General features: G+C 36.6%; 1 protein-coding gene and 1 long non-coding RNA gene across 2 annotated transcripts; one reads left to right on the top strand and one right to left on the bottom strand.

The window, feature by feature from the left end:
- Window positions 1-32,074: 32,074 nt before the first annotated feature.
- On the top strand, window positions 32,075-38,475 carry LOC130455793 (uncharacterized). The gene is made up of 2 exons (XR_008913915.1): window positions 32,075-33,186; window positions 35,876-38,475. It is a non-coding gene; the product is annotated as an uncharacterized LOC130455793 (long non-coding RNA).
- A 22,589-nt stretch (window positions 38,476-61,064) lies between these two features.
- Window positions 61,065-101,095, bottom strand: LOC100030355 (eukaryotic translation initiation factor 4E type 1B-like). The gene is made up of 3 exons (XM_056808525.1): window positions 101,004-101,095; window positions 61,375-61,832; window positions 61,065-61,159 (listed from the first exon to the last, which is right to left on the bottom strand). The coding sequence occupies exons 1-3, from the start codon at window positions 101,093-101,095 to the stop codon at window positions 61,065-61,067; spliced, it is 645 nt and encodes a 214-aa protein (XP_056664503.1).
- Window positions 101,096-144,179: the final 43,084 nt, after the last annotated feature.

The raw sequence follows: 144,179 nt of genomic DNA, 5'->3' as shown, positions 1-144,179 counted from the left end.
AAAATAGATAACTTTGATGACATTAAATTAAAAAGGTTTTGCCCAAGCAAACCAGCATACCCAAAACAAAACAAAAAAAAAACCAACAAATAAGAAAAGAATTATAGAAAGTTTCACTGACAATAGCCTCATTTCTTAAAAAGATAGAGAACTGGAGTCAGGTTTATGCAAACACAAAGCATTTCCCAACTGACAAGGTCAAAAGATATACACAGGCAATTCTCAGATAAAGAAATTAAAACTATCTTGTCATATGAAAAAATTCCCAAATCACTATTAATTAGAGAAATGCAAATTAAAACAATTCTGAGGTAATATCTCCTATCAGTCAGACTGATTACTATGATAAAAAGCAAAAGATAAATATTGGAGAGGATGGTGAAAAATTGAGACACTAAAACACTGTTTGTGGAACTATGAATTGATACAACATTCTGAGAGTTATGTGAGAACCATGCTCAAAAGGCTGCAAAACTTTGCATGTCCTTTGACCCAGCAATATCAATAGTAGGTCAGTATCTCAATGAGTTCAAAGACAGGGGAAAATACCTACGTACACAAAAATATTTATAGCAGTTCTTTTTTTTTTGTGGTTGCAACAAACTGAAAATTGAAGAGATGCCCATCAATTGGGAAATGACTGAGCAAGTTGTAGTATATGCTTATTATGGAATACTATAAGAAATGACAAAGGAGATTATCACAACAAAACATTGAAAGATTTATATGAAGTGATGCAAAATGAAGTAAGCAGAACCAGGCGAACATTGTACACAGTAACAGCAATAAAGTAAGATGATCAACTGTGAATGACTTAACAATTACCAGCAATGCAAGGATACAGGACAATTTCAAGGGACTCCTGACAAAAGAGCCTACCCACTGTAAAAGGAACTGAGGCAGTCTGGATGAAGTTTCTCACTTTCTTTCCACCATGCATTTTTCTCTAGTGTGATACATCTTCTTGAATAGTATGATGGATATGGAAAGATGTATTGTAAAATAACACCTGTACATCCTATATCATATTACTTGCTGTCTTGAGGAAGGGAGAGAGGTTAGAGGAAGGGAGGGAACATGCATTGCAAAATGTCAGAAAAAACATCATTGGATATTGTACCGAAGTAATTTGGAAAAAAATAACTTTTTAAAAAATGAAGTAAAAGAAAGGAGCTAATGAAGGAGAAATCAGCCTCTCACTAGAAACATATATAATCATAGGATTTATTCAATATGGCAAATTATTCAAATGAATGTAGAGCAGAAAATTCAGAGATATAAGATTCCATGTGAAAAGCTGAAGTCCAGTGTTGGAATTCTACTTAAGAATTATAATGCCAGTTTTTAATCTCAAAATTGTGTTGAGAGATCATTCAAATTAACCTTTTAAGTTTATATCAAAAAGTTCAGTAGATGGAAAGTTAAATTTAATTTTTATATTTTATTTTAAAAGAAGTAGATTTAATACATTTTAAGCCTTTATGATATTTTATATTTCAGTATCATTTGCATTTTAACTGCTAGAATAGATCAGAACACATTAGAATCATTCAGTAGCATTTAAATCCACATGAATGGAATTCTCAAAAAGTCATAGTATCCAGTAAACACAAAGTAGCCAAAATCGGAGAAGGGTTTATAACATAAACACTCTTAGAATAGAAATTTTTTGAACAGACAAGCATAATGGATGAATCTTGTGCTAAGACAACATCAAACAAATTCTCCCAAATGAAATCTATAATGATTCAAATAAGTTTGGTGTAATTTGAGGTTATTCCTTTGGCCGACTCGTGTGAATGCACAGGAAAACATTTCCTTTGTTAATAGACAAGGAAGTCTTTTTTTTGACATTTTTATCTAATTAATTTTGAATATTTTTCCATGGTTACAAGATTCATATTCTTTCCCTGCCCTCCCCAAACCCCCTGCCTGTAGCCGACACAAAATTCCTCTGGGTTTTACATGGTAGACACTTAAGTTCTTGTATGGAGTAGAAGTATCTTTTATGGAGGACTAACAGGAAGACACGGATGTGATTGTTTTAGGTGAAAAGTTCTGAATTCAATCACAATTGCTTCGAGCCCTCAGAGAAGACTGCAGGAGGTGGTGAGGTTCTCTACCAATCTTCCCTTTATAATCATGCCCACAGATTCAAGGACTTGCCTCCGTATTTCCCTCCTCTGTCAAGTCTTCCTCCTCCTTCATTCTTATTCCAACTTCCCACGTCCATATTCGGAGCATCTCTTCTTGCTTCTGGTACAGCTTCTCCCTTTCAAAGAATACGCAGAGAGAAGGATCCCTCATCCCACACACTGACTTTGAGCATTCAGGTGGTTCTCTGGACCAGGCTCTCATTCACTTCTCCGTGCTTTATTCCATCCAAGTGAATTTTAAAGAGAATCGAGTCTACCTCTGTACAGAGCTCTGTATGCATTTTACCTCCACACCACAGTTACGACGTCTCCTCGATGAGAACATAAGCTGTTTGAGTGCAGGCGTTGTTACTGATTCTTCTTAGCATCCCAAACACCTAGCAAGTGCGGCACTAGGGAGCCCTTAATAAAGCCATCGTTCTTTAACCGAATGAATGAATGAATGAAACTCCTAATCCATCCAAAATGGCGACTAGTGGAAACACTGAGATAGAAGTCAAGACAACTAAATGTGAGGACTAGCCCTGCGCTCGTCTGCTCTCTGATTTGAGGTGAGTCATTTAAATTCTCTGTTTCATTTCTTTGTCTGTAAAATAGATTATAAGTTCCATAATGATTCTTCCATTATGAGAAATAGCAAATTCCAGCCCTTCTTCCTCTTTTCGACTGTAGAGTATGCCTATACTCTGCCTTTTCTTTTCCCTATCTCTTGAGTTAGGGAAGACAAGAGAGTCAGACTCTGTAGGTTTAATTAACTTAAATATGATTTAAGCTTTAAAATATTACTAGGAAATGTAAATTTTATTTTACCTCTATTAGCCACTGGATGTCACTACTGCTCACAAAAAAGGGAATTTCCTGGGCACTGGGGAATACAATTTCTTTGATCAAATATCTTCCCATTTTCTGTAGTTTGTTTTTTTTTCTTCCCTTTTCTTTCTTCCATTTCTGTCTTCCTTCTCTTTTCCTCATTTTATCTAGATTGCAGGCTTTCCAAAGTTCATTTCAGAATATAGGTTCTGAGGATGACAAAATAAATATGCTATGATTAATTCTTCAGGTCAGTGATCAATCATTAACATTCATTCAACAAATATTTATTGAGCAGAAGGTTGTATAAGGCATTTTCTAGGTGTTGGGAAATAAGGATGAATAAAATATGTTCTCTATCATTATGGAACTTATAATCTAGTAGAGGAAATAAAACATGTACACAAATAACTATACCACTAGGTATACTTTGAAAATGCAGAACAGATGTTCACTGTGCTAGCAGAGTTAAGAAACAAGAAATAGATCACTTCTACATGGAGTGTCTTGTCTTTGGAAATGGAATAGACACTAAAATTGTAGTACAATCCATAGATCGCATATCTTAGAATAAACTTGGAATTTGAATTGAGACCATTATTAATATTGAGAAGCAGTAAGATATAATGTATAGAATGTTAACCTTAGAGTCAAAAAACCTGGGATTAGAGTCCTGGCTCTATTTATAGCAGCTCTCTCTGTGGTGGAAAAGAACTAAAAATTGAAGGGATGCTCATCATTTGGGGTATGGCTAAACAAGTCATGTCAAAGGATTGTGATGGAATACTGCTGTGCTGTAAAAAATGACAAAAAGGTTAATTTGGGGGGAAATGTAGAAAAGCCTATGTAAAATTATAAACAGTACAATAAGGAAAACTAAGAGAACATTATATACAGTAACAGAAATATTGTTTGAATTGTGTATTTTCACCTCCAGAGAAAGAACTGACACATAGAAAACAGCTGGGAAAATTGGAAGACAGTCTGGGAGAGATTAGGTTTGGATCAATATCTCACACCCTATACCAAGATAAACTCAGAATGGGTGAATGACCTGAATATAAAGAAGGAAACTATAAAGAAATTAGGCGAATATAGAATAGTATACTTGTTAGATCTCTGGGAAAGGAAACACTTTAAAACCAAGCAAGAGCTAGAAAAAAATCACAAAATGTAAAATCAATAATTTTTAAAAATTAAATTAAAAAGTTTTTGTACAAACAAAACATATGCATCCAAAATTAGAAGGGAAGCAACAAATTGGAAAACAATCTTCATTACAAAAACTTCTGACAAAGGTCTAATTACTCAAATTTATAAAGAGCTAAACCAATTGTACAAAAAATCAAGCCATTCTCCATTTGATAAATGGACAAGGGACATGGATAGGCAGTTCTCAGATAAAAAAATCAAAACTATTAATAAGCACATGAAGAAGTGTTCTAAATCTCTTATAATCAGAGAGATGCAAATCAAAACAACTCTGAGGTATCACCTCACACCAAGCAGATTGTTCAACATGACAGCAAAGGAAAGTAATGAATGCTGGAGAGGATGTGGCAAAGTGGGGACATTAATGCATTGCTGGTGGAGTTGTGAATGGATCCAACCATTCTGGAGGGCAATTTGGAACTATGCCCAAAAGGTGATAAAAGACTGTCTGCCCTTTGATCCAGCCATAACACTGCTGGGTTTGTACCCCAAAGAGACAATAAGGAAAAAGACTTGTACAAGAATATTCATAGCTGCGCTCTTTGTGGTGGCCAAAAATTGGAAAAGGAGGGGATGTCCATCAATTGGGGAATGGCTGAAGAAATTATGGTATTTGTTGGTGATGGAATACTATTGTGCTAAAAGGAATAATAAACTGGAGGGATTCCATGTGAACTGGAACAACCTCCAGGAAGTGATGCAGAGCGAAAGGAGCAGAACCAGGAGAACATTGTACACAGAGAGTGATACACTGTGGTACAATTGAACGTAATGGACTTCTCCACTAGAGACAATGCAGTGACCCTGAACAACCTGGAGGAATCTAGGAGAAAAAACTACTATCCACATCCAGAGGAAACACTGCAGGAGTAAAAACACGGAAGAAAAACAACTGCTTGAATACATGGGTCGAAGGGATGTGTTTGGGGATGTAGATTCTAAATGACCATCCTAGTGTAAACAACAACATGGAAATAGGTTCTGATCAAGGATACATGTAATACCCTAAGAAATTGCGCATTGGCTGTGGGAAGGGTGGGTGAAGGGGAGGGTGGGAAATAATGTGATTATTGTAACCAAGGAATAATGTTCTAAATTGACTAAGTAAACTAATTCAAATGGGAAAAAAAAGAAAATCCATTTCGCTACCCACCTTCTCATCACCATTGCATCATGATAGATTTCTTAAAATGAGACCTAGTACTCCATTGCAAAAATCTCAAGTTTTTTCTTTTTTGCTTCTTTAATCAGTATGATGGGGATAATAAAAATACTCGCTTTTTTGCAGGGACAGAGTGAGGAAAATGCTTTTCAAACTGCAAAAATGCTATAGATATAGAAGTTATTGTTATATTAATTTGGAAATTATATTCATTAATTTTCTGGTTAGACATTTGTTAAACAGCATCTGCTCAAATCTCTAGAATCAGAGGTAGGAGAAAGATGAGGAACTATTTTTTATTATATCTCACAGTGTAATGAAAAAACATAATATAGATTTAATAAAAAAACTAATTTGAATTAATTTAATACCAATTGATTGTAAAGAGAATGCATTTTGTGGTTTGTCAAGTACATAAGAATAGTCCGTAATTAACTGGAAACTGTGTCAACAATGCCATCATTAAATTCTTGGTAACTCAACTTTCAGCACTGTTTAATAAGTTAATTAACATTTTGGAAGATGATTTATAATATGTTTTATTAAACACCTATTAAAAAGGAAATAAGTAAGACATAGTTTTATAGATACATTATATCTTTTTGTCAAATTATGTCTTCTCTAATAGAGAAAGGAAAGACAGGGAGAGAGTTATCTGTGTATTTTAATGTAACAAACAAATTAATTAAAAATTATATCTATCTCCTCCATTAAACATTAGTAGTCTAAAGGATATGTTTGGGTTTCAACTAACTTCAGATCACTTTGCCATTTCTGAGGAGAAACTCTATATCCAAGGCTTGACCTTTTCCCCAGCAAATAGGAGCTCCACACTGAACACACATGGAGAATAAGAAAGCAGCTCATTTATACAAATATGGAGCAGAATAGAAATTCAGAGAAGGTATATATAGGATAATACTTATGAGACATTACAGAGTGAAGGAGGTCTTTCATTAGGAACAAGATAACTAAACTCAACCAAAAGAGACTCTCCTGGATCTCATCCCAGGGCAAACTTACTGAAGCCTCTACCATAGGTAGCTGGAAATGGGACAGACATGATGGAGCTTGGTAGATCCCATGTCTTCCCAGAGTCTTTCTTGAAGTAATCTAAAGTAGGATTGGTCTCTTCCATCTGCCTTTTGAAGCCAGAAATTCCCCCAAACAACGCAAGGTTTAAAGAATCTTGATGAATGCCCAAAGGAGATTTTTTCTGGTGAGTCCTAAAGGGAGAAGGACTAAATCTGGAGCTCTCTGAACTCTGCCCAACTCCATTACATCTCTTACACAGAACAGAGAAATCATCTCCACCAAAAAGGAGAGCCCCATAACAACGGACTTTGGAACAGGGGTAACATTTATATTAGTTTCAGTTACCACATGAGGTCAGTTCAGAACTGAAGGTAACTGACAGTCCTCAAATCTATAGATGAATTAGAGAGATATCTACCCCAAGCATGGGAAGACTTCAACTGATGTCAAAATGGGTGAATTAGAAGAGTTTATTCCAAGGACCATGAAGTTGCCTGAAGCAGACCGAAATGTTTAGATCTTTGTCAGACACTGAAGATGCCAAGGTCTTCCACTGCATCTTAGCCAGTTATCCTGACTTTTGTCTTGCCATTGGACGTTGATGACTCCAGAATAGAGAGTGAGGCTGATGACTCTGCAATGATGACTCATTTAAATCCAATTTGTTCCCAAATCATCACCCCATGATGTCACTGGTCCTCTCCAAAGACAAAGAATGACCAATAGCAACTACCATATTACAGCCATTTTGTATGGCAAGAAATTGACTCATAAGAATCAAAGGATTTAAGCTAGAATGAAATTTAGAGACTTAACCACCTCATTTTCAGGATGAGTAAACTGAGACCCAGAGAAGTGAAAAGGACCATGGATAGACATTGAGTTAGGAGCAAAACCCAAAGTTGAAAACCTTTGACTATAAGTCCAGAGTTTATAACCCTCTACTACAAATGGGCTATTAGAATTTTGAGACTGACATTTATCCAAGAAAGTTTATGAGAACTTCTTCTGCCAGCAAGACATGATTCAAAGTCAGTAGAAAATATAATTGGTAAGCACCTTGTATTCAGGGAAATAAAACTGCAATCAAAAAGAAGGATCGAAATAGAATAACACTGGCATACTCCCTTTCTAGTTCCATACTCTCATTTTTCTGGGTTAGGCTTCAAATTCTATTTGTGTTGACTACACGTCTGCATTCTCTAAGGGGTGCCAAGAGAAAGAACAATTTTATTTTTTTGTTTAACAGGCAGTCTTACATCTCAGCTGATGCCAAGAAGCAAGGTCACACAGGTGATATGGCTAAGTGCCCAGGGCAATCAAGGGCCCTGGAGGTAGAGTGAAAAATGTAATTATAAGTCCAATTTTCCCAGTAACTTCTTGACTAAATAGTTTATCAACATGTGCACATGTTGCCAAGGGTGATTATAGAATCTCTACGTGAACAGAGAAAGCACTTTTTGGAGTCTAGCCAAGGTTTTGGCTCTAGAGCAAAAGGAAATGCAGAGGTGAGGCTTATATCTGTAGCAGTCTTAGGTCAAGACTTTCTTAAACTCCAAAGGGTTTTGGACTTTAACCGGTGATATGCTCAGGTCACCTTCTGATCCTTCCACCACCACCCCCAGTCAAAAACACCAAGGAAAATCATGGCCAAAATCTTCAACTTCCAGTCAAAAAGAGACCAAGTTTTAAGCAGTGGTACTTGTAATATTGTATGACTTAGCAGCAATTCTGATAAATGAAAGGCAATCTTGAAATGTGGCATTTTAAAAGACAACATATAAAGGCTTGTAACTAAGAATAGTATCAAATTGAATGTAGTCCTATAAAGGAGAATGAACTTTTAATATAAAGTCCATTTATGTAAAATAATAGAACTTAATCCTGACTTATGAAAAGGCCATAGCTGAGTAGAAATGCTAAAATACAAGCAGATAGATCAAAAGAAAACTAAAAAGTTAAACTTATTTGTGTAATTGGAATATAACAAATAATGATGAGATTTCCACATTTTAAGAAGACAAAAAAGAATCATGTCCTTTCAGTTTCTTGATGTTTTCAAGGATCACAGAGAGTGTTAAATAAGAAAAACAAAAAGTCAGGAAATACTTTTGTTGCCTTTATGAGAGAAAAAAAGGGGAAGATGGAGTAAGGAATACACTAAAAATTGAGGAAGGAAAAGATTTATTATTTTTTCCATTTGAATGAGTTTATTTAGTCAATTTAGAAAATTATTCCTTGGTTACAATAATCACATTGTTTCCCTCCCTCCTCTTCACCCACCCTTCCGGCAGCCAATGCACAATTTCTTTGGGTATTACTTGTGTCCTTGATCAGAACCTATTTCCATGATGTTGTTAGCAGTAGGATGTTCATTTAGAGTCTATATCCCCAGTCATATCCCCTCAACCCATGTATTCAAGCAGGTGTTTTTCTTTGGTGTTTTTACTCCTGAAGTGATTCCTCTAAATGTGGATAGTGCTCTTTCTCATAGATCCCTCCAGGTTGTTCAGTGACATTGCATTGCCACTAATGGAGAAGTCCATTACGTTCGATTGTACCACAGTGTATCAGTCTCTGTGTACAATGTTCTCCTGGTTCTGCTCCTCTCACTCTGCATCACTTCCTGGAGGTCGTTCCAGTCTCCATGGAATTCCTCCACTTTATTATTCCTTTTAGCACAATAGTATTCCATCACCAACATGTACCACAATTGGTTCAGCCATTCCCCAATTGAAGGGCATCCCCTCGTTTTCCAATTTTTGGCCACCACGAAGAGCACAGCTACAAGTATCTTTGTACATGTCTTTTTCCTTATTATCTCTTTGGGGTACAAGCCCAGCAGTGCTATGGCTGGATCAAAGGGTAGATATTCTTTTAGCACCCTTTGGGCATAGTTCCAAATTGCCCTCCAGAATAGTTGGATCAATTCACAACTCCACCAGCAATGCATTAATGTCCCCACTTTGCCCCATCCCCTCCAGCATTCATTGCTTTCCTTTGCTGTCATGTTAGTCAATCTGCTAGGTGTGAGGTGATACAGAGTTGTTTTGATTTGCATCTCTCTGATTATAAGAGATGTAGAGCACTTTTCATGTGCTTATTAATACTTTTGATTTCTTTGGCTGAGAACTGGCCTATCCATGTCCCTTGCCCATTTATCAATTGGAGAATGGCTTGATTTTTTGTATAATTGGTTTAGCTCTTTATAAATTTGAGTAATTAGACCTTTGTCAGAGGTTTTTGTAATGAAGATTGTTTCCAAATGTGCTGATTCCCTTCTAATTTTGGATGCATTAGTTTTGTTTGTACAAAACCTTTTTAATTTGATGCAATCAAAATGATTGATTTTACATTTTGTGATTTTTTCTAACTCTTGCTTGGTTTTAAAGTCTTTCCTTTCCCAGAGGTCTGACATGTATACTATTCTGTATTTGCCTAATTTGCTTATCATTTCCTTCTTTATATTCAGGTCATTCACTCATTCTGAGTTTATTTTGGGGTACTGTGTGAGATGTTGATCCAAACCTAATCTCTCCCATACTGTCTTCCAATTTTCCCAGCAGTTTTTATCAAATAGTGGGTTTTGGTACCCAAAACTGGGAACATTGGACTTATCATAGACTGTCTTGCTGAGGTCATTTACCCCAAGTGTATTCCGCTGATCCTCCTTTCGGTCTCTTAGCCAGTACCAAATTGTTTTCATAACCACTGCTTTACAGTATAGTTTGAGATCTGGGACTGCAAGCCCTCCTTCCTTTGCATTTTTTTTTTCATGATTTCCCTGGATATCCTTGATCCTTTGTTATTCCAAATGAACTTTGTTATGGTTTTTTTTTTTCTAATTCAGTAAAAAAGTTTTTTGGTAGTTCAATAGGTATGACACTAAATAAGTAAATTAATTTGGGTATGATGGTCATTTTTATTATGTTAGCTCATCCCACCCATGAGCAATCAACGTTTTTCCAATTGTTTAGATCTAGTTTTAGTTGTGTGGAGAGTGTTTTGTAGTTGTGTTCATATAGTTCCTGTGTTTGTCTCAGCAGGTAGATTCCTAAGTATTTTATATTGTCTAGGGTGATTTTTAAATGGAATTTCTCTTTCTAAATTTTGCTGCTGAAATGGGTTGGATATATATAGAAATGCTGATGACTTATGCGGGTTTATTTTGTATCCTGCAACTTTACTAAAGTTGTTGATTACTTTAACTAGCTTTTTGGTTGATTCTCTAGGATTCTTTAAATAAACCATCATATCATCCTCAAAGAGAGATAGCTTAGTCTCCTCATTGCCAATTTTAATACCTTCAGTTTCTTTTTCTTCTCTAATTGTTACTGCTAGTGTTTCTAGTACAATGTTAAATAATTGAGGTGATAATGGGTATCTTTGTTTCACTCCTGATCTTATCGGGAAGGCTTTGAGTTTATCCCCATTGCAGATAATGTTTGCTGATAGTTTTAGATATATAATGTTTATTATTTTTAGGAAAGGCCCTTCTATTCCTATACTTTCTAGTGTTTTCAGTAGGAATGGGTGTTATATTTTATCAAAGGCTTCTTCTGCGAGATTTATTATTTTGCATACATCAGGTTTGTGAGAAAAGTATTAAACATAGAAGAACGGAGTGAAAATCTCATGCTCTCACTCTGATCTGAACCAGGAAAGGAAGATTGAACACACACATACACACAAGATTTTGGTTTAGAAATGCATTAAACTCAACAGGGGGACAGAAAGGAACAGGAAAAATAGGAAGAAAATAGTTACCTACAAATAGAATATCTAATAAAATACAAATGAAATAAAATAGTTATTTATAATAAATTTCAGAGGGTTGCTTATAAAGAAGTAATTAGAAATATGGCAAGAAAGTTCACATCAGAAATTAGGGTCTAGATTTGGGTTCTAAAAAGAGAAAGAAAAGAGTAGGAATTGAACACACATGATAGGTTAGTAACTTTTTAATCTGGTTCTTTCTTTTTATTTACCCCAAATACCTTTTAATCCTTGAGATATCTAAGAAAAGACAAAGAAGGAAATTATGAATATTAACAGAACTATAATAAAGGCACAAATAATAGATGTCTCATGACTGGAAACCTAGTGCATCTGAATAGAAAGGAATATATTTTTCTTCAGCTACATAAAGCACTTTTATGAAAACTGACCAAGTTCTGGGGGGGGGGTCTGATATGAACAAAGGGAGAAAAGCTTGCATATTATAAACATTTTAATGACCATAGCCTCACAAAATTATAATTAATAAAAGGGAAATTAAAGAAAGGATTTAAAATGTCTTGAAAGCTAAATAATTTAATCCTAAATAATTAAGTGAACCTATAACAATCATTGATATAATAGATAATTTTATTAAAGAAAGCAACAATGAAACCACATACCAAAAACTTTGGGATTCAGTCATAGCAATGTTAAGAGGAAATTTACATCTAAATATTTGTAACAAAAAATGAAAGGAAAAAGAAATCAATGATTTGAGCACAACTCCAAAATGAACTCAATACAAAATGAAAATTCTTAAAACCAAAGGAGACTTAAACAAAAGTGAAAACATGCAAAAGTAATTGAATTGATTAAGAAAACTAACATCTGCCTCCCATGCCATGTAATCGGAAAGATTACATCCTAGTCAATTTATTTGAATTTTATTAAATCTCAAAAACTCTCCCCAAAAGAACTGTGTGCTATATATCAAGTAATTATAGTTGAATCCACAAGACAAAAAGAGAGAGAAAATGTCACCAAAGTGACATCTTTATAAATTAAAAAGAGAACCATAAGATGTTCCTAAGTACTTGCCTCCCAACTTCTAAAATGATCCTCAAGCTTTAGCCTAGTACTATGATATCTTCCTTCAGATGTCACTGGTATACCTCAGCCTCTGCCCACCTTCAGCTTACAGACACCAATTCTGACAGAAACTTGAAGAAAAAGGATTTGAGTGAGAGGATATTCTGCTGCCTTCTTCCTTGATCCATCTCAGGTTTAGAGATCTTCAAAGCTTCAGAGATTCTGTCCAGAGTACTCTACCTGATCCCTGTTTTCCCCTTGTAAAAACCTACTGCTATTGATTCACATCACCCAGAGAAGGAAAGGGATGAGACATGAGGGAGTAGGAGAGAACTTTAGCTTTCCAGAAAGGGTTATTGGTGCTCTTCAGTCATGTTCAACTATTCATCAACTCATTTGTGTTTTCTTGGCAAAAATACTGGATTAGTTTGCCATTTCCTTCTCTAGCTTACTTTACAGATGAAGAAACTGAGTTTCAAACAAGAGTAAGTGACTTGACCAGAGTCATACAGCTAGTAAGTTTCTGAGGCCAGATTTAAATTCAGGTCTTCTTGATTACAGTCTCAGTGTGCTCCAAATTTGTCTTGCAGAGGGTGTATCCACCAGAAAAAGAGAAGGAATCAGAAAGTTAGTGATGCCAATAGGACAAAAGCCTGAGACTAAAGATTTTATGAAGAAGGCATCTCAATTAAAAAAAATAACAGAGAAAAAGCAAGTTAATAAAGAGAAGGTCTGAAAGCTAGGAAGGAAGAATTCTTGACCCTCAAAGAGATTATAAAACTGTCCTAAAATTTATAAATTAAAAGAAAAGGAACTAATATAATACAGAATCTTGAAGATTCCTAAAGAGAAAATAGAGGAACAAGAAATAGTTTAAAAGATAAATTAAATCCATAGGAAGAAATGAATGATGAATATAAGTAAGAATTGAAAGGTCTCAATGTTTGGAAGAAAAAGAAAGCAACTTTAATTGGCAGACTAGGGGAAAAAATCAATCTACTGTGGAGAATTGCTCTAAAGAAACAAAAAAGAGATTCTAACATATTTGAAATACAGAAATAGTGAAGTAAAAGAAGAAAAGCAAAAAATCAACAATGTTAAAAAACTTAGAAAACTATGTGGGAAATGGTTAAACAAATTATGACCTGTAATTATGTAATTACTGCTACACTGTAAGAAATGACAAACAGGTTAATTTTTTTTAATGGATAGATCCAAATGAAGTTATGAATAGTGAAATGAGCAGAACCAAGAGTGTAGTAGAGGCCAAGCCTCCCCTTCCCCCTGCTTGGGCTCCAGTAGTCAAGGTCGTGGGTTGAACTTTATACGACCTGCCCAGCTGCGTGTTCAAGGTTGGAATAGTCAGCATAAGGAGGTTTGATAACAACTGTGAGAAACTTGTTTTTCTCCCCTTTTTTGGAGCCCTCTTTGTTCCTCCTGGTGCCTGGCAGGTTATGTCATGAATTCCTATGTATTTGCCCAATCATGGTTCCTGCTGGTGCTGGGATGTAACGTCATACATTCCTGTGGTTTTTACCTTTATATGCTTTGTGTGAATCCAATAAATTTTGTCGCTATGCATTTCATTTAGTGTCCATTCGTTACTCTTCATTTTCGTTACCCCAAGTAAGGTCACACAGGGCTGGCCGACCCTGTGCTGGAGCCTTACACAAGAGAACATCATTTACAACAGAAATGTTCGAAGAATGATTTGTGTGAATTCACCTCCAAAGAAATAACTGATAAATAAAATTATATATATATATATATATGTACATATATATATAATATATGAGGGAAGGGAGGGAGGAGGGAATTAGCTAAGTATTTTAATGTAACAAGCAAATAACTGAATAAATTTAAATTAAATAGAAAAAGAACACAGGATATCAGCCAAAGTGACTGACCTTGAAAACAAGCATAGGTCCTTAAATTTTATTCAAAATAAGTTTTTAAAAATGAGGGGAAAAGATAGTAAAACTACTAAAGTACATTTTCTATTGTGGGTATAAGTTACAATACAAAACACTCCTTTAAAATAAAGGACAATTTAAATAATTGAAGGATATCATGGTTGGGTCATGCAAATCTATTAAAAACAATATTATTACAAATTTACTACTTTAGTCCTCACTCCACCATAGTCCAATGACCCTGGAAGGTTCCAAATGAAGTCCCTTTCCTTTGATTTGTTAGTTCTTCATGAAGCATACACTTAATGGAAGGGCCCATGCTAGCCATGTTCATAATTTTATTCTTCTATGGGCTTTGCTCTTAACTTGGGACTTCTTTCCCCATAATTGGTCATCCTAATATACACATTTGATCCTGACACAGGGGAGGAAGGAAAAAAATATGCATTTTAAACTCCATTTTACAGAGGAAGAAACTGAGGATCGGAAAGATTGTTACTTGACTGTGGACATATAGTTCTGAAGTGTTAAAGACATAATGGTAGTTCTTTTGAAGCAGCATGGTAGAGTAAAAAGAACATTGGGTATAGAGTCAAAGGATTTGGGTTGAAATCTCAGTTTGCCACTCCTTATTTATGTGACTTTGGGGAAATGAACTGAATTTTTCTAAGCTTTAGCAAATCTGGAGTTCTTAACAAGGGGTCCATGAACTTTAAAATATATATATATATATATATATACATATATATACATACACATATACATATACAGTTATATATATATATATAACTGTATTTCAGTGTAACTGGTTTCCTTTAAATCCTATGTATTTTATTTAACACATTTAAAAAATATTAACCTGAGGAAGGCTTCACTGGACTACTAAAGGGAACCATTACATGAAAATGACTAAAGAACCCCAGCTTTAAAGTAAAGTTTTGAACTAAGTGGCCTCTAAGATCTCTAACAGCTCTAAGTTTATAATTTTATGAATATTTGCCCATGTGCTATTCATTTGACTTCATATAGAGCCACATGAGTCCCCAATAATGACATAAGAAATAATATTTATTTTATGCATGTCTGCAGCAATATTTACAATTCAAGTATCATGAAGAGAATGTTGACCTTGAAGTTAAGAATATAAATCTTACCTGTGATGCTTGCTTTGTATGTGACTCTGGGCAAGCCATTTAGAAGGTAACATGACTCAATTAATGAGAAAAAGATTTTTTTTTGTGCTCTTTTTCCATACTATTGCCTTTAGAAATCAAGTTTCTGTGCAAGTAATCACTCACCAAAGACAAATGCTGGAAAGGTATGTACTTGCTATCTAAGGTGGCTGTCAGATTAAATGTGTAATATTTATGAAACCTAGAAGGAAAAGCTAGGAATAGAAGAGATAAAGGGGGAAGGAAGACATTCCAGGGCTATGTGTAAATATATAGCAGCATTTTCATGGGGGTTTTGGAAATGTTCAACTCCCTGAAGTTTATTGATATCACTTCTACCAACTCTTCACAGGGATGTCAGGCTGATGAAGATGCTGTGAACTGCCATTCATCCTCTTTTCTTTTAGTAATCCCTTCTTTACTGGGGACATAGTTCTTCTTTGTCCTTGACATTTTCCCTACTATCCCCCTCTATTTCCTCATATGAAACATAAACTTGCCTACTGCTTGATGATATTGTATTCATTTTCTCATTACCACTGAAATTCACTCTTGTTGCAGCTTGACTTTTCATAAACAGGACCTAATTTAGACTGGTCTTGGCATTAAAAATTCCATTCTCCTTTTTATAGTAGTACCCATTTTTCTATTAGGAAGGAAGCATCTAATTTATTTAGGTACAGAAACTTTGGTTATGCCATTACAGCATAAAAAATATATGGATGAGCTGAACTGAAACCTGAATTTGAAACCTCATGGAGAGATAAGAGGGGCTTTTTAAAGGTGCTAACAGAATATGAAGACTCTTCGATGCAAGTAAAAGGAAGGTAAGAAGTCTCCCCACACGAGGTTTATCCTTTCCTAAAGGCTTTTCTATGTCAGCTCTTTGGAATAAGTGAATTGTGGTTTATGGTCAACCATTCTATCTTTGGGAAACTTGGATTTATACAAGTGACAAATTATATCTCTTTTTTATGGGAATTAAAAAGAATACCTATCCAATAAATCTTCCATATCTTAAGTATTCTGAAAAAGGAGAAATGTCTTCTGTCTCTCTAGGAAGGTCAACACCTCTACCCAGATTTCTGACATTAACCACAAAAAAGATGTAGGTGGCTACTAGGCTTCAAGTAAGAGAAAACAAACATTTCTTTTACAGGACCCAGTCAGGAGGTAAACAATGCAGATAAGTAATACTTAATTTATAGACAGTAGCTAGGAGAGACCAATATTGAATCTCGGTGCCTCTCTCCCTACCCTGACCTAGTAGAAAGCAGTATTGGACCAGCTGATATCAAGCATTCCACAGTTCTTCCATGTATTGGGAAGGATTTTTACTTCCCTTATCAGCTGGCAAGAAGAAGCAGAAAACCCAGCCAGATCCAGCAATTCAACCTTGCCAAAATGCCAGTGACTTCTCGGTCATCTCTACCATCAGTTCCTCATTCCAGCGTTCTATAGTTACAGCCTGCAAGAGTCCCAGAGGAAGTTGAAGCAGAAAGATGACGTGGAGAGAGAATCCAAAGACTGGATACAGCTGATTGACTATAACTGTAACCTTTTTTCCACCGTGATATGTGAGATAGAATCGTTTTCTTTTTTCTCTTTACCACAAATCTCAAGAAATAGTTCAAGACATCAAATGAACTACTAATTTCTAGAACAGAATCTATTTGGCTATTTCCTGATCTTGATATCTTTTGCAGGTAGCATCCAGGACCCAAAGGGTTCATGCAACATGGTTCACTCTGACCCTACTCTCTTAGGGCTAGGCTTGTGATATTTGATACTCTCCCCATTTCCCCCTCAAGGTTCTCAGACATCCTGATGGAATTGGGTTTTCTCTCTTCTGTGTCATAGAGTCAACTTTCCCTAGTAATGTTCCTCCTATTTTAGGAGCCCAGTCTATTTAATCCCTTAACATTTGATTAGCGTTTACAAAAGGATATTTATCAGGGGCTAGTAGGTGACTCAAAGTGAGAGCCAACCTCAGAGATGGGAGGTCCTGTGTTCAAATCTGGACTCAGATACTTTCTACCTGTGTGACCTTGGACAAGTCATTTAACCTCCATTGCATAGCCCTTACCACTCATCTGCCTTTGACCCAATACTTTGTGTTGGTTCTAAGACAGAAGATAAGGATTTAAATTTTTAAAAAAAGTATTTATCTCAAAGATATAGTAAGAACAAACATACAAACCTTTCCCCTAATATCTTATTATCAAAATCCCTTATACCAGCTCCTGTCTTGGGGAGTAGAGAGGTGAGGCAGGACTAGGTTCACAGTTTGACATCAATCTTAATAAATTCAAGTTAAAAATCAGTAGTGCAGGCTAGTGGAAATAATCAACAACTTTAGCAAAGTTGCAAGATATAAAATAAACCCACACAAATCATCAGCATTTCTATATATTTCCAACCCATTTCAGCAGCAAGAATTAGAAAGAGAAATTCCATTCAAAATCACCCTAGACAATATAAAATACTTAGGAATCTATCTGCCAAGACAAACACAGGAGCTATATGAACACAACTACAAAACACTCTCCACATAATTAAAACTAGATCTAAACAATTGGAAAAACATTAACTGCTAATGGGTAGGACAAGTAAACATAATAAAAATGACCATCCCTACCCAAACTTATTTACTTATTTAATGACATACCCATCAAACTACCAAAAAACTTTTTTACTGAATTAGAAAAAAACAAAACAAAGTTCATTTGGAAGAACAAAAGATCAAGGATATCCAGGGAAATCATGAAAAAAATGCAAAGGAAGGTGACCTTACAGTATCAGATCTCAAACTATATTACAAAGCAGCAGTCATCAAAACAATATGATACTGGCTAAGAGTCAGAAAGGAGGATCAGTGGAATAGACTTGGGGTAAAAGACCTCAGTAAGACAGTCTATAATAAGCCCAAAGATCCCAGTTTTGGGAACCAAAACCCACTATTTGATAAAAACTGCTGGGAAAATTGGAAGACAGTGTGGGAGAGATTAGGTTTGGATCACCACCTCACACCCTACACCAAGATAAACTCAGAATGGGTGAATGACTTGAACATAAAGAAGGAAACTATAAGGAAATTAGGTGAACACAGAATAGTATGCATGTCAGACCTTTAGGAAAACATAGATTTCAAAACCAAGCAAGAGTTAGAAAAAAATTGCAAAATGTAAAATAAACAATTTTGATGACATCAAATTAAAATGTTTTTGTATAAACAAAACCAAATGCAACCAAAATCAGAAGGGAAGCAACAAATTTGAAACAATCATCATAACAAAAACCTCTGACAAAAGTCTAATTACTCAAATTTATAAAGAGCTAAACCAGTTGCACAAAAAATCAAGCCATTCTCCAATTGATAAATGGACAAGGGACATGAATAGGCAATTCTCAGCCAAAGAAATCAAAACTATTAGTAAGCACATGAAGAAGTGTTCTAAATCTCTTATAATCAGAGAGATACAAATAAAACTTAACTCTGAGGTATCACCTCACACCTAGCAGATTGTTCAACATGACAGCAAAGGAAAGTAATGAATGCTGGAGGGGATGTGGCAAAGTTGGGACATTAATTCACTGCTGGTGGAGTTGTGAATTGATCCAACCATTCTGGAGGGCTATTTGGAATGATGCCCAAAGGGCGATAAAAGAATGTCTGCCCTATGACCCAGCCATAGCACTGCTGGGTTTGTGCCCCACAAAAGCAATAAGTAAAAAGACTTGTACAAGAATATTCATAGCTGCACACTTTGTGGGGGCCAAAAATTGGAAAACGAGGGGATGCCCATCAATTGGGGAATGGCTGAACAAATTGTGGTATATGTTGGTGATGGAATACTATTGTGTTCAAAGGAATAATAAAATGGAGGAATTCCATGGAGACTGGAACAACCTCCAGGAAGTGATGCAGAGTGAGAGGAGCAGAACCAGGAGAACATTGTACACAGAGACTGACACACGGTGGTACAATCGAATGTAATGGGCGTCTCCATTAGTGGCAATGCAGTGATCCTGAACAACTTGGAGGGATCCACGAGAAAGAACACTCTCCACATTCAGAGGAAAAACTGTGGGAGTAGAAACACAGAAGAAAAACAACTGCTTGAATACATGGATTGAAGGGATATGGCTGGGGATGTAGACTCTAAATGAACATCTTAGTGCAAACATCAACAACATGGAAATAGGTTCTGATCAAGGACACATGTAATACCCAGTGGAATTGCGTGTGGGCTATGGGAAGGGTGGGGATAGGGGAGGGAGGGATAAAATATGATTCTTGGAACCAAGGAATAATGTTCTCAATTGACTAAATAAAATTATAAATGAAATTATTTGATTGAAAAAAAATTCCATAGTACAGGTTTCTACTAGACTGATGTCTTTGACCTATGGTCCTCAGGGTGTGACAACAAAATCCCACCAAGATTTCTATATTCCTGGATCCCCATGGCTCCCAGTTCAGATTATAAACTTCATCCTTTCTACCTAGAATGAAAAACTTAAAAAGGAAAGGCTAGATCTCAGGTTTGTTTTTTGGTGTCATAAGTATTAATGGAGAAGGTGACTCTCAGACCTTCTTCCCTGACAGCACGGTGAGAAAGAAGGAATCCATCTTCAGGTACAAATGCAACAAAACTCCCTTCTGTTGCTGAATCAAACCATTTAAAAGGAGACTGATAATTCTGCTCATACATTCAGTAGAAAAAAGGCTATTCTCAAATATATTGTAGACCAATGCAGAATGTTCATATTTGATCCTGTGCTTCCATCTCTCCAAACCAGTCAGTCACTTAATATCTTCTGGCTGAGTGATCTTAGGTGGCCTTGGCATGAGCCAAAGTTCCATTACATTGGTAAAGCTTTTATTATTTCAGACATTCATGATAGTAGGCTTGGAAAACTATAGCATTATGAAAAAGTCTGTTGGTTATTTTAAATTAATTTTAAAGTTATTTTTAAAATTAATAATGATCTTAATGTTATTTTAAACACATTATCTACATTCCTCTAATTTCTTATATTTTAATTTAACTCTTTTGTTCTGATCCTCTACTTTATATGATAAAACTATACAATTATCCGAGATAACATGGAACTATTCATTTCATTAGTACCCAGCTTACACTTGATTTTTTATTGTAATTAAAAAGATTTTAAAAGAATGAGCTCAGTCACACTAATGGCTAGATAAAACTGTAGCCAGTTCCTGACATGGAGATAAATGGAAATTGAGAAGTAAGGTGACTAGGTCACAGGAACAGCGCAAACGAAATCTGTCGTTATGACAATTTCCCCGAGTGAACTCATTTTAAATGAAGACTAATGAATGGTGACAGTTCACTTGAAAAGAAAAGTGTTCTTTGACATTTCCCTACACTGCCTTATGGAATCAGCTCTCAGTGGTATCGGCAGATGGCAGAATAGAGTCCAGAAGGGGGCAGTTGATATGGCTTCTGCGTTGTCTAAGCCAAGTTGAAAGAACTCGAGCTTCCACCTTATAAAGATCCTAAAGGATCTTTGGTGATATGTGTGTCCAGTAGGTATTTGAATACAGAACAGGGAGATTGCTGCAGAGGTTCTTGATCTGTGAACACATTTCGGGGCAACTGTAGATAGATTTTGATGCGTCCTTGAACTTGGATGGAAGAAAATGTTACATCTTTATTTCATATAGTATTGGCTTCCTTTTCTTTCTCTACATATTTTTGATGCATTTACAAACAGTTTTCCTAAGAAGGGAATCCATAGTCTTCATCAGATTTCCAAAGGGTCTTATTATACAAAAAAAGTTTAAAAACTCCTGCTTCAGGATAAACTAGCTTTAAAAAAAACGAATATTGCCATTATGTACAGAAAGATCCTACAATGTGATAGGTTGGAATTTATTTGGTGAAATGAAATCTCTGGACATGGTCTAACGTCAAAGTTCCATTCTATCCTATTAAATGTTCTGCTTGAGTCCCAGACCACTTGAGGCTCCAGTGGGATCGTTTCTACTTAAAACCGACACATTCGTGCAATACTTATTCTAGGCATGTCTCTTCATCCTCACCTCTTCTCTAGTGGACCGATTCCCTAGTTCCTAGGCTCCAGACTGCCGGTCTTAAAGAGATTCATGCCTTATGGACACAGATACCCAGGACCTTTGATGCCAGGGTATAAATTCCAATAAGGCTGTGATTTAAATTTTGTGGACCAAATGCAATGTTCTGTATACAGTCGGTATTTAATCAATGTTTATTGAATTAAAAGAGATGATGCAAATAATACATAGGAGGAATATAAGCTTTGAACTGGCTATCGAGCCCATAAGTATTCTATAACTCCTCTCTCACTGTATCTTCCCACTTTACTCTGAAACACATAAAGAATAACCCAGCTGCCTTCCTATTTTCTTTTGCCCTAGAATATCCTGACTGAAAGCAAGCCCTGAATGAGAGTGGCTGAACAATAAAGCCCTCACAGGCATGCCCTGACTATTTTTTTAGGGTATGCCTCTAAGCAATTACGTTGACTTCTTTAAAAAGATAAACATTTATAGTTCTCCATATAATCTCAGTATCGGTCTACCTAGCTGTAGACATGCACATGCACATTAACACACTCATCTATAATTTAGATGGTGTTTGATGGTTTGTGAAGCAGTTTGCGTATGTTATCTCAGTTCATTTTCAAAACAATGTTGGGGAAAGTACTATTATTCTCTCTATTTTCCAGATGAGGAGCCTCAGGCTAGTAGCACTAGGATGACTTATTCAGGATCACCCAGTTAGTGTCTGAAACAGGAACTAAGCCCATATCTTCCTGACTCCAAGACAAGCATTGCACGGAGCTCTCCCACCAAATACTCATCCATAAAGGACATTTTTGCTTATTAAAAAAATTCAAACACAATTTAAGTTAAATAAAATAATTAAACTATTCAAAATGAAGACCAAACCCCATCACTTTTTGCTACAGTGAAAACCAGGTACATACAAGACGACAGTATGTGTTCATGACCCTTACCTGTAACCAGATCACAAATGAGCCCACACCATGATCATAACAGAATGCCTTCCTCATCTTCGTGTAGGAAAGAATGGAATGTCTCTCACCAAGTGCTTATGGTCTAGAATGCCTCAACTACCTCATTGTAAGGAACCCAAAACGCCAGATTCTGTTAAGTACAGAGTATTTTTTATGCTGATTTTTGTTCCTATCCGTTTTTTAGTCACCATTTTATATATAGCATATATAAACATATATATATAGCACATATAAACATATATAAACATTAATAAATTTAATAAACATATATGCAACATAATCATAAAAGAATGCGTATTTGTTATAAGTATGTAATAAATTAGAGTAAATATGCTTATCTAAGAAGAACAAATTCTTTCATTTCCTATGCCCAAAATCCTTGTCTCATTCTTTTTTTCCCTAACTCCCCCCCTCCACTTTCAATGGTCTCCTTGTAGGTAATAGAATATAGACTGTATATATATATATATATATATACATATATGTATAAGCATATAGCCAAAAAAGGCCCCGACTTCTCCATAATGGCTAGCGTTGATACAGTGCGTTAAGGCCGGCAAAGCACTTCCCAAGCATATTTCATTGGTTCTTCCTTACAGTCCCTGAGCCAAACGAGGGTGGTTACTAGCCTAGCGTTCCACAGGATCTGAGGCCACCATTTGGACCCAAGCCTATCTAACTGCACACCCAGGGCTCTACGTCTACCTCTATCATTGCGGAAGTCAACAAGGCATTCTTACCATCATCTGGATAATGTTTATAAGAATAAGACTCCAATATTGCCCATATATCAGTTTCTTTATGTGTCATCAAAACAGAAAAACACCTTTGGTGATCAATCATTTTAACTGGTCAAAAAGGTTCAAGTATCAGTTGTGAATAGTCTCTAAATGGACCCGAAATATCCAAATGACTTTTAAAAATTGTCAAAACACAGCACCATAACAGGAACTTGTTTGTGGCATTCACAATCACTAGCATTGTCAGAGATTATTGAGAATTTTTTTAATTCAGAAGACTTTTGTAGTTGTTGCAGTTTGTGCACAGCCAAAATGAAATAATTTTGGATTTTATAACTCGTTACATTTTGATTAGCCTGTCCCTCTGCTTTGTCATTAAGACATTATATTTTTAGTATGTGTTGACAAGGTTTAGGAAAAACCCTTTCTCAAAACTATAACCTTTTTTCCCCTTGACTCCTCCTTGCTCTCCTAGATTTCACCAGGGAAACATGGCAACAGATGCTTCATTGCACTTTGGTTATGTCACCATTTCTCTTATTAACTACATAAACTTGACTACATCCAAAAACCTGTGCGTAGATTTCCTTTCATTCAAACAACCATAAAGTGCTACACAAAAAGGAGATTTGGGTACCTGGTGGCTTTAAAAGCATTTGAATGTCTTAACAATGGATGTTGGGTCAGTGTGACCTTGGCCACATCACCAGGGAGAAGTAGCGGGAAAAAGAAAATATGGCCCATTTACCCCATTGTTTTCATAGCATTCGGGGATGCCCAATTGGACTTCCGGGAAATGTGCTTTCTCTAGGTTGATCAGAATCTCCACATGAACGGTTTCCAAGCTCTTGAGGGCACACTATTACCAATCGTTTTTTGCACTTGTACCGTAACAGGTTTACTTATTTATAAAATATCCCTAGATATGCCTGTTGAAATTATTATATAAATTATGTAACTTACACAAAAAATAAAAGTCTTCAAAGGATAAAACTGTTCAATCCTAGAGTTTCTAAGGAAACGCAATGAAGTCTATTCATTTGGAGGGTGACATAGTCAGATCTGAGCTTTATGAACATCACTAGCAGCTATTTAAAGGCTGGAATGATGAGGGGAGAGGCTGGGCAGAGAGGCTCCTTTGGATATTTTTGCAAACATTCAAGAGAGGGTGAAGAAGTGCTGGGATGCGGTTGTAGGAGTGCAGAGAAAGGGATCGCGAAAGAGATGGGTAGAGGGCAAAATGGTAATGTTTGGCAATTAAGAATAGAAAAAGCAGATTATTCCGGCTTGGCAGAGGGGCAGGGGGGCAGCCAGAGGTGCCTGGAGTCAGGAGTTGTACTGTTTAGTTTGTGAAACAGCTGGATCAGGGACACCGGATTAAAGAGTCCATGGCTGGGTATAAGGCATGATAAGGCTGGAAAAGTAGGAGGGGCTAGTATAGAAATGGAGACCCGGAAGTGCTTAGCACTTCCCCCAAATCCCTATAGTCTCTCCTGTGTCTCCACATTGGCGAGATCACGTGATTGGTATTTAATGGCGGTGACTCCTCTCACGCTTTTTTTTCCCCTGCGCAACTGGGCTGAGTTCAGGTACTTCCTTTGACTTTAGTTATTATTAATCAAACTTTTAAAATAGAATGCTTAGTTACTGATGATTAATTTTAATCTTTACATTTGGGCTTACCACAAAGGGTTACCAATTCCCAGTTTTCTGAGCAGATAGCCTTACAGTAAGGTGGCCAGGTCGGCCTGTGCTCCTGCCCCACAATGCCCCACAGCTTCTGCTCCCCTGCTGCTGGATCCAGTGCTCTCCCCAGTGGCCTGTGTTCCTGCTTCCCAGCCCCGCTGCTCCTGGCACCCCCACAAGCACCCACCTGTCCCGGGTGCTGCTCCGCTGCCGCCTCCTGATACTATCTCTAAATTGAGTCTCGGCAGTCACAGAGAGTGACTTATAAAAATCTTTACGCCCTGTCCCTTTCCACAACCTGCGTGGGTTTTCTCTAGCCTGTCCTCGCCATTTTTCAGCTTGAAGAAAAGACACCCCCGCCCGCCCCTTCATGTTTTCAAGCAGATTTTCTGTAAGCTGACCCAGGACTTCCCATTTATTTTATTTATTTATTTTTTTTAGTTTTTAAACATTTTATTTCTTCATTTTCATACATTATTCATTGGAAATAAAGATCATTTTCTTTTCCTCTCCCCACCCCCTTCCAGCCCTCCCCTACCTGACCCGCTATTCCACTGGGTATCACATGTGTCCTTACTCCAAACTCATTTCCTTGTTGTTGGTATTTTCATTAGGGTGCTCATTTAGAATCTCTCCTCAATCTTATCCCCTCGACCCCTGTAGTCTAGCAGTTGGTTTTCCTTGGTGTTTTTACTCCCACAGTTTGTCCTCTGCTTATGGATAGTGTTTTTTTTTTTTTTTAGATCCCTGCAGATTGTTCAGGGACACTGCATTGCCGCTAATGGAGAAGTCCATTACCTTTGATTGTACCACAGTGTATCAGTCTCTGTGTACAATGTTCTCCTGGTTCTGCTCCTCTCGCTCTGCATCACTTCCTGGAGGTTGTTCCAGTCTCCGTGGAATTCCTCCACTTTATTATTCCTTTTAGCACAATAGTATTCCATCACCAATATATACCACAATTGGTTCAGCCATTCCCCAATCGAAGGGCATCCCCTCATTTTCCATTTTTTTGCCACCACAAAGAGCACAGCTATGAATATTCTTGTATATGTATTTTTACTTATTATCTCTTTGGGGTACAAACCCAGCAGTGCTATGGCTGGATCATAGGGCAGACAGTCTTTTATTGCCCTTTGGTCATAGTTCCAAATTGCCCACCAGAATGGTTGGATTATTCACAACTCCCATCAGCAATGAATTAGTGTCCCTACTTTGCCACATCCCCTACAGCATTCACTACTTTCCATAGCTGTCATGTTAGCCAATCTGCTAGGTGTGAGGTGATACCTCAGAGTTCTTTTGATTTGCATCTCTCTGATTATAAGAGATTTAGAACACTTTTTCATGTGCTTATTAACAGTTTTGATTTTTTGACTGAAAACTGCCTATTCATGTCACTTGACCATTTATCAATTGGAGAATGGCTTGATTTTTTGTATAATTGGTTTAGCTCTTTATAAATTTGAGTAATTAGACCTTTGTCAGAGGTTTTTGTAATGAAGATTGTTTCCCAACTTGTTGCTTCCCTTCTGATTTTGGATACATTGGTTTTGTTTGTACAAAACTTTTAAATTTGATGTAGTCAAAATTATTTATTTTACATTTTGTGACTCTTTCTAAGTCTTGCTTGGCTTTGAAATCTTTCCCTTCCCAAAGGTCTGATATGTATACTATACTGTGTTTACCTAATTTACTTAGAGTTTCCTTCTTTATATTCAAGTCATTCGCCCATTTTGAGTTTATCTTGGTGTAGGGTGTGAGGTGTTGATCCAAACCTAATCTCTCCCACACTGTTGCAATTTTTCCAGCAGTTTTTATCAAATAGTGGATTTTTGTCTGAAAAGCTGGGGTCTCTGGGCTTGTCATAGACTGTCTTGCTGAGGTCATTTACCCCAAGTCTATTCCACTGATTCTCCTTTCTGTCTCTTAGCCAGTAACAAATTGTTTTGATGACCACTGCTTTGTAATATAGTTTGATATCTGGGACGGCAAGGCCACCTTCCTTTGTAATTTTTTTTCACGATTTCCCTGGATAGCCTTGGTCTTTTGTTCTTCCAAATGAACTTTGTTATGGTTTTCTCTAATTCAGTAAAATAGTTTTTTGGTAGTTCAATGGGTATGGCACTAAGTAGATAGATAAGTTTGGGTAGGATTGTCATTTTTATTATGTTAGCTCGTCCCACCCATGAGCAATCAATGTTTTTCCAATTGTTTAGATCTAGTTTTAATTATGTGGAGAGAATTTTGTAGTTGTGTTCATATAGTTCCTGTGTTTGTCTCAGCAGATAGATTCTTAAGTATTTTATATTATCTTGGGTGACTTTAAATGGAATTTCTCTTTCTAATTCTTGCTGCTGAACGAGGTTGGAGATATATAGAAATGCTGATGACTTATGCAGGTTTGTTTTGTATCCTGCAACTTTGCTAAAGTTGTTGATTGTTTCAACTAGCTTTTTGGTTGATTCTCTAGGATTCTTTAAATAAACCATCATATCATCCGCAAAGAGTGACAGCTTGTTCTCCTCATTGCCAATTTTAATACCTTCAATTTCTTTTTCTTCTCTAATTGCTACTGCTAGTGTTTCTAGTACAATATTAAATAATATAGATGATAATGGTTATCCTTGTTTTACTCCTGATCTTATTGGGTAGGCTTTGAGTTTATCCCCATTGCAGATGATGTTTGCTAATTGTTTTAGATAGATACTGTTTATTATTTTTAGGAAAGGCCCTTCTATTCCTATACTTTCTAGTGTTTTCAATAGGAATGGATGTTGTATTTTTCAAAGGCTTTTTCTGCATCTATTGAGATAATCATGTGATTTTTTTTCCCGTTTGCCTGTCAATATCATCAATTATGTGGATGGTTTTCCCAATATTGAACCATCCTTGCATTCCTGATATGAATCCTACCTGATCATAGAGGATAACCGTTGTGATGACTTGATGGAGTCTTTTTGCTAGTAACCTACTTAAGATTTTTGCATCTATATTCATTAGGGAGATTGGTCTATAGTTTTCTTTCTCTGTTTTTAACCTGCCTGGCTTTGGGATCAGTACCATGTTTGTGTCATAAAATGAATTTGGTAGAATTCTTTCTTGGCTTATTCTGTCAAATAGTTTGTATAATATTGGGATTAGTTGTTCTTTGAATGTTTGATAGAACTCATTTGTGAATCCATCTGGACCTGGGGATTTTTTCTTAGGGAGTTCTTTGATGGCTTGATCAATTTCTTTTTCTGATATGGGGTTGTTTAGGTAATTTATTTCTTCTTCTTTTAGTCTAGGCAATTTGCATTTTTGTAAGTATTCATCCATATCACCTAGATTGCCATATTTGTTGCCATATAATTGGGCATAGTAATTTTTAATGATTGCCTTGATTTCCTCTTCATTAGAGGTGAGGTCTCCCTTTTCATCTTGGATACTGTCAATTTGTTTTTTTTTCTTTCCTTTTTTTAATTAGACTGACTAGTACTTTGTCAATTTTATTTGTTTTTTCAAAGTACCAGCTTCTAGTCTTATTTATTAAATCAATAGTTCTTTGACTTTCAATTTTATTAATTTTTCCTTTGATTTTTAGGATCTCTATTTTAGTTTTTATCTGAGGGTTTTTAATTTGTTCACTTTCTAGTTTTTTAATTTGCATGCTCAATTCATTGACCTCTGCCCTTCTTAATTTGTTTATATATGAACTCAAGGATACAAATTTCCCACTGAGTACTGCTTTGGCTGCATCCCATAGGTTTTGAAAGGATGTCTCACCATTGTCATTTTCTTCAATGAAGTTATCAATTGTTTCTAGATCTGTTCTTTAATGAACCGGTTTTGGAGAATTGAATTGTTTAATTTCCAAATAATTTTTTATTTACCTCTCCATGTGCCCTTACTAATTATTATTTTCATTGCATTGGGACCTGAGAAGGTTGCATTTATTATTTCTGCTCTTTTGCACTTGTTTGCAATATTTTTATTCCCTAATACATGGTCAATTTTTTGAATATACCATGTGCTGCTGAAAAGAAGGTGTATTCCTTTTTGTCCCCATTTATTTTTCTCCACATGTCTACTAACTCTTTGATTTATCTATTTCGGATAGTGGAAGGTTCAGATCTCCCACGTGTATAGTTTTTCTATATATTTCATCCTTGAGCTCCTCTAGTTTCTCCTTTAGAAATTTGGATGCTATACCATTTGGTGCATACATATTGTGTACAGCTATTTCCTCGTCTATACTGCCTTTTATCAGGATGTAATTACCTTCCCTATCTCTTTTAACTAGATTTAATTTTACTTTGGCTTTGTCAGATATCATGATTGTGACTCGTGCCTTTGATGCCCAATAGATTTGGCTCCATCCTCTTACTTTCACCCTATGCGTATCTACCTTTCTCAGGTTTTGGATTCTAATCCACTCTGCTATTCGCTTGCGTTTTATGGGTGAGTTCATTCCATTCACATTGAGAGTTATAATTACTAACTATGTATTTCCCAGCATTTTGATTTCTACTCATGGTCCTGCCTTTTCTTCTTTCACTATTTCCTTCTACACCAATGTTTGTTTATAATCAGTTCCCCTGGTCCCCACCCTTATTTTACTTCCCTTTCTATCGACTCCCTTCTTATTCCCCCCTTATTTTCCCCTGTAGTCTTTTTAAAGTTCCCCCTTACTCTCTCCCTCCCTTGTACTGCTTCCCTCCCCACCAGTCTGTTTGTTACCCTTCTAGTACCCTATAGGGTGCAAATCTATTCTCTGCCCCAATGGATTGGATTGTTCTTCCCTCTTAGGATCAGTTTCAAAGCATGGAAGAGTTGAGTATTTCCTATTTCCAACCTCTTTACCCTTACAGTGTATTGATGTTCTCCCCCCTCCCGCCATGAGCTTCTTTGTGACATATAAATTTACCCCTATTTGTTTCTTTTCCCATTTCTTTTAGCATTAACCTCTTTTTTTTAGACCAATGATTCTTAAATCATCTCTTCTCGAACAATTTTCTAAATCGTCTGTTTTGTGAATGAGATGATTCATATTTTCTTCAATTTTTTCATTCTTTTCATTTTGTTTTATAGTGTCCTGCTGCCTTGTGAGATCACTTATTGTAGTTGTTCTTTTCTGGTTCTTAAAGACTGGATTTCATCCCTGGAGTTTTGGTCATCCTTTTCATTCTGGTATGATTTTCTTTGAAGGTCATCTTTCATCCTCTTTATCTCATCTTTCATCTCCTTTGCCTCATTTTCCAGCTGGTTGATTTTGGCTTTCAAGACACTATTTTCTTGTTTTAGTTCAAGTCCCTCTGTTTCCAGATGACTTATCTTAATTTTTAAGTTCTTCTCCCAATTGTCTTCAGCCTCTCTTAATTGTGTTTTGAGTTCTTCCACAGCCTGTATCCAATTCTCTGGGATTTCTGGTTTATTGTTTACTGATCTCTCTCCCTCTGTTCTGTTTGCTGAGTAGAAGCTGTCTATTGTAGTTTTTTTCTTCTTTTTCTGTTGTTTGCTCAAATTCACCCCTTCTTTACTCCCCATATTTATCTGTGCTCTTGCTCCTCTCATTTTTTTGGTTTTGGGGGCTTCTGTCACTCTCCCCTATTGGAGTTTTAACAGGAGATCTCTTGGTGTAGTCTCTGGTTGGGGGTTGTTGGGGGTTTCAGCTTCCCTGTCCTCTGGAGGCTTTTTATTGGATTAAAGTCCAGCAGTCAATGAGGATGGGTGTGCAGCCCGGGCTTCCCTGAGTTCTGGAGACTTTTGATGGGATTAAGTTCAGCTTAGTTGGGCTGGGTGTGCTCTGAGTCCTAAGCTTCCTGGAAGGCTGGAGCAAATATGGAGGATCTCCACAGCTCTGGCCAGACTGCCAGATCTATGCTCCCTCTCCAGCTCCTTCCCCGCCGTCTGTGTTGGACGCTCTGAACTTGGCCAGCCCTGCTCGCAAGGTATGCCCTTCAGACCAGCACCTTTGCCCTCCCAGAAGTTCCCACTGCCAATGGAGTCTCGGAGTCCTTCCTTCTGTCTTCCCCTTAAACCCGAGTGTTCTTGGATTCTGGCTTGGGGGGGGGGGGTGTACCTTTTGAATTAAGTACAGCAGGAGGGTTCCTTGGCTCTGTCTTGTTGTTACGTTTGGTTTCCAGTACCCTGGGAGCATTCAGTTTGTAATCGTTTAGGAAGGGTATTCAGAGGTCTAAACTTCTGCTCCTTCTAGGCCGCCATCTTGACCTGGACTTACTGTTTTAGAAGGTTGTGATTGGAGATTTTTCACAGGAAGGGCAGTTTGTCCAAATCAGTGGATTAAAGGCAGTTTTGAGAAAAAACCTTTTTTTCCCCCTTCTTTCTTTTGACCCAAAACACCAAACAAAAATGCCAAATCTTTATATGCAAATACACTATTGTTTTCCCTCAAGTGTTGCCTCCTAACTGGTTTGCTCTATAAACAGACCTCATTCAGTTTTGGGGGTTTGTTTTGGAGGAATAATGCTCTAACAGCTTCCAATTCCACAGAGCCTTACAGAGGTCAAGCAGCTCAAAGTTTTGGAGTATCTTTTCTTACTGGTCCTTGCATTTAGCTTGAATAAGCCTGAGATTCAGAGGGGAAATTCGTTTTCCTACACACTTTTGGCATTTGAGCCAGCCCAAATTCTACAATACATCCAATTTGAGATCCCTCCATACTATGTTCATTGCAGAATTCTCCTTCACTATGAAGAACTTCAGAGCTTTGACAAAAGAAGTGCAAATGGATGATGAATACTGGGGGAGGGAAAGGAAACTTTAAGAGATCTGGAAGTTTATTGATAACTATTTTGAGTTTATTCTCCTCCTAAAATACAGAACAAGTCTACTGGAATTGGGAAAAAGGATTTTGACTGCACTGCCTGCCTGTACCTTCTCATTTGTTTATATTATTGTATTTACTGATTGCTTTGAAGTTAAAATTTTTAAATATTTATCTGTATTAATCTAATCTATATCTTTCTGTAATACTGAATCATTTTAAGCTACTATGCTTTGCCTATGTTGATATTTAATTTGTAACTTTACCTTTACTGAAGAACAAAATATCATTGTATAAGTCCATGAACATCTTGCCCAATTGTCACATAGATGATGATGGATGGACTTCATAAAAAGCTATATACAATCTTTGGAGAATTTAATGAGCTAAGAATTTCAATAATAATTTTTAAGGGGTATTCAGAAATAATTTTAGATAACTAGTGGTTTATGAATGGATGATATTTTCTACATTTATATATATTATAAAGAATGCTTTATTAAAGATAACAAGTTCACATAAAGAAGTCAAAAAGAGCTTCTGTGCATGCATAATAATTTAACTCTTCAGTTTAATTTACTTCAACCAGAACAATCTAAATTTCTTGGTCATGTTCTAGACTTAAATAAGTGTTACTTTGTTTAAAAATAATTTGCCAAGGTTGAGAGATTTGCTATATCTATAAAAATTGTGACAAAAATCCATCAATTCATAGTTTTTTTTATTACAAACAGCAACTTATATGAAATATGATAGTGGGTTTTTTTTTTTGGCTATTGTAATTAACTGGGCTATTGTGAATTTTGAGGACTTTGGTACTTCTTTGAATATGCATTATCTACTGTATTACTATTTTATTCTGAAAATCATAATGTACCCACACTGTGGTTCATGGCTAAGTTAAAAAGGAAATGGATCTCGGTTTTTTTTTTTTTTGTGAGGAACCTTTGTATATTCTACCTCTCATTGACTGACACATTGTGTCACTGATTATAAGCTATATATTTTTGATTTTTAAAATTTTTTTATTTTTGTTTTTCCTTGCATGTGCAATATAGCATTTGAGTTTTACTTTTTCTTTCCTCTTTGTATTTGAACAGTATTGAGAAGATTTTTTCTTTAACTTTTTTATTTTGCAGTAATATAAGTTTAAAAGACATTTGTTCTAATATTAATGCATACTCAAAAGCTTTACACTATAAAAATGATTTAAAAATTATGGGACTTTGCTTCATGATTCTGTCTGATTCCAGAAAAAGAGAATATACAAAAGAGCCATTGTACGGTGCTAAATTAAATCATTTTAATTGTGCCCTGATTCATGGACTTGTTAAAGGTTTGCTCTTCCTTTAGTTAGAGTTTTTAGACATAAGACTTTTACATTTTGTATTATATGCACAAGTTATTTTTCTCTTTTTTTCAGATTTTTTCATGTTTTTGATTTTCTTTAGCAAATTGATTCATATACCTCAAAACTCACCCATGCATCCTTGAGTGATCCCTGGGTTTGTTATTATTCACTCTAGGGGGACCAAGTTATTGTTTCAACTTTGATTTAAATTTGAGCAATTTTAGGATAAGGAACTTGCTACCTTCCAGGATCCAGAATGCGCCAGGAAGATAGATGCCTGCAGAGACCACATGCTGCACCAGAAGATCCAGAGTGAACTTCGGTATATGAATTGAACTATGGGGGGGTTGAAATACCTTTTTTTTTAATGTATACTCTTGTGCCAAAGGGGACTGCCTCCAAATTGGCTTTTAGTCAACTAGTAATCATTAGTTTTTTTCCCTTTTATCCACAAATTATTGCAATTTTTAAGTTGATTATGTTTCCATGATCCTTTTGGGGACCTTGGACAAAACTTTGATTAGAACATTGGATGGAATATTGGATAGCTTTGAATAGAAATAGTGCTGATATGAATTTATAGACAAAGTTTAATTCCACTGACCATCAAGCCTGGGTCTTTGGCCCTTCATTTTTTCCATGCTTGGGATGAGGAGGAAAGTTATCAATCTGGCCTGGGATCTTGAATAATGGGTAAATTGAGAAAGTCTAGTGAAGTGTTGAAGCCAACCCAGCAGTCTTGCAGTAACAAGCATCCATCGGGGGCATCAACTGAAAAGAGGTTAATATCATAGTTTTGGATTTGAACTCAGTGGGAATAATGCAGCGTGGGGATTTAGCTAAACTGTAAACTCTCCTGGGTGAGTGAAAAATACCTTAGCCCCTTATATGAGGATTAGATTTTAGTGTTAGCAGTAGTCTTGAGATAATCATAAGTGATCATTTACTAAGTCTTTTGTTAATCTATGTCTAAGGTTTTGAATTAAGCTTCAAAGCCTGATACCACTCAACACCACCCTCTCTTAACATATACATCATCAGTTCAGGGTCCCCAACTCCCCCCTTGTCTTTCAAGTGACTTTCAAGTCTTTATCAAGTGACTTCTACCAATGAGAAGTATTTATTTTTATCATTGACCTGAATTATTTTTAAACTGGTGTAGAAGTTGTGATATTCTTTGGGCCATAAAGAAAGGTCCCTCACAGTGCTCTGGGTCTTTTTGTCATGACCAGAAGTCCAACTTTATTGTGAGAACTGCCCTCTCCCAATAAACCTATTTCTTTTTGGCTTGGAGATTTGATTTTCTTATTTGTATTCCTGTGCTTAGAAATTACACAACACCTGGAGGGGAGATAGTGTGTTCAAGGAGTTGGGGGAAATGTTTGCATATTTGTTCTTGCTCTATTTTTAAAGTAAATACCTCTTTATAAAAGCTAATCTAATATTAAGTGGCTAAATGGAATTGGGGAACTAATTACTGGGCCCCTCAAAAATGGAGGAACACAGCCAGTGGGATCTTAAGCTAATGGCAGAGAAGAGAACATTTCAAATTTCATTCCCTAACCTGAAGCCATTGGGAGTACAGGGAGTAAAACTTCTTTTTTAAATTAAATTAATTTATTTGTCACATTTTTTTTAACCCTTACCTTCCATCTTGGAATCAATACTGTGTATTGGTTCCAAGGCAGAAGAGTGGTAAGGGCTAGGCCATGGGGATTAAGTGACTTTCCCAGGGTCACACAGCTGGGAAGTGTCTGAGGCCAGATGTGAACCTAGGATCTCCTGTCCCTAGGCCTGGCTCTCAGTCCACTGAGCTACCCAGCTGCCCCCTATTTGTCACAATTAAATTCTTAGTTAACTCTTTTCTTCTTCTGCTCTCCCACTGGAGAAGGCATCATTAGACAGAAATAGATAGGTATCCACACACACACACACACACACACAAAACTATGTTTCAATTCTTCCTCTGGAAGTGGACATCTACAAGTCACTCTTCAAATGATATTTTTCTTGCTGTATATAATCTGGTTCTGATTATTTCCCTCTTCATATTTTCATGTGGGTCTTTTCATGTTTTTCCAAAATTAATCTGCTCATCATTTCTTAAAGAGCAGTGTATGTGTATATATATATATATATGTATATATAATCACAATTATATGCCATAACTTTTTAGCCATTCCCCAACTGATGAGCATCCTTTCAATTTCCAGTTCAAAAAGTCTGAATTCAAAGATTTTATTGCTATTAGCACATTCTTAATTCAATTTTATAATCCTTTTCCTGTCTCAACAAAAAACTGATCCATGTTTTAAAAATCAAAGACGTTATTGTATGATTGAATTAAAATGTTGAGTCATTGGATTATTATGCCATTTCAGTAGAGTGCCTGTGAAAAAGAACACAAATGGGGCAGCTGGGTAGCATAGTGTCTGGCCTAGAGTTGGGAGGACCTGGGTCCTAATCTGGCCTCAGTCACCTTCGTGCTGTGTGACCATGGGCAAGTCATTGAACCCTGTTTAGCCAGCTGTTGCCTTTCTATTTTAAAGTTGTTACTGAGACAGAAAGTAAGGGTTTTAGAAAATAGAAAAAGAACACAAATACTTCACTGCAGTGCCCGTACCTGACACAGTTGTTTATATAAGTCAAAGAATTTTCTAAAATAATTGTCAGAAGGAAAGGGGAAGATTAGTGACAATGGCCACTCCAGGAGGGGAAATGCATGATTCAAGCAAGTGTGAGGTTTCTATATATTTCTATAATGTCTATATTATGTACTTTGGTACTTATTACCAAATATATATAAATTGCATAATATGACATTGAACACATTAAAAAAGAGGATATCGTGAGATTAAATTTAAATTCAAAGCAGCTTTTTGGAGAAGGATAGTGCACTACATAGGCATATTCTTGAATTCACAGTTAAAAAACTGCTTTTATGAAACCATAAGGTAGGAGAAATATTTCTGGGTAGCCTCTAATAGAACTTGTCTTCTCTTCTGCCTCAGAATCCGCGGCTGCCTCTCTCTCTGTTTTCCTGAATATTGGTGGGCAGAGCCCCCAGAACTTTTCAGGACTGGTGAGATATTCCCTCGTCTGATTTTCATGCCCGAGGGCTGTCTCTCACCAGTGTCAAGAAACTGAACTACGGAAGTTGGTTTTCTCACCTTGGGAATCTGGGATAGACACTTCTGTTAATTAGAGCCCCCGAGAAGAGAAAGAGTCACGGGCTGAGACAGGTACGAAGGTTAAGATGACACAGTAGGAGAAGGCAGAAAGAGTATTCCGCAGTGATTTATAAGTCTTCACTGACTGAAATACAATGGCTCACTGACTCATGGGAAAAGGGTGCCCCGCATATCGGATTCCCAGCTCCGGACTCCTTTGGGCTGGATTCAGTTCTTGGGGCCGTGCGCTAAAGGAGGGAAGTTAGATTCTCAGTCTTTCTGACTCAGTATGCCTCTAATCCACAGTTGAATTCCGAGAACATTTTCTAAAAACGATCTTTAGGCAAGGCTCATGTCTATAATTGAGCCTAAAAGGGTCGCCTCCCTTCCAAAAATGGTACTCAGAATAATTTAGATAAAGCACAGGACAGCAACTTATTGGCTCCCTTAGAGAAGAAGAGGTGAAGACACACACGACTCAGTAGCAAACGTTGACAAATACTTGGATCATGATATGATAAACCATAAGTCTGATTGTACTTACTGGGAGCTTGACACTTAAACCATTAAAGCAGGAGACACTTTATAGGTCTGCTGAATAGACATCACTTTAATCTCAGTTCTTTACTGTCAGTAGTCACAAGGCCATTATCACGTGTCAAACTCAGCTATGCCTCACACGCATAGTCCTCCTCTACTCTCCAACAGCGTTTCCGTGGTCACCTGCTATTACATAGTCAACATGCTGATGAGGAAGCTCCCCACCTTAGTAGGTTAGGAGCAAGACGAGGACTAGCCATCACAGCATGGAGGGCTCCTTGATAAAAACTGCTTGAGGCCCACCCTAGCTGAAACACCCTGAAGTCATCCCCTTTACTTGAAGACTCCAGTGTTAATAATCACCTGAAGCTTTTTTGACCCTATTTTTCATTTTGGCAAGTTAAGTCAAGAGGCACTTTAAAATGCTAATAATGTGTTTCTCCAGCTTTAAGTATGTATTCATGTAACTTCAAAACTCCAAGCATGGCTAGGGTCAACTGTTATTACTCTTATAGAATTGGTCTACCCTCTTAGGTGTTTGGGAGCTGTCCATCAGAGTCTTTGATTTGTATTTTTTATCACTCCCACAATTCCACTTAAATTAGCACCAAAAAGGCTCCTTAACACAGCTTCACGAACAACTTCTAGATATATTGTTGAAAGATATTTCCTTTCTTCTCTGCAGAGAATCTGTACCCTGACTCCTATCTGAGTTAGGATGAATGATTTGGTGAGGCTACTGATAGGTAGATATGCTCCTCTGGATTTTTTTTAGCTTCCAAGATGCTCTTCTATGCAAATGTACAGAAGGTTTAATAAGCCTTCAGGAGGAAAAAAACTATGGGGGAGAGGGGGAGGCAGCACTATAATCACTGAAGTTCCTGTTCACATTCCTGTCTGAAGCAAATTACTTGTCCTCCTTTTCATATAGAATATATGAGGAAAACCTTGAAGAAATGTGCAAGTTAGATTATTTAACTTGGTTGTACATTGTGCAGTGGATTGGAACTCTCCCCAGACTTCTTTTCAATCATCTCTAGCATTAGTGGTTGTAGTTTAGTGAAATGTTTGACAATATTATCTTGTGGAACCAAGTGTTGTCTAGATGTCAAAACATATGTGACAGCCTTGAGTCAAGTAGTCTACCTTTTCCCCCTCTAGTAATGCCAAATGTATAACTTACTATTCAGTCTCCATCATCTCTTCAGATCACCATTTCATAATCCATTTCACACCTGGGCAAATTTAAGTACCCATAAGACAGGATGTGGTTTTTATGTGAATAGCCATCAATGGCTGCCTTTGATCACGCATTTTCTTTCAGTCCAGTTAAATACAGACATTTTCAGAAATGGCTATTGAAAAATAAATTGAGAAAAGAAACCAACTTTGTGAAAAAATATTAAAGTCCTGAATAAGGCAGGCTCAGGCTTTTTTCAGCCCTGTTTTTAGTTTAGTACAACATGAGAAGGCTCGCCACCTACAAAATAAAATGCAAAAACAATAAAAAAGGAAATGCATATGATACTTTAAGCTGACTAAATGATATTAGTTAATGTAATGCTTCAATCTCCATCTATAAAATGAGATTATAATTCAAATAAATTACTATAGTTGACTAAATTAGAGAATGCATTTTTTTTTTGCAATATTTAATCCCACAACAAAGAATGAACACTGTAAATATCAACTATAACCGCCATATAGTGGGATGTAAACCCTAGAATTTGGACACAAGATGAGAAAGTGATATTGTCTTAAATTCTTAAAGTATTACCATGTAAGTTCATAAGAAGAGCTGAAAGGTCCTTGACTATAAGGCCAGTATTTAATTTAACTTTGTATAATCTGATGCACTTATCTATATTGTAAAAGTTAAAATTAAATCTTAATAATAAAAATATTATATTTTAGGGGATTTATTACTGATGATTAGAAATAAAGGAATAAAAAAGGTAACAAAATAAGAAGACCATGACCACATGCCCATGGCTGATCAGCCAGTTCAGACACCAGCCTTACCACCACCATGCTCGCTGTCATCATGCCAAAGAGGTGGGACTCTCCACGTCCCTGCCTAATATCCCCTATCTACAGAAAGTACATAATGACAGGGAATCAGTGGGCTCCTGGGAAATGTAGTTCTTTTTTTAGAGTAACAGATTTTCAATTATACATTCTCCCTGGTATCTGCAGAAGACGAATCTCTCCAATGGATCTTGTAAACATAACCAACTTTGAAATCACAATAATTTGGGGATAAAAGGAAAAGAGAACAAAACCAATGATTGCTAGGCACATTGACAAAAAGCCAGTTGGGGGCAGTCCACTTTGGCATTAGAGTATATATACAAAACAAATGCATTCAACCCCACATGGTTCAAATCATCACATCCCAAAGTTCACTCTGGATCTTCTGGTACAGCGTGTGGTCTGTGGAGGCATCTTCATGTTGCCTTCACCAAACAGTTCACTTTCTGAATTCAGAGAGGTAGCATGTTTCTTATCTTAAAATTACTCTCAAAAAGAATTTTCACTTTGCATTTTAGAATAATAATACATTCCCCCCCTGAAGAGGGTGTTGAAAAACATGGGGATCACTTAGGGGTGTATGGCTGAGTTATGAGGTATATGAATCAGTTGACAGGAGAAATCAAAAACATAAAGAAATCCAAATAAAAAAAGAAAAATAGTTTCTGGATGAAATCTAGACTATCAAAGTCTTATGTGTAAACATTGTAAGTAAAGGAAAATAAACCTATACCAGGTCCTTGAATCGGGGCCCAGGTAAAGTGATTTATGTATATGTACTTTCCCAATCAGCAGCCAGGACTACAGAAAGTTTTCCACAGTATGAAAGACAGAATAGGGATGAGATTATTGGAGCCAAATTTGAGATACTTGGTTGAATCTGGGACAAGGAAGACCTGCCTTTGACATATGTCAAAACAGCCTCAACCTCAAACCCCAAGTAAGTTCACGTCCTCTTGTCTTGGCTCAAAATTTCCTCAATTCCATTGGCATTGTTGGTCTCTTTGACCCTGTGCTCATTTGGCACTATGTGCTTCTTTAGCACTATATACTGGCTCTTTTGTATATTCCCTTCTTCTGGAATCAGATGAATCATGAAGCAAAGTCCCATAATTCTTTCAAACAATCCACGGCATCATTTTTATAGTCTAAAGTTTTCTGGATATGCATTGTCATTAAGGCAAATGTGTTTTAAACTTTTATTACTGCAAAATAAAAAAAAATTAAAGAAAAATCTTCTAAACACTGTTCACATGTGCTTCAAATACAAAAAGGAGAGAAAACTGAAATACTATATTGTACATGTAAGAATAAACAATAATAAAAAGTTTTTAAAATAAAAAAATATATAGCTTACAAACATGGACACATTGTATCAGCTAAGAAAAGGTAAAATACAAAGGTTTCTCACCAAAATATGAGATCCATTTCCTTTTTTAAACCTGGTGATGATCCATGATGAGTGCAAATGATTTTTACAAAGTAACAGTTTTTTTTTTTTAATAAAGAACAGTAGTACAACAGGTAAAGGGAAGATGTGCCCAGCGTCATACTGATGGCTAGAGACAATGTGAACTCAGTCTTGAGACTCCTGCCCAGCGCTTTCTTTCACCCTGCTGCCACAGCCTGACTGCTTCTGAGTGATAACAATTAAGTTTGGAGGCGGCAAAGCACAGAGCCAGACCTGCTCACACCGAAGTCCAAAGCCACCTTCTAAGGTCCTCCCTGAGCAGCTCAACCATCTTGCCCTGCCTGGTCCCAACCTTTCTTTTAAACGCAACGTTGAGGAGTAAGCCTGAAAGCTAAGGGCTATGACATAATCAGCACGCTGAATCATCCTTAGAGCTGTGGAAGCAAACGCCAATGCTCTTAATGAAATTGAGGGCTACGGCACTGGGAGGCTTGGGTTCTGAAGGCAGTAGGTGTGGGCTAAAGGATGTACCGATAGCCAGAGGCAGCAGCACACCATTCGATGCAGCAAGCTCTACACACGAAAAAACCTGCTTTTAGCCCATGAAAATGAACAAAATGGCAGGCTAATTGGATGACTGTGTCAGTGATGAGGCACCACAAATGTATCCTGAACCCAGATCTCATTAGTGCAGTTTAACAGAATAAGAGCGTAGGCTTTAAAAAGCAAAGTAAAAGCAAGAATAGTTTAAAAAAAACCTTTTGTCTTAATTGCAAATATATCTATTAATCATCCTCTAATTTGTCTCTTTTGTGGGATAAGCTTTTCATTATATCACAATTCTGGCAAAACACGGTTCTTCTTGCTGTTTTTGCCTTGCCTAGAAAATATTCATTTAGTCACCACTTACCACACCTTTCACAACGTCTTTAAAAAGAGAGATGCATTAATCCTTTTCTAAGTGAGTTTACCTTTACCTTGAAGTATTAGCATCGACCTAGTGGTAATATCTTTTAAAGTCATTCTAAGAAGAGAAAAGTTCATGCTTCTCATTCACAAGTTGACTTGCCTAGTTCTCTCCCTTTCTCTTCACTCTCTCCTTTCTTCCCACCATAAGCCAATGGATATAGACCATTAAGATTCCTAATACTGTTATTGTTGGCCCACTTTCTATGTGGCTTAAAATCACAATTCATAAGATGACGTTTGCTTGCTTTGGGTTCCTGGATACGAGGGATAACTTACACAGTTCCCATGGATCAGGAACTGCCTTGATTTTTCCCACCAAGAGCTTATGGTGTCTGGAGAACTGGCCTTGAAGCCTCTAATCCCTGAGCTCAAGTCCTTTGCTGGACATCATTTAAACTCTCCGTGCTGTGAGCAACTCTTTAAGATAGGAATTCTTCATAATTTTAGTGTCATGAACCCTTTTGATAACGATGGGGAAGTCTATGGATTCCTCATGACAATCTACTTAGATGTACAAAGTAAAATAGGTAAGATTTCAAAGAAACATTCTGAATCAAAGAGGTGTTGTTTTTCAAAGACCCCCTCAAGTATCAGATATCAGATTAAAGGCCTCTGTATTAAGATTGTAAATGATAGAAAAGTACTCATCTGCTTGAGGGAAGAAATCACAGATTCAGTGGTGATCTCTGCCCCGTGACGCCACAAATTCCTTCATCTTTTCATTCCGGGCCAGGCACCTTTAATAAGAGTCAAACAGTCTGGTTTGCTTATCCTAAAGGCATGTAACCTGGTGATCCCCAGAGATGGTGACTCTAAACCTCAGCTTTAGTGCAGTTAGGGGTCAGAATCCAGACCAGAAGAGAGTCTCAGGCTGAAGCTTGAGGGTTGGGGTGGGGAGAAGAGAAGTTAGCCTGCCAGCTACATACAATTTTCTTTCTGGAGATTTGTGACCAGATATGGTGGGAGCAGGAGGTTGGAAGCCATATCATTTGGGGGAGGTTGTAACTTGATTTTCTAGTTAAAATATATGTTTGCTATCACTTCTACTTTCCCTTACATTGAAAAAATCTTCCTAATAAATGTTCAAGTAAACACAAAACCAATTTCCACATCTAACCATAGTATTGGAAAGAAGATAGCATTGGTTTTGTGGCATGAGTGAAAGAGGGCATAAAAGTAAGAGCTAGCTGGGAGCCGTTTTTGCTCTCCTTTTTCAGAACCTACAATACATCAGAATCTTTTCTCCTGGTCATCAAGACCCAGAGAAGCAAAATAGATTTAGCTGGAGTCAGCCACCTTAAGCATTTGGTTGCTTGGTTGGGTTTTTTTGTGCATGTATTTTACCAATATAGAATGGTAACCAGTCAGTATCAAATGTAGTAGATTAATTTTTTGCTATGAAAAATTTAGCAACTCTTGCATTTTCACTTTGTTAATCTTTTATTTTAATCTCTTGATCTAGCTGACAAATTAGATGATTAGACTAGATGGTCCCTCGCAGCTCTAGTAACTGCTGAATACAGGAATATTTTAAAATTTTCATAAAGCATACCATAAGGATTTTCTTAATGAAAATTGTAGTAATGTGTACCCCGTGCTTTAATTATAGGCTCCAAGTGTGAATATAAAATGGAAATTTTATAATAATTTTATTATGCCAAGCACAATGCCTTGAACACGGTAGTCATACAATAAATATACATTTGTTGCATTTAATTTTGAAACAGGTCTAACAATTTATGGTTAGAAACACATAAACATAGGCAGATATTCAGATATAAACATGCATGTACCCATATGTATAAATGAGTTGTAAATCTTTCCTGTGCCATATGCCCCTTTCAGTATTCTGATGAGGACCAAGGGTCCATTCTTAAAGTAATGGTTTTTTTTAATACATAAAATAACATACATATGATTACAAAGGCAACCAAATGTTTTAAAATAAAGTTGTCAAAATATTTAAACCTGAATCTATTCAGAGGTACAGTGAGGTAGAAGGGATATTATACTGCATTTAGAGTCTGGAAGATCTGTATTCAAATCCTGCCTCAGACATTTCTTAGCTGTGTGACTCCCACTTACTGTTTGAGTCTCAGTTTTTTCTTTCATGAAATGGGGCTAATAAAAACAGATGTCTCACAGGGTCATTGTGAGAATAAAAGGGGACAATCTATATACAACACTGAAAAGTTCAAGGTATGATATTATGGTTAACTAATACCATCATTTGTTCATAGTGATATACTTGTTCTTTTTCAATTGTTCAGTTGTGTCTGACAAAGCCAGAATGACTTCCCAAGGGTGAAGGAAATTAGCTGGGCTATCAAGTTCATTCTGTCAACACTCAAAGAACAATTTATTATAATATAATATGAATTCTTTTGATGAAACCAACAAGGTTTAGAGACTGATCATGTGAATTAGTGAGAAATTGATCATAGAAAAAAGACTGTAAACCAGTGTCCCTAATGAATATTGACTCAAAAATATGGGGAAAGGTATTAGCAAAGAGGCTATTGTACCATATAGAACTGTGGCTATGTGTTCTCTCTTTATTTATATATATATATATATATATATATATATATATATATATATATATGTATATATATGTATATATTGAATAGTTGTTTTTTTTTATTAACACATTTACTTGTCTTCTGGCTTGTTGAAGCAGTAGCTAAGGACTAAGAATACAGGGCTGGTTCAATTAAGGATAAATATAAACATATTTAGAGTACTTTAAAAAAGTTTTCATTTAAAAAAACAACACTATTTTATGTTAAAAATAGTCGAGTATTGAAACTGGAGGATCATTATTTAAGGTGGTAAATTGTATCCATCTAAAAAGAAAAAGTAGAAATTCTAAAGATATTTCCAACAAAGTCAGGGATAAAATAGGATGTCTACTGTTACCAGTATTATTTGATATAGTTAGCTATAGCAATAAAATGATTAAAAGAAATTGAGAGACTAAAAATAGACAAAGAAGAAATAGGAGGAAAGACGGAGCCAGGAAGATCTCAGTTCAAATTGGGCTTCAGATAGTTGTAGGATCCATACATCACTAAACTTGTCTGCATGAGTTTTCTCATGTATAAAATGAGGAAAAAATATCATATAATTCCCAAGGTCACAATAAGGATCAAATGAAATAATTTTGTAAAGTGCTTTGCAAACCTTAGAGCAGTAAATAAGTGCTAGCTGTTGTTATTTTGACAGATGACATGATAATCTCCTTGGTGAATCCTAAAGATTACACTAAAATTAATTGAAATAATTGGCAAATTCAGGAGATATGAAATATAAAACAAAAAGGCAGTCTATAAGTACTAAGTATCAAACTATAAAGCAGTGATCATCAATATTATTTTATTCTGGTTAAAAATAAACTTAACCAGAGAAGATTTGGAGTCTATGAAATGAATACACAATCAAAATTAGAGTTTTTGATAAATCCAAAAACCATAAAGTTTGGGATAACCATTCACTTTTCAAGAAAAATTGCTAGAAAACCTGGCAATTAGTCTAGCCAAATTAGCTTAAGTTAATAACTTATATTTTATTATACTTATAACTTATACCACAAAAAGTTCCAATAGTTCTATGATCTAGATACAAATGTTGATACCATAAACAAGTTAGAGAGACTAGGAAATACCTTTCAACATTATATATATGTATAGAGGAAAAGCTATTGACAAAATAAATAATGCAGGATCATATATTTAGAATAGAAAGAGACCTTTGAGGCCATCAATTCCAGCCTCCTCACTTTACAGATAAGAGAATTAAAGCATAAAGTCTTTGGTGAGTTTCCCAGGGTTGAACAGTTTCTAAATGTCTGAAGTAGGATTTGAAACCTTGACTTCTTTATTCCAAGTCAAATGACCTATATGTACTGGATAGAGGAGATAAAATCAGCAATTTTGATTAAATAAAGTTGTAAAGGTTTTAAACAAATAAAATATATATAGTTAAAATTAGGAGAGAAATAAATACTTAACTTGAGAAAAGCTTTATAGTAAATTTCTCTGAAAAAATTTAATATCTACAATGCATTAGGAACTGATATATATATGTATATTTACATATATATAAAATCACCATTCCCCAATTGCTAGTGGTTAAATAATTTGAACAAGTATGTATCTAAAGAAGAAATGTTAGGTACTAACAATCACATAAGAAATCTCTAGATAGCTAATAATAAGAGAAATGCAAATGAAAATAACAGGAATAAGATTGACAAAGACGACCAAAAAAAAGGAACGAAGGTGACAATTATGGAGAGGCTATGGGAAAATAGACACAATAAGGTACTCCTGACAGAACTGTGAAATGCTCTAGCCATTCAGCAAAGCACTTTGAAATCATCCCACAAAAAGTCAATAAACTATGCTTAATTTTTTTACCCAGATTTAGTAGTACTATGCTTTTACATTAAAGAGATCAAGGAAAGAGGGAAAGGATCCATATGTACAAAATTACTTGTAATGACATTTTCCTAAGAACTAGAAAACAAGGGAATAGTCATCATAACATTTGGGGAATGATAGAATATAGTATAGTATGTAGATATTGTGAGTTTTATTGGGTCATAAGAAATGACAAAAGGGAAAGATTAAGTGAAATCTGGAAAGAGTTCTATATATTGAAGTAGAGTAAATTTAGCAGGACCAGGAGAATGATTCATACAATGAATGCACTATGTTAAAGGGGAAAAAACAAGTTTGAAACTCTTTAGTTTGGGAAATGCAATGACCATATATGAATTTCATGAGGTGAATGATAAAACATGCTTCCCACCTCTTGAAAAACTGGTGATGGGCTTGAGATTCATAGTGAGGGACACATTTTCAGACATTGCCAACATAGGGATTTGTTTTCCTTAACCATACTTATTTGCTACAAAGAAAGGAGGGGAGGAAAAGTAGAGAGAGGGAATAGTTATAGTGGTGCCAAATGCGAAGAAACGAGAAATTAAAGGAGGTCTAAGAAATATTTTAATTGGTCACAAGAGAACAGAATGAAGTTCAGAAGGAGATACAAATAAGACATCTTCAGAACTAGCACATTTGAGGTTATTATCAACTAAAAAAACAAGCTGTGCATAATAAAAATGTCCAGTTTCACATATAATCATCATTTTCTGTTGTCTGTTTATTAAAATATTTGTGTTTGTTGATGCTATCAAGGTCAAAATAATAAAAGTTAATATCCAAATCCTAAAAAAAATTAAGAACCACAACAAATGAACCCACATTAAATCATAAGGAACAAGTGTGGCTAATTATGTTTCTACCATCCACAAAAGCTTAATGAAAAATAATGAGCTCAGAGGAGGTAGTTTCAAGTGATTGATTAAAATATTTGGAGAGGTAGCATTTTAATTTAGGAACACAGCACGTATACTTTCACCTCTAAAAAAGATATTGTCCACATCTTTTTTTTTGATAGCACGTTCTGGGATGGATATCTTTATGATAGATGCTTCTATTACTTAGATTGTAAACATGCCAACAAAGTTCATTTTGAATGCTATTGCTTCATGAAGAGCCTCAAACTGGCTTTTTGACTTTTATTTATTTTAAGGGAAAGGATTAATTTTCATTATTTCATTTATTAAGAATCAGCCTGGTACAGTGGATAGAAAATCAGGAATATGGGTTGAAGTCTTACCTTAGACAAATATGGCTGTGTGACACTGGGTAAATGATTTAAAGTCTCAGTGCTTTACTCCAGAGATGTCAAACAAGGTGCATGCAACTCCAAACACCCTGAACCATATTTAAGGGTACTATTTTGAGGATATATTTTGACAAATATTTAACAAAATAAATAAAAATATAATTAAGTATGGATAATATTAATGTGTGATTTTTCTAAGTCACTATATGGCCCACAGAAATCATTATGTGTGGTATAGTGACTCCTGTTTCTATATGATTTTGACACCATGGTGCTAAGCAACTCTCTAAGACTTCTGGTTGCTGAAGTGTTGACCTACCTTTTTAGAGGGAGGTTGTTAATCCTATACTTCCTTATATTTATAAAATCACCACTCTGGGCCCCAGTCCTATTCTCCATTTATACCATTAAACTAGGTTTGTCAAAACCATTCTTGAAATAAATATTTTGGATATCATTATCTTTTTGAGGTGATTTAGAAGAATTCCTACTTGGAGGTAAAGAGATGAGCCAGATGCTCATTAGAGGAGCCTGCCAGAATAAGATTCTTTTGTTTTTCATTTTCCAAAGTTCATATCTTTTTAGGAAGAATTAGAACAGAAGTATTTAGCCAGATAAAGTGATATGATGAACAATTCTTTAGTATGATCAGTGTAGATTACTAATTGAAATACTACGCCACAAAGATTCACTGTCTCAATTCATTAGATAATTAACTTCATGCTTTATTTTCATTAGAAAAACTTGGCAATATCAGGGTTTTTAAGGAGAAGTGTGAGCCCAGAAAATCCATGTCATCAATCACCTTGAGAGTTATTAGATTCCAGGACAGCAAGGTATTTTGTACTTTGGGGAAAATGTTTAAAATCTTTACATATTACTCTGAATTTGTATTTACTATAGCAAATGAATGACAAAGTAAAATTTTATTTTATTGTTATTAAAATTTTCTTCTGATAAGTGGATTGGACTCAAATGATCATAGTATCATGGCGTTAAGACTAAAAAGGACCTTAGAATTGACCCTGGGTCAACTTCCTTATTTTACAGATGAAGACATTTAAGTCTAGAGACAGTAACCATTCAAAGCTGGGTTTGGATCAAGGACTTCTCTTTCCAGTACTCTTTTCTTCCCCTCCCCGAGTCCCTTTTGTAATGAATATTAACACTGATGTGTGTGAGATTATGTCTGTTTGCTCCCTTTATTATCAATCACAAACTCTAAGAAATTGCTTTTGCCTTCCTAGATTCTTGTCATTGCCAGTACGTGAATAAGTTCTGTCTTATTGGTCAGGCCCTATACTAGAATGTGGTGAGAGTAAAAAAGGTGGGAGTTAGGGGTGGGGTGGGGCAGATGAGCAACAAATGGCGATGAGGAATCAATGAAATTTAGCAATTGATTATATGTGTAGAATAAGAAAAAAGGAGGATGAAGGGGTATTCAAAATTCAAGTCTGAGAGGCTAAGAGGATAGACACATAAGCAGTTGAAAAAAGGGAATATACCAGTTCAGTTTTATTCATGTTGAGTCTGTCTTTCCAGTCGAACATTTAGGTAAAGCCATCTAGAAGGCAGTTGAATGTGGACCTGTCATTCAGGACAGAGGTCAAGTGGTGTTATAGACCTGGGAATCATCTCTAGACATTTAATCATTGAAGACATAGACCTGAATAAAGTCCCCAAGGGAAGAGAGTGTAGGAAAATAAATGAGTCAAGGAAAAACTCTAGGGAATTCCTATATTTAAAGAGGAGGAAGAGGAGGAAGAAGATTAAGTGAAAATGATAGACAAGTGGTTCAAAAAGACAGGAAGAAGACCATGATAATTCCAGAGGGGAGAGAATCAAGAAGTATTAAATGTTCTACCCAGTGTCAAAGGCCACAGAGAGTTCATGAAGGATAATTTTAAGGAAATAGAATTGTTTAAGTAAAATGAAGGGGATGGAATCCAGATTGTAATGACTTAAGGAGTGAATGGGTGATAATAAAGTGTAAGAAGCAAGTGTAGTCTCTTCTTTCTGGAAATTTAACAGTAAAGGGCTTCATAGAGATATAATAATAGCATGAGGAGGTAACAGAAAGATGAGGTATAGTAGGACATTCAGAGGAAAAAGCAGGAATAGGGTAAATGTGAGTAATAATGAGAACCTAGGGTAGCAACAGGATAGTTTTAATACAATAAATTCCAGGATGACAGACATTGGGAGTAGGATATTGGGATGTGAGCTGGAGGACTCCACTATCTACAAGGGGAAGGGAGAAACTAAGAAGGCAGAGAGTTTATGGTGAAGTTTATGGGATTAACAATGCCTTCTGCTTCAGTAGAATGATGGGAATGGAAGCCATTCTTTAAAGGTTTAAGGAGTTGAATGGGTGATGACAAAGGGTCAGGATCCAGTATGGAGTCTTCTTTCTATAATTTTTGCAGTGATGGAATTGAGAAAGATAAAATAATATGCTGAAAAAGTGGCAGAGTTGGTCATAGTAGGGAAATTAGTTTTAGGAGAATGGAGTAGTGTTACCATTGATAGGAAGTACCATGGACAGGGGAAGGAATAGACTAACCTCGGTTTTATGCAAATAGATCAATGGATGAAAGAAAGGAGGGTAGTATAGTAATTGGAATATGAGTTAGAGGGGATACGAAGAGTCCATTTAAAATAATAGCATGAGGAGGTGGCAGGATTAGGAATAACAGGAAGGTTTTAAGGGAAGGAGAAGGATGAGGGAGGAGGAAGTCTAATGTGAATAAGGGTTGAGAACTTGGAAGTCTGATCACGATGGACAGTCAATCAGTTCTTGGATGACAGAAATTAAGCGGATGTTGGAGTATAAAAAAGAAGGGTCATTCTAACCATAGGGAAAATAGAAATTGAGCAGGCAGAAAGAGTTAATGGAAAAGCATACAGGGTTTATTTAGTATAGTCAAAGTTCATGTATAATATTGAGCTTACCAAACATGCTTCTCTATTCTGGGTCCAAACTCGAAATTTCTCTTTTGATAGAATGAACTCTTAGTTCTCTTCCAGCTCTAGAATCTCATTGGCTTCTCACTTTACCCAAACAGGTCATCATTTCTGCAGTGTCCTTGAAAAAACTTTTCACTCTATTTTCATATCTGTATGTTAAGTGGAGCCAAGATTGAAAGACGGTACGTGATGTGGGGGCAGGGAGCTGTGGCTACAATGATTTTTCTTAATTGAAAATAGCCCAAAACTCAAAAGACTTATGAACTTAATGCCAATCAATTACACAAGTGAGGAAAAAGCAAAAGGCCTCTGCTTTTGGGGGGCTTTTCTTTCCCCAGTGATTTGTGCTCTGAAAAACTTTGCTTATTCAGAGAGCTGATTGATGACCAAAGCTTTTTTTTTTTTCAAACTTACATTATGATGAACACTGAGAAGGAGAAGGCAAAGCAAGTGCCTCAGGGGATGGATGACTTAGCAGATCTGATCATTGCAAAGCAGCAGCCCTAAAATAGCCTGGCTTGCTAAAATGCTTGCTTCCTGTTATGAAACAAAGAAATATGAAGGTAGAAGTGAGATCTGGTAGTGAGCATTCTGGCTTTTGCCTTCTGCTTCCTTTGTGATTTTGTCTTTTAAAAACTAATCTGTAGTTGACTAAATTGTTGATTTTTCACGAGTACGATGATGTTATCAGTGTGGAAATTCCTTCCCTAGTTATAACTTATGAATAAAGCCCTTTTCTCAGGCATACAACTGATTGAAAGATATGGAAAAATACTGGATCTTGCTCTTTAGTGTTTGTTGAATAGAGAAAAAAATGGACTCCTTAGAACACACTGCAGTCCTCAGTGAGCTCCTCCAGCGTGAAGACGTGAAGTTTAGCCATCCCTTATGAGGGTCAGTTTATTTGTTTTCAACTTCATGTCCTTTTGGAGTTGAAAGGCCGATCAGGAGAGGAACAAGTTACCCCCTTTCCCTGCAGTGAGTGAAGTCACTCCTTCTCAGTGCCTCTCTCAGCCTTGCTTTCTCTTTAGTTAATGACTTCAATTCTGCCCCTAATGAATAGATTTCCTTTTAAAATTTTCCTGGAGGCATAAAGGGAACGGAGGCCACCACTTTAAAAGACCGTTTCCAGCTCATTTGCAATGCTTCTTCACAGCATGCACCACTCATTTGCCAAACATCCCCCCCAAGGAACACTAGCTCTCCAGGTAATGGGGTAATAGCCTGGGCTTATTTAAGCTTTCTCTGTTTGGGGAACTCTGTACCAACTCCCAATTTTACTAGTAATTACCTCGCATCAACAATCGACTGTTTATCCCAACATCTAGTTGCCCCCCTCTAGACAGCATTTGCCGAAAGGACCACCCAAAGCGATCGTCTTACCTTTGAAAATCCGACTCTTGAAAAAATAAAATGATCAAAGAAAGTAAAAGATACTCTCAAGAAACAAGATTAGTAAAGTGGATTCATTTCTCCCTAAAGAGAAGGAGAACATGGAAAAGAGAGCATGCAGAAGAAGTAGAAAGCCATCAGGCCTGGGTTTCTCAGCAAACACGCAGAGAACTCTTCATTAGTTCTATTTGTCTTAGATGCAGACTCAGGCCACTCAGTCTGGGAACTGGACTCTTGTTCTCGCTCCCTTAGAAACGTGGGCTTCTTCTCCTGGCTTGCTCCGCTTGGGCATGGAATCTAGCACATACGTGCTCATTTGGACTCTCTTCTTCACATCCTCATCTCAGTGGAGCTGTTCCCTTTCTCCTCTCAAACTGATGAAATAGCGATAAGCTTTCCCAACTAAGCTACCTTTAACTGGGTGCTGAGAAAGTGCCACTATTTTAATGACAAGCAACTTCCTTAAGCAAGGGAATTGTGAAGCACCTAGGCTGGCTTTCCAGGCAATAAAGGCAAGACTTCCTTCCAAGGGATTCTGCTTTGTCCCGTCAGATCTCATGAACATCAAATCTGTTCTAACTGTAAAAGAGATTCAAAGCCTTTCTTCTTCTCAAGACATACAGGATGATAAAGAATAACCAGGGATTTTTAAGTGGTCTCACCTTTCTCAAGCTGTAGAAAATGATTGAAGGTAAAAGCCCTCAGCAGTAATCACTTCCTTCCAAGGAAGTTCACAGAGATTACCCCAGCCTTTTTCTTCAAGCAACCAGCAAATCAATCCCTTTCTTCTAATCAGTAACTTCCTAGGAACACAAATAAGACTTTCCTGGCAGATTATACTTTCCTACTGACTTCTTCCCAGCTGGCATTTTCACTTGCCCAATATCTCAAATTAAAATTTCCTGGAAGTTAGTAAATCATTTTTCTCTTACGGATAAAGCTCAAGAAATTTATATTTCTGAAAACTGGAAACCTAGTGGTCCTTAAGCATCATCTCCAAGCAAATATTTGATTTATAATTATGATAATTACTACTAATACTTAAAATCTTCACATGCAAATGGAATGATGGACCACAATGCTGATGCCATCATTACCTTTGGCATTTCTCTATCTTCAAACAGATCCTCTTAGCACATTCATCTGAAGGGCAGTTTTCTATATGGCTCTTCTAACAGTCTGCATCTCACTTTTTCTCTTTTTACTTTTTCTCTTTGGTACTTTCTATTGTGTATTTTATTGATTTTCTTTATAAAATTATTTTCTTTTTATTCTCTTTTCAACAAAACTGATGTATCTCACATCTATATTATTATGACCATTATGCTCATTTTTATCTATGCCTAGTCACACAAATTTGCAGTCATTATTTAGATGTTAGACACATTTTTTCCCTAGTTAAATATAACAAAAGTGTTCCTATGGATATTTTTGTATGCATGAGCCTTTTCCTCTGTCTTTACCGCTTTGTAGTATATACTTAATAGTAAAATCATTGGGTCAAAGTGTATACATATTTCAATTACTTTTTGACATAGTTCCAGAGAGTTTTATAAAATGGTTAGACTAGTCCACAATTCTGTGATGAGTGCATTAGTGTTCTTGTCCTTCCTCGGCCCCTCTAACAATTGTTACCTTTCCTTTTTGTCATTTTCCCCAATCTGATCATTGTGAAATAAAATCTGAAAGATAGTTTCATTTGTATTTTTCTTAGAGATTTGGAGTATGTTTTCATATGGTTATTGATAGCATTTCTTCATGTGAAAATTGGCAGCTCATATCTTTCAATCAACTAATTATTTGAGAATGGAACTTATTCTTACATATTTGTATCAATCTCATATGTCTCAGATATTAGACCTTTATCAAAGAAATTTTGCTGTGAAATATTTTGAATTTAATCATTTCTTTAATAAATCTGTATTGATTTTGTTGTTAGAAAAAGCTTTTACAGTTTTATATACAATAGTACTGTTTCATGTCAACTCAACACATGCAAATTCAGACATATAGAATTTACAATAAAAATGGAGAAAACTATGTAAAATAAACATTTTTAATTATGTGCTAAATCTGTGCCATTTTTTCAAGTGGTATAAAGCTTTTAAGCAGTTCACCTAATCATGCTCATTCAATCTCTGAGAAGTTTTAGTGTTAAGTTATTGTTTTGTTCCAAAGTTAGCTCCTGCAATAGTCTTTGTCCAGAGTTCTTTCTTACAAGTTACATTTGCATGAGAGCAGTGCTTCTGCTTGTTTCATTAATGATATTTAGCCCTTGATAATGGCCTCAAAGTGCAAGAATAGTGATGATGGTAGCTCTGATAAACCTAAAAAAGTAGTAGAGTGTCTAGGTATGTTCATATAAGAAATTCTTATTAAACAATGGGTTTTGCTCTTATGTATGATTTTCAGCTTATGTGATAGGTCTTGGATCATAGTGGTTACATAAAACAAGATCCTACTGTAATAAATATTTTCCATTTTCTCTTCTAGTTTTCCTGATTTGTTAAGAATTTATCCCCTAGTCAAAGTTATGAAATTTATTTATTTATATGGTTTAAAAACTTTGTTTCAGACACTTATTTGGGCTTTAAGCATATGGAATAAGATGTTGGTATAGACCCAATTTCCACCAGGCTGCTTTCTAGTTTTTTTCCAGCAGCTTTTGTTGAATAGGGCATCTTTACCATAATATTTAATGTCTTTTGTTATATAAACTCTGGAGAACCATCACATCCCTGCTGCCTGACAGAATCACAGTCTGGGGAAATGGAGACTGCAAAGTAGCCCCCAGAAAATAAGGCACCCAATGAACCCCCTTCTGTGTGACTTCTCCCTCTAACTTTTCTTACTAATGGAATCATTATGATTATTGTTCTCTCTCCCCAATACAGGAGAAATCATATGAGAGCAAATGCTTATAGGGTTAACACACATATATCCCACCTTAATCTACCCAGATTATTACCCTAAAATATTACATTCACAGAATTCAAACCAGATATTATTACCCATTACCCCCCTCCTTTCCCTCTCCACAGAGTTACACTCACTCCCATTACAAGTCAGGCAAGCCAAGAAGATCAATCACCTTCCTGTCCAGGTCTACAAGACACACTCCACTGATTTGTTACATAACAACCAAGCAACCTTGCCAGGTGCCTGAATCAAGCACAAGAAATATACAACTTGGAAATTGAGGAAAATTCCAATTCTGGTCTGCCTTAAATTGCCCTCTAACCCTGTACCTAGCTACAAAATGTTTTGTTACCCATCTCCTAATTGTGATTGGTTGTGAAAGCTGACCAAAAGTAACAATGATTCTCCTCACTGGTCAACCCTAGGTCAGGAGGGATTAACCTCCAAATCACCCTACTCATACCATTTATCTCAATCTTTGCTGTAGCAACATAGTAAATGATCATAAAATGTTGATTAAGTGACTTGTTAATGTGTGACATATCCAATTATCTGTAGATCATGCATGCTGAAAAATTATTGTGTGCCAGAAAAGCATGTACTCACTGAATCTATAAAATAAACCAACCTCTGTGCCATGGCAGAGCACTGTGTGATGCCTGACACAGATTGAGCATATGATGCGTCTTGCCATTTATCTGACTGAATCGCCACATTCTAGGCAGAAGGATCCTCTTCCCTGAGAGACTACTGACTCAGCTCTCAAAGATAAACATTATAGTTCTCTATAGAATTGTTTCTGGGACTAGTTTACCTGATCTCTTCAATTTTTTACCAGTGCCAATGAGTGTTGATGATTATGGTTTTTAGGATAGTTTGAGGTTTGATCTTGCCATTCCTCTTTCATTCCTACTTTAAAAATGATTTTGGCTAAGCATGTATCATGAGCAAGAGTACCCAAGACATGGGTATTCCTAGTGGTATTATATTAATACCATGATGTATAAAAAGATCAAAAGGCTAAATCTCCAGCACATTTGACCAAATCTCAAACAAAAATATTGGGGCAGACATTTGTCAAGTATTTTACAGGGTGAAAAGAGCTAGAGGAGTTTCATCATATACCAATGGAGGCAATCACCATGTTGAAAAGATCATGGAGTCTATTTAAGTATATCCAATTTAGCAAAGAGTTCAATTCTGGCTAATTAATTAGCTGTTTACTTAAATACAATTAAATACAAATATATTACCTAACTGAAAACTTATGAAGATCTAGTAGAGAGGTTCTTTATCTAGGGTCTCTGAGTTAATTTTTTAAAACTGTACTTAAATATAATTGGTTTCCTCTGTGATCTTAAGTATTTTATGTTATGCATTCGTGATAGGACTAGCATTTCCCTGATGTTACCTTCTTCCTCCTTTCCACATCAAAAGGAGACTTTACCTGAAAGAAGACAAAAATGCTCCAAAATCTGATTGTACCTGCCTTAGCTAATTCAACTTCCTGATGATCTAGAAGCATAAAAGTCTCTATCATATGGAATCTGTGACCAAGATCATAGGAGTTACTATCTCCTGTTGATCTCCCAGTCAGTCAGGTTTTCTGATGAAAACAAGGTGGGGTGGGTTGTGAGAAGCTAGGCACCAGTATATATGGGTTGCATATTGCTGCATTAAAGCAACATAAAATTTTGATTAAATGTTTAATGACTTATGCATGGTTTATTTCATCTGAACATCAAAGTTAAGCTAAAAAAGTGCTGCATCAGAGCTTTGCCCCATAACATTTAGTAACTTTATTTTGAGAAGATAAGTTTCCAAGACACAAATACTACAAATACACAAATGCTACCAGCTTATGACATCTATACAAAATTGAGTCTTTGGCCCTAGAAAGAGAAAGTAAGTCTTAGAAGGGAAAAATAAACATATCATTCCTTATATTCAAACATGAAATTAATGCATAAAGAAAACAACTCCAAGAAAATAAAATAACATTAGCATCAATATTGGGGAGAGAGCAAGGGAACTGGGTCAATCCAATGCATAGACCTTAGAGTTGGAAAAAAAAACATTTAACCCTCTCATTTTATGTGTGAGAAAACAGAAGCACAGAGAAATGTTAAATGAAATAGTGAATGGCAGATCTGGGTTTTGAACTCAAGTCTTTCAACTTGTAGTCTTTCCACAGTATGGTGATAATATATATTATGTATAAATTATATATTCATATTATTTGATGTGATGTGGTATATAACATTATGTATCACATCATATCACATAAAATGAATTAAAGTTAATGGACTAAAAGTCAGTAACTAATTTCTAGTCTTGTTTCTGCCATTAATTAGCTTTATTAATTTATCAGTGCCCCTTATTTTCTACACCTTTGTTTTCTTAAATATAAAATGATGAAGTTCAACTACTCTATGTAATCTTTAAAGTCCATTTTGAGAAATAATAGTTATTTTCATGTTTGAAGAAGTGAATATTTTACTTTACTACAAATCACTGAGTCACAGAAATGCAATGATACCCTAATGAATCATTGTGAAATACTTTAGAACCCTGTGAGTCTTCAATTAGATTCCTGTATTAGTGGGAAGAGTCATATTCTGAAATTTCATTGTATCATAGAAGTATCTTTCTTTCGTTTAGTTGAAAACATCAAAATACGGCAAGTTTTGTTAGTTCCTACCAAATGGAAATGTCTTAAGTATCAGCCCTGTAACCAACTCTGTCTGCTGTCCGTAAACTTATCTTAAGTTAGGAGTAGCGTATCCCTAGCAGCTTGGATCTTGATGCTGAACTCCTTCCACCGCGACCCCACCTCTGGCTAATGATTTCCAAAGATCATATCAAGGTTTGCTCATGCCAGTAGAGGGGATATACAGACAAGTGAAATCGTGACCCCTTAATGTGTATAGAACTGAGAAAATAAATAGTTGAACGACAGGGAAGATTTTGTTTTTAATCTAAACATATGATGAAAATGGCATAGTGAATAGAGACTTGATCTCAGAGTGAGGAAGTCCTGGGTTCTAGTTTTGTTTCTGATGCATAGCATCTTTAGAAGTTGTTATGGCTGAAAAATTCACCACCTTTTAGTCAAACTCATAATGAAATTTTCTAGAGTTTAGGTAGGCACACTCCTCCAGCAGCTGACAGTCATCTATCCCTTACGTGCATTTTTTCCTAGCATTAAGATCTTAAATTCACCTCTGCTATTAGGAGGCTTCTGAGTTGCACTTTAATGGATAAAGAAAGTTCATAAGAGGGAGAACTGATGAAAAATTTACATTTATATATTTAAAAATTAAATCAAATAGATAATCCTTCTGGGGTTGAGGTCTTTACCTACTTTCTTTTCTGATGACCCGCCTTTCCCTTCCGAACTTGTTCCATTTTGCATCTTGTTAGCTGTTTCTACCAAAGTTCCTCACCTTATTCAAATACTTTTGTTCTGATTTCACTTTCTGTTTGCTGAGTCTACTTCACTCCATGTTTCTAATATAAGTCTGGAGAAAAGACATTAATCAGGACCACTCTCTGGGCAAAACAGTTTCCTTTGGCTGTTCTTAACCTTGGGCTGAATTCTGTCTGATAATGGCAAAACCATAGTGAATCATTAGGAAGGATGTGAGTCTCTCCTCCTGACAGGAGATGATATTCTCAAGTGAAGGCTCCCACATAAATTTAACACATTATTTTAAAGCCAATCAGAAACCAGATGACTGCACTTCTGAGACGTTTCAGAAATAAATGGATGAAAATTCAAACAAATTTAAAGGGTTTACTACTATACCAGTAGTTTGTCTAATGAAGAAATATTTTTTAACTTGATTGAAGTTTCACTTATTTTCAATTGTCTCTACTAGTTTTATCAATGTAGTTATCTTTTATATTTGGGACTTGAAATATCCTTTTCTTATATACTAAATATTTTTCAAACTATGTTCTCATCTAGTATCAACGAATAATAGTTCTATAATGTTAGAACTAGAAAGAACTTAAAAAACATCTTGTCAAATCTCTTCATTTTACACATAAGGAAACTGAGTCCTACAGACCTTGCCAAGTTCATTTCACTAGTTAGTGGCACAACCAGGACAAAAAAATTATACTTCCAGTCTTAATTGTAATTATCTTTATTTCAAATTGGTTTATGTGTGTAAGTGAAGTAAAACCTGAGGAAACTTCAATGATTTGTACAAGGTCAAACACAACAATTAAAGAATTATTCTGTACTTATTAAATGTCTAAAACAATGCTACACACCAAGGGGATACAAAAAATGAAAAGATACATTAAAAATGAGAGCTATGGCCCCTGCCCTTCAAAAACTTCCAATAAAATAAAATAAAAAATATTTATTAAGAACTTATATCCCACAAAGCACTGGGATACTAAAAATTGCATGATCCTTGCTTTCAGACTTATACATTAATGGTGGAAAAAGAGATGCATGAATGATAATATTTAGTATTCATATAATGTTTTAAGTTTTGCTAAGTGTTTTACATAAATCTCATTTGATTCTCACATCTTTGTAAAGTGGATGGCTACTATTTCCATTTTACAGATGAGAAAACTGATAACCGAAAAGTTAATGATTCGCCTAAAGTCATATAACTAGCAAGTATCTGAGGCAGGATTTGAACTCATATCTTTTAAATTTCAATTTCTGCGGTCTATAATGATGATCACACTTATCATTTGTATAGTGCTTCAAGGTTTACAATGTACTTTACAACTCAATCCTTATAACAGTCCTGGAGGCACTGTTCCCATTTTACAGATAAAGAATCTGTGGCTGTCAGAGAGGTTAGGTGTCTCCCTATTTCTTAGATTTCCAAACATTTTGGAATTCGTAGCTCTGTTGCCACTGCCTACATGAAGTTTTCCCTGAATTTCTTAATTGTTCATATTCTCCTTTATCTTGAATTTACTCCATATTTATTTTGTATTATCATATGAGCACATTTGATTGTAAAATTCACGTGAGCAGGCCATGTTTTTGTTTTTATTTTATGACACTGCCCTCCTCAGAGTACGCACTTAGTTCTTGTTCATTTGAATTGCATTTCCTCCAGTTGTACAGTTGAAAGAAGGCTAAATATGGATATCAAAGATATGTTTTCAAATTCTGACTCTACTTGAAATGCATGTCCTTCTGCTATAGTATTCTCATCTCCAAATTGAGACAGTATATAAAGTTCTTTCCAGCTTTATCTATTATATACTTGTGATCCAACTTTGGAAGTTTTGTCCAGCACTGTCCCCCACCTTCATCTCCACCCCAAACAGCTAGCTATTTGGGAAACGCACAGATATCTGAGGATGGCAGATTGATTATCCATTGCATCTACAATCCATACAAAGTCCTGAGGTACTAGAGGGAAGATGGAAAAGATGATTACTTAATGCAATACCATTTTTTAGTTTCAGTTATACAGACACAGAAGTGCAAAAAAAAGTCATTCTTGAAAAAAAGATTAATTCATCATCAGCACTGAAGCTATCCTTAAGTGACATAGATATACTAAGTGCTCTTCACATATGGCCCTCCAAATTGGTTTTTGGCTTTCAAAAAAATTCTAGTTCTTGGAACAACCTCCAGGAATTGATGCAGAGTGAAAGGAGCAGAACCAGGAGGACATTGTACAGAGATGGATACACTGTGGTACAATCGAACGTAATGGACTTCTCCATTAGTGGCAACACAGTGATCCAGGACAATTCTGAGGGATTCATGAGAAAGAATGTATCCACATTCAGAGGAAGAACTGTGGGAGCAGAAACACAGAAGAAAAATAACTGCTTGGTCACATGGGTCAATGGGCATATGATTGGGGATGTAGGCTCTAAATGATCACCCTAATACAAATATCAATAATATGGAAATAGGTTCTTGATCAATGACACACATAAAACCCAGTGGAATTGCTTGTTGGCTGGGATGGGGGTGAGAAAGAGTAGAGGAAAAGAATATGAATCATGTAACCATGTGAAAATATTCTAAAATAATTAAATAAAATTTTAAATTAAGAAAATCTAGGTTTTATACTGTGTAACTTCAGTTGATTACCTTTATGGCTTTGAATAAGTCACAAAAGGCCTCAGTTTCCCCATCTGTAAGGGGAAGGTCTTGGGCTTTTATGATTTGTAAGATTAATAAGCATTTGTTAAGGGCTTGCTTATGTGTTAAGCATTGTGTCCAGTACCAAGAAAGAGAAAATTGTACTTAAAGCATAATTTTGATATATGAAATTTATGTTGAAAGCTTGATGATGTTGCTTCCGCTGCCCCTTTAATACGACTTAACAAAAGTCGCAAAATTTCTTTTCTTTCTTTTACTTTTCTAGAAAAAAATTGCCTCTTCCACATTTGGTGGTAGATATAATGAGGTTTGGGAAGAGAACTACGACCTCTTTCTGAGCGCCACCTCCATATGAGTGGAGTCATTTTCCTAGCTGTACCCTCTGGTATCCCTGTGGGTATAACTTTTCTTTTTCACCTTTAGTTGGGAGGGTTAGGAATGGAGGTGGTCAATACAGGTTAATGAATCAAGTTGGTGACTTTATAAGAACGGAAGAGGCTGAGGTCTGTCATCAGTGTCTACGGGCACGATGACTGTGATGCTACGCTTCGGTGGGCATAGGACCCTGGGATCTCTTTTACTAAAGACAGTCATTCAGCATCCTCACTGTGCAGATAGGACTATTCCCCTTCCTTTGTGGTTCTCAGCCTGTCACTCGGCTGTTTTCCTGTCTCGGGGCATCAAGGGTGATCTTATTGTAGCTGACATTTATACAGGATGTGGCAGTTCAGGGTTAGTCAAGGCTGCCACCACGCAGGCAGCTGCCATCATAGCCCATTTAAAACATTATTGAGGCGGAGTCAAGATGACCACTTAGAAGCAGAAAAAGTCAAGCCCTCTGTGAAAACCCTTCCTCAAAAACAAATGCTTCCAGGGGGACAGAAAACCAAATCTAACATAGGAAAGAGCTGTGGGACCCTCCTGATCGATTCAACTTAAAAGGTACACAGAGAAGGCTGAATTCTCAGATTTAAGGACCCCTCCCCCACCTGCTGTGCTGAGACTCAGGCAGTCCCTGGGATCTCTGGAGGAGGGCTCCCGCCCAGAGGGAGTGCCTTGCTACCATAGCTATGTGAGACAACAGCTGGCAGGGAGGTAGCTGGAGGAGGGACAGAAAGGAGGCCAGTCTGGTCACAGCCTTTAGCCACTACGATCCATTGTGGGCCTCTGACTCTGAAAGTTTTGGCCTCAGGGCACATCCATCTCTACAGATCAGCTCCTCCTGGCTTAATCTTGTCTATCAACAGGGCAGATAAGAAGCCTTCAGAGGGCAAAGAAACTCAATCTCCAACACCCCTCCCCTATTGACCACACTGAGAGCAGAGGTAAGGATCTGGCCAACTGGGATCCCAAAGGAAGTCTGCAACCAGGACAGAATCAGCCTGGTAGCCTGGTAGCCAATAATGACCTTCGGAGAGAGTCCCAGCCTCTCCTTGTAGACACGTCCAATAAAGGTGACAGCTGGCTGGTTCTCAGCCTCACTGGTCCAGATGGCTATCTTGTCCCCCTTGGTGCGAACATTGAGCACAACCCCACATACTTCCTCACTGTACTCCTCAAAGGCCTCCCCAATCAGACAAAGAAGCGTCTCTAGCCAGAGCCGATCCAGGTTGCTTTGACGCTGTTGCTTTGCCAAGCTGACCAGCCATCGGCCACCATGTTTGTTCCTGCTATCTTCCCACATAGGCTCAATGCCATCCTTGAAAAGGGCATAGTCACAGCCTGAGGACAGTTTGCTGGCCAGTTTGATATGGCTGTGGGACCAAGGTGGACTGGCAGGGAGGTGGCAGGCAGAAAGGAAGAGAGGAGGATGAGGGGAACTACCTTCAGCCTCCACACCTCCATCTCCACCTTCAGCGTCTGCTAGCAGCTGGGGAAGATCTGGTCTCAGGGCTCATTGATATTCCATCAGCCTAATATAGTCAACCAAAAGAGCAGAGAAGGAGCACCTTCTAGACAAAATAGTCCAAACTCACAGATCCAGCAAAATAAACAGAGAAGCAAAATTATAGCCAGTGGGGAGGGGGTATGAGTAAACAACAGAAAAGGAAAAAAGAAATTACAATGGACACTTTATAGCCAGGTAATGAACAAAGGACAAATGGAACAGAGGAAGACCAAGGAACACCAAGCAAAACCACAGGAACTCCAGTGAATTGGACATAGGCTTTGGAAGAACTCAAAACAAAATAAAAAAAAACAATTAAGAGAGACAAGACAATTGGGAAAAGAACTTAAAAAGCAAAATAAGTTATCTGGAAACAGAGGCACATGACTTAAAACAAGAAAATAGTGTTTTAAGATCCAGAATTGACCAGCTCGAAAATTAGGCAAAGAAAGTGAAAGATGACCTACCAAGAAAAACAAACCAAAAGGAGAAGGGTGACCAAAAATCCAGGGATGAAACTCCATCTTTAAAAATTAGAATCCAACAACTAGAAGCAAATGACTTTATAAGGTAGCAGGAGTCTATAAAACAAAATCAAAAGAATGAAAAAATGAAATACCTCATTGATAAAACAACAGAAATGGAAAATAGATCCAGGAAAGACAATTTAAGAATTATTGGACTACCAGAAAATCATGTAAAAAAAATCCTGGACATCATTCTACAGGAAATTATTTAAAAAAACTGCCCCAACATTCTTTTTTTTTATTTTAATATTATTTTATTTGGTCGTTTTCATACATTATTCACTGGAAACAAAGATCGTTTTCTTTTCCTCCCCTCCCCTCCCCCCCCCCCCCGCCTTTCCCTCTCCCATAGCCGACGCATTATTCCACTGGTTATCACATGTGTTCTTGACTCGAACCCATTTCCCTGTTGTTGGAGTTTGCATTATAGTGTTCATTTAGAGTCTCTCCTCAGTCTTATCTCCTCCAACCCTGTAGTCAAGCAGTTGCTTTTCAGTGGTGTTTTTACTCCCACAGTTTATCCTCTGCTTGTGGGTAGTATTTTTTTTTAGATCCCTGCAGATTGTTCAGGGAAATTGCATTGATACTAATGGAGAAGTCCATCACCTTCGATTGTACCACAATGTATCAGTCTCTGTGTATAATGTTTTCCTGGTTCTGCTCCTCTCGCTCTGCATCACTTCCTGGAGGTCGTTCCAGTCTCCATGGAATTCCTCCACTTTATTATTCCTTTGAGCACAATAGTATTCCATCCCCAACATATACCACAATTTGTTCAGCCATTCCCCAATTGAAGGGCAGCCCCTCATTTTCCAGTTTTTTCCACCACAAAGAGCGCAGCTATGAATATTCTTGTACAAGTCTTTTTCCTTATTATCTCTTTGGGGTACAGACCCAGCAGTGCTATGGCTGGATCAAAGGGCAGACAGTCTTTTATCGCCCTTTGGACATAGTTCCAAATTGCCCTCCAGAATGGTTGGATCAATTCACAACTCCACCAGCAATGAATTAGTGTCCCCACTTTGCCACATCCCCTCCAGCATTCATTACTTTGCATAGCTGTCATGTTAGCCAATCTGCTAGGTGTGAGATGATACCTCAGAGCTGTTTTGATTTGCATCTCTCTGATTATAAGAGATGTAGAGCACTTTTTCATGTGCTTATTAATAGTTTTGATTTCTTTGGCTGAGAATTGCCTGTTCATGTCCCTTGCCCATTTGTCAATTGGAGAATGGCTTGATTTTTTTGTACAATTGATTTAGTTCTTTATAAATTTTAGTAATTAAACCTTTGTCAGAGGTTTTTATGAAGATTGTTTCCCAATTTGTTGCTACCCTTCTGATTTTGGTTACATTGGTTTTGTTAACATTCTTGAACAAGAGGGTACAGTGGAGATTGAAAAAATCCACAGTTCACCTCCTGCATTTAATCCCCAATTGACAATGACCAGGAATGTTATAGCCAAGTTCAAGAACTACCAGATCAAGAGAAAGATGCTACCACCTGCTAAAAAGAACTCATTCAGATAAAACACATTCTTCCTTATGGCCTGCCCATTTCCTGGCATTATTTTTTCTGATCAGAGCATCCATTTCATACTGAAGCAAATCTGAAATTGGGTCCATTTCTATTATACTCACTTGGCTTGTCATTGCTATATCATCCTCAGACAGCTGGTATTATTGAATGTTGGCATATAGTCATGAAATGACTACAGTTTTGTCATCATACACTTCCCAGAAATTATGCCTAAAATGAATCAGTTCTTCCCTGGGAAAAAGGAAGACTCTGCTTCAGTGATTTCTCAGATCTGGCCTCCAGGAACACTCATTTGATAAGTATTAAAGTATTTTTCAGATATAGTGGCGATTGCATCTAGCCCTTCCTTATTGTCTCCTTTATGAAGGTGCCTAGACCTTAAAGATTTTGCTCTCTGTAGAAAGAAGTTCATGTCTACCTTAATTGATAGAACTCCTTTCTTTATACATGGCTCAGATCATTTCTTCTTGAAAAGGACTTTGGCAACATAGCTGGGAGATGCTTTGCTTTCTAATGATATTGGGAAGGTAAAATTATATCTGAAATATAATTACAGAGACAGTAGGTACTCAGTGGATATAGACCAGGTCTGGAGATGGGAGATCTTGAGTTCAAATCTGTCCTCAGACACTTCCTAAATGTGTGATCTTGGTCAAGTCACTTTACCCCAGTGGATTAGCCCTTACTGTTCTTCTGCCTTAGAAATGATACTTGTTATCGATTCTAAGACAGTAGGTAAGAAAGAAAGAAAAGGAAAAAATAAATACAATTTCATTCAAATAGAAAGACAGTCGGTGCTCTTATAGAACTTATATTCTAATGGGAGGTGAACAAAACATAGAGGGGACCTGCTGTGTGTGTGTGTGTGTGTGTGTGTGTGTGTGTGTGTGTGTGTGTGTGTGTGTGTGTGTGTGTAGATACCCATGAAGTAGCAAAATCTATGATAGAAACATTGCCAGGATGCCAATGAAATATAGCAGGCGTAGGCTCATCTCCAAAATAGTAGTCCTCAGAAAAAAACAAAAACAAACACACAAACAAACAAAAAACTCAACAATAGTAGAAGGCCAAGATAGTGGAGAAATATTCCAGAATATTCCAGCTCGATAGGGTCCAAGACACTGAAGAAATTCCAGTTGATCTCAGAGTCAGAGGGAGTCTTCATTGATAATCTGAAGATGAGGCCAGAATGCATCCAACGATTTTAAATGTATATAGAGGATTTTTTCTCATCCTTTAGAGGAATTTCCAGGGGAAAGAAAGGTTTTGGCTGGTGGCCCATTGAAGGAGTGTCTGTAAATCATTAATCTGAGCTGATATCTGCTCAGATACTGAAACAGGTTGCTTGCAAGATTAAGAGGTTCCTCTTGGCTAATATGCTATAGATACCCTGCTAGGGCATGGGGATTAGTAATTGCTTCATAGGCATCCTCATTGGCTCACAAAATAAAACATTTTAAATGAAATTTTTAAAAGAGTTTATTGATATTCTCAACATATCTCAGGAGATGAACTTTCCTTGAAAATGACAACTTTTAATTTTGATGTGCAATTGTCAACAGAGGGATGTGCCAGGTTGCAATCCATTTTTTTCTCCTGAAATATTTTTTTAATGTTTTTAATGACCTAAGTAAGTTTCACATTGCTAAAAAAAGACAGGCAGCCCTCTGGCTAGTGATTTGCTCTTCAAATACATGTTCTGCTTGTTTTAGTGAGGAAAGTGAGGAAAAAGAACCCCAGGAGTATATACCGAAAGCATGTTGGTTCAAGCACAGATTTGTAAACCTCTTTCCATTATAATCCCATTTTTACATATTTAATCAGTCTTTTAAATCCCTTCTTGCTACTAAATGGAATGATGTGCTCATTTATTACAGACTTAAACAAATAATTTGGAAAATTAGTCAAACAATTTGAAAGTTGGAGGCAAAGAGAGATTACAGGATCATAGGTTTAAGACTGGAAGGAAGGAAATTGAAGACCAGACAGCTTAAGTTACTTGTCTAAATCCATGCTATTAATTAATGGAAAACTGAGTTCAGAAAATATAGAGGTGCTATTTTGAGAGGAAAGAGAAGTTAAAAGTCAGCCCAAGTTGAGGATATATTTAATATAAGTAAAGTTCCAAGGCACCTCTTTCCCTTCTTTGCAGAGATTAGGGACTCTGGGTATGGAACATTATATATAATGTCAGATTTTTTTGATATGCCAGTTAATTTTGCCAAACTCCTTCCTCACCCCTTCTTTTTTTTAGGACTTTAGATATTCAGTGCTCATCACTGGGTCATGCCAATAAAACAAAAATCACATTATTATCTAAATTAATGATCATATTTAGTGCGTGCTAATCAAACCACTAAAAGATATTCTTTACAAAGAATGATAAAATACTTTAAAAATTGTTGGAGGGAAAAATGATCTGGCATATTAAGGGAAACTGATAAAAAGTAATAAAAGCACTTCAAGACTTCAAGTAATACTATGAAGAAGTTATCAAAACCTTTTGGAACTAGTTAAAATAAAACATTAGGCCACTGAAATAGAAATAAAAAGGAATAACTTTTTTAAAAAATTAACTCAAAATTTCAGTATTTGATAAACCCTTATTTGAGCAAAAAGTGTTAGGAGAACAGTCTCAGAGAAATTAAGTTTACATCGATATATTACATCAAATAGCACAGCAAATTCAAAATGGATATGTGAGGATTAAAAATCCTGTTACAAAAAGAAAACAGAAGAGATATAAATCAACTATCTTTATAGCTAAAGATAGGGGTTAAATTCCTAAATATAAATAGAGAAATGAAACCATGAAACCATGAAAGAAAATGTAGATAATTTAGATTAATGTGAAATTGATAAATATTTTGCATGGAAAAAATCAACACAAGTAGAATAAAAAGGGAAATATGTCAAATAAAAACATATGATATTCCAGACATATAAGCAATTAATTGAAAGATCTAATATTAAAAGCTACCCTCTCAAAGGATAATTGATTGAAAGATTATAGTTAAAATACAAAAAAAATCAAACTATTAACCACCAAATGAAAAACTACTTTAAATCATTAATCGGAAAAGATATGTAAATTAAAACAATTTTGAGGTTTCATCTCTCATCAAGTCAATATTCAAAGATGACAAAAATGGGAAGAGTTAATGCTGAAGGAGTTGTGGAAACATACAAATATACATGACTAATTCTTTGTTAGAAGAGCTACAAATTGGTCCAGCCATTCTGGAAAGCCATTTGGATTATGCTAAGAAAGTGATACTTTTGGGCCCACTCTTAAGCATGTATTTCTAAAATATAAATGAGGACATGAAGATCACATATATAATAAAAGATTTATAGTCATGCTTTTTGGAATTAGCTAAGAACTGAAATCAAAGCAGGTACTATTCAATTGAGTAATATTAAAATAAACTGTGGCACATGAATGTCACAAGCTTGTAACTTGTGCCATAAAAAGCAATAAATATGAAGAATTTAGAAATGCACAGAAAAGACATAAATTGATGCAAAGTGAAATATGTAGGCTCAAAGGGGAAAACTTATACAATATCTCCAAAAACATAAATATGAACAAATGTTTACCAAGCATTTAGCATGTTCCAGACATTGTGCTAAATGCTGTGAAGACAATGAAACAACAAAAATCCAAAACTGAATGCGATAAAATTATAATATCCATATTTGGATCCAAAGAAAAGGTATGAAATAAGAAAGAAAAAAAGGAAAGAGATTTCTGATTTAGTGAAGATTGAGGCTTTGCTCTGCAACTAAAGTTAGAGTTATCGTTAGTTATATGATGAAGCAAATAGCCAAGATGAGTGATTTCATGTATTCAAATCAGTTTTACATTCATTTTGCTACTGTAGTTTCTTTGGGGGAAAACTTAGTAGAAGACATAAAACGTCTTCCCTGGTCTTAAAAAGCCCACTTAGTAAAGACAATTGCATCAGAAAAGTTTTGTGAATTTGGTTTTAGACTCTATGAAGCAAAGAATCACCCAGACTTTTGTGGCAACTGGATATATGTTTGTGAATTAATATGTATATCAATGAATGTTTCAATTCTATAATAAATTCCCATCAATGTACATATTTTTACTTGCTAAAAATGTCTATTTGTTTTCTTCTATTTTGTTACATTTGCTTTTGGAATAATATCCCTAAAGATATTTAATGATGGCATATTTCATATAGCCTTACTTCAGTGCTAGATTATGGGCTAGAGGTGACCTGAGTTCTCAGAGCTTGTGCCAGCATAGCTGGAGCAGCTCCTGTCAGTCAAGGAAAGTATGATATTGCATCGTGTGATGGAAAAAGCGTTGTGCCTAGAACATGGACATTCATGGAAAGCTGAAATCCTGACTCTGACACAGCAACTGAATGATGCCATCCTGTCATTTAATCTCTCAATCTCTTATCTGGAGTAGTAAAAGGTTTCCAGGTGGAAGACAGCTAGGTGGCAGAGTGAATCATTGAAGTTTCCTCAGGTCTTACTTCACTTACACACATAAACCAATTTGAAATAAAGATAATTACAATTAAGACTGGAGTCAGGAAAACCTCAGTTCAAATCCCACCTCAGACACTGACTATGTGATGCTTGATAAATCACTTAACCTGTTTGCCTCAGTTTCCTCATTAGTAAAATGAGCCAGAGAAAGATATGGCAAGCTGTTCCAGTATTATTGCCAAGAAGGTCCCAGATGGGCTCACAAAGTATCCAATATGATTGAAAGACTGAACAACAAGTAAAATGGTGATAATAATAATAGCTACTACCTAGTATCATTGTAAAGATCAAGTGATGTGAGACTATGAAATTTTTAGCAATTATTAGGTGCCTGGCATATATGTTGGTTATTTTTATCTATCTGTCTGTCTATCTGTCTATCTATCTATCTATCTATCTATCTATCTATCATCTATCTGTCTATCTTTCTATCTATCTATATTTTTGCTATAATGCTATATTTTGACCAATGTAAAGTTTTTCTATATAGAGAATTATAGGGCTATATGAAATTCTTATTTATTTTCTCATTTATAAAATTAAAAAATGTCTAATATTTTGTATAATTAACTTCTAATATTGTAATTTAGCATGCAACAGTGTTTGGAGGAGCTAAATCTCACAAGATATAGTTTGACCCACTTAAATGAACCTTTTGTGTAACATGAGATAATTTCTCCATCTTAACAATAACAAAACAGAAAGCCTCTCAAGTAAATAAAATTATTTAATAATTCTTAAGTGCCTACTGTGTGTAAAGTCTTTACTGGAGAATTTTCCTGCTCTGTCCTGCCCTATTTCTCCAAACATACACATCTAGCTCCCAGCGATGCTTCTTCAGATTTCCTTCTTCTATCATGTACATATCTTGTATATATCCAGATATTTATACATCTCTTCCATTAGGATGTACACTCCTCAAAAGCAAAAAGTTTTGTTTTAGATTTTGTTTTTTGCCTTTCTTTGTACCCCAAGAAATTAATACGTCTTGATCTCATATTCTTAAAAAATAAAAGTTTATTGACTGAATATCTGCCTGCCTGACTAAATCTATGGGCTAAGTGCTGGGGGAGATACAAAGATAAGAGCTTGCTGTCTAGCTAGAGTTGGTTCTTACTAATATGTGTACTTATCACTGATTATGTGGCTAATTTCTAGTATTTCCCAGTTGGAGATACTAACCAATCATTATGTCATCATTTTCGACATTAGTTTATGTCTTGAAAAGAGGTTCTGGAAGGAGTCCAGCAGTTCTATTTCATTTTAGTTATTTCCTTGAACAATTATTGACATAATGATGATGACAAGGATTCATGTTTAATTGCTGTTGTAATTTGGAAAGCTTACGAGCAGGTCAGAAAGTGCTTGAAAGAAAGAAATAATTTTTTCTACCAAGTCCTCTGCTGCCTTTCTGTCTCAATGTGGTAGGAAATCAAGGCCAATCAATGAGGCAAAGATAAAAATGTAAAAGCCTGGACTGTGGCTGCATTCGTATGGTATTCCCAGCAGGGTCTTTCCCCTCCTACAGGGAACAGCTGCCCAGAGGCAGCTTATCCTGCCCATTGGGAGGCCCTTGTCTATTTCTTCTTTTCTTCTCTTCTTTTTCCTAGATATTGCTTTCATTTTGTTCTTTACCAGTGAATGACTGCCCTCTCTCCACGTTTAAAATACAGATTACGGCCAAATTATTTCGGGTGTTGGAAAAAGTCTGACAGGTGGTAGATTTACTGTAACTTTACAGGGAACTAGAAATCTTGAATTTATATTAAAAGACTTTTTCCAGAATCATGTGCTTAATTGGGTATGTGGAAGCTTTTGTTTGAGGAGGAAGAGAGAAAGAGACAGAGAACCAAAGACAGACACAGGTTTCTGCAGTTTGAGAGCGTCACTTTGCTCCTCAAAACAAGAACACAGAAATCCACCACACTGGATTTTCCCCATTTTACCTTCTTTTCCAAATGTATGCAATTAGTTATCATTGACGTTCCAGCTCTTCCACAGGAAGAATTTGTGGCTTTGTTGTTCTCTTTCTCTTGTCTTGCCCATCCGTGTACGCTTGTTAATGTTCCCATATCTGTCACGTATCCGGTTTCCTCTTTGGTACAATGAAAGGGTTGAACTGGCCCTTCTGTCCCTGAGACGTCACGGTTTGATTCTATTCACAGATGTGGCAACTGAGGACTCAATACGCTGTGGGCTCTGCGTTGTCTCTATCCTCCCCCAAGCAGGCCTGCAAACGATCAGCTTCCCAGTTACTAAGCGAAGTCTAGATACACGAAAGGGATTGCTGGCTTTAGTTGTCAGATTTTAGAATACAGGCTGACCTTAAACAGGGAGTCAACAAAAATCCTGGGTAGAACTTCTTCTTCCCCGCATTTCAAATTTTAAATTGATCATCAGGTATACAGACTTTGGCCTCTGGATTTTGCTGTTCTTTCTCCTAACCAAGTAATTTGATAATCGGGTCTGTGTTGGGCCAAAGACAGATTGGCCTTCTGAAGAGGGAAAATGGGGACGATCTTAAGTGGATTCTTGCTCACCTTTATTGGCCATTTTAATAACACTGTGTATGCAGCTGAGTCTTTATGATACGCAGCGAGACAATTTCAATGGAGATGGAACTGGAATGCAGAGAGCCGCACAACGCAGCAGATTTGCCAATGTTTATCAGTTATTTTCACCAGAAATGAAAGGGAACGTTTGGATTCTAGGGCCCTGACACCTCGGGGAACACGTCCCTTGTGAGTGCAGATGGCACCAAGCCAGACTGAGAGGCTGGACCAGGCAGCGTATGTACAGTAGGCACGTGTGCTGGAGGTGACATCGTCTTAGCAGCTCAGTGACTTGTCCCCAAAGAGCTCCGGGAAGGAAGATCACTAAGAGGCCAACGTAGCCGACTGCCAGTATTTTCTAAGCTGATCACACACACATCAGCCATTACTGACCTATACAGTCTCCCTTCTACCAGCTCACAATGAAAATCATCTGTATGAAGCGAGTGGCCATGAAAGCGACGCCAGGACTAGTCAGGCTCTCTAATAAACGAATCTTGATGCAGGCTCGTCTGCTTAGTGCAGGTCTGAGATTTTTAAGAAATGAAACCCGGATACTGAGTGACTAAAAGAGGCTTACTGAGCTAGAGCAGGATAAAATGCTTAGTGAAAATCAAACGTATAGCCTTCCTGCCTTTACCTTCACTTACCTCTAACGGAAAAGACAAATTCAAGAAGGAAATAATAATAACAAATGCTTCCGTCTGCGTGTAACTTTGTCTTTTCCTTCTTCCTTAGCACATCAGCTAAACGGGGTTTAGGATAATCCCAGACCTCAGACCCATGGGAGATTTAGAAGATGTCTACCCCAAGCCTGTGGAGATTTCTCCAGCAAACACGAGTTCATTCCAGTAGACCTGAAGGCAACTACGGCAGAAGCTATGGAGTTCTTCAAGCTTGGACAGACAGTGAAGATCCTAAGGTCAACCGCTGCATCGCAGGCCATCACCAGGCATCCTGACTTGTCTCACCGCTGGCCTGGATGACTCTGGAAGAGAGTGAGACAGAACTGTGTGCGACTCAGCCTCCTGCACATCCAATCTGTGATGTCTTTGGTCCTCTTTGAAAATAACGGGCAAACAACATTCAGTAAGGGGTGTGTGTGTGTGTGTGTGTGTGAGTGTGTGAGTGAGTGTGTGAGTGAGTGTGTGAGTGTGTGTGTGTGAGTGAGTGTGTGTATGTGTGAGTGTGTGTGTGAGTGTGTGTGTGAGTGTGTGAGTGTGTGTGTATGTGTGTGTGAGAGTGTGTGTGAGTGTGTGTGTGAGTGTGTGTGTGTGTGAGTGTGTGTGTGAGTGTGTGTGTGTGTGTGTGACTTGTCTTTAATTCCTTACAGAGTGCAAAGTCATGTCAATGGATTCACCTTGACAAAAGAACATTCACATATGGAAAATGCAAGCAGCACTTGGACTTTCTGCTCTTTTCCTGGAGGATGGCCAGCCATTGTGAGAACATGGGTAAGTCTTGGGAAAATGAGTGATGGGGAAAAAGTAAAAGTATTTAAATGTGGTATTTCTTCAAAGGTTTTCTGTTCCAGCTTACATTAATGCTGACAGGTTGGATCTCCAGAGGGGAAGTCTATCTCTTCCTTCATATTATTAGAGGTAACCTAGTTGGGGTTTCTTGCTATTGCTCACAAGGACCCTTTTGGACCATTCTCCAGTGATTACTGGCTCACCAAATTTAGTTACCTTTTAGAAGAAGAAATGGTATAGCAAGAAGAGTTGGCACAAAATATCCTAAAAAATAAATTTAAATCATCTGCAGTAGTTTCCCTTTTTATGCACAAAGTCCTTAGGCAGAGTCAGCTCAAACTTGGAGAACACAGTTGTGACCAAAGGGACCCTCATAGCTCCTGATTGGCAGTCAGGAAGCTTCCAAATGCTGGTATCTTGGTAGAGTTCTAAAGCTGTTTGTTTTTAGTTTGCTTACTTTAGACCTGGCATATTTCTCAGCTATTGAGCCAGATAATTCCAGCATCTACTGCGGCTCCAGAGATGGTGCTGCTGTTCCCCTTGGGAAGTCTTTTCAGAAGTTAAGATCTTTTCTTTCCTTCTATGACTTTTTGGGGCTGGGGGAGAGGTGAAGGTGGGAACAAATATTCTCTTTCGCCCCTTCCCAAGTGTTCCTGCTTAGTGGCTTGTTTGGAACCATACTGAACTGGTCTGATTCTGGGGCTGGATCTTGAATGGACTTTTTTGTGCTCCTAAGTCTCACAGGGTTGGGCTGATTCTTTTTAAACAACTGTAGCACATCCCCTTTGATGATCATCTGCTTCCACCCAGTTCATATCTAGTTCACATCTTTGATTTATTGAGTCAAAAAAGATGTCTAGGAATTATACATTCCTGGTTTATCCTTCCTTCCTTCATTCATTCAATCAAAGAGGTGCTCTCACGAATCAATGGGTAGCAGAACAGAATATCTTTAGTTCCATTAATCCGATGAAGTATTGGATAACACGCTTACACAAATATTAGTTGAATCATAAAATTATAAAAATGAAAACATCTTTTAAGATAATACAGTTCATGCAATTCATTTTATGATGCCTGGCATTGAGTAAATGTTCATTGATTGATGAATATGGAAACTGAGACTCTGAAACTAAATGACTCATCCAAGGTAGCATTGCTAGTTTGTGTCAGACTTGGGCCTGGAAACAAAAACGGGTTGGCTCCCAGATCAGCCGTGTCTACTCTATCGTGCCACTAAAAAGAGGCTGATGATAGGGAGAGGTGGGGTGTTGAGAGTGGTCACAAAGTGGGGGCAGTCAGCAAAGAAAATAACTTTGTAAATAGGTTAAAAGCTTGGCCGCTGTTCCTCATAGTTCTGAAGTAGTTCATGTATCTCACTTACAATTCATAACTAAATAGTCTGTGGGGGTCACAAACGTTTGGATCATCTAATTACATTAAAAGTGAGGTTTTTTTAAATCATCAGGGAGGGGCAGAGGCAAGATGGCAGAACGGAGAAGCACTCAGCTGAGTTCTCCCAACATTGCCCTCCAAATCACTTTTAAAGACTTCCTCAGATCCACTTGTGGAGTGGCAGAGCCAACAAACGGTCAAAGGAAGACATTGTTCCAGTTCAAGAGAACTTGGGAGATTGGGAAGAGAGCTGTGTGAGATGAGGGCAGAGGCCGGCCTGGAGTTTGCATGAATGACACATCAGTTGTGGAACTGATAGAAGCAGTGACAGCTTTGGAAATTCTCAAGCCAGAGAGAGAAAGGAGACCCTGAAACCTGTTAGAGAGACCTTGTATGGGACGCCTGTGCTTGCACCAGATGCAAGAGTAGACATTGTGTGGCAACCTCATTGCCTGACCCCACTTTTGGGTCATCGTTCAAGAGGAGCACTTTCACTGAAGAGGAAACGGAAGTCCTAAGGGACACTGTTTGACAACTTCATTGTCTGTACTCAAGTCTGAGCCAGGATTCAGGAGTGAAGAGAAGCAATATTGGTCAAGAGGGGTTTTAAGCCTTAAAGGATAGTATCACTTCCACCCCCAAGGAATCAGGGACCCCAAAGAATAGTATCCCTTCTGGCCCCAAGGGAGGAGAGATGCTAAGGAGAAGTATCCATTGGATTCCCAAAGGATCAGGGACCATTGCTGGGTAGACACCAGAGTGCATATCAACAGAGCAGTGACCACCCCCAAATAACATCACTGGGAAGATCCCCAAACTTCCAAACCCTCAGAATTAGCTCTGGAAACAACAGTATGAAAAAGGCACAAGTTTGAGCTAGAGCTCCTCCCTCCTCTAATGGGAACAGAACCCAACATTAATATAAAGTTTCAAATCAAGAAAAGTAGAAAAAAGTCTGAGTCTTTGTGACCCTATTTAGAGTTTTCTTGGCAAAGATACTAGAGTGGTTTGCCGTGTCCTTTTACAACACATTTTACAGATGAGGAAACACAGGAAAATAGGGTTAAATGACTTGCCTAGGATCATACAACTAGCAAATATATGAAGTAGGATTTGATCTCAGATCTTTCTGATTGCAGGTCTGAAATTCTACCCACTGAAGCACCTAAATACTTCAGCAGAATTTTTAAAATTACTTTATAGAACTAGAAAAAATAATAACAAAATTGATCTGAAAGAACAAAATGTCAAGAGTATCAAGGGAATACCTTTTTTAAAAAGCAGTAGTAAGGAAAATCGCCTAGCAGTTCCAGATTTCAAACTGTATGACAAAGTAATAGTCCAAAGCATTTGTTATTGGCTAAGAAATAGTGGTGGATCAGTGGAATAGATAAGGTACACAATACAGAACAGTAAATTACCATAATAATCTAGTGGTTGATAAACCCAAAGATCTAAGCTTTCAGAATAGAAACTCATCTCTTGACAAAAATTGCCAGGGAAACAGTAAAGCAGATTGGCAAAAACTAGGTATAGATGATAATTTCACACGGTACACCAAGATAAGAGCAAAATGGATAAATGACAGACATAAAGGGCGATACAAGTAAATTGGGAGAGAATGGGGAAATGCACCTATCAGATTTATGGTTAAGGGAAGAGTTTGTGAAAAAGCAAAAGACAGGGAGGATTATAGGAAGTAAAATGATGTAACATTCAGGTTTTTAACCAGTATAGAATATATCGCCATGTCTCCAGGAATGACATTGTTTATTAACATGCATCTGCTAACAAAAAATGGCTCCCTCATTGGCCTCCGATAAAAAACCCCAACAAGAACCAGTGAGTGAGTCCTGTCTCTGGCTTATAAAGGGGAATGTGTCCTCTTTCTGATGGATCTAACACCTCAGTCTTAGGACCTTCCCTGTCAGTCTTCATTGGTGAATATTTTCCAGAAAGGTGTTTTACTTGGAGACCTCAACTGCCCCCTCATTATTTAATGTCAGAAGGTTTGGGTCTTTGTTAAAACCAAGAAGACACCAGCACATTCTGTTATGTGGCTGGACCACTCGCTATACTTTATTTTTATTTTTTTAAGTTTTTAAAACATTATTTTATTTGGTCATTTTCATACATTGTTCATTGGAAACAGATCACTTTCTTTTCTTTCCCCCCAACCCCCCGCCACCCCTTCCCTAGCAGACGAGCGTTTCGTCTGGGTATCACATGTGTCCTTGCTCTGAATCCATTTCCTTGTTGTGGGTATTTGCATTAGGGCGCCCATTTAGCGTCTCTCCTCGATCATGTTCCCTCAACCTCTGTAGTCAATCAGTTGCTTTTTCTCGGTGTTTTTACTCCCTCAGTTTGTCCTCTGCTTGAGGATAGTTTTTGCTTTTTTTTTTTTTCTCGTAGATCACTGCAGGTTGTTCAGGGACACTGTAAAGCCATTACTGGAGAAGTCCATTAGGTTCTCTTGTGCCACAGTGTATCCGTCTCTGTGTACAATGTTCTCCTGGTTCTGCTCCTCTCCCTCTGCATCACTTCCTGGAGGTTGTTCCAGTCTCCATGGAATTCCTCCACTTTATTATTCCTTTGAGCACAATAGTATTCCATCACCAACATATACCACAATTTGTTCAGCCATTCCCCAATTGAAGGGCATCCCCTCGTTTTCCAATTTCTGGACACCACAAAGAACACAGCTATGAATGTTCTTGTACATGTATTTTTCATTATGATCTCTTTGGGGTACAAACCCAGCAGAGCTATGGCTGGATCAAAGAGCAGACAGTCTTTTAGTGTCCTTTGGGCATAGTTCCAAATTGCCCTCCAGAATAGTTGGGATCAATTTACAACTCCACCAGCAATGCATTAATGTCCCCACTTTGCCACATCCTCTCCAACATTCATTACATTCCTCTGCTGTCATGTTAGCCTGTCTTCTGGGTGTGAGGTGATACCTCAGAGTTGTTTTCATTTGCATCTCTCTGATTATAAGAGATTTAGAGCACTTTTTCATGTGTTTATTAATAGTTTTGATTTCTTTTTCTGAAAATTGCCTATTCATGTCCCTTGCCCATTTTTCAATTGGAGAATGGCTTGATTTTTTGTACAACTGGTTTAGCTCTTTATAGATTTGAGTAATTAGACCTTTGTCAGAGGTTTTTGTCATGAAGATCATTTCCCAATTTGTTGTTTTCCTTCTAATTTTAGTTACATTGGTTTTGTTTGTACAAAAACTTTTTAATTTGATGTAGTCAAAATTATTTATTTTACATTTTGTGACTTTCTAAGTCTTGCTTGGTTTTAAATCTTTCCCTTCCCAAAGGTCTGACATGTATACTATTTTGTGTTCACCTAATTTACTTATAGTTTCCTTCTTTATATTCAAGTCATTCACTCATTCTGAGTTTATCTTGGTGTAGTGTGTGAGGTGTTGATCCAAACCTAATCTCTCCCACACTGTCTTCCAATTTTCCCAGCAGTTTTTATCAAAAGGATTTTTGTCTGAAAAGCTGGGGTCTTTGGGTTTGTCAAAGACTGTCTTGCTGAGGTCATTTACCCCAGGTCTATTCCACTGATCCTCCTTTCTGTCTCTTAGCCAGTACCAAATTGTTTTGATGAACGCTGCTTTGTAATATAGTTTGAGATCTGGGACTGCAAGGCCACCTTCCTTTATATTTTTTTTTTCATTATTTCCCTGGATATCCTTGATCCTTTATTCTTCCAAATGAACTTTGTTATCATTTTCTCTAATTCAGTAAAACAGTTTTTTGGTAGTTCAATGGGTATGACACTAAATAGATATATAAGATTGGGTAGGATGGTCATTTTTATTATGTTAACTCGTCCCACCCATGAGCAATCAATGTTTTTCCAATTGTTTAGATCTATTTTTAATTGTGTGGAGAGAATTTTGTAGTTGTGTTCATATAGTTCCTGTGTTTGTCTCAGCAGATAGATTCCTAGGTATTTTATATTGTCTTGGGTGACCTTAAATGGAATTTCTCTTTCTAATTCTTGCTGCTGAACTGGGTTGGAGATATATAGAAATGCTGATGACTTATGCAGGTTTATTTTGTATCCTGCAACTTTGCTAAAGTTGTTGACTATTTCGATTAGCTTTTTGGTTGATTCTCTAGGATTCTTTAAGTAAATCATCATATCATCTGCAAAGAGTGACAGCTTGGTCTCCTCATTGCCAATTTTAATACCTTCAATTTCTTTTTCTTCTCTAATTGCTACTGCTAGTGTTTCTAGTACAGTGTTAAATAATAGAGATGATAATGGGCGTCCTTGTTTCACTCCTGATCTTTTTTTTAAACCCTTATATATATACTGTATATTATATATATGTATATGTATATGTATATATATGTATATATATATACTGTGTATTGGCTCCAAGGCAGAAGAGTGGTAAGGGCTAGGCAATGGGGGTCAAGTGACTTGCCCAGGTTCACACAGCTGGGAAGTGGCTGAAGCCGGATTTGAACCTAGGACCTCCCACCTCTAGGCTTGGCTCTCAATCCACTGAGCTACCCAGCCGCCCACCCACCCCCTTAGGATTCTTTAAAATATCTAATGATAAATGGTTCTCACGATCAATTTAAGTGTTCATTGAGGAACTTTGTATGGAAATTGAAGTTATGGATCATGAACAAAAGGAAATAATCTCAAACTACAACTCTGCTGTGACTCAGTAATAGTTGCCTTTAGATATTCCATTTTCAAAGAGCCATCATGGAAGTGATGAATGAGACACAGTGACTCCAAAAGCAAATGTTGACAGCAGTAATAGAAAGTACAGATTTTTGTTGGCTTGTAGTACTTGCCCAGAGTTAGAAAATGAAGAAAAGTCTGGGGTCAGATTTGAACCTACGACCTCTGGTCTTGAGGCCCAGCTCTCTGTCCACTGAGCCACTCAGCTGCGCTCCAACTTCCTTTTCCTGAACTACTCAAGGGTTTTCAACTTTCCCAGGGTTGGTTGGTTTCGTTGTTTGGTAGCTAGGAGCCTGACTACATGGCTTCAAGGCTAAATGGCCACAGGTGCCCAGGCTATTTGGCTTGCTGGAGGCTTCATTCATTAGGACACTCAAAAAGCCTGCTGATCTGAACCATGGACTTCAGGAGAAGCCTGAGCTTCACAAAGCTTCCTTTGACAAAGGGCACTCCATCAACAAGTGCCTTCTTCTTCTGGGACAAGCACAATGGAGAAGCTGGGGAAATGGCTAATCGGTGCAAGTCCCAGCTGATTCAACCCTTTCTGCTGAGCCTCTCTTCCTTCCCTCCGTGGCCACAAAAAGCTCAGCTGAAAACAAGCCATAACCCTTCATGAGGAAGCTCTTCAGTGGGTTGATTTCCAAAGGTGCTGCCTGAGGATAGAAGGAAGGACTTCCCCAAAAGGTCCCCAGGGAGGTACCTGAACTAAAGAAAGAGTCCATGCTGTATCCACACCTGCTCTTACCCAGCTCTCTTTGTGGTCCCAGGATGGCTCCGATCTGAATAGAGCTCAACAGGTGGAACTGCATAAGGAGGATACCAGCAGAGACCAGCTTGACAATAGGAAAGAACTTCCTTGGGGAGCAAAATTGGAACTGCCACCTATGGTCATAGAGCCAGACAGGTAGTGGAGAGATTTCTATCATTTCCATTGCCTGAGAGGGGTGTCCAATAATAATTCCTTTCTTGGCTTCTATTTTTAATATTAAAGGGATTTCTCAACCCCAGGATGAATATTTTTTTCTTTTAGATGTTAATTATATTGTTTTAAAATGTTAATTCTATTCATCGATGCCAGTCAAGTTATTTCTTTTTTTAAAACCCTTATATATATACTGTATATTATATATATATATGTATATGTATATATATGTATATGTATATATATGTATATATATATATACTGTGTATTGGCTCCAAGGCAGAAGAGTGGTAAGGGCTAGGCAATGGGGGTCAAGTGACTTGCCCAGGGTCACATAGCTGGGAAGTGTCTGAGGCCAGACTGGAACCCAAGACCTCCCATCTCTGGGCCTGACACTCAATCCACTGAGATATTCAGCTGCTCCCTTGAAAATATTTTTAATGATAATTTTATATATTTTACATCTAGTTGGAAAATATTTATTGATATAAATAAAAGAATTTTAAGAAATTTACACATCAGTGGGTTTATGTTTATTTTTAAAAAGTTTAGTCATATGCTGTCTAACCATTTTTAACTTATTTTCTTTCAATTGATCTCACTTCAACCAACTGGATCACCCTTCCATTTGTTAATAAGCTTAAATCACTACAGTCTCCATTGATGCAAACTCATGAATTTCTTTCCCCAGAGAGTCAGGTTTTTAGAATAGACCGACAGGGAAAGCTTTGTCTGGCCATTCATCCGAAGTGTGCAGGAGGTAATAGCCCTATTATGTAAGGTAATACATTATGATAACTCTTTGCTCTTGACCCTTTCAATTACTGAGGAAGAGAGAGCAACAGTACATCATATGAGCAAGGTGAAGATTGAGGTTAGAGTAGCAATTAGGCTGACTTTTATTTCATGTAGATTTCAATATATAAAGTAATACTTACATCCCTTTGCTCCTGGACTGATACTGAGTTTTCCTTACTTTATAAACTTGAGTTGCATTATTCTGATTTTGTGTGTATATATATATATATATTTTTTTCTTTGTAGAGTTTAAATTCCACAGGGATACATACTCAGGTATATGAAGTGATGTAAAAGTGATGTAACCTAATTCTGTGTGGAATATAAAGATTCTCAGGAGATGATTTGATCTTGAGCCATCTCTCTATCTCAGAAAGGACTGCAAACAAACCAACACAAACATACCTCTATCTATCATACATTTAATGATTTTAGGAACTATTGCATAGCAATTCTATAGAAGATAGAATTTTCCTTACAGTCAGCCTAAACCCATCCTGCTAGAGTTAACACTTATTTTAGGTCAAAATCTAGAATAATTAATCCCTCCATAAAATATGCTCATTGCACATTTTCAATTAAAAGGGAACATATATCAATGCAGCCTCTGATTTTAGCTCATCCAAATATGTAAAACAAAGTGACCTATTAAAATCACTTGAACTTTTAGGCTTTTTAAAGATTTTCTATGAACACTTTAAGAGTCAACTATATAATTTTTTCTTTCCAGCAAAATCTGAGTTTCTAAATTTTGATTTTGACTGTCAGAGCTCATAGGCCTAGTTTCTTAGCCAGGAATTATCTGTACATGAGCAAGTTTTAGCATAGACTACACCTACTCTACAATTGTCTTGGTATTTCAAGGCTCACCCCCTCAAAAACAATCTCTAAGAAAAAAAAGTGTCTATTCCTGTTTTTCTTGCACATATCAACATTATATGTGATATTATAAAGTTTTGTGTATTTTTCTTTTAAACTGCATTCTTACTTCTGCTTTACTCCCATTCAGGATTATGGGCTGATTGAGGTGGGTCTTCCACATTGTGCTTCATAGCTCAGAGGCTTTGTTATTGATGTGAAAGGGTCTGTGACTTTTATATTTTGTATTGTCTGCCTTTTTCCATGTAGCCAGGGTTTGATAAAAAAATATTCAATGATGATACCCAAGACATTTGGCTTTAGAAAAGCCCATCTAAGTTCTCATTAGAAATTATGATCGTTTTCCCAGTAGGAAAATGTTCTTTGAAAAGATTCACAAAGATGTTTGTATACGTGTTTTAGGCATTTTTTTCTGAGACATTGCAAGTGTAATTTTTAAAATATCTCATAAATTTCTTCAAAATATTTTTAAACAAAGATTTGAAGATACATATTTTATCAGTGTATGATTCAACAAACTGATTAATCTATTTTATGTGTTCTATATAAATTGAGGGGGAAGGAAATACATTAAAAAAGAAATTCCTCTCCTTTCACAGGAGACAAAAATAAGACTTTATTAGCTCTCCTTTTCAAAGGCAAATGGAAAAAGAAAGAGCAATAGATGTATCATAATAAGTGTAAAGCTTCAGGTTTTATTATACTATTATAATGAGGAGTGAGGAGGAAACAGATCAATACATCTTCCGTTTTATTGCAGGTGTGGATTTGCTCTTCTTGAAGGTTACAGAGAGCATAGGTAATGTATCTTAACTAATTCCAATCCAACTTTTGGGGAACTGGTGGAGGCACTTTCAGCCGTGAATTTCTGAAGGTCTGTACTGTGTGGACAAAGGGTATTCTAACTAAATAAAAGGTTGGATCTGAGGCGGGAGGACTGTCCAGCAAAAAGAATAAACTTGTGTTTTTTTAAGTAGGTTATAAGAGCAGGGGTAATATTTCCCACCTGATTCCAGTCAAACAAGGGGAACCTAGAGATTCTTCACTTGGCCATGAGTGAGTGAGTGACTGTGCTGAGTAGTGATGAATTTTCTGGCTAGTTTCAGAGAAAACATTGCTGAGTTTACATACAGAAGTCTTGAGCAGATTATCTTCTAGTATCAGTTGGTTCCTAAGTAAATAATAGTGCTGTTTACCAATGGATAAGTGTGAGGGAGAAGGGGATGTAGATAACTGACTGCTCTCTACCCCCCCCCCACTTTGCTGCCAGATAAAGCCCAGAGTATGGTACCTGCTTCAGATTTGTTTATTCTTTGAGGAGTATCTAGAGATGGAATTAAACAGATCACAAAAGAGCTTTCTGAAGACCCTTCAGTAATCAGAATCAGCAGCAGAAAATATCAGAATTAGCAGTGTTGACAGCCAAGTCCTGTGATGAACCGACACAGTAGCCAAGTAGAGCCAGGAATAATAATAAATGGAGACACTAATAGTATATGGACCTCCCAGGGATGTTGTAAGGATCAAATGAGATAATACTTGTGAAGAACTTAACGTAATACCTGGCACATTGTTGTTTGCCCTTTGTTTTTTTTTTTTAATTTGGAAATCTTTATTTAATTAATTTTAATTTAATTAATTTATTTATATATTATAATTTTTATATATAAATACTTTAATTAATTATTTAATTAATTAATTTAGAATATTTTTCTGCCCTTTGTTTTTGAAGAAGATCAGAGAGATCACATGATGATGCCTTGATGTGCTGGTGGCTTGGACTTAAGTGAGGCAGAGTTGCTCAAAGTTGGCAGCCTCGATCTCTCCTCCAGTCATCAAAGCTCAGTGACAAGACGTAAGCCCGCATGCTTGGTGATGGTCCAGGATGCAGTGGGTGACCCTGACATCATCAGTGCCTGATCAGACTCTAAGAACGCCCAAATACCTCCGAAACAAGCTGTTCTCATCTACCCCTTCCACTGGGGAAAGTGTTCACGAGGTTGGGGTTGACGATCCCTCTCAGTGGCGTTTTGGGCGATGCCCACATGTTATCAGCTCTTTGTTAACGCGCAGCATGTGACTGATTGTGGCTGTTTCTCAGAAGGCCTGGCCTGAATAACATTCTCTTCCTTCCCTACCGTGTGCTATGCTCTCAATTAATCGTGCAGCTTAAGTCAGTTTGCATTGAAAAAAAAAATCCAACTTTAGTTTCTAAAACCAAAAGATTTTCAATGGGCTTCCTTCCTAGAGTTTTGTCCTCCCTCAATGCCCAGCCTCATTGAGAGCAACTGGGCAAGCAGAATTGGTGCAGATTTAAAGGGCCTCCCAGAGCATAATTTATTGACAAACACATGCTAAGGGAATAATGAAATAATATTATTTATGGAAATAACCGCTTTAAAAGTAACCACAGGCTGCTGCCACTAAACAAGCTTCCTTCAAATTCAGTGTCCAAAACTTAATTCAGATCATTTTTCCTCAAATAAAGTCTGAAACCCCTTCAAGCTTAAAGAAGTCTAGGAAAAGTCTTCCAGGCCCACAGGCAAGGCCATAGATGCAGGATCTTTTGGAAGAGATTACAACGGTGGGCGACACAAAATTAAGAGTCTCATTAATGTGGGTGGCTGTGCTCATTAGACACATTATAGCCCCTCAATAGGAATCAAGTCAAAAGGTGTGAGTTGTTGTGGCCCCAAACGAGTCATATATCCATGGCCCAATGGCCAGATTGCCTAGGTCTACATTCCAATTTAAGCTTTAGTCTACTTCTAAGCACACATATCTACCAAGTCTTTTCTGATAGATCAAACGTGTTGAATCTTGCCTGAAATTTCATAGTCTTAATAAAATATTAAGTTTTGATAGTGGGATTTCAGTGGAGGTTAAATTATAAAGACATAAAATATGAGGGAATATATTTCCTTTTTTTTTTTAGAAATTCAAACATCTGTAGAGCTATAGTTGTAGGAAAAGGTGTTCCTGTTGCTCAAATTTCAGATGTGTACTAGTCTTTGTGGTTGCTTTTGGAGTGTTTTCTTGGCAGACATACTGAAGGTGTTTACCATTTCATCCTCCAGCTGATTTTTTTTTTTAACCCTCACCTTCCATCTTGGAGTCAATACTGTGTATTGGCTCCAAGGCAGAAGAGTGGTAAGGGCTAAGCCATGGGGGTCAAGTGACTTGCCCAGGGTCACACAGCTGGGAAGTGGCTGAGGCCAGATTTGAACCTAGGACCTCCCGTCTGTAGGGCTGACTCTTAATCCACTGAGCTACCCAGCTGCCCCCTCAGCTGATTTTTTAGATGAAGAAATTGAGGCAAACAAGAGTAAGTGACTTGCCCAGCCAGTAACTGTCTGAAACTGGATTTGAACTCATCTTCCTGATTTCAGACCTGGTACTCTATTTGCTGCAGCAATTAGCACAGTCTTATTTCAATTATTTATTTTCAATTTCCCCTGAGTTCTTGTTTGAAAAATGTGTTATATTTTTATAGTAAATTAATATATTGTTTAATCAATCAAGCAGGATTTCTACCAGTTATCCCAGTTTTACAAATAGGTAACTATGTCTTCATGTAGTGAGTCTGGGGAAGAGCCCAGAAGAGAGCAGTTTCCAGATTCCTTGTTAGATACCTTATAGGGAGGATTCCTTTTGCGTGTGGTTTGGACTAGATGTTTACTGAGGCTCCTTCTAATTCTCCAATTCTGGTTCTTTTCTATTTAAGTTATGCTAACAAACTTGGTTCTCTCTCACACACATTCTAAAGCTTGTGGCATTTCTCATCTCAATTTCTACAGTACATTCATTTGTTTCAGTGTGACAGTTACCATAGCCCCGACCCAGCTATTCCGCCAGGACCAAAATAAGTCTATTAAATTTGCATAATAAGCATTTGGGGGAAAAGTTTTCATTGTAAATGACTTCATCATACGTTTTCCAGAACACGATAAAACAAACTTTAGAATCTGCTCCCTCTCCCCCACGTAAGCATAACTACTGGCCAGGATTTTCTTTTAATCTGGCTCTGAATTATTCAAATTCTATGTCCTTGACAATACGAAAACTTCTAGTCTGTTCTAGCTATCCCAGAATCATTCATCTTGTGGTTAACAAATAGCTTGCTACAAGCCACATTTGTTAAGATTCTTTTACCGTTTTTTAAAAATCAATTAAATAACCCACAGTCCTATTTTTATTTTTTATAATGACTTTTACTCCTTCTTTAGTTAAGAATTTTCAGCCTCCTTCACTGTGCAAGGCACTTTCATTCTTCTCTTTTTTAGGTGTGACTTTTTATATTTAGGTCATGTATCCTTTGGGAGCTTATCATGGCATGTGGCAAACAATATTTGTCTAGACCTCATTTCTGTCACACTGCTGTCCATTTTCTCAGTTATTCTTGTCAATAGGAGTCCTTACAAGAGTAGCACAGTAAGTTCCTATGCTCAATTGCTTCTGATTCATGTTTGCCTCGTACATTCCACTGGATATTAAAAAATGTGCCAAGTATGTTTGATGATTATTAAGACAATATAGCATAAAGCTAAAAATTGGGCTCCCTCTTTTACTACTTTAAAAATTATATTCCTTTTTGTTCTTGACATGTGGGCTTTTCAGATGAATGTTATTTTATCTTGTTCTTTAGAATAACCTCTTGGTAATTTGATTGGCATATCAATCAATCTGTAATTTGATTTAATAGTATCATTTTTATTATAATTGTTATAGCCTAAGAATGAGCAATAAATATCTTGCCAATTATTTTCTCTTTAAATATACTTTTCAATATTTAATATCCACAGAGTGTGTTTGGAAGGACTTAGTATGTCTTGGTAGGTTAATTTCCCCAATATCCATTCATTTTCTATCCATTTCAAATAACATTTATATTTTTATATAATTCTGACTTTGCCAGTGATATAGAGAAACCTGATGATTTCATTGTGGATTTATCTTATATTCTAATTTTCTGAAATTTTCATTAATTTGATTATATTTCTATTGAAACTTTGGGATATTCCTTATTATCTATGACATATTATCTCTCATTCTTTATTGACTTTATTACATCATGCTCTGTGAATGGAAGCAATCTTACCTTTTGCTAATTACCTATGCTAATTCTTTCAATACATTTTTCTTTTCTTATTCCTACAGTTAACCTTTCTAGAACTATATTAGAAAATAAGAAAACCAGTGCTTTTTGTCAAGTTTATTCCAGATGCCTACCAATGACTTAGGCCTGATGTTTCTTCAACTGCCATGTGAGACACTGAAATGCAGCTAATGCAGCAGAATGGAACCTACAACTTTAATAAGTCTGCTTTTTGGAATCCAGTCCAAGAGAAAAGGAACATCCTACTTTGTCAGAGAAAAATGGGCTTTCTTCCAAGGAGAAAAATCCAAATTTCCAGTTATAACAAACTTAGAAGCAATTACAACTAAGTGAGTAAGTCTTATATTCTTGATAAATTTTGATGGCCAAAAATAATTTAAAACGGATTTTATAACAGCTAAGTCCTGGTACTAACGAGACCTTGTAAGCAAAATATGCATAACAGTAAAGGAAGAATAAGCAGTTAGTCAAAATTACCAGTCATAAAAGGGGTATAAATTAAAGCAGCTTTGGGTTTTCACTTCATACAATGCAAATTGTTAAAAGGGACAAAAGATAGAAAGTTGGTATTGGAGAGGCCATGGGAAAACAGGCACATTGCTGTACTATTTCTCTTTGGAATTATGCAAGAAATTTGCTAATCCTTGACTTATGGATTCCACTAGGAAAATCATAGACTAAAGTATGATGAAGGTGGTGTTCTTGGTGTTAGTGGTATCATGACATAGGGGAAAGAAAGAAGAACCTGAGTTCAAATCTCACCCTCTGATGAATACTGTGTGATCCTGGGCAGTTTGCTTAACTTCTGGTATCCTAGTCAAATTTTTATTACTATAAGTTGCAAAGAAGATGCCTATTTGATTTTTGGAGGATGGGTCTCCCTCAGAACTCTCTTATATAAATAAAAATACCAACCCAGTGAGAAAAGCATACCACGTGTTCACAAACAAATGGAAATGAACTTGTGGGGCAGAGTCAAGATGGCAGAGAAGATACATAGACTCACCTGATCTCTACTACGTTAATCTCCAAAAAATGATGAGCTAACACCTCAGAATGAATTTTGGAGCAGTACAACACACAAAAGACAGGGCAAAATAAATGTTCAGCCCCCCAAAGCTCAGAGGGCCAGCAGAAAAGATCTGTCACACTACTGTGGAAGTGCAACCAAGGCAGGTTTCACCAGGGCAGCAGGCTTTAGGCATAGTTGAATCAGCAACAAAAGCTTCTAGAGTTCTGAGCCATAGGCGGTGAGGGGTGTTAGACAGCCAATCAGAAGGAAATGACAGGGTTCCTTTGCTGGTTCTGGATGTAAAACTCTTGTTGCATTGCCCATACATAGATGCAGAGAGCAGTTATGGGGCATGGTCTCAGGGTAAGCTGGAGCCTTAGAATATACAAATCCTTACAGCCATAGGAGAGCAGGGGACAAGGGGGAAAAGAGTGATTGTGCTTACTCAGAGACCAGAGCATAGACTAGAGTGTTAAATCCATCTCTTCCTTACATCAAACCACCTTGAAAGAACCACTTCTGAAGGCATCTGCAAAAACAAAAACAAAACCTGAAGCTGAGAACAATGCTTCCTTCACCAAGATTACAGAGCTCAAATCTAACAATCCATCTTAAATTAAAAGCAAAGTAAAGTCTGGAAAATGAGCAAACAACAAAAAAAGAAACAACAAAGAAAGTCATTTTAGTGACAGGGAAAACTAAACTTAGAAGACAACAAAATCAATACTGTGGCATCTATACAAACTCCAAGAAAAATAGGAATTGCTCTCAACCTCAAAAAGAATTCATGGAGGAGTTCAAAAAGGATTTTGAAATCAAATAAGAGAGGAGGAAGAAAAATTGGGAAAAGAAATGAAAGCGACACAGGAAGATCATGAAAAAAGAGTCAACAGCTTGGTAAAGAAGGCACAAAATATACTGAAGAAATTAATTTCTTAATTTAATATCTTGAATTAAATATTAATTAATTTATAAAAATTAAATTAATATCTTGAAAAAAGAATAGGCCAATTGAGAAAAGAGATATAGAAATGCAATAAAGAATTCCTTTTAAAAAAGGCCGAATTGGCCAAATGGAAAAAAAAGTTATAAAAAAATGCACTGAAGAGAACTTCTTAAAAGGGAAAATTGCCAGTATGGAAAAAGAGGTACAAACATTCCCTGAGGAAAATTTTTCTTTTTAAAAAAAGGTAGAATTGGCCAAATGAAAAGGAAGCATAAAACCTCACTCAAGCAAATCATGTCTTCAAAATTGAAACTTGAAAAGTGGAAGTTAATGACTCCATGAGCTATCAAGGGAAAAAAATCAGTCAAAAGAATTTTAAAAATTGAAGAAAATGTGAAATATCTCATTGGAAAAGCAACTGATCTGGAAAATAATTCCAAGAGAGAAAGTCTAAGAATTATTGGACTACCTGAATGCCTTGATTAAAAAAAGTTTAGACATCATCTTTCAAGAAATTATCAAGGAAAACTTCCCCAAATATTCTAGAACCAGAGGGCAAAGTAGAAATTGAAAGAATCCACCTAAAAGAAATTCCAAAAGATAACTCCCAGGAATATTCTAGTCAAATTCTTCAGACTCACAAGTCAAGGAGAAAATATTGCAAACAGACAAAAAGAAACAATTCAAATATCATGGAGCCACAGTCAGGATGATACAAGATTTTAGGAGCTTCTCTATTAAAAGATTGAGGGGCTTGGAATGTAATATTCCAGAGGGCAAAAGAGCTAGAAATTCAACCAAGAATTACTTACCTAGCAAAAGTGAGCATAATTCTTCAATGGGAAAAAAATGAGAATTCAATGAAATGGGGGGATTTCATACATTCCTGATGAAAAGACCAGAGCTGAATACTCTGGATATTTGGCTTTCAAATACAAGACTCAAGAGAATCATAAAAGGCAAAATGGGAAGTGAAATCAAAAGGTAATAAGGCAAAACTGTTTACATACCCACATGAAGAGCTGATTCTTGTAAATACTAAGAATGTTATCATTACTAGGTACGTTAAAAAGTGTACATAGGCAGAGGGCAAGAGTTTGAGTATTATATGATGGGATGATAAAAAAAATTAAATTAAATTAAAGCATGAGAAAGAAGAATGCATTAGGAGGAGGGGGAAAGGAAAAATAGAATGAGGCATATTATTGCAAACAAAAGGGGCATAAAATTTTATGGTGAAGGGGAACATATCAACCTTATTCTTATTAGAACTGGCTCAATGAGGGAAGAAGACACACAATCAATTGGGCATAGAAATCTATCTTAGCCTGCAGGAAAGTAGGAGGGGAAGGGAAAGAGAGAAGGGGAGTAGGACTGATAGAAAAGAGAGCAAACGGGGGAAGGTGGTGGTCAGAAACTCGATGGGGAAATAGGATGGAGAGTAATACAGAGTAATCATATTGGTGTAAACATTCTTTACAGATCTCTCTAACAAAGGCATCATTTTTCAAATCCCTAGAGAAATGAATTGAATATATAAGAATGCAAGTCATTCCCTAACTGATAGTCAAAGGATACAAATAGGTCATTCTCAGACAAAAAAATTAAAGCTCTCTATAATTATTTGTAAAAATGCTTTAAATTACTATTAATTGGAGAAATACAAATTAAAATAACTCCAAAGTACCACTCACACCTATCAGATTGACTATTATGACAGAAAAGGAAAGTAGCAAAACTTGAAGAGGATGTGGGAAAATTGAGACACTCATGCACTGTTGGGGGAATTGTGAACTGATTCAATCATTCTGGAGAGTAATTTGTTTCTATGCTCAAAAGGCTATAAAACAGTACATAACCCTTTGGCCCAGGAATACCATTACTGCATTTGTATCCCAAAGACATAAAAAAGCAAAGCAGATCTGGGGGTGGTAAAGAATCGGAAAGTAAGGGGATCCATTGGGTAATGGCAAAGTATGTTATAGTACATTACTGTAGTGGAATACTTTTGTGTTATAAGAAATGACAAGCAGGAGGAGCTCAGGAAAAAAAAACCTGGAAAGATTGAAATGAACTGAAGTAGAGTAAAATAAGCAGAACTAGAAGAACATTGTACACAGTGACAAGAATACGGGACAGAGAACAACTGTAAATAACAGTCATTCTCAGCAATGCAATGATCCATGACAATCCCAAAAGTCTCATGACAAAAAAATGCCTTCTGCTTCCAGAGAAAGAACTGATGGAGTTTGAATCTAGACCAAAGCATATCCTTAATTCACTTTCTTTCTTAATTTTTGTTCAAGTTACTTTCCATAAAAAGCTTAATATAGAAAAAATGCTTTACATGATTGCACAGGAAAAATCTCCATGAGATGGCTCACCATCTCTATGTATGGTGGGGTGGGAGATGGAGAGAGGGACAGAATTTGAGACTATATTCTTTGAAAATTTTTGGAAAATGCTTTTACATGTAGTTGATGGAAAATAAAATTAAAAATTAACAAAAAGAAAGCTGATGTTTACCAAATGAAGGATGGAGTGAATACTTTGATTTAGAAATGGAGTGGAATATTATTGTGTAGTAAAGACCAATTAATTTGATATGCTAGAAGAATTATGAGGATATTTGCATGAACCAACACAAAATGAAATAAGTAGAAAAAGATAACAATATATGTGATTGTTGCAATACAATGTCGATGCAATGATTACTGAGATATATTCAAATCTGAGTATGTTAAAAACCAATAAATTTTGGAGAACATAAAAAGAAACATTTCTTTCCTCTCCTGGCAGAGAGAATAATTGGGATGGACTTTTTTTTTTAGAGGAGGTCAATGGATGAGAAAGTTCTGTTTAATTGTTTTCTTTGTATTAAGGGAGAGTTCCTCCTTGAGATGAAAGTTGAAATTACTTTGTTGTAAGTATAAAACATGTCAGTAAGACTTTTTGGAATAAAGTTTAAAGAGGAAAATCATTAGGGCCCACAAGAATAATGTACTTTATAATTATCAAAAGACAGAAAGACAGGTGATGGAAGATCTAAGAAAACTATCAAATACACAATTGAAGGTTCAGGTCAGAATAAGCAAATGTGAGGCAAAAAAAATCAGTGTTTGCTTATAGAGTGTTCACCCAACTTTGGCCAAAAACAATACCCATAACTGCCAAGCTCCCTGCCTTCAATAAGTAGAAAGACAGGGCCAAGACAAAAGTCACTGATTATGTTTGTAATGAACCCTTTGGCACTTTTGTTCCTCTCTTCTTTATTTTACTATGTGGACATGAAATTCACATTGGCACAATAATTATAATATCTATTTCCTTGGATCATAGCACATCTGCTGACCTTTTTACTGTTTGTGCAGACCTGGGCGATTTATCAGAATTCCTCATCTCAACTATCCCAGTTCTGGTCCATTCTCCCCACCCTTGTCGAAATACATCTCATACTCTGGAAGCTATAAGGGAAGAGATTTGGATCTTAACAAAGAGCAAGACCTCCATAAATGTTTGATGCTTCTGAGGCAGTCACGAGTCCCCAAGTGGCTACTCTACAAACACTTGGGCCATATTCCCAAGCCAAAGATACGATTGTTATTTGTGGGCACAAATACAAAATCTGAGGTCTGCCACCATGCTCAGACTTTGGCAGACACATCTGATGTCTGCATAAGAAAGCTTCGATAGGATTTGGAATATTGCTTAATGGAGCTATTAACAAGGAGAACATGTAGAACATGTTCCTAAGTGAGTTGGGAACAATTTACTAAAATAGTTAATAAATTCCAGTAAAGAGGATTATGAGTGGGCCGCCTCTTTCTCTTCTAGGGTCACTTGGTTATGGCCATGTCACACTAAGAGCCCAGTTTCCTCGGTCACATCCTCTGGAATGTGTGGCAAGGAGAAAAGGGGGAAATGTTCAAGCACGTTTATCATTGCAGACGTTCTTCATATTATTCCTTTTACTATTATATCTTACTTAAATCACAGTTTGAGTTTATCAAACTATTATAGAGGAATCATTACAAGTAACAAAAAATTAATTAAATTTCCTCTTATAGTACCTGTGTCAGGGAAGTGAAGATATGTAACAACCTCTAAATTAAGTAAAGGATGACAAATGAAATAGAAAAAAGATTTCCTAAAACACGGCTAATGACCACCAACAATCAGTAAGTACGGATCACCAGTGCTGACATATTTTAAACTAAGCAATATCAGTTCATGGTATTTGCTAATGCTCAAAAGTCCTATCTATATCTATCTATAAAGATTATTTTTATACATTATTCCTCAAAGCTAATTTGTAGGATTTTGGAATACACTTTTGATTTGCTGAAGTTGCTTTTAGTTAAATGAACAAATCATTAGTTTGACAGTTAGAAAGTATCAACGCAGGCCTAATGAGCATACTATGAGTTAGTATGTGATGTGATAGAAAACTATTGATAAACTATTTCTATTTCTATTCCCCCCTTCCGCTATCATTTGCTCCTTTATTTATTTTTAAGTTTTAGGTCTATTCTTCTTTCACTGAAAGTTTAAAGAAACCAAAGAATCAAAAACAAAACAAGCACAAATAACCTTTTCTGTACTTTCTTCATTGCTTCTACATTTGAATTAGATGATTACTGTTGCCCCTAGTCCTCATCTACAAACAAACAGGATGGGTTTGGTTGAAATTTGAGGTCTTTCTTAGCTCTAAAATTGTGATTTTTTGATTCTATGTAAAATCACAGTAGTTGGAAGGCAAATATTCATGGGGAACAGCACCCAGTAGGACACTTTGGCTATAATATGGCATTGCCTATGACAGAGTAATTTGAAATGTCTGGGAAAGATCATTTGGAGACAGATTGTAAAGCATTTTAATTTATTTTCCTGAATTAATACTCTTTCCAATATGCAAAACGGCTTCTCCTATTTCATCAAAAGATTTGGGGGTTTCGGTGGTTTAGAAGCACTACACATGTCAACAGAATGACAGGAAGCCAAACAAGCTAATGTTCTCTTAGAACAGAATTCTGTAATTCTAAATTGTTAGGATTCAGAGCTGTACATCAGTCATAGTAAATATTGTGCCCCCAAATTTCACATTTTAAAATCATCATAAAGCTTTAAAATATATTAAGTGCCTATCACTGTGAAAGACACAAAGTATGGAGAGACAACAGATTTGATCTCAGAAGTCTACAATGTTAGATCGACTCAAATAAGATAAACTTAAAGATAAACACAAATAGCTTTATAAGTTCAAGTTGGGGGTAGCATAGCTCTGAAACTAATCTGAAAAAAGAAATAGTAATGGCTGAAAATAATTTGCAAACAACTTGAAAAGTACTTTAAGTATATTTTCTCATTTGAGTGTCCTAACAGTCTTGTACTACAGATATTTATACTAATATTTTATAAATTTGCAGTACTAATAGTGTTAAATTTGCAACCAGAAGGTCTGAATTTAAATGTAGCGTCTGATATTTACTAGCTATGCAAGTAACGTACCTGTTTTGTGCCTCAGTAACCTCAATGTAAAACAGGATTAAGAAGAGCACCTGCCTCCCCTGATATTTGAAGATAAAATGAGATATTATAAATTGTAAAGCATTTTGCAAGGATAAAACCATGTTATTATTATTTAATTATGGATGACTTGAAGTGAATAAAATTATGTTAAATTTGCTCATGATATCACAGCCAGTGTCTGAAGTAGGATTTGAATCTACTTTAAATTCAACTCAGCAAGCATTTTAGAGTATCTGTTATGCTTCAGACTCTGCTAGAAGGTTAACCACAAGGAAGAGAGACAGACGGACAGAGCAGTTCCTGAGTTACTTCCCCATAAGAATTTGTATTCTATTTGGTTGTGATTAATGGTGGCAAATATGTACCCATATAAGTCATGATAAAATATATGGTAAGTGTATTGCATTGGTCAAAGGAGAGTTGTAGTGGGAGGCTCTTGAACCAAACTATTTAGCAATCTTGGGATTCCAAGAGATGGAGATTTCCAGGCACACTGTAGGTAATTGAAAATGGTGAGAAAGGCTACTGGCTTTATAGTCAGAAGACCTCAGTTTAAATCCTGAGTCCAATACTGACTGCATGGGTGATCTTGGGCAGATCACTTCATCTGTCTGTTTTCTCACCTGTTAAAAAAGGCCTGGCATGAATGACTCTGAGATTGGTGATTTTATGATCTTATATAAAGGCACAAAGATGGGAGATAAAATGTTTATGGACACAACATTGAACAGGTCAGTTTGACTGAAACAGAATGGAAGAATAATTTGAAATAAGTCTGAGAAGATAATCATTAGACAGATTGTGATGAGTTTTAGCTCATTTTCCTGAATTTACATCCTGCCACATTACTTCTCATATTTTATCAAAATATTGGGGATTTAGTGGATTAAAATCTCTAGATGAGTAAACAAAATGATATGAAAGCCGTCCTCTTAAGTCTCCTTGGGAAGCATCCTTCTCAGAACAAGAGGCAGATGGTGAAAGCTCTGCTGCACTCTACCACTCTCAAATCAAATTTGGAGTATTATTTTCTATCCTGGGATTTACAATTTAGGTAGGATATTTATGCCCTGAGAAGATTCAGAGAAGAACTATATTGGTAAAGGGCTTTGGCATCATTCTAATCAAAAACTATTTGTAGGACTCTTACATGGAAAAGGGATTACAGGGAAATGCATTGTGGGAAGATGGTGGAATAGGATGTGAAGTTTTCTTGCCTTCCTAAACACCTCCACAAACAACCAAAAATAACTTCATAAAAATCAACACTAAAAAAGGCAAAGACCAATAAAGAGATGGAGTGAAACTGAATAGCCCAGAGCAACTAAGGAGAAATGTTTCTAACTTCTTTGGCCTCAGTCCCACAACTCTAAACCCTGGGGCAAGAACAGAACAAACAGAGGGGATCCACAAAGCAGCCCCTGAAGACAGAAATAACAATCTCACCTTTGTGTTGAACCAAGGAAGCCTGGAACTTGAATTCAGATATAGAGCCCTTGGAGTAGCCTTGCCTGCTACTGCTTTGAGACCCCAGATGTCCCATGGCTAGTGATTGAAGGAGTGGATACCTCAGAGTCAACAGGCACCAGGCCCTAAAGGCAGAAACATGAGCCTCTTTGCAAAGAGGGGACTTTGAAGACCTGAGAAGCATGGTTCTATCTGTTCTCTCTGGGGCTATGATGGTGGAAAAGGAGTGAGGAAGATGTGCACTGCTGAGTCTGTTTGCTGTGGGACTGGGGCCTCATCAGCTCCACTCCAAGGAAAGTAGAGCCTCTGGTTGTTACTATAGGGCAATGACAGCAAACATTGTAGAGATGGAGAGCTAGGCCTCACTCCCCAACCCCACACACTTGCCTACACCTTACCCCACACAGGAGAGGGAAAAAGCACTGCAATTGGGCTCCTGGGTAGAGGGAGAAGTGAAGAGAGGGATGTACTCAGAAAGTATAGAGAGGGGGAGGGGAGTGGCCTGAGTGCTCTGCTCCTCTCCAGCTTTGTAGTCTGTGAGCCATGCACTTTACCTCCTGTGCACCCCCATTGGGCTGCTGGGCAGAGGGTTGGGGGATGTAAAAAAATGTCATCAGGCATGGTAAAGAGGAGAAGGGGAGCAGCTCTGCTCAAGTCCCTCTGCCTTTCTGGTAATGAACTCTGAGGGGTGGGAAGGCTAGCTGCACGCCCACAGAGAGTGCTCTGCATGCCATCTTTGGCACCCATGCCATAGGTTTGCCATCACTGCTATAGGGGCAGGCAGGCTGGCTGTTTACAGTTGCAGTCATAGAACTACTCTAAGGCTTTGGTTGGAGCACCTGAGGTTAATCATAGACTAGAGTTTGAGCAGGGACTAGAAGTACATCTGATTATGGACTATAAAAATTTCAATAACTAAATAGGACCCAGGGGAAAAATAAACACACAAAGATACACAAAGTCCTGAAACATGAGTTAATATTTATCAACACAATTGGAACCTTTGACCTCCTGAAAAAAGTAATTAAGACAGTAATTAAGTAATTAGTTAAAAGGAACAAGTAAGTATGAAAGAACACAACTATTGATGACTACTTTAGGAACTGAGAAGACTTTGGCTCAAACTCAAGACAATGAAGTAAAAATACCTACTTCCAAAACAGCAAAGAAATACAATAGCCACAAGCTCAAAAAGAGCTTTCAGAAGAGATTTAAAAAGACCTCAAAAACCAAATAAGACAAGTGGAGGAAAAATTGGGAAAAAATAAGCATAATGCAAGAAAATCAAGAACATTATGAAGGAATAATCACCCAAATGGAAAAAGAGATCTAGAAACTCACAGAGAAAAATACTCTATTAAGAACTAGAATTGGACAAAAGGAAGCTAATGATTTTGTAAGACAAAAGAATGAAATAATAGAAAATAATATAAATATAATAATAATAAATATAAAACATCTCATCACAAAACAAGTAACCTTGAAAATAGATCAAGAAAAGACAACATAAGGATAGTTGGATTCATGAAAAGTTACAATAAAAAAATTAGAAACCATACTCCAAGAAATTATCAAGGAAAACTCCCCAGAAATTCTAGAATCAGAGGAGAAAATAGAAATTGAAAGAATTCACTGATCACCACATCACAGATTCAAAGATGAAAATATACAGGAACATCATTGTTAAGTTTCATAGCTCCCAGGATAAGGAGAAAATACAAAAGCAACAAGGGAGAAAATTTAAATACTGTGGAGCTGCTGTCAGAGTAACACAAGATATAGCAGCTACAACATTAAAAGAATACAGGACATGGAACACAGCATTTCACAGAGCAAAATAACTGGACTTAGACCCAAGAAGAGCATATCCAGCAAAAATGAGCATTGCTATAAAAGGGGGAAATGGATATTTAATGAACTAAAGGAGTTTCAACTATACCTGAAGAAAAATTCAGCCCTCAACAGAAAATTTTATCTATAAGAAACATACAAAGGTAATGAAAACTAATTCTAAACAATACAGTAGTAGTCTCTTGGTAACCAAGGATGACGATTGTCTTTGTGTGTTTTTGTGCACAAAGACACTTGTGAGTGAAGATTTAAGTGGAAGAGTCGATGCACAAAGACAGTCCCACTCTCTCGGCATTGTAAGCCTGGGTCCAGTGGCACGAAAAGTCATTACATCTGGAGACTTCCTCAGATGCATTGGATGGCCGTGTTGTCTTTTGTGCTCCAACACACCCTGAGCACTCCACAGTGCTTTGCTGCATCGCCCTCTCAGCCGTTGAACCTTCTTGTTAGTTTCTTCCATCTGTTCCGCCAAAGCAGTCTTCACATGTTGGGTGAGCAAAGCCCTGGTTCACCAGGGGTCAACGAAGACCCCATGGCTACCCTCACAAGGTTTAGCCAGCTTGTCAAAGCCGTTGCCTGGGGTGTGGCCGCTGCTAGCAGCTACTGGGAGCCACACGTGAGAGCTGGGTGTCAGGTGAGGGTCAGAGGCTGGAGAGCTGCCCTAGGAGGGCACGACAAGCCCTCCATACCAAAGATATTACTCCTCCCTGAGCACCCCATACACCCCTCCTAAACAATACAAAAAGACACATTGTTTGAATCTGATATGGGAAAATGTCATCTATGGCCCCTAAGTATGGCATCATTGTCTTGATATTTTGAAGGGGCACGTATAGATGGAAGAGGTTAAGGGAATGGAATATGGTGGAAGAGTAGTGGAATAAACCAGGAGATAGGGTGAACTGACTATCTTATGTGGAGGAGGAATGAATGGAGGAACTGCCCTGTAGAAAGGAACAAGGGGGTGAAGGGCTGGAAGTGCTAAAAATTAATTTTCAGCAGACTTGGGATAAAGAGAGAACAAGATACGCAATTAGAAAGGTTAATTTTTCTTAACATACAGAGAAATGGGAGGAAAGAGGGATAGGATGAGGAGGATACTGAAAATCCTTTTAGGGAACTGACTGAGGGTATAAGAGAAGGAAAGGTGGGTTAAGAGAAAAAAGGACAAGGGGATAAGGAAAGAGATGGAAGTGAGGGATACCTATATGTGAGTACATATTAAGAGGTACAAGGATAAGGTGAACGGATAAGAGAATGAAAAAGTAGGATTTACAGCTGGGATATAAGGAAGAGATTTTGGGAAAATTTAAAGGATGGATGGGGGAAAGAATAAGAAACTGGGGGTCTCCCTGTGGGACTGAGGGAATGAATGTCTTTTGGAAAGCTGAGCCAATTTGGAACTAGAAGGGCAAGAGGAGAGAATGGGGCAGTATTTGGGGGAAGGGATTTGAATAGGAGAGGTAGAGACCAAAGGAAATTGCACATCTGAATAGGGATACAACAGAAATAAAGGAAGAAGGGGGACAAACACTGAGGAGGAACAGAGTAGATAGGAATGCACAATAGTAACTATGACATTGACTGTAATGGGATGAATTCACACCTCAGAAGAAAATGAGTAGAAGAAAGTATTAAAAACCAGGACCTTGTCCTCAGACACTTCCTAGCTGTGTGACCCTGGGCAAGTCACTTGACCCCCATTGCCTAGCCTTTACTGCTCTTCTGCCTTGGAACCAAAACACAGTATTGATTCTATAACAGAAGGTAAGGGTTTTTTTAAAAAAAATAAGAAAAATAAAAAATAAAAACCAGGACCTGACAGTGTGTTGTCTACCAGAAACACACGAAAATGAGAGTCAAACAGAGAGTGAAGGTGAGAGGCTGAAGCAGTCATGATCTCTGCCAGAGTTAGATCTGAAATGGATATAGTTGAAAGGATGAATAGGATAACTATATTATATTGGAGGGGGTATTATGGATAATGAAGCTTAGGTGTTAGACCTGTATGCACCAAGGGTACAACACCCAAACTAAAAGAGATACATATGGAAATACATCACAGAATAATAATAGCAGGGGACTTCAATTTTCCCCTCTTAGAACTAGTTCAATCTACCAACCCCCCCCAATAAATAAGAAAGAAGTTAGGAAGCTGAATAGAACCTTAGAGAAATAGAAAAGATGGAGATTTGGAGAGCTGCCACAAACCTGCATGAGATGAGGCTAGTAGCATAGATCTATGCCTGAACATATACAGAATCCAGACATGGTTTCTGTGGGGACAACAGTGACTTAGAGACAATAAATATTCTGAAAAAGTTTTCCTTTAACACTTATCCTACTGTAGAGGTAATCCTGCATTTCTGAGGGGTTTGATACCAGAACAAAAGTTCAACTGGATATGGCTAAGCCAAAAAGACTTGTTTTGGAAAGAGTATGGTCCTGGCAACAGATTGTCTCTCCTACTGTAAGAACTGAATTAGTATTTCTACCCAGGTATACATTTTATAAAGTTTATTAGTTTATTATCATAGTTTTAAATCTTCTCATTCCTCTAAGTGACCTGACCATGAGTTGCCCAGCCTGCCAGGCCCTTCCTCGTTCGCCCTTACCTGCCTGCTCTGTTTGCATGTTAGTTCCAAAGCCAAAAGCCTAAAGCTTTCACCTTTATGGACGTACAGCACATACACAGATGCAAAACTTGGCATAACTGTGTTAAGTGAGGGATGTTGATGGACGGGTCAAGCTACTCAGGGGGGGAGGGAATGAACTTCCTTGACCCGCTACCTATGGACAAATCTGGCAAAAGATAGTCCTGATAATACATGTTAAGTGAGAATCAGATGGACTAAACTAATTAAACTAAATGTCAACAGGAACATGGAGAAACAGTCCTAATATTACATAGCTGAGACACTGAATTTGTTAAAAAAAAAAAGAAAACGATGGAAATATCCATTAAGAGCTATAAAGTTGTTCATGTTTATTGACCCAGGGATCTCATTAGTAGGGTTAGGCCCTAAGGGCATGATTGAGGGAGTAAAAGCTATGTATGTATGAAAATATTCATGGAAGCTTTGTTATAACAAAATAATTGGAAATAACAAAAAATGCAATGAAAGGGAGAAATGACTGAATAGATTGTGATATTTGAATGTAATGGATTGTATTATAAGAAATGACAAATATTGGAAGTATAAAGAAAACATATGAAGAGATGAAAAAAGAATAACAATAATGCATACCATGATTATATTTTTAAAAACAACCACAAAATCAAGAGAAAAATGCATCCAAGTAAAACAAATCCAAAAGGAACTCAAAAGCAGAGGAGGTTTATATTAGCAAAAATATATAACTTACATATTTTAAGCAAGTTATTTAAAGAATGGAGTTTGTCATTTAGCACATCATTTTTATTCTTTTGTTTAGTTAATTTTTTTGGTGATGGTGGTAGTTACTAAGTAGATAATAAAAATAAATTTAAATAATAATAATAATAAAAGGGATTTCATTTGATCCGCATGGCCCCAGGAGGCAGAATTAGGAGTAGGCAAAAGTAGTATAGAGACGAATGTCAAGAAAATCTTTATCGTTGAGATCTCTGTAAATATTTACCGGACTGTTTCCTCCGATTTCCCCTTACTTGCCATCTTTACATAATACCCTGATGGCCACTCAGGGTGGATAGCTCTTCACAGCTATAAAATATAGGCTTACTCAAGCTCAAAAGAAATCCGTAAGAATAGCACTATGTTCTTCCTTGAGATGAGCAGGATGTCGTTGGCAGTCTGTTACATTTCAGGATGCGAGCCCGCCACATTGAGATGCTGCAGAGCAGGCTCCTCATCTGGGCTTGATGCGTGTCCCGCTTCCCGCAACCTTTCCATGAAAGGGAACCTACTCAGCAAATGCTTCCCAAAGTACCCGTTTATGGGCTCCAGCAGGAAAGTATTTCTTATGCCAAAACTTTTAAAAGCTTGACGCTCCCCATCAGCAGCTGACGCTCTCCGCTGAGCTCTTAACCTCAAATACGGGTTGATCCTTCAAATGAGCTCCATCGCGATCGGAGAGCATCAGGCGCCTGGAGAAAGCGTGCCTCAAAGGGCTGAGCTCTTCCCACGGAAGGCAGCTTTACGGGCTGGAGGAGAGGGGCCGCCTGGCTCCTTTTCCCTTCCTTCGGTCACTTATTCGCCGACAGTGACGGGGTCAGATCACATCTTCGCGGTGATGGAGTGGACAGCGTGCCTGTCCTTCCACCAGATCCGCATCAGCCTCTTTCAGCAGGTACTTCACCCTTCATGGCCTCACTGCTCGGATTCCTTCCTGTGGGACCTCCCGACTAAATTCAAACTGAACCAAGCTCAGCCCGACAAAGTGATCAATGAATTACGACTCTTAGAGGTGAAGAAGGTTTCTCAGCAGGAATTCCTTTTATCGATGAAATCACCCCCCAAAACGTTCCTCCCAAATTTTGAAATTGTGGAATTTGGATGGTAAGCTTTATACAAGCGCTCTGTTTAGTTTGGGTACACCACTGGGAGGGCAGGCCTGAGGGCCAGTGGAGGCCCAAACGCTATCTGACTGCTTGACAAATGGGTGAAAGATGAGGTTTATTAATCTTCACGTAGACAAGAAAGGGAGGACCAGGAACCCAGGAGTGCCCAGCTCACCCTCCCAGCTCTGGGGGCTTTGCCAGAAACTGTCTTCAAAGTTCTTCCAGCTGCCTTTCACTATTCTCTTTCTCGATACACCTGCACTATCTAACTTACCTGACCTAACTGGTCCTCCAAATGAATGGTAGACACATTTAAAGTTTGCCAAATAGATGATAGCTTGAACTCCGGCTCTTTCTCTGGGCTTTCCCCACAGACAGGCTTTCCTGAGTACTGGTAGCTTTCTCTCACAATCAGGAAACACATGGGACAGGATCTCACAGGAACTCAAACAGATGGAAATGGGAAATTCTTTCTTTCTTTCTTTCTTTCTTTCTTTCTTTCTTTCTTTCTTTCTTTCTTTCTTTCTTTCTTTCTTTCTTTCTTTCTTTCTTTCTTTCTTTCTTCCTTCCTTCCTTCCTTCCTTCCTTCCTTCCTTCCTTCCTTCCTTCTTTCTTTCTTCCTTCCTTCCTTCCTTCCTTCCTTCCTTCCTTCCTTCCTTCCTTCCTTTCTTTCTTTCTTTCTTTCTTTCTTTCTTTCTTTCTTTCTTTCTTTCTTTCTTTCTTTCTTTCTTCCTTCCTACCTTCCTTCCTTCCTTCCTTCCTTCCTTCCTTCCTTCTTCTTTCTTTCTTTCTTTCTTTCTTTCTTTCTTTCTTTCTTTCTTTCTTTCTTTCTTTCTTTCTTTCTTTCTTTCTTTCTTTCTTTCTTTCTTTCTTTCTTTCTTTCTTTCTTTCTTTCTTTCTTTCTTTCTTTCTTTCTTTCTTTCTCTCTCACAATGTAAAGCATTTAACTAGATAGTGTGGATCAAAGAAGATAATGTACTTTATGGATTTCATGCACTTTAAAGAACTCTGCAATTATTCGCTTTAAGTATCATCTCTACCACTTTACTACTACTGCTACAAGAATAAACATTATTCACTAAGAGTATAATCTCTAATAGGAGGAGAAGGACAGTTGTACAAAGGATAATGATTCAGATATGAGCAGTATACAGAAATGTGTAAGTGGATACAGATGAAATGTTATGAAAAATCAGAGGAAAAACAAATCACTTTCCCCTAGTTTTAGGAGAAGTATATCAGAAAAAAGATTATTCCTGTAAAGATTAAAAATAATATACAATAACTCAAGTATTATATTTATAAGATTTATTAAAGAAAAACTACAGTAAAACCTGCCTAACTAGACCACAACCTTCATAAAGAAGAGAAAGAGGGAGGAGCCACAGAAAGTTATAAACAATCACAAATGTAAATGTGAGGACGAAGGGAAAGGGACGCTGGGAGATACAAAAGGAATTCTGGTGAATATAGTCCAAAGGTAGAAAATTTCCACTTATACACTCCACAAAGGAGACATAGGTAAAATTATGAAATGGGTGGTTCATACTTCAAGATTTCCCTTTTGTGCTGTTTTGCGATTCCCTGGATCCTCAGCACAATATGATGAACCAATGAGATCCAGGCAGTACCTCCATGATCTTCACTTTTTCCCCACCTTCAGATTTTAAATTGAAACATAATTTGGAAAACAAAGACAAGATAACAACATGGAGAAAGCAGCTGAGCTCTCCTAGCATTCCCCTTTAAATAACTTTAAAATAACACTTCAAATTGATCTGAAATAACAGAGATGATGAAAAGTTGGGGAGATGTTTTCTTATCCTAAGACAACTTAGGAGGGTGGAAGAAGATATCTAGACAATAGGGTAGGGTTGTTCCAAGGTCCAGGTGGCAGAAATGTCTGATGTGTATCCTGAAGGCAGTGACAGCGGCAACAGCAGTTTTAGGAGTTCTCAAGCCAGAGATTATAAAAGGATCTAGCAGCTGATCAGAAGGAGATTATAGGGGACCCCTGTGCTAGCACTGAAAATAGAATAGGGTGTTATCTTGCAAGTCCATTGTTTATCCTAACTTTCAGGTCACAATTACAGAGCAAAGAGGAGGTTTTGCAGTCATGAGGGAGCCAAAGACCTGGGTAACAATATTGTTTTTATCTCAAGGGATCAGGCCCCTGTGGTACAATAATGTTTGTAATCCAAAGGAGCATGAGCCCTGAGGAACAGTATCTCTTTGGGTCCCAAAAGATCAGGGCCTTTACTAAGTTAGGAAAAGATATTAGTGTGAGAGTAGTGACTATACCTTTCTCTGGATCACACCATCTTGTCAGTGGACCAAACTTCCAAACTCCAAGAACTATTTCTGAAAATAGCAATGTGAAAAAGCCTGAAACTTGGGATAGTGCTCCCCCTTCCAAATCCTGGAAGTAGAGCTCAGCTTTAATATATAGTTCACAGTCAACAAATACATTAGAAGAATGAGCAAATACCAAAAAAAAGAACCTAATCATAAAAAGCTACCAGGATGACAAGGAAGATCTGGGCATAAATTCAGAAAAGGATAACAGTGGCAAAATAGTTACAAGCAAAGCCTCAGAGGGAAAAAATAAGAATTAAACCCAAGCCCAATAAAAATTCTTGCAAGAACTAAAAAAAATGATTTTCAAGAACAAATAAACATGGTAGAGGAAATTGGGACAAGAAATGAGAGAGATAAAAGAAAAGTATCTATAAAAACTATTAACAGCAAAAGAAGCACAAAATAAATACTGGAGAAAACACTTTAAAATTAGCCATGTGAAAAAATAGATATAAAACTTCACTGATAAAAATAATTCCTCAAAAATTAGAATTGGACAAGTGAAAGTCAATGGCTCCAAGAGACATCAAGAAACAATAAAACAAAATAAAAGTAATGAAAAAAGTCAAAAGTAAAAACAACTCACCTAAAAATAGATCAAGACATAATTTGAGAATTACTGTACTAACCTGATAGCCACCATGAAAGAAAGAGCCTAGATATCACATTTTAAGAAATTATCAAGGAAAAGTACTTAAAAATCCTAAAACCAGAGGTTAATATAGAAACCCAAACAATCCACCACTTACCACCTGAAAGACATCCCAAAATAAAAACCCTCAGAAATAGTGTAGTCAAATTCTAGAGTTCCCAAGTCAAAGAATAGAAAAATTCAAGCAGCCAGAAAGAAACCATTCAAAAATTGTAGAGCCACAGTCACATCATACAAGATTGAGCACCTACCTATGTGTTGGAGAAGGCTTGAAAGATAGTGAATTTTGTCTCCAGAGAGTGAACTGGAAGTTGGAAACATGAATGACAATTTTTATGATCATATCTGTGTCTAGGACAATGCCTTCTATGATGCAGGAAGGATGGTGAAGGGCTGGTACACTTATGGATAAATTCTACTAACAATTTTTAAAAAAGAAAACATAAATAACACGTAGACAAGAAAAACAAACAAAAAAGAAATGATAAGCAAGATAAGCAAAAAAATCAAGGAAAATTTACATGAATGGATGTAAAATGAAGTGAAAAGAACCAGGAGAACATCATACACAATAACAGCAATATTGGAAGCATGATTAGCCCTGAAAGATTTAGCTATTCTGATGAAGACAAGGATCCAAGACAATCCCAAAGTATTCATGAAGAAAAATAACATCAATTTCCAGAGAGAAATGATGAACTCAAGTGCAGATTGAAACATACTTTTTTCATTTTCTTTGTTTCTTGCTTTTTATTGTTGTTGTTTTATAACATGCCATATATGTAAATATGTTTCGTATAATTTCACATCTATAATTAATATCACATTGCTTGCCTTTTCAATGTGTGGAGATGGGGCAGAAAGGAAGGAGAGAACTTGGAAAATATAAAAATGTATAAAAGTATAAAAATTTATAATTATATTTTACAAACATAAATGTCTTATCAATACATTTTGATGAGTTAAATTATAAAAAATACAAATTTTAAAAATTGAATGTTAATTAGTTTTTTTTAAAAAGAACTAAATTTTTAGTAATTTAGTTTCTTCTTCATTATTCTTTTCCATCCATACTTAAATAAATCCATACTCTCCTATTTGTGGTTATCTACACACAACATTCCATCTTCCATCTTTGTACTTGCTGTTCCCCTCCTCTTAGAATTATAAACTTCCTTATCTTTACATCTTGGATTTCCTGGCATGACCCAGTTAACCTCTTTTTTCAGAAGGCCTTTCCTGGTCCTACCAGCTGCAAGTGCCTTCTCTTTCAAGGTAATCTTATATTGACTTTTCTGTGGTTTGCATTTGTCTAAATACTTATGTGTTGTTGTCCACATTAGAATATCATCCTCTTATGTTTGAAAATGTATTCTCTTCTGTCTTTGTATCCCTGAAGCCTGGAGTTTGCTTGTTCACTTGAAGAAATTTTGCAAAGTAGACAGAAATGTCCATTTTGCAAGTGAAGAAACTGAGTTAAAAATCATAGAATTTTAAGGTGAAAAAGAACTCAGAAAATATCTAGGTTAAGCTGTTTAATTTTATTAATTACGTAGCAAATCAAAGGCACACAGCTAGTAAGTGGTAGAGCTGGGTCAAGAATCTAGGACTTTTGATTTGTAATCAAACCTTTCCTTCCCTTCACTAAAATCCTACATTGATGCCTCAGGGGAGGAATTTTCATACAGATCAGTACTAGTTTCCCACAATATGGGTGAGGGGAGCATTTCCAATTGATACCAAGGTCCTGCATAACTTTTGGACAAACCCCTCATATTCTGGGAGTCTATCTGGAACTAGATTTTTCCTTTAGGAGAGGAGAAAGTATTTTTTCTTTTCATTTACCCTTTTTCTTTTGTTAGTTTCTTGTATTTAAAAATGTTTTGTGCTAGTAGAAAACCCCTATAAGCAGCAGGTGGCAATTCATTAGCACATTGTAAAACTATGTCAAATTTGTATAATTTTGAATATAGTTCTATTTACAGCAAGAATAAAAATCTTATGCCAATTACTCTTTGTGGCAGGGAAGAAGAGGTGGTGACCTTAGGTTCTAAAAAGTAATGCCAACAGAATAAAAGCTCTGGCAGGATTTGCTATTCTGGAAACACTTCAAATATTATCCTGGCAACAGATGGAGTTTGCTTTCTGAGGACAAACCTAGCTAAGTGTGGAAGAACTCATTGCCAGTAAGCTAGCCACTTGGTAATAAATTTTTTTGGCCCTGGTAATTCATGTTGTGTCTAAGCATATTAAATCTTGGCTTTTTCCTTGATAATGCCCTGTGCATTCTGTTGTATTTTTCAGGTTGTTTTTGCCAACTGGAAAATTTTACATGATGATTTCCTGAAATATAATCTTTAGTCTTCTATTTTTCCAAGTTCTCTAAGATATTATAAATCCTGACATTTTTGCATCTATAATCCAGTTCTTTGATTTGGGTCTTCAAATTATTTGTATAATTTTGTGATTTTTTTGAGTCTATACTTTTAGTTGCTCTGCATGATGTACAATTCCATTTTCCACTATAATCTTTGTTGATTTTCATGGATTTTTCAGGTTTCTTTTTTATTCATCATAGTCTTTTTTTTTTCATTACTTACTCTTTTATGAAAATCCTTTTAAGTGTCCTTTCTAAAAAACCTCACAGAATCTCAAAATTAGGAGAAATTTCAAAGACAAAAATGAGACTCTTCTCTTCAACATAGTCAATAAATGATCATCCATTCTTATTTTGAAGATTTCTAGTGAAGAGAACACCATTTCCTCCTCCAGTGGACTAAGTCAAATAGAGATTAAGTGATTTGTCCAGGATCAGAGAGCTATTTAACTGTCCGACCTCATATATGAACAGATGTCTTTCTGTTACCATGCCCAATGCTTTATCACTGAGCCATCTAATATGGTCACTAACCATTCTTTAATAAAATATGTTAGGATTTAGCAGGAAATTATCCCAAACTGTAGACCTATAAGAGTGGACATTTTTAAAAGCCATATACCTCTATTGGTTTATTTAAAATGGAATGTTTATTTAATTATAAGTTGCATTACATGTATTTCTGAACTAGTATTATGAATTAATTACAAAATTTAAAGATTTTAAAATGAATTATAAGTTAGTTTAATTAATAAAATATGCTATATACTATTAGTTCAAAAACCTATTGATTATAATCAGGGTATTATCAATAATAGATAATAATAATAGAATAGAGGTATGGAAAAAATTCAAACCCCTATAAGAATCCTCTCCAATCAACCTTAAATAATATTTCAAACCAAATACTGGAATGACAGAACAAAGAAAGTAATGGAGTGAGACAACTGTTCTGTTGAAAACAACTTGTAAGATGGATGGAGAGGGTCTGTTTCACTGGGACAAATGGGGAGTGCAGCCCATAGCATGGTCATACCAAGGAGTACTGGTAAAAGTCAACCTGAAGCCCCACCCCTAATCCACACCTTCTGCTCAAGATTTTAAACCTGGGCCTAAGCCAACATCAAGACCCTAAGATCCTGCCTAAGCCAATAGCAGAGCATCCTCAAGCCCACTCCTTGAAGCTCTAAGCCCTCACGCAAGCCCAAGGAGAATTCCAGAGCCACAGACCAAGGCTTCAGGGAGGCCCCAAACCCCAATACAATTCAGTCCATAGTGTGCCTGTATGCTATAAACCTACAGTGAGGCCAGGAGGCCCAGGCCAAGCTCAAGGTGAGACCTTGCAAACCAATAAGCTAGGTCTTTCAAATCATTAGAAGGCACTGAGGGAGACTGAATCACCAATGGAAGGCAGTTTTCTGACTTCCCAGATCATAGACCATCAGACCACCTCAAAAGAACTAAAACTTGAAAAAACCAAGAACTAGAGCTGAGAGTAGCAGCAAGGAAAAAGTGAAATTTAAGAGAATGTCTCCTTTACCATGAGAACTGAGATCACCTAGAAGATAGAAATAAAAATCAAGAAAAATGCTAGGGAAATGACCAACCCTCACCACCACCACCACCCCCAAAAAACAAGAAAAAACCTAACCATAGAAAAGTATTATGGAGACAAAGAAGAGGAAGGCACAAAATCTGAAGGGATCATTGAAATTCAAAGCAGCTATATGCAAAACTTCAAAGAAAAATGGGAATTGTTTTTTCTATTCTTGAAGAGTTCAAAAAGTAATTCAAAAATCAAATAAGAGGCAAGAGAAAATGAGGAAAAGAAATGAAAGCAATGCAAGAAGAAAGGAACAACTTAAAAGGCAAAATTGGGCACATGGAAAAGAAGGTTCAAAGATTAACTTAAGAAAATAATTACTCAAAACTAGATTTGGGTAAATGAAGGCTAATGGCTTCACAAGTCTTTAAGAAACAACAAAACAAAATCAAAAGAAGAAAAAATAGAATAAAATATGAAATATCTCTTTGGAAAAGAAACTAAAATGAAAACTAGATCCAGAAGACAACTTAAGAGGTACCAGGCTACCTGAAATCTATGACATTGTTTTACAAGAAATTATCCCCCCAAATTGCCCTGTTATTCTTGAACAAGAGGGTAAAATAGAAATTAGAAGAATCCATCTATCATCTAATAATAGATTCCCAAATAACAACTCTCAGGAATTTTATAGCCAAATTCCAGAGCTCTCAGGCCTGGTAGAAAGAATTTAAATTAGCCAAGAAGACTTAAAATATCATGAAGGCAGGATTACACAAGACTTAGCAGCTTCTACATTAAAGGAAAAGAAGATTTGGAATATGATATTCCAGAATACATACAAAAACCACCTACCCAGTAAAACTGAGTATATTCTTTCAAGAGAAAATGGCCATTTAATAAAATAGAAGATTTATATTCATTCCTGATGAAAAGACTAGACCTAAACAGAAAATATGATTTTCAAATATAAGATTCAAGAGATGTATGAAAGGGTAAACAAGAAAGAAATTTTAAGGGATGAAATAAGGTCAAATTATTTCTATTAAAATAAATTGGAAACTAATCTGATTCTAAAAATAGGTGGGTGAAAGAATAAATTATAGAGACAATCAATAATTTTGTTAAAAATTACAATGAAGGGACAACTTATCAAAATTTATGAAATACACAAAAGTAGTGCTTGTATAAGAAAAATAGAGGAAAAACAGATGAATTAATTGGGCATGAAGTAAAAAAAAATACTAGAAAAAGAACAAATAAAAAAATACTCAATTAAAAACCAAATTGGAAATCCTAAAAATTAAAGAAGAAATTAATAAAATTAGAGAACAATTAAACTAATAAATAAGAGTAAAAGTTGGTTTTTATGAATAAAATTAAATACAATAGATAGACCATTGGCTAATTTTAGTTTTAAAAAAGAATGAAGAACATCAAATTACCAGTATCAGAAATGAAAAGGGTGAATTCACAAAAAAAGATCTATTTTTCCCAATTATATGCCAATAAATCTTACAATCTAAGTGAAATGGATGTATATTTGCAAAGATACAAATTGCCCAGACAAGCAAAAAGGGAAATAGAATAATTAAATAATCCCATCTATTTAAATAATTCCATCTTGGGGGCGGAAGGAGATTGAACACTTTGGCCAATTTCTTTGATGAATAATGCAAAAATTTTTAGTAAAATATTGGCAAGAAGACTACAGCAATATAGCACAAGAATCATTCTCTATTATCAGATGGGATTTATACCAGGAATATAGAGCTGGTTTAAAATAGGAAAACTATCAGTATAATTGACTAAACTAACAGAAATAATATGATTATCTCACTAAAGGAAGAATAAGTTTTTGACAAAATATAACACCCATTCCCATTAAAAACATGAGAAAGTACAGGAATAAATTAGGACTTTCCTTAAAATGAAATGTATTATCTATCTAAAACCATCAGAAAGAATTAACTGTAATGGGGATAAGCTAGAAGTCTTTTCAATAAAATCAGAGGTGAATCAAGGATGCCCAATATCACCATTATTATTAAATATTATTTGAGAAATTCTAGCTTTAGCAGTAAGAAAAGAAAAAAAGAATTTGAAGGAATTAAGTAGACAAAAAGGAATAAACTATCACAATTTAAAGATATGATAGCATACTTAGAGGATCCTATAAAACCAACTAAAAACTAATTGAAATAATAACTTTAAGAAAGTTGGTTATAAAATAATCCTACATAAATCATTAGCATTTCTATATATATATACATATATATGTATATATATATATATATATATATATATTGCTTACAAAGTCCAGATGCAAGAGATAGAAAGAGAAATTCCATTTAAAATAACTCTAGGCAATATAAAATAACCGGGAGTCTACTTGCCAAGACAAAAATGGGAATTAATTCTATGTACACAATTCCAAAGGACTTTTCATGCAAATAGTCAGGTCTAACATAGGAAAGATCTAAGTGGGAAAAATATTAATTGCTTGTGGGTAGGCTGAACTTATATAATAAAAGTGTTAATTCTACCTAAATTAGTTTACTTAGTGCCATACAAATAAAACTACTAAAAATTATTTTGTAGAACTATAAAGAAAATCACAAAATTCATCTGGAAGAACAAAAGGTCAAGAATTAATGGGAAAAATGTGAAGGAAGGTAACTTAGACCTCAAACTGTTCTATAAAGCAGTAATCAACAGAACAATTTGGCACTGGCTAAGAAATAGAGTGATGTATGAATGAAATAGATTAGATATACAATATACAAGGGGTAAATGACCATAGTAACAGTGTTTGATAAACCCAGAGATCCCAGCTTTTGGGATAAGAACTCACTATATGACAATAACTGCTAAGAAAACTGGAAAACAATATGGCAGGATCTAGGTATATATACCTATACCAAGATAAGTTCAAATGGGTATATGATTTAGAAATAAAGGGTAAGGTCATAAGGAAATTAGGAGAATATGGAATAGTTTACATGATGAATCAATAGAGCAGGGAAGAACTTATGATCAAGAAGAGATAGAGAATATTATAAGATGTAAAATGAATAATTTTGAATATGTTAAATTTAAAAGATTTTGTACAAACAAAACCCAAGTACCCAAGATTAGATGGGAAAAATAAATAGAGGAAAATATTTATATTTTCTCTGATAAAGGCTTCATTTCTCATAGGTAGAGAGAACTGTCAAATTTATAAGAATATAATCATTCTCCAATTGACAAATGGCCAAAGGATATGAATAAGCAGTTTTCAGATGAAGAAATCAAAGCTATCTATAATCATATGAAAAATGTTCTAAATCACTCTTGATTAAAGAAATGCAAATTGAAACATCTTTGAGATACCACCTCAAACTTATCACATTGGCTAATATAACAGGAGAGGGAATTGATAAATGTGGGAGGGAAGGGGATGTGGCAAAATTGGGACACTAATGCTTTGTTGGTAGAGTTGTGAACTGGTCCAACCATTCTGGAGGACAATTTGGAACTATGCTAAAAGGACTATAAAACTATCCTCTTTTAGCACTGTATGTCAAAGAGATTAAAACAAGGGAGGAAGAAGAACCTACTTGTACAAAAATATTTATAGCATCTCTTTTTATGGTGGCAAACAATTGGAAATTGAAAGTATGCATGTCATTTGGAGAATAGCTGAACACATTATGGTATATGATGGTGATGGAATACTATTGTGCTACTAGAAGTGATGAGCAAGGTGATTTCAGAAAAAGTTGGAAAGACCTACCTACATGAACTGATGTAGAGTAAAATAAATAGAACCAGGAGACATTTGTACACAGTACAGCGATTTTGTTTGGTGACCAACTGTGAAAAATTGAGTTATTCTCAGTGATATGTAATTTAGGATAATTCTGGAAGACTTATGACGAAGAACAACGCTATGCATCTCCGGAGAAAGAACTATTGAAGAAAGAATTCAAATAAAAGTATGCCACTTGTCACTTTAGTCCATTTGTGTTTTATTTAATACATGTAAGATCTATAACCCAAATCCAATTGCTTATGTTTGGATGGAGGCACGGCGATTTGGAATTCTCAAGGAAACGACTGAAAAGCAGTTGAGGGACAGTTGAAGAAGCAAGGGCTTGTGGCACAAAAAAAGTGTTCTGAGGAAATTCTGAGGATCCTCTTGGTCTTCGGCGCCCTTTCTGAGAGAAAGGCTTTGAAGCCATCTGCAAGGGGGCTGACTAGGGGGAGACCCATTTCATCTCCTCAGCCATTTCCCCAAGAGGCACCCAGTGATAACTGTCAGCCTGTTGGCACTTGGTGAGAGAGAAGGAGCTGCCATTTCTTCTCTCCCATAGGCTTTCTCTCTCACACTGAGTTCCTGCCCCCATAACCCACCCAATATTTCACTGGGATCCCACCTTTATCCAGTGAACTAAAACCATTCATGATATCTGCCTATAGGTCCATTTTTACACTTCCCATCTCTGGGAGAGGGAAGAGAAGGGAGGGGGCAGATCATTTGGATCCTTTAATTTTGGGAAAGACATGTTGAAAATTATTATTACATGTAATTGGGAAAATAAAATGTATTTTTAAAATGTCAATACATTCACTCAGAACAATTTGATTGCATGTGCCTTATTTTTCTTTAAATCCTGGTTTAACACATTGCAATAGAGCATTATGTCTGAAAGTGCTAAAAATGATGAGTAACCCTCTGCTGTATAACTTCCACTCTTCCCACTAGATATCTTAGAGACAGCGTAAAGACTAAAGAGAGTATCTGTGACGATCCATTATTAGATATAAGTCAAATGATGGATTTTTATTGTTTTATAATAATTTGTCATTTTTTTTTGCCTAAAGGATATAGACCAACCATTCCTAGACATGTCAGACAGTAAAGTCGCATGGTTGGGTGCCTTCTCCATGCCACAAGTGCCTGCCTTGCTATAGACAAATACTCTGCAACCAAAGGAACCTGGATGTCACTGGTGGCTGTGGGAACACGAGGTGTATGGGACAGCATTCTGAGTGTTTAAGCAAGTCATAGGATTCCCATTCTGAATCAGAAAGAATAACTTTTCTGGGGAAAATGCTTTAAATACCACCTGTTAAACGCAGAAGAAAAACAACTGTTTGATCACATTGGGGTGGGGGATACGATCGGGGATGGAGACTCTAAGCAACACCCCAGTGCAAATATCAGTAATATGGAAATAGGTTCTGATCAAGGACACACGTAAGTCCCAGTGGAATTGCACATCGGCTACCGGAGGGGGTGGAGGGAGGAGAAGGAAGGAACAAGGTCTTGCAACCAGGGGAAAATGTTCTAAATGGACTAATTAAATAAACTTGTTAAAAATATATCACCTGTTACCTGAAATGTAGAGGTGAACATATTACAGTAATCAGGCTGGAACACCTCTTTAGAGCATGTTTATCTTCTTCCCTGATAATGCCACCTACCCATAAGTAAGAAAATAACGGCAGTAGGGCACCCCATATCTGCCGATTCACTAACCTGTGGTTAAAGGTGGAAAAAAGAAAAAAAGAGAAAATCTGGAGAATTTCAGGAAATAAAAAAAACAAGTCCTTAAGTTCATCGCTCCATTGTCCCTGGATATTTGATGCTTTTTCACTGCTCTGTCTCCTCTCTTGAGGATAAGGTTAAAATGGAGAGACAGAGTTGGGGTTTTTATTTTATTTTCACAGAGGATCAGTGACATCACAGGTTAATGTCTTGACTTGCTTTTGAATATATATAGATATGAGAAAATCACATTATATATGGACTCAGAAGGTGTTCATTTATATCCATGGTTTTAGCCAACCTCTGTGAGCCTTGGGACATATCCCACTACTGTACAATTCCTCAGGCACTTTTGTTTCCCTTTCAGAAAATTACATCATCTAGCTAGTCAGTCATTAAGATCTCTCATTGGATTATACTTACTTATTATTCCAGACGATTTCCATTCACTTTTGCTGGGGCGCTTTTCTCCTGGGCCATCTTATCTTTCTTGAATTTGGGGTCCTGAAATGCCTGAACACAGAGTACTGTTATCCTTCTCTTTTATGGGAGCACTTAAGTTTAGCAAACGGTCTACCACTGTCTATAACAGAGCAGTGACTTTTCTGGCTAGCCTCCAAGGAATATGGCCCCAGTCTAACTTTACCAGTGGGCAATCTTCATTGCTGGAAGCATTAGAAATCGCATTAGGCTGGCTCCCAAAGGCAGTTCCATCTACATATTGACTCCTGAGCATTTTGCATTTTTCTTTGGTTTCATCTATAAGAATTCTTGATGGGTTTTGGCATGAAATAATTCAGTAGCTATATTTAGCTAGAATAAGAAAGGCAGTTCTGAAAGGTTTTAAAAAAGAAATTCCCTATTTGAGGCAGAGTATTTCTTTTTTAGGGACTGTTTTCTTCAGTAAGTTTTTGTTCTAAACTGTTGATTTCTTCTATCATTTTCTTTTCTAATTGTTCTTCTAAGTTTTTTATGAATAGTTTTTCTACCCTTTTTGGAGCATCTCCAGGGGATCATTTTAGGCTTGACATCCTTACACATTTTCTTTGGAGATTTCACACATTTTCAGTTTTGTATTGTTATTCTCTTCTGAGCTTGTATTTTAATGGTCTCTTTCTTGCTGAAATATTTTTCTCATATCAGGCTTTTTCTCTATGTTTAGTTCACTTTGTGGTTATTTTCCCCTGATTTTGTCTCTGTGCTGAAGCTTAGCTCTGTTCTGGGGTAAAGGGTAAAGTGTCTCACACTTATCCCAAGCCTGGGATCAGCTCAGCTATCTGGGTCTCAGAGCACTCACTGAGCACTCTGCACTGCTAGCAGCCTGATTGACCTGATGTGTGAAGCTTTGTAGAATTTGATTCTAATTGGGTTCTTCCCAATCCTTCCAATGCTAGATCTTGTTGGGCCAAGTTCCTTCTCCGATTGTCTATTCCCTATTGCATTGGTTTCCATTTTTACCCTGCTTGGGCTAGACCAAGTTGGCTGTGTTCTTTCCCCTGCAACCTGAACTATATTGCATCAGAATTCCACCAAGGCTTATTCAGTGCTGTCTCTTCATACCCAGGGAGAGGAGTCCCCCTTGCCATCTCTCCATGCCGTCCAGGCTGGAGCACTGCTTCGCCTCTTTTTGTTGGTTCTTCTGCTCCAGTATTCATTTTGATGTGTTTTTCTTCTTCTCTGTTCACTTGGAGGGTGTTTGGCAACCTTCAAGTGTTTCTTACTTCACTCTCTTGGTCTTACTGAAAATAATGTCTTGAAGATGAAGTTTTAAGCCACAAAATGAAATTGATCTTCAATTATCAATTGAGATTATCCAGAAATAAGTAGGAAAACAAAATCTACACCCCTTCTGGGATTCCACTTTGATTTTTAGACTCTTAAAATATTTTGATATCCATCCCAACTATAGATAATTTTCTGGAATAATATCACCATTCATTGGTCACTTTTCCCCCTTAATTTTCTAAGTAATTGTCTTCTGTTAGGCATTTAAAGCTTTTTCCACTCCCTTGTCATAAGTTAATCCTATTCACCCTTTATCTAAGGAAAAAAAACTATTCTTCATATATAAATATTACAAATCCCATCTTCATGTTCTGGCATTGGCTCTTATTTCTATAAATAAAATAAACCTTTGAGAACTGAATAGCATTCTGGGATCTGTGTTTAGAGACAGAAGAATTTGCTCACAGTTCTGAGAATGATTTGGAATATTAGGCAGTTTTAAGAAGAAACCAAAGCTATAAAAAAGTCATAAAATTTCTAAATCACTGATAGGCATTAGAGAAATGCAAACAGAAGCAACTCAAAGGTACCATCTCACACCCAATAGATTGACTAACATGACAGAAAAAATAATATGATAATTGCAAAAGGGCATGTGGAAAAATGGGGACATTAATACACTGTTGGTAGAGCTGTGAACTGATATTCTAGAGAGCAATTTGGAATCACACCCAAAGGATAATAAAACTGTGCCTAACTTCTGACCCAGTAATATCAGTACTATATTTGTACTCTAAAGAGATCAAAGGAAAAAGGAAAAGACTCATGTGTATGATAATATTTATAACAGTTCTTTTTGTGGTGGCAAAAAATTGGGAACTGGGGAATAGCTGGACAAGTTGTAGTATATGACTGTGATAGAATGATATTTTGGTGTAAGAAATGATGAAGTGGATGGTTTCAGAAGAAACCTGGAATTAGGAAATATTGTACACAATTACAGCAATATTGTAATGACAATTAACTGGGAAAAACTTAGCTACTCTGCTCAATATAATGATGTAAGAAAATTCCAAAGGTCTTATTATGATAAATACCATCCATTTCCAGAGAGAGAAATGATGAACTCTGGGCACACATTGAAGCATATTTTCTTTTACAATATGGCTAATGTGGAAATATGATTTTATGACTGCATATATACAATAGATGCATCTTCTCAATGGATAGGGAGGAGATAGAGGGAGGGAAGATCTTTGACCTAAAATATTAAAATTTAAAAAATAATGACTGTGACATGGATGGCTCTTGTGCCTTATAAATTCTAGTTATTTCTCCCCCAGTAAGGAGAATAAGATATAAGATAGAGAACTCCCTGAATGAGGAAACCCCCTCTACTAGTGAAATTCAGCACCTTTCTCTGTGACTTGTAGAATAGTCTTGGAGAATTACCCAATAGCAATGCTTTCTGATTCCTGGAACTGTCTTCCATACATCTATGAATTACCAGAAGTATGCCATAGTCATCAAATTTGAGACTTCAGGATTATTCTTTTTCTTCTTGGACACAGGCCCCAGGAAAACAAAAGATCTCTTTACTGTTATCAATTCAACAAATACAGATCAACACTCCCCAACAATGAGTAACTAAGACTTCTTTTATCTTGTTCCTCTAGCCCACTGAAGTTGATTGACTAGCTCCAATTTATCCTGTAAATAGATTGTTTTTATATTGTCTTCCCCAATGCTGCTAACTGTGGAAGTACCTGTGAATATTTGGAGAGCAATTAGCTCAAGGGTATTTAGTTCCCTTCCCTTCTGAAATAATTTCAAACTTTTTTTTTTCACTCACCTTTTTAAGCAACCTTTCTTTTCTCCTCTGTGTAACCTTCTTCCATTCTTTGACCTTTTGATACAGGTCCATATTTCCCTTCATGTATTACAAGTCCTTCTCCACATTTTTATACCTTATGTTGTAGCTAATCACAGTAATTTCAAATATTAAGCTTCTGGAGAGATTGTTATAGGAAACCCTTCTTTCATCATAGCAAATGAATCTCTATTTCCAACCCAAGCAGGCTTATATTAAGTTACTGCTACTTGCGTCTCCTTTTATCTGACATTATGGTCAGATGGGAATGGGGATTAGAGTTAGTTTCTCACTAACTCTAATAATAAATAAATGCCTTCCACTAGTCCTTAAAAGTTTGGAGAGTAGAAAAGACTCCTACTCTTTGATAACTTCTCCATCTTCCATGTGGTAGATAGTATATCTAACTCTTTCCCCCCATGCAAGTTAGGCTAGTTTTTCCTTAAAAGGTTCTGAAATCATTTTAAGATTTTTTTTGTCTCTGAGGAGTAAAGGCTTAGACTTAGACTAACAAGCATTACTTGTTGATTTACTGAGAAGAAACTAGCCACCAGCAGCTCCAGATTCCAGATTGGTGGAAAATGATAGGAAATTTGGTCAAGAGACCTTCACTCTGCTGAATCAACTTAAAGTGTCTAAAATACCTAGCTTTAAAAAAGTATTCTTCTGCTAATGCTAAGGAAAGTTCCTTTTCTTAATTGTTAAGTGATTGAGTATTTACCACAATGCAACACAATGGGTGTTTAATAAATTTGTATTGATAGATTTTGTATTTAGTTAACCAGGAAGTCAGATCAACAGTCTGGCCATTATTCCCTGGAGTCAATCAATTCTTCAGGCTGATTTCAATACATTTTAAGGAAAACTAACCTAACTTGCATAGGAAAGAAGATTAGGATATTGTTTCTACTGTACTCCATCTTCTCTAAAGGCAGTTAGGCCAAGTTATCCTAATTACCAATTCCAATTCCCAAGAAGTCAGATGTGCAGCAGATCTTCCAGTTTCAAGTTCTAGGATGTTGGAAGTGAAAAAGAAGAGGATCTGTAGACATTTTAGAATATAAATCCCATCTCCATAATAAGCTATAAAGTTTAGTAGAGATTATGTAGTCATTGGATCTCAGATGTAGGACTAAATTTTAGGATTTTAGAGATTTCCCATCCTCCTCAGTTTTACATGTGAAGAATCTGAGTCATGTATTGAAATGAGAGAGAGGAGAAGAGAGTGGAGACTTCCCTTCTCAAAGTGGGGTTCAGGGGAGACATCAGATGTAATGGAGAAAATGTTTGGGGATGTTAAAGGGAACAGGATCTAGGAGAGGACAGCTAATGTTTAGGGTTGGCTCAGAGAGAGGAGAAGGGGTTTTGAAGATTTTCCCCCTTCTGCCTTCCCTTCTTAACTATGGCTGCTTTCTCAGATTTTTCTCTTGTCCCCCCTCCACTACTCAATACCAAAGGGTCTCCCCTTGATCTGTTCACTCACACGTGATTCACAGCTTGGGGAAAAGATAACTATTTTAATGTCAAATTAACTCAATTACTGGTAGGGAAAGAATGGGAAAGAAAACTGGGGAAAAGGGGGTCCCTGTCTCTATCTAAAACCCTTTTTCCTCCCTCCTCAAGTTTGGGGGGGAACTCAGTCTTTGCAGCATAAGCCCCCTGAGGTCAGGTTGGCTGACCCTGGGTTTGGCCCCTCAGCCACAGTTCAGACCCAGGGCAACAGGAGCTGAGGAAAAGTTTGACAGAGATTTAAAATGCCTTTCTCAGGTTTCTCTTCAATAGTCTTTTTCAATTGGGAAATGTTGGAGGGAAGGATTTCCAGTCACAAGCAGGAAAAAGTGGGTAACCCTCAGGAGAACCTTCTCCCTTCTGCTTCTCCCAACTGAGAGACCAACTGCTCTTCCAGCCAGAATCTTCTGCTCCTCAAGATTCCCATCTCCTGGGGCCACTCCCCCATTGAGGTGATCAGTTCCACACACTCTTCAGACTGGCACTTTTCTTATGTGCCAGCCTCTGTTACAGAGCTATTGAATGATTTCCCCCAAGGTCACAAAGGCAGTAAATGGTAAGTTAAGGATGGATTTACTATTTTTTTAAACCCTTACCTTCCAACTTGGAATCAATACTATGTATTGGTTCCAAGGCAGAAGAGTATTAAGGGCTAGGCAATGGGAGTTAAGTGACTTGCCCAGGATCTCACAGCTAGGAAGTATCTGAGGTCAGATTTGAACTCAGGACCTCCCATTTCAGGACCTGACTCTCAATCCATTGAGCCACCTAGCTGCCCTCTAAAGGATGGATTTAGACTCAAGTCCTGTGACTCAAAATACCACTCCAAATAGGGTGATGCACTGCCCTTTTGAATTCTCCTTGTTTATCAAAGAATAGAAGTCTTTTCTACTACCAAACATTAAGTAAGCAAAAGGCAGTTATTGTTAGTGAGGTAGTAGATACTCCAAAAATATGTATATTGAGTGAATAAAATGAATCTGCCATGTTGTGGACTTTTAAACTATTCCACCCTACTCAGACTATACTTTAAAAGATTTGATTTAGCTATTTCCTGATTGTAACAATGTAGATACTTGGTCTAACAGAATCAGGAATGTCTTGGGAACTTTACATTGCTCCGCCCCACTTAGTCTAACAAAGTCAGGGATGTCTGCACCCATACTTAAGGATTAAGTATCTAGGAGAATGGCCTTTGATAGACATGTGCAGAAATAGCTGACAGATCCCTGGGCTGTCCTAAGTCAAGCTAAGCTACCATTGGTACAGATAAGGCATAGGAAAGTGGCGTAAAACCATCTGTATAGGGTGCTTCACTTCCTCTCTTCACTCTTTTTCCCCAGAGAGGTGGATCTGGCTGATCACTTGTTGTGAGCAGCCTGGGCACCAGTTCAATCCTTGAACTCGAGCCTGAAGGAGCTCCCTCAGACAGCTTCCTTATGACAGTCTCATAGTGAGTGATAAGACTGGCTTCCTTTTCCGTTGAGCTCAGTGGAGGCCCCTTTGTCCAAGGCCTTTAACTCCTGCCTGGCTCAACCTGAGCCAGAGCAGTTTAAATTAACTCTTTCCTCTCCCTCTCTCTTCTCCTTAATCTCTTCTCTCTCTATTAATTAAAATCACCATAATTTCCAGCTGACTTGGGTATTTTATTTGGGATATTCCATGGCAACCAATAATTAATTTAGATATTAAGTCACAACTATAAAATTATCCTTACAATGTACTTATAATAAATATGCTGTGATATATTCACATTTGTTTGTTTTTTAAACCAAAGAGAAACAACAAAATTATTACTGAAACCTAGTCAATGATTTAATCATATTTATTCAGCAATTACTGAAGATAAGTATTGTTGTCTTCCTTTTTTTGAACATAATTTAACATCATCATTTCAGAGATAAAGATTATATCATTAGGGATATCCAGAAATAAAGCAAGAAAAAAAAACATTCAAATATACACATGCTTCCAAATGTCTTTATTGTTCAGTCATTTTCAACTATATCCCACTCTTCATGACTCCATTTGGGGTTTTCTTAACAAAGATACTTGAGTGGTTTGCTGGTTCCTTCTCCAGTTCATTTTACAGATGTGGTAACTGAGGCAAATAAGTGACTTGCCTGGGGTCACACAGCTACTGTCTAAAACCAAGTCTGAACTCATGATGATGCATCTTGCTAACTCTAGGTCCAGTACTATATCCACTCTGCCACTTAGCTGCCCATTCCACATGTTTACACATTTGATTTTGTGAAACTGACAGATGGATAATCATTGGAATTTACCACTTTTTATGTGAGTGCATTGGCATATTTGGATAAACAACTCTGCTGAGTTTTTTTCAGGTTTTTCAGTCAATTCAGTGAATCTAACCAATCATCCAGTTATCCTGACTGTACCAAAGATGTAATGGAAAGAGTGTAGAATGATTTATAACCATAGTCCTAGATTCCCGTACTGGCTCGAGACAGAGTCACCTTGGTTGTTACTTCTATGCAGATATTAGGTTTCTCATTTATAAAACAAGGGGGTTGGATTTGATGACCTCTTAATGGTCTTCCATTCTTCCCATCAAGTGACTGAATAGACTGGTTTGCTTAAGTATTTTAGCATCATAAGAATATAGCTTAAATGATTCATCCCAGGTCATACACCAAGACAGAAGTAAAGGAGTGAACCAAAAGTAGCAGGAATTCTGAATTTGAAATCAGGAGAACTGGAATTTTGTCTTGGCTTTATAACCGACCAGATCCATTGTTTTTTACAAGTTACCCATCCTAAACTCTCATAAACAAACAAAATGGAGGTTATAACACTTGTATTATCTATCTCTCAAGAATTAATAGGAACAAATGAAATAATATGTGTGAGGGTGCCATACTGTAAATTATCATGTTCATTATCATTTCTGAAGAATTCTATTTATTTTATAATTGAAGAAATCTGAATAACTATAGTTCCAAGGTACTTGTTTCTGGAAAAGAAATATATGTAAGTCAGTCAACAAACTTACATTAAGTGCTTAGTATATATTAGATACTGTGCTATTTGTGGGGGATATTTTTTAAAGGAAAAACACAGTCTACACCCTCCAGGTCTTCTAAAATGCAAAGGAATTATGTTTTTGGAATAAAGATTCTGCTGCTATTCATTTCAAATATATTAGTAGAAAGATAAAAATAGTTTAATGTGAATTTTATATGTATTTTAAAGTAATGCACTGCATGATGACAAACACAATCTGTAACTGAATGAAAGGTGAAATGCTCTCTCCTATCAAAGTCTACAACTCTTAAGGAGAGAAGAACATTTAGTTATTCATATTGTAGGATGAATACATCAGATCAAGAACTGAACTTGTGTTCCTTTTAGTGAATAAAGGAACATAAAAACTCAGTTTGATTTCCAGAGTACTGAGGACCTAGACTAAAATGGACAACACTTTGGCAAATCTATCATTCGCAAACCAGTAAATGTTGCATGAAATCATTGGGGTGAAAAAGCAAAAGACCCCAGGAAGTGTCGATAATCATTTTTAAGCACACAACTCATTTCTGACAATGTGTCACCTACCGTTTTCCATAAGAAAAAGTCAAAAACACCAGTTAAGCAGACCATTGTCTCTGCAATCCCTTCGTATTTTTTCTTCTTTCTTCTTCCCAGTGATACTACCGTCTGTTTTGATATATACTTTGATTCCAAAGCCAAAAACAAGAACTGCTATAGGTACTTGTGTATATAAGGTCTCAGCCCAAATCCAGAAAGATCATGGGAAAGTCCACCAAGTTGTATTCCCGTTTCCTTCTTCTATCAAATACATGGAACTCTTCTGTCACATCAAAGGTCTTGATTTTCTTTTTTTAGTACTTGCAAACCATTTCTTTTACAATTAGTTTTAGAAATTTTCCTGGAAGAATTTAGCCTTTTTTGGAATATTGAAACATTTTCCCATTTCTAGTTAAATGGCAACTCTCCTGTTTGCCATGACTTTTCACAAAATATCCATCTTATCTTTCATTACACTGGCATGCAATTTGCACAGGTCTAATGGTTTGACATCAGTGAGGGAAACTATGATCTCCACTAATATAACCTCATTTACCTTGGACTTCCCACTTGTTCACCATTTCTATTCTATCTTTTATGTCTAAAGATCATGAATTAATTGATGAAAGCAAATGTTATGTCCTTCCTCTGAACCAAGAATAATGCTGAATGCTAGGGATACAGACTCACAATAAAGAGAGCTCCTGCTCCCTCCAGGGCTCAGGATACAGACTCAGATACACAAAGAAAATATTCCTTCACAAGTTGGAAAAATAATACTTCTCATTATTAACCTTTATTATAATGCCTTGGTACTTCCAGTTTTTGAGCTGTTATCTCCTGCCCTACAGGTATATGTTTGAATAGATGTGTGTCTTTTTTTTTTTTGGCCATTCTTCTGACCAGGGAATGTTGCTTGGTTCTTTGCGACAAATGACTTGGTCTGATCACATTGGCAATCGACGGCTCCATTTGTATAATCCTTTTTATAAACAATTGCAACACTGAAGAGAAGTTAAACAAGAATCTAAAAGGTAATCCCATTGAAAATGAAAACTATAGTCAGATATGTCATCAGTCAGTTTTAAGGAATCCAGGAGTTCTTCCACCAGAAAGTGATAGAAGACAAAAAGAGAGCAAAAAATAAAGGAATCTTGTATGTATCTCCTCCTTAATTCATCCTCATTCCATCATGTGATTAACAATTCCAAATTGCATCACTGAAATGGTCAGTTTCCTGTGATTTTAGGATGAAACACTTTTTTTTTTAAACCCTGACCTTCTGTTTTGGAATCAACACTGTGTATTGGCTCCAAGGTAAAGACTAGGCAATGGGGGTCAAGTGACTTGCCCAGGGTCACACAGCTGGGAAGTCTGAGGCCAGATATAAACCCAGGACCAGGACCTCCCATCTCTAGGTCTGGCTCTCCATCCACTGGGCTAACCTGCTGCCCCCAAAGATGGATCACTTTTGAGATTTAGGAGATTTTAAAAGAGAAGTATCCCCTTATCTCCTCCCAGCTTCTCTCTTCCATTCAGTCTCTATCTCTTGATTTATTCACTTCATTCTACACGCACGCAGGTCTTCCCAATCCCAATCCAGGTGGCCTTCACATCCTCTCTTCTCACTCCATTTCCCTTCCCTTTGCACTGACTTCAAGCTACATCTCTCAACGGAAACTTCTTTCTCCAGTCATCAACGTTCTCTTAATTCTCAACTGGGGTGATCTTTCCTCAGCTCTCATCTTTTTCAGTTTCTTATGCAGCCCTGGGTGCTGTGGACTATTCTCTCATCCCAGAGATTATCTTCTTTCGGTTTGATGACTTTATTCTCTTGAGCTTCTCTTCTTCCTGATCTGTCTGCTCCCTCGTCTCCGTTTTTTCTCTTTTCTCTCTATACTTTAACACATATTGAACTCATTTGCTTCTATGAATTTTATGATCATTTCTGTCCAAAATCTATATTTTCATAGAGTTTCTCCTGAGCTCCAGTCAGTTCTCTAACTCCTCACTGGACATATCTAACTAGATTTCCTACAGACTTAAAACTCATCATACCCCAAACTGAGCTCATGTTCTTCACCCAAAGACATCTCCTTCCAGAGTCACTTATTTTTGTTGAGTCCCAACACAGGCTCCTTCTACTCACCCAGGTTTTCAATCTTAGAATTATTTTTTATTCAGTTAGTTGTCAAATTTGGTCATTTTTGCCTCCACAACCTCTCTAATATTTATCCTTTTTTAGGCTCAAATTACCGCACCTTCATTCAGGCATTCCTCCACTCTTGTGATCCCTCCTTTAGCCCTGTCCTGAAACTGGCCATTTCTTGCCTGGAACCACTTTGAAGGAAATGCTCAGGACATCTATGATCACTTCTCTCCTGTCTTGACTCTTGACCATTTAAACTTTTCCATCTCCATCCTTATTTTACAGATGAAGAAACTGAGGTTGAAAAGGTTTAAGTGGCTTGTCCAGGGCATATAGATATTAAGTTTCTGAGGCAGATTTTGTTTTCAGGTCTTCCTAACTCTCACTCTATTCACTAAATCATCTAGCTGTACCGTTTGTCGCCTCCAATAGAATTTAAGTTCCTCGTGGGCTAGGGAAGATAAGAGCCTCCAACACCGAGCAGACTGTAAGTCAGAGTGAGAATGCAGTGGCCTGGGAGGTCTATTTCTGACCTCCATTGTCTTCCTGAATGCTCTCCAAAAGATCCTTAATATCTACCCCCTTGATTTTCTCACCTCTAATTCTTATTTGTCTTTAGAACTCCATGACCTAGCATGGCAATTGACTCCTAAGTGTGTTTTGATGAATGGACTAAGGGGACCCAAGACGTTTTGGTTAGAGGAGGTGGAAATGTCTGGAGCATGACCTACTACTGCCTGGGGAGGTGAATCATCAGTGGAACTCACGGTGTCGTGTCTAAGAAAAAAAACCTAGCATTTAAGTGGCAATTAAGAAGGAAGAGCTATTCTGGAGATGGAAGTGGGGAGGTTCCTCAGAGGAATGAGCAATGTCTCTCAGAAGCTTTCCTAGGGCTCTCCCTAAGAGCATATACCTCAACTTCAGATCTTTCAAATGCATCCTCGTAAATACCTGGCAGAACACAGTTCATGCATGTTATCTTTGCCAACTCTTAGATTGGAACGTAGCAGCAACGAAGATGAACTCCAATGGACGTGGTAGCATGCAACATCCAGTTTCGACAGAATTTAGTAGATTGTTAAGATGTCTCTATTTGAGAATGGCTTATGCTAAACCTTTAAAGTTCTGATCTGGTAAAGAATGAATTAATGAATATTGAATGCTTCTCACTATATTAGTGTCAGATCTTTTGGATGGGTGTGTGATAGATGTAACCATTCGGTTACAAAATGTTAAAATTCAACATTCTTAAACGACAGGATCCCAAATCCCTTTAAAAATGTTAACTCCTGGGTCTAATGGAGAAAAGTGTTTTTATGATGTTTTTGTTGTTGTTCAGTCATTTCATTAATAATGTCCAACTCTTTATGACCGCCCCGTGGAGTTTTCTTGGAAAAGATTACTTTGCCATTTCTTTCTCCAGGTCATTTTATCGATAAGGATATCAGGGCAAACAGGTTCATCCATCATACAGATGTCTGAGGCTGGATTTAAATTCAGTTCTTCTTGGCTCCAGGCCAAATCCTCTGTCTGCTGTATCACCCAACTGCCCTCTTTTAGTATGTTAGTTAATGTCATATGCTTAAAAATGGAGACCCAGAAGTGCCTTACTTTATTGGTGTGCTTTAAAACAGTATTCGCGTAACTTAGAGGAAAAATTGGAGTGAAAAGAAAAGTCAAGAGGAGCAGCCAAGTCTTTGAAGCTTAGTTTTACAGCGTAAAGAAACACTATCCCCACACATTTTTTTTTCAAACAAGCTTCAAAATATATGGCAACAAATAAGAGATTTGTATTGCAGACATATAGAACAAAAATAAAACTCGTGGAATGAAACGGTCTCACAAGGAAAAGTGGCAATAGCTGTCAAATGCAGCAAATGGTGCTGGCCCACGTGAGAGTATGGTGGTGTGCTCCATTTGTTTTCTGGAAAGCAGAGGAAAAGCATGGTGAAATCAGCAACGCTGAAGGGCAAAGGACGAATGATTTCACCCAAATTATTTTTCTAACAAATTAGAAGGTCAAAAGGGGGCAGAATTGCTATTAACTAGTAATCAGTGCTCTTTCTCTGCCCAATCAGAAATCTGAAAGGAAAGAGAAAAATGCAAATTATCAATAAATTGAATTGTGACTCATCAATTATATCCTGGAAAATATTAAGATGTTGTGGAGATTTTTTCATTTGTCTTTATTCCCTCTACTTCTTCCTATAGATGTTGTGCACTAAGTGCATTTATTTTTTAAAACTCATTCATGCTCAGAAAATATAGTTGGGAAATATTGGAAATATTTTTTCTAATAGTGTCAGAGTATAAGAAAAGGGAAAGGAAGCAATGTTATTGTACTCATTCTATTTTCTATATGAGTTCTTTGCTCTGATTAGGCATTTGGCACAAAGGAGTCTGTGGGACAAAATGAAAAACAAAATAAAACAGTGGTTTGGAGTTCTATTCCAGACCACCACTGAATTTCCTTCTGTTCTGGGCTTTCCTTCTCTGTGTCTCATTTTCCTCATTTGTAAAATGGAGGCAATAATATCGATTTTATCTCCTTCATAATATTGTGAAGATAAAGGCAATAGATACAAATGTATTTTACAAGTACTATATCAATTCAAGATTCTATTCTTTGCCACCTATTGCATTCTGTGGGGAAGCAGGAGCCATTATCGACTTTCCTTCTCATTACGTTTTCAAATAATTTTAAAGAAAGAGGGAAAGAGAAAGAGTGAGAAGCACAAAAAAAGTCTTCATCTATAAGAGGATCTATTTTAGAACACCATCTGGTACCAACATGGCATATAAGATGGGGCAAATAGTGGGTGTTGGCATATCCACTTCTCTGTGTGAGGAAATGTTTACTGTGGGCTCCAATCGTGAACAGAAAAATGGCAGGCAACAGCATGTGAGTGGTCCGTTGCCTGGAAATTGCCACACTAATAGGCAAAGTGGAACATTTAAGACCAAGCATGCTTGTGACAGTCTCAACGTGAACAACATTTCAAGTACCTATTTAATAGTGCTTGAAATCACCAGGCCAAAGGAAAAATGGCAGTGTTCAGATAGTGAACAGATTGCTGGCCTGAAAAAGAGAGGAAAAAAGCCAATGGACAGTGCCAGCTTTTTGAGGTCTATTTACATTCTTTTGCCCTCTGAGATGAAGCAAAGATGATCCCAGTATCCCTACATCATATAATTTTTGGCATTGATGTGGCATTTTGATTATCAGTCCTCATCCAAGGGTAAAAACTCATTTTCCAAAGGATCATGAATTTCTTGGTTAGAATCAGGAAATTGCAGAAATGAAAATTATGAAAATGGACTTGAGCCCTAAATTGCATATACATTACCTACATCTCATTTTTAAAGCTAATAAAAACGAAGATCATGCAGATGATTACATTCTCCTAGTCACAAAGTGTTGTATTAGAGGGTTGGTTGGACGTTATGGAGAAGGAGTTGATGATATATACATGCCCAGAAGATAGAAGAAGGGTCAGATGGCTTATTTCCCTCCTTCAGTCCTCTTCAAATATGTCTCCTCACTAACCCTGCCTTTTATTCCCCTCTAATAACTGACCTTGTAGATGAACTTCAATCAGCTCTCTCCCTCTTCCACTGTGACTATTTCCTTCACTAACAAGGAAGTCAATTTAGAATGAATGACAATCTTTATTCTAACAGGAAGACATCTGAAGGACTAGGGTCTAGAGGAAGGAGGGGAAAGGAAGACCCTGCCCTTCTAAATCTCCCTTCCCTCCCTCCGAAGTTGAGAGACTCAGGCTTGACAGCCTGGCCTCTGAGAGGTCCAGGTTTAGTGACCCCTGGTCTTTGCCACAGCAGAGTGATGTCCAGACCCAGGATGTTCAAGGAGCTGTGTGAGATCTTGTTCATCTAGTGGGTGCTTTTTGTGTGTTTTGCCACATGGCATAGGAGTTTTGATGGATTTATGACTTTATAATGAATGTGAGCACTCATTTCCAATGATATGCTCACAAGCCATCCATTTCTGCCCACTCTGCTTCATTCTTATTCATATTAGTCCACACATAAACCATAAGATGCCCACCGAACATGCTACAAGAGAGGAGTTGCTTTAGATCTCTTGATATTGTGTAAATGCCAATGAAGAAAGCACATGACTGAGGGCTAGCCTTTACTTTTTTTTACATGATTGCTCCATCTTTTTTTCCTAATCATACTTCTCCTATAAGATCTTTTATGTTTTGCTTATTTCTAGATGTTCCTCATTTATAAAAGGATTTCAGCCTTCTCATATTCACTATTTACCTTCTTTATCCTTGGTTGATCCACAACTTTAATTCTTTGGAGACTGTGGCATTCCAGAACTGGAAAGTCAAACGACATCATTTAGAAACAGTAATATTAGTATAATATTGAGGAATGATAATGTTAAATTATTAGACTTTATTTTGGGGATATGCTTTGAATAATAAAAAATAAATCCATTCTTGCAAGAGTCAATCTAACCCTCCTTCTTCCTCTAATTCAACTTTGTGTCTAACTTATTCTCTTTTTGAAGTGTCTGTCCAATACAAAAGTCTAAGTGGATGGGCACTATGGGTTGTCCATTCAATTGATATTACATTTGGGGCAATATTCATTCTTTTCTCAGTTATTCTTTCCAGTGGATCATTAATTTAAATTCTTTTTTAATAGTTATAAATTGTATTTATGTAAACCTTAAAATTTCTTAGACTTATAAATGTTGGAAATTTCACCATTGGGAAATTTCATACTTGAAAATTTCCTACTGATAGTCTATTGGAATGTGAACCCCCTTGGCATGGGAGGGTCCTTCTCCTCCCTACTTAAGATTACATTAGGACAGAAACCTTTTGCTGAACAATGGAAAGGGCTTTGACCTATGCTTAAGCATAGAACAGGAAGTTCTTTGAGTCATGATTGATTTTAGAATTGATACAATAGAGATACTTGGAATGACAGAACCAGGTCTTGGAACTTACAATCTTCACCCTACTCAGTCCTAACAGGATTTAGGAAGGGCTGCAGCATAGATCAAAATTTAATTATTTGAGAATATGACCTTCAACAGACATGTGCAAAGGGCAGACCTCTGAGTGGTCCTGGGTTAAGCTAGAGCCACCATTGGCACAGGGAAGACATGGACAGTGATTGGTAGATGTGAGAACTGAGGGGAGGGAACTTGGATGGTTGCCTTAAAGATAGCGGGGTCTGAGGATTGAGGGGTTGGTTCGAGAGGTTTTGCTCTGAGAGGTTGTGCTCTGAGAAGCTTGCTCTGAAGGAGGCTGGAGGTGGAGGCCTCTGAGACTGTTTCTCCATTTTGGTCACGTGAGTGATAGGGACTGATCTCTTTCCTTTGCCTCAGCTATCTAAGGGCTTGGGCCTTTTGGCCCAGCCTAAACAGAGGGGGTATTTAAGCCCTATTCCCTTCTCTCTCTCTCTCTCTCTCTCTCTCTCTCTCTCTCTCTCTCTCTCTCTCTCTCTCTCTCTCTCTCTCTCTCTCTCTCTCTCTCTCTCTCTCTCTCTCTCTCTCTCTCTCTCTCTCTCTCCTCTCTGTCTCTCTCTCCCTCTCTGTCTCTCTCTCCCTCTCTCTGTCTCTCTCTCCTTTTCTCTCTCTCTCTCTCTCTCTCTCTCTCTCTCCCTCTCTGTCTCTCTCTCCCTCTCTCTGTCTCTCTCTCCTTTTCTCTCTCTCTCTCTCTAATACTTTTCTTCCTCTTGTTTGTAATTAAAAACTCCATAAAAGGTTGACTGCTGACTTGAGTTTTCATTTAGGAATTACATAGCTGAATTCCTTGGCGACCTTAAAATTAATATATATCAGTCTTTTAAAGTGATTTCCTTGTCACATTTAGGAGGCTCTGCACTATACTATACAATTAGTACCATGTAATCCATGATAGGAACATCCAGAAAACTCCATTGTTTATACAGCTTCCATTTGGATTCTGTGATGAACCTTCACTACTATATATAAAAAGCTTCTATGGAAAACATATGTCAAAGTGTGTGATATGCCCACCCCAAACAAATCATTATTCACATTATACCTAAAGAAAAAAGTTCAGTTCTCTCTATGATTATAAACCTGCTCTTTAGCTACAGCTGAACTTAAAATCTCTCTACTTCTAAGTAAATGTGTTAATATTTAATTAGGCTACTTCTCAAAGAAATGAGAACTTCTTTATTGTGATTTGCTGTTAAGTTCAAACACAAAAGCATATATATGGGGAATACTATAATGTGCCCATAATTACTAATTTGGCAGATTGAAATTTTTTTTAGTATTTCACTCAATTCTGGGCTTTAGTGTCCTTATCTTTAAATTGCTATGAGTGCTACTTCTTGGCAATTTCCCTAAATTCATAAAAGGTTTCTATTTCTTATGATTCCCTAAGAGATTAATCTTAGGACTAAGTTCCAAAGAATTTCTTCACTTTGATCAAAGGATTCTTAAACTCTTTTGTGTAATAGACCCTTTTGGCGGGTGGTAGAAACCCTTCAAAAATGTCTTAATGCATAAAATAAAATAAAAAAGATTATAAAAAAAACCAATTAAATGAAATTGTTATCACAATATTTTTAAAATCTTCAAGTTTATAAATTCCAGGTTAATATCTTTCATTTTGTAGTTCCCCACCCCAAACCCTTCTTTGGCAAAACCCCAGAACATGTGCCTGTTGGTTGGTACTCTGAAACTACAGGATAGGACAAGGTGGTAGACAATGGAAAGCTCAAAGACAAGGATTATCCTTGATCTGTGCAGCTCAAACCCACTGAAGGCTTGACAAGGAGGTCAAATGTAAATTGTCATTTTTAGTGGGCTGTTCTAGTTGAAGAATTCTGGAGGAGGAAAGGGAAAGGAGGAAATATGGGAAGGACTGAATGTCTTAATTCATAGTACAGTCACACAGCAAAGAATTTGCAGACAGAAAAGGATGCGGCAATTTATGTTCTTGACACTGTGCCAATTGACTAAAATATGTAGACAATGGAAAAGCTGGTATGTCTCAGACAACTCCATCCATACACCAAGGTAAGATGTTTTATCTGAAAACAATAGTAAAAAATCTCTCTACTGAGTAGAGGGGGAAAGAATATAATGGTACAGGACTAGAATATAATGAAACTACCTTTCATGTGTTCTTACTTTATATATAATATATGTGCATTATATATATATATATATATATTTATATCTATATACATATATAGTCATTCATTATATGGGGGAGTGAGTGCATTTTAACTGTCCTGGGTAAACAATTTAACAGAGAAAAAGTTCAAAGGAGATTATTTCAGGTTTAAAGTATTCTTCATGTGGATACTTGGCAAAATTGTTTTCTGAATTCCCATGTCTAAGATTTGAAGCTAAAGTGAGAACATTGTTAAACTGTAATAACTAATCAAGTCTATTTACAAAAATAACTGTGTAGTTCTCCCTCAAAGTTCAGGCTTTGACATTCTTCTTTTCTCCCAGCACATGCTGATCTCATTTTACTCTTCTGGTTTCAGTAATCATCTATATGCAAATTTTTAAATCTAGCTTCAGACTCTACTTTGAGTTCTAGTCGGACCTTTTTAACTGCTTGCTGAAAGTTCCTACCTAGCTACAGTAAGTCTCCCCAATTTTATTCCATATTTCATGCATCTCTTTTCTCCTTTCCAGTTACATGGGCAACCAATCTAGGTCACTCACTGCAACATCTCTTTCAGGGACTATTGTAATAACATCCTGGTAGCTCTCCTAAGGTTTAGTTCCTTTCTGCAATCCATCCTTAACAAATCTGCTAAAATAATCTTTTTATGCATGAATCTGAGTTTTCATAATTTTTCTATTTTCCAATATTTCAATATTCATAATTTTCCTATTGAAATATGAATTTTATGAATATCTCAAAATTTCATAAAATTTCTATATTAATGTCTATTGAAATGTGAATTTATGAAATTATGAAATATTTTCAATATTTCAATATTCATAATTTTTCTATTGCCAATACTTCTATTGTAGAAGAAAATATAAACTCCTTGGCCTGAGATTTAAGGCCCTCCAAAATTTAGCGCCATTGCAGTGTTAAAGGCATATTTTATAAAACTTCCTTTCACGTGCTTTAGGCAGTTTGTACTACTAGAAATTCCTTGATCCCATTCTTTCATATTCCACTTCTTAATATCCAAGTGGCCATCTTTCAAAACCATAATAATACTCTTCTCCTCTGCCTGCTGAATCTGGTTTGGCTCAGGTACCTCGAGAAAGGTAAAACATAAAATACTTCATTTAGATGAACAGGTTGGCCTCCATGATGACATCCTAAGCAATGTGGGAAGGGTGGAGAGGGGTCATGACACCAATGAATGGGATCTATTACGCAATTATGAAGAAAAAGTAAGTCAAAATAAAAGACATGATTTTATTTGTGTAATATATTCTTTTTCTTTATATATGAAAATGTTTGTTTTGTTTGGATTTATCAACATTTAGAATAATAAAAAAAGAAAAGAAAGTTCCATGATAGACTACAACTCTAATGATACTGTCCACAACTAGAAAGAATTTGCCTAAGAGTTTGAGATACTGGCAAGACCCCAAAACATCTAGCTTTGAGGTTTTGTAGAGAATTAAAGAAAGATCTGTTAATGAATTCCTATATTTGTCTTGATAGACTAAATGCTGATACTTTGCTAGGGAAAGAGAGGAAGGAAGGAAAAGAGGAAAGGAGAGACAGATTTAGAGAGAAAATGGAGGTAGGTTGGGGAGGAGAAAGGAAGGAAATGATGTAGGAAAAATGAAGGGAAGGGAAGAGGAAGTAAGATCAAGAGATAAGGAAGGAAAAGCCAGTATGGTTATTTGGTTAGCAAACATGTATTTAAGCAAAAGAACAAAGAGAATAAATAAATCATAAACTTCTAGAGTTGTAACTAACCTTGGAAATTATAATTTTTCACATATAATAAAAACTGAATCCTATAGAAGAGAAGTTAATTGGTCATGTGATGGAAGAAAAATGGAATCAGAGAAACAGAATTGAAAAGGAAATTTAATTTCTATTTAACTCAATCAATGATTTCTTAAGAATTGGTTCTAATAAAAACTTTCATCTATAGAAGACCTTTTTCATTATCTTTCTCCCAGCATCTCTGCTGTTTAGAATTAAGGTCCTTGCTTTCCAGTCAGTGTGGAATGGTGGATAGAGGGTGGGGCTTGGAATCTGGGAGACCTTTGTTCAAATCCTTCTGCTTTCGCAATACAGTGGCTGTGTAATTCTGACAGTTCCCTAAGACTATAAAGCTGTAAGTTACTAATGGGTTGGACATCTGTATGCATTTCTTGATGAGATCTCTATCCTGCAATTTCCCCACAGACATGATATCACAGGTCCAGATTTCTTTGCCAAACTGCAAAAGGAAAAAAAAAAAGACTTTCTCCAAAATATGTGGATTCTCAGATAAAGTCATAAATTCCAAGTAAGTATGATTCCATTACCACTTCTTGAAGATGATGCAAGTTGCTATTTAGATTTCCATTTTTCTTACTTCTCTAAATAAAAAAGTTTTTATGTAATGTATTTTTAATATGATATAATCCCATAAAATCATCTTAAATATAGTAACTCCTGATCGAGCTGGTCTTTGATGCCATTTGCAAAGATTTTCCAACATCACATCACATAGGAAGAGATCAGATAACAATGAAATGCAAAGAATTTACTCCTGAGATACCCCTTCATAGAAATAATAACTACTATTGCCTCAGTAAAAATAGAAAAAACACCTTCAGCATGACCAGTCCAGAAACTCATATTGGCTATCTCTTGTGAGTTATTTTCTTGAGAATCCTTACTTTTGTTTTTCATCATTTCTTTCTCTCTGCTATTCTGGCAGTCTTCCCTTCATTAACTAGGCTACTTAGCTTAAGTCAAAACCCTGCTGCACAACTTCCCCCTGACATGACACTGCGGTCTTTTGGGGTCTCTTTTTATCTATCCAAACATAGCTTCTCATAATTATTGGGAGGATCAGCCTCCATATCCCGTTCCTAACTCTGAATATCCCAAGGCTCCAAGTGTCCCTTCTTTTCTCTCCTATCTCTGGCGGGGTGACCTAGATTTGTAACCAAACCTCTATCTAATCCTGGTCTCCTTCCTATGTGCCAGTCTTACATCCCCAACTGGGCATTGAAAAGTGGGTGTCCCGTAGTCATCTTAAATCCAATTTCTTCAAGCTAGAACTCACCAATTTCCCCCCAAATCCACTCCTTTTATGAACCTTTCCATTTATGTCAAGGGTACCCCCACCTGGCTAGTCACACAGGTTCACATCACTGGTGTCAGTTTTAACTTCTCACTCTTATTCATTGCCCACATTCAGTAAATCAATGCACATTTATTAAACACCCACTAAAGTCCAGGTGATGTGATACATACTGAAGAAACAAAGAAATGCAAAAGATGATCCCTGCCCCAACAGAGCAATTAATCTAGAGGAGAAGACGTGACAGGGTGGCAGGGGTAAGTGCAAGCGAGCGGAACGTTAGGAACTAGTGCCCTGAGATATTTAAACAGAACGTCCAGAAAGAGGCTTCCAATGTCCCATTCAACCCTCCACAATCAGAGGGAGGGAAGGAGGGACCCACACAGCAGGGACTACCAAAGACGGATAGGATGAGAAGTTTTAGGAGATCATGATGGATTCAGAAGAGTGCAATCTGGGGGAAAAGGAGGACATGGTTGCCCTGAATTCCCTCCTCAAATGGAGGATCCACTTTCTGCCCTCTCCAATCAGAGGAAGAAAAATTGTCCTAAAAGTGTAAGTATTAATGGGTTACACTGAGCCAATCTGTAGGGCCCCACTGAGCCAGCCTTGATGAATGCCTTACTACAGGAGCATCTTGAATAGGTTTTGCACTCATTAATGGCTGCTTCTGCCAGTATGATCTCAAAACCTAAAAGAGAGAGTTCTCTTTAAATACAAAATAAAACAAAATGGCAGCCTATGGTGGCAGCACCATAATCATAATGTAGGACTCTTACACTTTTACTATTTCTCCTCCTTATATTGATAATATAAAATAATCTTCAGAATTTATAATATATATATTGTATAAACTAAATTTAAAAATCAGAAATCTCACGGTACAAATTATGTACACATAATCCATGATTATTATGAAATAATCAGTATGAACTGAGTCCCCTCGCATCTCTTGGCAGCATGAAGCCTCAGAACCATGGCTTCCAATTATCTGACTACAGAACGAGCTTTCTTAGCATCCTCCTGTGTCTAATACAGAAAGGCTGCTAACTGTTTTACCTGTCTCCAACGCACTGGAAGAGAAATGAAACTCCACACAGAGGCTCCATGCAACCAAGAACAATGATGAGATAATCCTGACCTTGGACTGGAACCAATCTCTTGAATCACGAAGGAAGGCAGAGAAATTAAACACAAGAGCTCATCAGATTGGAGGGCCAGAAGCCAGACAATCCATCAGAGGAGACAGCTGCATACAATGCCTGCCCAAGACAGCTGGAAGATTAGTGCATGCTCTGGAAAGGAAATCTCCCTATTATTTATTCATAATGCTCTACAGATTAGCTATTCACTACTGATTATCCACATAGCAGACACTCCCAGATGCCAATGTATGCTGGCTAGGACAAGAACCAATCCAGAAGCACTCAGCATATGGAAGACTGGAATTCCTAGTGCTTTACTTGCATTTTTGTATTATTGTGGACTCCTCAGAGATATTCTTTGGGCTAAATTTGCATACGTATCCATCTATATTATGGGAAATGTGTGAGGAAAAATCTGGAATCTTCACCTCTCATGAAAGCTTAGGATCCTGGTATCTAAATTTATTGATGAGTTTTTTTTCCTTCTCTAATTTCAAAAATCTATTCCTTTTTCTCCCTGGACCACAAGGCTCTTTCATATACCTGATCTTTCTCCATATTTAAGCCTTTCCCTTGGTTTATATTTCAATGTACAGAAAGAAGTGACTGTTAATATGGACTTTATTCCTGAGCTTTTGTAGGAAAAACTGTTCCACAAATGAGCTGCTTAACTTAAAATTTTTTATTAGAAAACTTTTCTTTCCCATATTCCCAGACAGGAAGAACAAATTTCCCCCACTCTATTGTGTTTCAAGACTGGATGGGTATTACTATCGGTAAATGACCTCAGAAAGCTAGTGTTTGATAAATCCAAAGATCCAGCTTTTGGGACAAGAACTCACTATTTGACAAAAACTGCTGGGAAAATTGGAAAACAGTATGGGAAAAATTAAGTTTAGATCAACATCTTATACTCTATACTAAGATAATTCAAAATGGGTAAATAACTTAAATATAAAGAGTGAAATCATAAATAAATTAGGTGAACATAGAATAGTACACCTTTAAGATCTGTGGGAAAGGAAGAATTTAAGATGAAGGAAGAGAGAGAACATTGCAATATGTAAAACAAATGACTATATCAAATTTAAAAAGATTTTGTACAAAGAAAACCAATGCAACCAAAATTAGAAGGAAAGTAACAAACTGGAAGAAAATTTTTATAACAAAACTCTCTGACAAAGATTTAATTTCCCAAATATATAAGAAATAAAGTCAAATTTACAACAAACCAAGCCATTCCCCAGGTGATAAATGGTCAAGGGACATGAATAGGCAATTTTCGCATGATGAAATCAAAACTAACAATAAGCACATGAAAAAATGTTCTAAATCCTTCCTGATCAGAGAAATGCAAATCAAAACAACTCTGAGGTACCAACTTATACCTAGCAGATTGGCCAATATGGCAGCAAAGGAAAGTGATAAATATTAAATGGGTTGTGGCAAAATTGGGACACTAATACACTGCTGGTAGAGTTATGAATTGGTCCAACTATTCTGGAAGGCAATTTGGAAGTATACCCAAAGAGCTTTAAAAGACCGCCTCCCTTTTGACCCATCCATACCACTATTGGGTGTGCATCCCAAATAGATAATAAGGAAAAAGACATGTACAAAAATATTCATAGCTGTGCTCTTTGTGGTAACAAAAAATTGGAAAATGAGGGAGTGTCCATCAATTGGGGGATGGCTGAACAAATTGTGGAATCAGATGGTGATGAAATATTATTGTGCTGAAACTGAAAGGAATAATGAACTGGAGGGATTCCATGTGAACTAGAATGACCTCCAGGAAGTGATGCAGAATAAAAGGAGCAGAACCAGGAGAACATTGTACACAGAGACTGACACACTGTGGGGGAGGTGAAGATTCATGAATCATATAACCATGGAACAATATTCTAAATATTTTTTTTAATTATAAGGAACTATAATTACAATTGATCTTTAAAAAACTTGATTCAAATAATTGTCTTTTGTTTTTAGGCAGAATAAGTCATTCTTTGATCAAGAACTTGTAACTAAATGTTAATCTTTAGAGATCCAGAAAGCCTATAATATAAACAGTGTCCAAATAGAATATTATATTTGATTCCATACTTAATAAATCATGAACTACTTAATTCTAAAAAAAAATAATGGATGGATATTCTTAGTTTCTGATATAACCTTTCCTTCAGGACAGAAGAACAATTATACTTTGAAGGCTTAGTAGAGTTAGAGTCACAGAAATATTGAGTAAAAGTCAGACCAGACATAGAATATCTAAGTAATTATGACCTTTAGTTTCCTAGTCTATTCCTAGTGTCTCAGTAATTCTCAAGTTATCCCATTATTTGGAGTGATTGTAAAAAAAATTGCATTTATGTAGATGAATTCTATACACAACGTATCATGATAGAATCTTCCTGTGTCCTGATTAGGAAATGTCTTTAGAGACTTCCTAGTCCCTGTGTCCAGTCTCTATAAAACTTTTAACCCAAGTTATTGATAGAACCCTCTGTCTTTATGATTTCTAGGATGTAAATATGTGTTCTTATAGTTATATCTAGACCTCCAGAGAGGGAGTCCAATTATGGGAACTTTCAATAATAACAGGCTAATCTTGTTTCATTTGGTCCCATCCAGTTAAATAAGACAATTTCTCAACTTGATTCAGACCTATTCATTCAGTTACTTAATTAGGAAAAAAATGACTATGAAAGAGTAAAACATTTAATTAGGACAACAATAAATTTTAAAGGACTGAAAATCATATCATCCCTCATTCCAAGTGACTAAAGTGTTCTTTAACTCCTCACAGAATAGTTTTGAAAATAAACTTTGCCAATAGACTCATATTTCATACAGCCCCGTCTCTTTCTGCAAGTTCTGGGTAGCTGCCGGAACTGAAGGACCAAGTTTATTATAAAGGATTATCTGTTTCCTCTGCTAGTTATGTGAATCCAGAGCTAGAAGGATGCTCAAACACTACATAACAGTTGTAGCAAACTTGCTGCCTGTAGGTCACGCTGCAAAACTCCCAATGGGGCTCTGACCAGATTAAATTATAATGGGGAAAAGTTTCAGAAAATTAATAAAAATGCATTGCAATATACATAGTGTCAATTGGTAGTTTTTTATGTCAATATGTGGCCTGCAGAGATTCATTTTTACTTGAGTTTGACACCGGCAACCCCCCACATTTTTACAGATGTGGCGTCTGAGGCTTGGAGGTTAAGTGGGCTTGTTCAAAAATTGCATAGTTAATAAGCATCAGATAGAGGATTGGAACCAAGATCCAATGACTCCAAGGCAAAAACCTTTCCCAACATACCAGACTTCCTTCGCCTCTTTGGTATGTGGCTTTCCCATACAATCCCCAACTTAGCTTGATTCAGACACTGTTTAATTTTTACACAGTAGAAATTTCCTATCTTCTGATCCCGGAAGTTCTTGACTCCGCTTTCCTCAACCATTATCTTCCAGGCATGGAATTTCTTCAGTCCTTCAGGTTTGCTTGAGCCAGGATGCCTCAAGTCCTTGGAAAGGTACAACGGTTGACAGTAGTAATGATGGTGGAATGGATCAGGAGTCAGAAGATGCAAAGCACAAATTTGCTATTTGTGAGCTATATGACCTAGAACAACTTAAACAAACTTTTTGATCCTCCGTTTCATCATAGATAAATAGAGAATAATAATGCCTAAAATTTGTACTTCATAGGATCCTTTCAAGGCTCAAATAAAAGGAGGTATTTTGAGTACACTATATACAGGTCAATTATTATATTATTACATGCTATTGTCAATTTCATTCTCATTTTTTGAGGATATTTAGATAAAAGTGGCCAAAAGGACAATCACGACTCTGATACTATTCATTTATATTTAATATCATGCAGACTACTGCATAAGTGGATAATTGCTTTTTTATAATTAAATAAAATTATTGGAATGTTCATTCATATTTTATAGGCTTACTGAAAGCATTTCAGAACTTCAGTATCAGAGAAGAATATACTTGTACAGCTTCAAGCAGTAAGTCCAGGTTCCTTAAAGATAAACTTCTGTAAATTCTGTTCGCAATAGTCTAATCCTGAATTAATATCATAAAATTCTTCATGCCTATAAATAAACCTGAACTACTAAACTGTCTTATTGATGCTCATTTGTTGACAAATTGGTCATACTTTTGTCCTTGTTGCTCAGGAAATACATTTTGATTCCACTCTTGGATCTCAATTGTTTAATAGACTCTGTTGGAAATAAAAGAAAAAAAACAACATTCTTTTGGGTTAAATTCCATAGTCGAGTGGCATATTCTTAGTGTTAAACCTTACTTTGTGGAGTAAATGTGGAGTCTTTGAAAAATATTAGAAAATTTGTTCCTAAGAAAATGTGATTCTGTAAATTGTAAAGCCAATCCCCCTGAAGTAGCCACCTCCTTCTGTTGCCAGTGTGTGCAGGTTCAGAGTATGATAATGTCTGGGCTCCCGTTCAGTTTATTAGTTAAGATATCATGGTCATTTTGAGATCTATATTTGTAGTATTAGGGGTTGTCTTCTGTCAGTCAATAAAAGCTTCTCCTGTGTAAATCTAACTATGGGGTCATATGAGGCATTTGGGAGCTGGCAAATTTTCCTAGATGGCAGTGCCACACAGTTTCTACCATTTCTTTGCATTTATCTATATGGAACATCAAGTTTAGCCTCCTTAAAAATGACGTAGTCATGAATGTCACAAATCCCTCCATTGCTCCAAATTACATCTTTCCTTCTCAACTATTTGTTTGGAATTTCTTTGTTGACATGTTGTCGACTGAGTTCATCTGGCTATTGATGTTGGAGGTAGTTCCATTCTTGTTCCTTAGCCATAGGTCCCAAACAAAGATGAATAATTGTGTTTCATTTGACCAATCTAATGGCATGTGCCTATTTTCACCCTTTATTCTCATTTGATTACATCATCTCTGGTCCTCAAGTATTTTCTGCAGGCTGTTGACCCATTTATTTGCTCAGAGAACGTCTATCCTCGTCCTGCTTTCTAAAGGCACCTTAGCATAACGAGATCTATATTCATTTATATTTTGTGGTTCTTTTTGTTATGATGCTTCTCAAATTGGTGGTGGATCATTCCATAATTTTTAAATCATGCATTTAAATTGTTCTGCATAGATTTTCATTGCTGTTTGTTTTTATTTTTTCTATTTAGCTTTGATTTTAGGATCATAGTAAGTCTCTTAATATATTAATCAACAAATTCCACCTTCAGAGCTTTGTTCTTGATGTATCTTATATTGGAGAGAAAACAATATTTTTATGAGTACTGCTTTTGTTTATTGGTTCAATTTGAACCACAGACCCCATATCTAAGTCCTTATTTTCTGTCTCTTTTTGGTATACTTCAAGAAGTTGGGGGCAGCTAGGTGGTACAGTGGATAGAATGCTGGGCTTAAAATCAGGAAGATGCATATTCCCGAGTTCATATCTGGCCTCAGTCACTTCCTAGCAAGTCACTTAAACCTGTTTGCCTCAGTTTCTTCATCTGTAAAAAGAGCTGGAGAAGGAAATGACAAACCATTCCAATATCTTTCTCAAGAAAACCCCAAATGGGATCACAAAGAGTCAGACACAACTGAACAACAAAAGAGTTTTATACTTATTAAGTCCAAATGATATTCTTATATATTTAAAGAAAGATCCCCTGATACAGAGGAGCTATTTAATTTGTCTGTTGTACACATTGCCAGTGTTTTGTGTGAAGTATATAAATATGTGAATGACCTAAATTGGGAGAGATCACTAGTGTTCTGATCCTTCAATATTTAAAAAGTAATAGCTTCTTTTAAAAATGGCGGAATCAGCCTCCCTTTGGATCTCCCAAAATCTCTCCCTGCTCTGATACAACCTTTGCTTGGCCCCCAGAATAATTTTCCTAAGGTGCATGTCCAGCCATTTCAACTTCCCACTCATTAAACTCATGACTCTCTTTTTTCCTGTAGGGTCAAATTGGAAATCATCTTTCTGGTATTTACATCTTTTCACTTCTTAATTTCCAGTCTTCTTACAAAGTCTCTTCCACTCACTTTACATTTCATCCATTCCAACCTATTTGCTGCCTTTCACATAGAATAGTCCTATGTCCTTTGCACTGATAGCCCGCCATGATTGAAATTATCTCCTTCTTTACCTTCTCTATCTTTTGGAATCTTTGGTTTCATTCAGATTTCAGAATGAGAACCAACTTCTACATGAAGCCTTTCTTAATCCCGTCATGCAGTTACCAGAGACCATCTAGGGCTAAATGAAGTCATTTATCTCTCTATATTTATATGTATAAATGTGTGTATATGTGGGTGTATACCTACACACATATGTGTATGAATATATATTCTTTCTGAGGTCTCAAATCAAGTAATCTCACAAAGTACATGTTCAATTAATAAAGAGCTAAGCAGATTTTTTTTTTTTGCTTTGTTTTATCTTGGTTTTTGTAAGTTAGGAAGTAGAGGTTTTGAATTTCAGGTAATACTGAAAATGTGGCCCAAATAAAAGTTACTTCAAGGTAGAATATTCTGGTGTGGATTCATGCTAATGTATTCCATAGACTATAAGCAAAGAATAGAATGTTTTGATGCCCTTAGGCAAAAATACTGCCTTCCCTGTCATTCCCTATGCCTCTTCCATAAAACACATATCAAAAAGTTTCAAACAAATTTTGATGAACTTAGAAGTGCCTCCCCAAGTCTACTGTTATAACTGAAAATTCCATCCACAAATAGGAAATTGATCTTTAAGCCTTTATGACAAAGATTATAATGAAATAGAAAATGATGATGACTTACCATCAGATAGGCAAGTGCTTGATTAACCAGGTCTTTAAATCAAGAAATTCAATTGGCATGAAGATATTTTGCATTACTCATTACAATGCCATACGAATAATGACTTAAGATTAATGATGGCATGGTCGATTGTCACTTTATGAAGATAATTTAAACATGTCATGTAGACCTCATTTTAAGCAACTTGTACTAATATTCACTGTTTTTATAAGTGGAATTTTTTATAAGTGGAATAGATGAGTTTTTTTTATTTTTTAATAAGTTTTTATAAGTGGAATAATTTATAAGTGGAATAGATGAGTGTTATTTCAAAGTAATTTAAAAATTGGAAGTAAGGGGTAACCCTTGAAGAGTTTTAAAAGATTGAAGACATTATCTACATATTTATTAATGATAACCCATCACATGATTTTGAAGTTTATCATTCCAAACATACAGCTAGTTATATTTAGAAATATATCTGTTCAAATAAAATTTTTCAATAATCACTTTTCATAAAATATATAGTAAGATGAAGGTTTAGTGTTTCCTTGTAATATTTCCCAAGAATCTATATGCATGTGAGTTTTAGTGCTATAGAGTGGAAAGCAACTCTGAGGTACTGCCTCATACCTATCAGACTGGCCAATATGGCAGCAAAGGAAAATGATAAATGTTGGAGGAGATATAGCAAAATAGTTTTTAGGTAGTCCAATGATTTTTAAACTCTCTTTGATCAATCTATTTTCCATTTACAGGTCAGTTGGTTTTCCAATGTGATAGTTCATATTTTCTTCAATTTTTTCATCCTTTTGATCTGATTCTTCTTGTTTCTAGATGTCTCATAAAGACATAGCTTCCACTTGACAAATTCTAATTTTTAAGAAATTATTTTCTTAGTTGAACTCATGCCCCCTTTTCCATTTGGGTAATTCAACATTTTGAGAAGTTATTTTCTACAGTTATTTTTTTTTTTGCTTCTTTTAATTTGGTCCATTCTAT

The sequence above is a fragment of the Monodelphis domestica genome, chromosome 8, assembly GCF_027887165.1.
Source record: "Monodelphis domestica isolate mMonDom1 chromosome 8, mMonDom1.pri, whole genome shotgun sequence".
Taxonomy (NCBI): Eukaryota; Metazoa; Chordata; class Mammalia; order Didelphimorphia; family Didelphidae; genus Monodelphis; species Monodelphis domestica.
This window is presented reverse-complemented; position numbering and strand designations above follow the sequence as displayed.

Bases quoted from the DNA above. Each gene is read 5' to 3' on its own strand.
- LOC100030355 (XM_056808525.1), bottom strand. From the start codon at position 101,095: ATGGAAAGGTTGCGGGAAGCGGGACACGCATCAAGCCCAGATGAGGAG. The intron at 61,833-101,003 runs GTAACAGACTGC...CCTCCCTGCCAG, and splicing joins GCGGGCTCGCATCCTGAAAT to TCCACCTTGGTCCCACAGCC. The intron at 61,160-61,374 runs GTGTGGTCAATA...TCCCTCCTCCAG, and splicing joins GATCCTTACCTCTGCTCTCA to CTACCTCCCTGCCAGCTGTT.